Source organism: Podarcis pityusensis (genome assembly GCF_964106645.2).
Source record: "Podarcis pityusensis genome assembly, chromosome: 4".
In the NCBI taxonomy this organism is placed as follows: Eukaryota; Metazoa; Chordata; class Lepidosauria; order Squamata; family Lacertidae; genus Podarcis; species Podarcis pityusensis.
Genome location: NC_138027.1, coordinates 92,074,684 through 92,196,579, shown reverse-complemented (window position 1 = coordinate 92,196,579; position 121,896 = coordinate 92,074,684). Strand labels below are relative to the sequence as shown.

The following is a 121,896-nucleotide window of genomic DNA, read 5'->3' as shown; positions in this document are numbered from 1 at the left end:
GAAGGAAGTAAACAACTGTTGGATTTTACAGGCTCGAGAGTGAGAGCTGAGGCTTGGATTCAAAATGGATGCCAAGAAGGGGGGAGGCCTACCTGATCCACCTCCCCTGACTAATGACAATTACTCATCTTGGTCTATAAAGATGAAAGCCCTGCTGCAGAATCAGAGGGTTTTTGGGGTGATTGAGAACCCCATTCCTGCAGCACCAACGCCAGGTTGGAATTCACAGAATGTGAAAGCCAGGACGGCTATAATTCTGTGTGTCTCAGATCAGCAACTCGTGCACATTCAGGATTTACAGAACGCACGAGAGATTTGGGAAACGCTGCGTAGAACACATCAGAGAGATGCTGGTTCTTCAGCGTTGCTGTATTTTGAAAAGCTGACCAATCTGAGGCTTGCGCCTGATGGAGATGTACAAGCGCATTTGACTGAAATGAAGTTCCTGCGTCAGCAGATGGTGGAGCGCAATTTCCGTCTTCAAGAAGAGGTCTTTTGCTTCATGATTATCAACAGCCTTAATAGGACTTACAAAACGGTTGCCAGTCAGCTTGGTTCCCTACCGGCCGCGGATCTCACGGCGGAGAGAGTGTGCGCGGTTGTTCTGAATGAACACGATCGCCTTGCTGCACTGGATGTGAAGGACAGGGGGAGGGAGGAACGGAGTTCTGACTCCCCCACTGATGTTGCTACTGGAGAGCATGCTGTAGCTTTGAATGTTGTCCGATGTTACAGTTGTGGACAGACTGGGCATCTTCAGCGGAACTGTAAGAAGCCACGTCAGCAGAAAAGAGCTAAGGAGAGCTCTGCGAAGCCTGAGGCGTCAGGCAAAAATCGTACCAAGACCCAGGTGAAACCTGCAAAGGCTTTGATGTCGAAAGGAACCACACCAGAGGCTGGGAACACGTTTGTCATTGACACAGGTTGCACTTTCCACATGACTCCACACAGAAGTCTGTTTTCGACGTTTAAGAAGCAAAGCTTCACTGTGAAGCAGGCCAACGGTCAGGAGCTGGAAGCGACCGGGGTTGGAACTGTGTATCTTGAGAGTCTGAACTTGACTATAGACAATGTGTACCTGGTTCCTGAGTTGAAGTTCAATCTGCTGAGTGTGTCGCAGATTGCAAAGAAAGCACTGAGACAGTCCTATGATAGTAAAAGCTGCAAGATCTTCAAAGATGGAGAGTTGTATCTTTCTGCCAGAGAGAAAGATGGACTGTATTTGTTGACTTTTGATCAAAGTGATTACATGAAATGTAATGCATTTGGTACTGACGAAATATCTCTTGCAGGTGTGACCAAGAGCGCCCGGAAGGTGGCCAGGGTCGACAGAGCATTTCAGCGGGTGTATGCTGATGTGATTGGCCCTCTAGCACCATCTAGAGGCAATGCAAGATATTATCTTGTGTGTGTAGATTGTTTCTCTCATTATGTGTGGGTATATACATTAGAGAAACGAAAAGAAGTCTTAGGAAGGTTTAAGAAGTTTTGTGACAAGGTTAAAAGTGAGCATGATGCTAACATCGATTGTCTTTTCACAGATGAGAAGCCAATTTTTCTTTTACAGGATTTTCAGGAGTTCCTGCAGAAGAAAGGGATAAGGCACAAGGTTGCTGTTTCAGCGGAAGCGTGGAACAGAGGTGTCTGTGTAAGGGTGAACAAAGAATTGCAAAAGGGGATGAATGCGCAATTGCTTAGTTCACATTTACCACATGAATATTGGGCGGAGTCGTTAATGTCTTATGTTCACACGTGGTTGAGAAAGGTCTCAAAAGAGTTGGGAAGTTCTCCTTTTGAGAAGCTGTTCCATAGAAAACCTTCTGTTACCTATTTTAAGGTTTTGGGGTCTAATGTGAGGACAGAAGCTCCAGGTGGAGTAAAGAATGCCAGAGGCATTTTTGTGGGATATGAAAAGGGTCTCTACAGAGTAATTTTGTCTGAATCTGGTCAGGTGATTCTCACAAAATTTCTAGAGAGTGCTCCTGAACAGGAGAGAATAATTGTTCACACATTTCCCACAGAGGACGATTCAGATGATGAAGATTTTACAGATTACAGTGGTGATGAAAATGACAGTGATAGCTCACAGAGCTCAGTTGACACAGTCATTGAGAGGAAGTTTTACTCAATGGATAGGCCTTCACAGATGGAGGAAGAACCACTGTTTACTATTGGATCTGGTTCTCCTAAGAGTCCAGAGGCTGAACCAGTGAGCAGAGATGATCAGCACCTCATACGCAGGTCTGAAAGAGTTACAAAGGGTGTACCACCCAAGAGGTATTCAAAAGAGTTTGCTAACTTAGCTGTTGCATGTGTTGCTGTTGTACACAACCGAGGACAGGTTGAAGCAGTGTCTAAGTCAGAGACAAAGACACAACAGAGAGCTGCTAGCCAAGGTAATGCAGATGCACTCATTCCTTGGAAGCCAGACAACCAGAGAGATACACTGGGGAAACCAGTGGCGGGTAGTTCCAAGGGTGGAACTGAAACAACAGGGGGTTGTTATATGTATAACAACTGTTTGTATTCTTCTCTGGATAACAGTTTGCTCGCAACCCACATTGATACTTTTGGGGGAGGATGTCAGGAAAAAGCAGCAATGCGGCAGCGAGCTGCAGGTGGCTGGAAAGCCAAACAGGATGTTGATGTTTGGGACTGTACCGTGGGAACAAAGGGACAGTCTATTCACTGTACTGAGCACCGGATGTTAGCTCAGAGTGTCGTCTGACCTGTACTGGAAGTACAGGGGAGGAGTCTATCTCTCTCTTCTGTAGGAGACTGGAGAGTGCAGATGTGTTTCTCTGTACTGCTGCAATGACAGAAATAAAGACATGTAAATAGATTTCTGTCTGTCTCTTTCCCCTCCCTGAGGGAAGCAGGGAGGAGGGAGAAATGGTGTGTCCCTCTCACGCTGAGTGGGATCGCCGATTGTGACCTTGCCTGTATCCTGCCGGGAGACGCAGACGGGGAGGTCAACAAGGATCTTAAGCCTGGTGCCTGGAGAGTGGCCAGTTACCTCTGACAGAGGCTTAAGAGTCCGACAGTTTTTGCTGACTGTATAGAGCTTCTCCATCTTTGGCTGCAGAGAATATAATCAATCTGATTTCGATGCTGCCCATCTGGTGATGTCCATGTGTAGAGTCGTCTCTTGTGTTGTTGGAAAAGCGTGTTTGTGATGACCAGCTTGTTCTCTTGACAGAACTCTATTAGCCTTTGCCCTGCTTTGTTTTGATCTCCAAGGCCAAACTTGCCAGTTGTTCCTTTTATCTCTTGCCTCCCTACTTTAGCATTGCAATCCCCTATAATGAGAAGAACATCCTTCTTTGGTGTCACTTCTATAAGGTGTTGTTAGTCTTCATAGAATTGGTCAATTTCAGTTTCTTCAGCACCAGTAGTTGGTGCATAAACTTGGATTACTGTGATGTGAAAAGGTCTGCCTTGGATTCGTATCGAGATCATTCTATCATTCTATTCTATGTATAACTCCATACCATCCAACATTTCTCCCATGAACATAGGGACGTCCTAAGGAAAAGCAGGATAACATCAGAAACCAGGACAGCTTCAATAAATCTGGGAATGTCCTCGCAAAATTAGGGACAACTGGAAGGTTTGCAAAAGTGGGGAAGTTAAGATCAAGGAACAAGAGAGAAGTCATGAGTGAAGGACAAGCCAAAGGAGAGGTTGAGGGAGGAGGCTTATTGGTTTGTTCTTGTTCTTGTTTTTATTGTGTATTTTGTGTTTTTTACCTTGCATTTTTAAGTTGTAAACCAACCTTAAATCTACGGATGAAGGGCACTATATACAATTAATAAAATAGGTACAATACTATTTGTTACTATAGACAGGCATGCCATTGTTCAGGAAGGTCTACTGTATAAATAGGGGTATAAATAGTAAAGTACTATAAGTAATAAAGTAGCAGTAGTAAAGTGGAAGTAAAGTGGTAGTAAAGCAATAGTAAACCAGTAGTGAAGTAGCAATTAAGTAATGGTAAAACAATAGTAAAGTGGTGGAATAGAAGCAGTAAAATAGCATTAAAGTAGTAGTAACGCAGTAGTAAAATAGTAGTAAAATGGTAGGAAGGCAGTAGTGAAATAGCAGTAAGATAGTAGTAAAGTAGTAGTAAAGCGGTAGTAAAATGTTCCAATAGTAAAGTGATGGAATAGTAGTAAAATAGCTTTAAAGTAGTAGTAAAGTTGTAGTAAAATTGTAGAAAAATAGTAGTAGTAAAATGATAGTAAGATAGTAGTAAAATGGTAGTAAAGCAGCAGCAAGGTAGTAGTTAAATGGTAGTAAAGTAGTAGTAAAGTAGTAGTAAAATGGTAGTAAAGCAGTAGTAAGGTAGTAGTTAAATGATAGTAAAGTAGTAGCAAAATGGTAGAAAAGTAGTAGCAAATCGGTAGTAAAGTAGTAGTGAAGCAGTAGTAAAGCAGTAGTGAAATGGTACTAAAGTAGTAGTAAAGTAATAGTAAAACAGTAGTAAAGCAGGAGTAAGAATGAACTCAGAAGTGTTCGTTGTACAAAAAGGCGCCATGTTGGTAGCCTCAATCACAGAGGTTTTTCCAGTTGTTTCCGTATAAAGTACTGGGGCGGGGGGAATGGCTTCTCAGTGTTTGTATGTTGATCCCTGTTTAAACTATTATGTTAAAAAGTACACCAGAATTTAGTGGCGTTGGATATTTTGGGTCCCAAAATGTTCCCGCCAGCAGTGGCTGCATAAAATCCTTTAGTCAGAACAGAGCGATGGGCAACACACTGTCGTGAGTCAGGAGCTGTGTGAGGAGCCAGTAGTCAAAATACGGGATTTGACTTAGATTATATCTTACCGGCCCAGTGGTTTTTCCTACCTTCTTCAGTAGGCACCATTTTTGAGTGAATGGCCGAAAGTCAGATATTTGATGAAATAGGGATTTTTTTCAAAAAAATCTTTTTCTGCCGATTAAGTTGTCGAGGGCTGATTTCTTTCTGAGATAAAAACCCTTCTGTTTCGACCTCCAAACCTCTTAGGGGAGCATTTGCAACCGTTTGGCAACATTCTTGAGTGAATGGCCGAAAGTTAGATTTTTGATGAAATTGTGACCCCCGGGGTTTAGGGATTTTTTCAAAAAAATCTTTTTCTGCCGGTGAAGTTATTGAGGGCTGAATTCTTGTCCTTTGATAAAAAGCCTTCTCTTTCGACCGCCAAACCTCTCAGGGGAGCATTTGCAACCGTTTGTCACCATTTTTGAGTGAATTGCCGAAAGTCAGATTTTTGATGAAATTGTAACCCTTAAGGATTTTTTCAAAAAAATCTTTTTCTGACGGTTAAGTTGTTGAGGGATGATTTCTTTTGCTGTGATAAAAAGCCTTCTGTTTCGACCGCCAAACCTCTCAGAGGAGAATTTGCAACCGTTTGGCAGCATTTTTGATTGAATTGCCGAAAGTCAGATTTTTGATCAAATTGTGACCCCGGGGCTTAGAGATTTTTTCAAAAAAATCTTTTTCTGCCGGTGAAGTTGTTGAGGGCTGATTTCTTGTCCTGTGATAATAAGCCTTCTGTTTCTGAGGAGATTTCACCCCTCCCATACACAAGAATCTCCTGATCATCTCCTGATGGTCTCTGCTGACTCTCCAGAGAGAAGGAGGCGTGTCCTGCCTATCTACTTATTCTGCCCAGCAACATATCTGTGTGTGTGTGAGAGAGAGTCAGTCAGTCAGTGTATCGGAGAGAGTGAGAGTGTTGGAGATCCTAGAGATAAGATTGCTGTTAGAGCAGCTGCAGACTCTCAGTGTAGCACTGATTTATGCTTAGAATATTCAGCTCTGTATATAGCTTTGTATCATAGTTGTAGTTATAGAATAAAAGGAAGATATTCTACAGAGCTGCTCTCCGAGTGGTTTATACTCTGCAAGACTCTGCAAAACTCTGCTGCGCAACGACTGTATTATTGAGACAGTGAATCCGGTGCTCTCAGCTCTGAGCTGTGAGTCCACAGCACTGTGACCGTTTCCTGTGAGAAGGAGGTCTCTGGAGGTGCTACCCAGCTCGCCTAGCCCAGTCGGGGTTGAGGTGCAAGAGTCCAGTTGGTGCACTGGCTCTAGGGCGATGCTGACAGTTTCGACCGGCAAACCTCTCAGGGGAGCATTTGCAACCGTTTGGCATCATTTTCGAGTGAATTACCAAAAGTCAGATTTTTGCTGAAATTGTGATCCTCGGGCTTAGGCATTTTTTCAAAGAAATCTTTTTCTCCCAGTTAACTTGTCGAGGGCTGATTTCTTTTGCTGTGATAAAAAGCCTTCTGTTTCGAGCGACAAACCTCTCGGGGGAGCATTTGCAACCGTTTGGCACCATTTTCGAGTGAATTGCCAAAAGTCAGATTTTTGCTGAAATTGTGACCCTCGGGCTTAGGCATTTTTATAAAAAAAATATTTTTCTCCCGGTAAACTTGTCGAGGGCTGATTTCTTTTCCTGTGACAAAAAGCCTTCTGTTTCGACCGCAAAACCTCTCACGGGATCATTTGCAACTATTTGGCAGCATTTTTGAGTGAATTGGAGAACTTCAGATTTTTGCTGAAATTGTGACCCCGGGGTTTAGGGATTTTTTCAAAAAAATCGTTTTCTGCCGGTGAAGTTGTTGAGGGATGATTTCTTGTCCTACTATAAAAAGCCTTCTGTTTCGACCGCAAAAACTCCCAGGGGAGCATTTGCAACCATTTGGCACCATTTTTGAGTGAATTGGAAAACTTCAGATTTTATATGAAATTCTGACCCCGGGGCTTAGGCATTTTTTCAAAAAAATCTTTTTCTGCCGGTGAAGTTGTTGAGGGCTGATTTCTTGTCCAGTGATAAAAAGCCTTTTCTTTCGACCGCAAAACCTCTCACGGGTGCATTTGCAACCGTTTGTCACCATTTTTGAGTGATTTGCCGAAAGTCAGATTTTATTTGAAATTGTAAGCCCTTAGGGATTTTTTCAAAAAAATCCTTTTCTGCCGGTTAAGTTGTTGAGGGCTGATTTCTTGTGCTGTGATAAAAAGACTTCTGTTTCGACCGCCAAACCTCTCAGAGGTGAATTTGCAACCGTTTGGCAGCATTTTTGAGTGAATTGCCGAAAGTCAGATTTTTGATGAAATTGTGACCCCAGGGCTTAGAGATTTTTTCAAAAAAAGTCTCTTTCTGTCGGTAAGGTTGTTGAGGGCTGATTTCTTGTCCTGTGATAATAAGCCTTCTGTTTCGACCGGCAAACCTTTCAGAGGAGCATTTGCAACCGTTTGGCACCATTTTTGAGTTAATTGGAGAAATTCAGATTTCATATGAAATTCTGACCCCGGGGCTTGGGAATTTTTTTCAAAAAAATCTTTTTCTGCCGGTGAAGTTGTTGAGGGCTGATTTCTTGTCCGGTGATAAAAAGCCTTCTGTTTCGATCGGCAAACCTTTCAGGGGAGCATTTGCAACCGTTTGGCACCATTTTTGAGTGAATTGGAGAACTTCAGATTTTTTATGAAATTGTGACCCTCGGGCTTAGGCATTTTTTCAAAAAAATCTTTTTCTCCTGGTTAACTGGTCGAGGGCCGTTTTCTTTTTCTGTGATAAAAAGCCTTCTGTTTCGACCGCCAAACCTCTCACGGGAGCATTTGCAACCGTTTGGCACCATTTTTGAGTGAATTAAAGAACTTCAGAGTTTATATGAAATTCCGACCCCGGGGCTTGGGAATTTTTTCAAAAAAAATTTTTTATGCTGGTGAAGTTGTCGAGGTCTGATTTCTTGTCCTGTGATAAAAAGCCTTCTGTTTCGACCAGCAAACCTTTCAGGGGAGCATTTGCAACCGTTTGTCAGCATTTTTGAGTGAATTGCTGAAAGTCAGATTTTTGATGAAATTGTGACCCCGGGGCTTAGAGATTTTTTCAAAAAAAGTCTCTTTCTGTCGGTAAGGTTGTTGAGGGCTGATTTCTTGTCCTGTGATAATAAGCCTTCTGTTTCGACCGGCAAACCTTTCAGAGGAGCATTTGCAACCGTTTGGCACCATTTTTGAGTGAATTGGAGAACTTCAGATTTTTTATGAAATTGTGACCCTCGGGCTTAGGCATTTTTTCAAAAAAACTTTTTCTCCTGGTTAACTGGTCGAGGGCTGATTTCTTTTCCTGTGATAAAAAGCCTTCTGTTTCGACCGCCAAACCTCTCACGGGAGCATTTGCAACCGTTTGGCACCATTTTTGAGTGAATTAAAGAACTTCAGAGTTTATATGAAATTCCGACCCCGGGGCTTGGGAATTTTTTCAAAAAAATTTTTTTATGCTGGTGAAGTTATTGAGGGCTGATTTCTTGTCCTGTGATAAAAAGCCTTCTGTTTCGACCAGCAAACCTTTCAGGGGAGCATTTGCAACCGTTTGTCACCATTTTTGAGTGAATTGCCGAAGGTCAGATTTTTGCTGAAATTGTAACCCTTAGGGATTTTTTCAAAAAAATCTTTTTCTGCTGGTTAAGTTGTCGAGGTCTGATTTCTTTTCCTGTGATAAAAAGCCTTCTGTTTCGACCGCCAAACCTCTCAGAGGAGAATTTGCAACCGTTTGGCAGCATTTTTGAATGAATTGCCGAAAGTCAGATTTTTGCTGAAATTGCGACGCCGGGGCTTAGGGATTTTTTCAAAAAAATCTTTTTCTCCCGGTTAACTTGTCGAGGGCTGATTTCTTTCCCTGTGATAAACTTCCTTCTGTTTCGACCGCAAAAACTCTCAGGGGAGCATTTGCAACCGTTTGGCACCATTTTTGAGTGAATTGGAGAACTTCAGATTTTATATGAAATTCTGACCCCGGGGCTTGGGAAATGTTTCAAAAAAATCTTTTTCTGCCGATGAAGTTGTTGAGGGCTGATTTCTTGTCCGGTGATAAAAAGCCTTCTGTTTCGACCGGCAAACCTTTCAGGGGAGCATTTGCAACCGTTTGTCACCATTTTTGAGTGAATTGCCGAAAGTCAGATTTTTGATCAAATTGTGACCCCGGGGCTTAGAGATTTTTTCAAAAAAATCTTTTTCTGCCGGTGAAGTTGTTGAGGGCTGATTTCTTGTCCTTTGATAATAAGCCTTCTGTTTCGACAAGCAAACCTCTCAGGGGAGCATTTGCAACCGTTTGGCACCATTTTCGAGTGAATTAGAGAACTTCAGATTTTTTATGAAATTGTGACCCCGGGGCTTAGGGATATATTCAAAAAACTCTTTTTCTGCCAGTGAAGTTGTTGAGGGCTGATTTCTTGTGCGGTGATAAAAAGCCTTCTGTTTCGACCGCAAAACCTGTCACGGGATCATTTGCAACAGTTTGGCACGATTTTTGAGTGAATTGCCGAGGTATTCTTGTCGAACCAGACATGGTGGGCCCCTATTTTAGCATCTCTCTTTACTACTATTAATGCTACTCTTAAGATTCCACCTAATTGGAAACAGAGCATAGTCATCCCAATACATAAAAAGGGGGATCCACAAGATCCGCGTAACTATCGACCTATCAGCCTGCTGGACATATCATACAAGGTCTACTCTAGATTCTTGCTAGAGAAATTAATCGAGTGGGCAGAAGAAACAAAGCTATTCCACCCGGAACAGGCTGGCTTCCGTAAAGGTCACAGCACATCTGGCCAATGTCTTGTTCTATTTACCCTGATTGATAAATACCTAAACAGGTTCAACTGCAAACTACACGCGGCTTTTGTGGACCTGACCTCCGCTTTTGACTCCATCCCCAGAGATAGGCTATGGCAGAAGCTTAGTTACACTAACATAGATAAGAGACTCCTCCACCTTCTTATGGAAATTCATAATGACATATCGGCCAGAGTAAAATTCGGCCCTCTGGGAGCTCTATCTGATCCTTTCCCTCTGAATAAAGGGGTCAAACAGGGCTGCCTCTTGGCCCCTTTTCTATTCAATTTCTACATCAATGACATCGTTACAACCATGAAGGCCCTAAATCAATCTGCCCCCTCTTTACAACAGCTCAAGATCCCCATATTACTCTATGCGGACGACATGGTGATACTGTCTTTAACCAAGCAGGGCTTAAACAACATGCTCAGAGGGCTCATGACATATTGTGATACCAACTCCCTCAAAATCAATTTCGCCAAAACCAAAATTCTTACTTTTGGCACGAAAACTCGGAAGCCTTTCTGGAATTTTGAGGGCCACTCTATTGAATATTGTTCAGCATTCAAGTATTTGGGTATCACTTTTCAGCATGGGCTTAGCTGGTCAGCTCACCTAAATATGACCATCCTGGCTGCCCGTAGAACCATCAAAGCCTTGGAGAAATTCTTCTATGCAAAAGGCGGCCAGTTGGTTCCACCAATCAGAAAAGCATTTATCAGCAAAGTCCTCCCGATGTTACTGTATGGGGTTGAAATCTGGGGGTGGAATTTAAAAACACTACAATGGCTGGAGATTCTGCAAAACTCTTTTGCACGAAAGATACTGGGCCTCCCCAAGGGTTCAGTTGCTGCACAGTTAAGAACAGAACTGGGCCTCCCCTCCATTGTTGCGAGAGCCCACATTAGAATCATTAGTTTTTACTGTAAATTAATCAATGCCCCAGGTTCCCTACTAGCTAGGCAAGCCTTTTTAACTTGTTCTCATACCAACAAATGGTCCAAGGCCATGGAGACTATTACTGCACGCTACTCCCTCCCAGATCTCGACACGCTGTCATCTTGGGACCAACATAAAATCCGGGCCTGGATTCTTACAAGAGACGAGGCCATGGACCGGGCACAGTCCATTACAGCTCGCCTCTCCATGTGGCTCCCTAAAGTGAAAGTGGTAAGATCACTTGCCAACTACTTGATAGACCTGACGGAGCCCAATTTGAGAAGAGCATTTACTATGGCCCGTTTCCATTCTATACCCACGGCCTTCCTGCAGGGGATTTACTCTAAGACCCCTATTACTCAGCGTTTATGTCCATGCACAATGAATGAAGTAGAGGACTTCATACATTTCTTTTTCTACTGCCCTATTTATGAGCCAATAAGACCTAAGCTCCTCCTAAGCTCCTCCTCTTGATCCCGTCCACCATTACATCTAAGGAAGACTGTTTGAAATCGCTTCTTGTGGACGCAAATCCCCAAATTTCACGTGGGGTGGCAATCTTTATAGTGCAGGCTCTGAAACTCAGGGCTACTCTGATTGGGTAGTGTGTCCTAGACCTGGACCTGTTTTAATTCTTTTTATTACTTTTTCAACCCAATGTGCCGAGCCTATTTTGGGGCCATTTTATGTTTTATATACATCCGCATTTTGGATTCTTGGCGCTGGCAACTAAATCTTTACATTATTGTCTTAGGGTAATTTAAATGTCATTACGCCAGTAATATCGCTTTGAATTTTGTTTGGTTGCTTGTCTCTAGTATTTTTGTCTTATTTTGCTATGGCTGTATGCTAATGCAATAAAGGTTTTGATATTGAGTGAATTGCGGAAAGCCAGATTTTTGATGAAATTTTGACCCCGGGGCTTGGGAATTTTTTCAAAAAACTCTTTTTCTGCCAGTGAAGTTGTTGAGGGCTGATTTCTTGTGCGGTGATAAAAACCCTTCTGTTTCGACCGCCAAACCTCTCAGGGGAGAATTGGCAACCGTTTGGCACCATTTTTGAGTGAATTGCCGAAAGTCAGATTTTATATGAAATTGTAACCCCTTAGGGATTTTTTCAAAAAAATCTTTTTCTGCCGGTAAGGTTGTTGAGGGCTGATTTCTTGTCCTGTGATAAAAAGCATTCTGTTTCGCCCGGCAAACATCTCAGGGGAGCATTTGCAACCGTTCAGCACCATTTTTGCCTGAATTGCCGAAAATCAGATTTTTGCTGAAATTGTGACCCTCGGGCTTCGGCATTTTCTCAAAGAAGTCTTTTTCTCCCGGTTAACTTGTCGAGGTCTGATTTCTTTTGCTGTGATAAAAAGCCTTCTTTTTCGAGCGACAAACCTCTCACGGGAACATTTGCAACCGTTTCGCACCATTTTCGAGTGAATTGCCAAAAGTCAGATATTTTATGAAATTGTGACCCCGGGGAATATAGATTTTTTTTAAAAAAATCTTTTTCTGCCAGTGAAGTTGTTGAGGGCTGATTTCTTGTCCTGTGATAAAAAGCATTCTGTTTCGACCGCCAAACCTCTCAGGGGACCATTTGCAACCGTTTGGCACCATTTTTGAGTGAATTGCCGAAAGTCAGATATTTTATGAAATTGTGACCCCGGGGCTTAGGGATTTTTTCAAAAAAATCTTTTTCTGCTGGTTAAGTTGTCGAGGGCTGATTTTTTGTCCTGTGATAAAAAGCCTTCTGTTTCGACCGGCAAACCTTTCAGGCGAGCATTTGCAACCGTTTGGCACCATTTTTGAGTGAATTGCCAAAAGTCAGATATTTTATGAAATTGTGACCCCGGGGATTAGAGATTTTTTCAAAAAAATCTTTTTCTGCCGTTTAAGTTGTTGAGGGCTGATTTCTTTTCCTGTGATAAAAAGCGTTCTGTTTCAATCGCCAAACCTCTCAGGGGAGCATTTCCAACCGTTTGGCACCATTTTTGAGTGAATTAGAGAACTTCAGATTTTTTATGAAATTGTGACCCCGGGGCTTAGGGATATATTAAAAAAAATCTTTTTCTGCCAGTGAAGTTGTTGAGGGCTGATTTCTTGTCCTGTGATAAAAAGCATTCTGTTTCGACCGCCAAACCTCTCAGGGGAGCATTTGCAACCTTTTTGCACCATTTTCGAGTGAATTGCCAAAAGTCAGATTTTTGATGAAATTGTGACCCCGGGGCTTAGGGATTTTTTCAAAAAAATCTTTTCCTGCTGGTTAAGTTGACGAGGGATAATTTTTTGTCCTGTGATAAAAAGCCTTCTGTTTCGACCGCCAAACCTCTCAGGGAAGCATTTACAACCGTTTGGCACCATTTTTGAGTGAATTGCCGAAAGTCAGATTTTTGCTGAAATTGTGACCCCGGGGCTTAGGGATTTTTTCAAAAAAATATTTTTCTGCCGGTGAAGTTGTTGAGGGCTGATTTTTTGTCCTGTGATAAAAAGCTTTCTGTTTCGACCGGCAAACCTTTCAGGGGAGCATTTGCAACCGTTTGGAACCATTTTTGAGTGAATTGCCAAAAGTCAGATATTTTATGAAATTGTGACCCCGGGGATTAGAGATTTTTTCAAAAAAATCTTTTTCTGCCAGTGAAGTTGTTGAGGGCTGATTTTTTTTCCTGTGATAAAAGCCTTCTGTTTCGACCGCCAAACCTCTCAGGAGAGCATTTGCAACCGTTTGGCACCATTTTTGAGTTAATTAGAGAACTTCAGATTTTTTATGAAATTGTGACCCCGGGGCTTAGGGATATATTCAAAAAAATCCTTTTCTGCCAGTGAAGTTGTTGAGGGCTGATTTCTTGTCCTGTGATAAAAAGCCTTCTGTTTCGACCGCCAAACCTCTCAGGGGAGCATTTGCCACCGTTTGGCACCATTTTCGAGTGAATTGCGAAAAGTCAGATATTTTATGAAATTGTGACTCCGGGGATTAGAGATTTTTTCAAAAAAATCTTTTCCTGCCGGTGAAATTGTTGAGGGCTGATTCCTTGTACTGTTATAAAAAGCCTTCTGTTACGACCACCAAACCTGTCGGTGGAGCATTTGCAACCGTTTGGCACCATTTTTGAGTGAATTGCCGAAAGGCAGATTTTTGCTGAAATTCTGACCCCAGGGCTTAGGGATTTTTTCAAAAAAATCTTTTTTTGCCGGTGAAGTTGTTGAGGGCTGATTTCTTGTCCTGTAATAAAAAGCCTTCTGTTTCGACCGCCAAACCTCTCAGGAGAGCATTTGCAACCGTTTGGCACAATTTTTGAGTGAATTGGAGAACTTCAAATTTTTTTATGAAATTGTGACCCCGGGGCTTATAGATTTTTTCAAAAAAATCTTTTTCTGCCGGTGAAGTTGTTGAGGGCTGATTCCTTGTCCTGTTATAAAAAGCCTTCTGTTTCGACCGGCAAACCTTTCAGGGGAGCATTTGCAACCGTTTGGAACCATTTTTGAGTGAATTGCGAAAAGTCAGATATTTTATAAAATTGTGACTCCGGGGATTAGAGATTTTTTCAAAAAAATCTTTTTCTGCCAGTGAAGTTGTTGAGGGCTGATTTCTTGGCCTGTGATAAAAAGCCTTCTGTTTCGACCACCAAACCTTTCGGTGGAGCATTTGCAACCGTTTGGCCCCATTTTTGAGTGAATTGCCGAAAGGCAGATTTTTGCTGAAATTCTGACCCCAGGGCTTAGAGATTTTTTCAAAAAAATCTTTTTCTGCCGGTCAATTTATTGAGGGCCGATTTCTTCTGCTGTGGTAAAAAGCATTCTGTTTTGACCGCCAAACCTCTCAGGGGAGCATTTGCCACCGTTTGGCACCATTTTTGAGTGAATTGTCGAAAACCAGATTTTTGATGAAATTGTGACCCCGGGGGTTAGGGATTTTCTCTAAAAAACACTTTTTCTGCCGGTGAAGTTGTTGAGGGCTGATTTCTTGTCCTGTGATAAAAAGCCTTCTGTTTCAACCGCCAAACCTCTAAGGGTAGCATTTACAACCGTTTGGAACGATTTTTGAGTGAATTGCCGAAAGTCAGATTTTTGCTGAAATTGTGACCCCGGGGCTTAGGGATTTTTTCAAAATAATCTTTTTCTGCTGGTGAAGTTGTTGAGGGCTGATTTCTTGTCCTGTGATAAAAAGGCTTCTGTTTTGACCACCAAACCTCTCAGGAGAGCATTTGCAACCGTTTGGAACCATTTTTGACAGAATTGGAGAACTTCAGATTTTTGATGAAATTCTGACCCCGTGGCTTCGGAATTTTTTCAAAAAAATCTTTTTCTGTCGGTTAAGTTGTTGAGGTCTGATTTCTTGTCCTGTTATAAAAAGCCTTCTGTTTCGACCGGCAAACCTTTCAGGGGAGCATTTGCAACCGTTTGGAACCATTTTTAAGTGAATTGCCGAAAGTCAGATTTTTGTTGACATTGTGACGCCGGGGCTTAGGGATTTTTTCAAAAAAATCTTTTCCTGCCGGTGAAATTGTTGAGGGCTGATTTCTTGTCCTGTGATAAAGAGCCTTCTGTTTCGACCGCCAAGCCTCTCAGGAGAGCATTTGCAACCGTTTGGCACAATTTTTGAGTGAATTGGAGAACTTCAATTTTTTTACGAAATTGTGACCCCGGGGCTTATAGATTTTTTCAAAAAAATCTTTTTCTGCCGTTGAAGTTGTTGAGGGCTGATTTCTTGTGCTGTGATAAAAAGCCTTCTGTTTCGACCGCCAAACCTCTAAGGGTAGCATTTACAACCGTTTGGAACCATTTTTAAGTGAATTGCAGAAAGTCAGATATTTTATGAAATTGTGACTCCGGGGATTAGAGATTTTTTCAAAAAAATCTTTTCCTGCCAGTGAAGTTGTTGAGGGCTGATTTCTTGTCCTGTGATAAAAAGCCTTCTGTTTCGACCACCAAACCTTTCGGTGGAGCATTTGCAACCGTTTGGCACCATTTTTGAGTGAATTGCCGAAAGGCAGATTTTTGCTGAAATTCTGACCCCAGGGCTTAGGTATTTTTTCAAAAAAATCTTTTTCTGCTGGTTAAGTTGTTGAGGGCAGATTTCTTGTCCTGTGAAAAAAAGCCTTCTGTTTCGACGGCCAAACCTCGCAGGAGAGCATTTGCAACCGTTTGGCACCATTTTTGAGTGAATTGCCGAAAGTCAGGTTTTTGCTGAAATTTTGACCCCTGGGCTTAGGGATTTTTTTCAAAAAAAGCTTTTTCTGCCGGTGAAGTTGTTGAGGGCTGATTTCTTGTGATGTGATAAAAAGCCTTCTGTTTTGACCGCCAATCGTCTCAGGGGAGCATTTGCAACCGTTTGGAACCATTTTTAAGTGAATTGCCGAAAGTCAGATTTTTGTTGAAATTGTGACGCCGGGGCTTAGGGATTTTTTCAAAAAAATCTTTTCTTGCCGGTAAAATTATTGAGGGCTGATTCCTTGTCCTGTTATAAAAAGCCTTCTGTTTCGACGGCCAAACCTCTCAGGAGAGCATTTGCAACCGTTTGGCACCATTTTTGAATGAATTGCCAAAAGTCAGATTTTTGATGAAATTTTGACCCCGGGGCTTAGGGATTTTGTCAAAAAAACATTTTTCTGCCGGTGAAGTTGTTGAGTTCTGATTTCTTGTCCTGTGATAAAAAGCCTTCTGTTTCGACCGGAAAACCTTTCAGGGGAGCATTTGCAACCGTTTGGCACCATTTTTGAGTGACTTGCCGAAAGTCAGATTTTTGATGAAATTCTGACCCCGGGGCTTAGGGATTTTCTCAAAAAAACACTTTTTCTGCCGGTGAAGTTGTTGAGGGCTGATTTCTTGTCCTGTGATAAAAAGCCTTCTGTTTCGACCGGCAAACCTTTCGGTGGAGCATTTGCAACCGTTTGGCACCATTTTTGAGTGAATTGCCGAAAGGCAGATTTTTTCTGAAATTCTGACCCCAGGGCTTAGGGATTTTTTCAAAAAAATCTTTTTCTGCTGGTTAAGTTGTTGAGGGCAGATTTCTTGTCCTTTGAAAAAAAGCCTTCTGTTTCGACGGCCAAACATCGCAGGAGAGCATTTGCAACCGTTTGGCACCATTTTTGAGTGAATTGCCAAAAGTCAGATATTTTATGAAATTGTGACCCCGGGGATTAGAGATTTTTTCAAAAAAATCTTTTTCTGCCAGTGAAGTTGTTGAGGGCTGATTTCTTTTTCTGGAATAAAAAGCCTTCTGTTTCAATCGCCAAACCTCTCAGGGGAGCATTTCCAACCGTTTGGCACCATTTTTGAGTGAATTAGAGAACTTCAGATTTTTTATGAAATTGTGACCCCGGGGCTTAGGGATATATTAAAAAAAATCTTTTTCTGCCAGTGAAGTTGTTGAGGGCTGATTTCTTGTCCTGTGATAAAAAGCATTCTGTTTCGACCGCCAAACCTCTCAGGGGAGCATTTGCAACCTTTTTGCACCATTTCCGAGTGAATTGCCATAAGTCAGATTTTTGATGAAATTGTGACCCCGGGGCTTTGGAATTGTTTCAAAAAAATCTTTTTCTGCCGGTGAAGTTGTTGAGGGCTGATTTCTTGTCCTGTGATAAAAAGCCTTCTGTTTCGACCGGCAAACCTTTCGGTGGAGCATTTGCAACCGTTTGGCACCATTTTTGAGTGAATTGCCGAAAGGCAGATTTTTTCTGAAATTCTGACCCCAGGGCTTAGGGATTTTTTCAAAAAAATCTTTTTCTGCTGGTTAAGTTGTTGAGGGCAGATTTCTTGTCCTTTGAAAAAAAGCCTTCTGTTTCGACGGCCAAACATCGCAGGAGAGCATTTGCAACCGTTTGGCACCATTTTTGAGTGAATTGCCAAAAGTCAGATATTTTATGAAATTGTGACCCCGGGGATTAGAGATTTTTTCAAAAAAATCTTTTTCTGCCAGTGAAGTTGTTGAGGGCTGATTTCTTTTTCTGGAATAAAAAGCCTTCTGTTTCAATCGCCAAACCTCTCAGGGGAGCATTTCCAACCGTTTGGCACCATTTTTGAGTGAATTAGAGAACTTCAGATTTTTTATGAAATTGTGACCCCGGGGCTTAGGGATATATTAAAAAAAATCTTTTTCTGCCAGTGAAGTTGTTGAGGGCTGATTTCTTGTCCTGTGATAAAAAGCATTCTGTTTCGACCGCCAAACCTCTCAGGGGAGCATTTGCAACCTTTTTGCACCATTTCCGAGTGAATTGCCATAAGTCAGATTTTTGATGAAATTGTGACCCCGGGGCTTTGGAATTGTTTCAAAAAAATCTTTTTCTGCCGGTTAAGTTGTTGAGGGCTAATTTTTTGTCCTGTGATAAAAAGCCTTCTGTTTCGACCGCCAAACCTCTCAGAGAAGCATTTGCCACCGTTTGGCACCATTTTCGAGTGAATTGCCGAAAGTCAGATTTTTGCTGAAATTGTGACCCCGGGGCTTAGGGATTTTTTCAAAAAAATATTTTTCTGCCGGTGAAGTTGTTGAGGGCTGATTTTTTGTCCTGTGATAAAAAGCTTTCTGTTTCGACCGGCAAACATTTCAGGGGAGCATTTGCAACCGTTTGGCATCATTTTTGAGTGAATTGCCAAAAGTCAGATATTTTATGAAATTGTGACCCCGGGGATTAGAGATTTTTTCAAAAAAATCTTTTTCTGCTGGTTAAGTTGTTGAGGGCAGATTTCTTGTCCTGTGAAAAAAAGCCTTCTGTTTCGACCACCAAACCTCTCAGGAGAGCATTTGCAACCGTTTGGCACCATTTTTGAATGAATTGCTGAAAGTCAGAGTTTTGCTGAAATTCTGACCCCAGGGCTTAGGGATTTTTTCAAAAAAATCTTTTTCTCCCGGTTAACTTGTTGATGGCTGATTTCTTGTCCTGTGAAAAAAAAGCCTTCTGTTTCGACCGGCAAACCTTTCGGTGCAGCATTTGCAACCATTTGGCACCATTTTTGAGTGAATAGCCGAAAGGCCGATTTTTGCTGAAATTTTGACCCCGGGGCTTAGGGATTATTTCAAAAAAATCTTTTTCTGCCGGTGAAGTTGTTGAGGACTGATTCCTTGTACTGTGATAAAAAGCCTTCTGTTTCGAAACGGCAAACCTTCCAGAGGAGCATTTGCAACCGTTTGGCACCATTTTTGAGTGAATTGGAGAACTTCAGATTTTTTATGAAATTGTGACCCCGGGGCTTAGGGATATTTTCAAAAAAAATCTTTTTCTGCCCGTGAAGGTGTTGAGGGCTGATTTCTTGCCCTGTGATAAAAAGCCTTCTGTTTCGACCGGAAAACCTTTCAGGGGAGCATTTGCAACCGTTTGGCACCATTTTTGAGTGAATTGCCGAAAGTTAGATTTCTCCTATAATTGTGATCCTGGGGCTTAGGGATTTTTTGAAAAAAATCTTTTTCTCCCGGTTAACTTGTCGAGGGCTGATTTCTTTTCCTGTGATAAAAAGCCTTCTGTTTCGACTGCCAAACCTCTCAGGGGAGCATTTGCAACTGTTTGGCACAATTTTTGAGTATATTGGAGAACTTCCGATTTTTTATGAAATTGTGACCCCGGGGCTTAGAGATTATTTCAAAAAAATCTTTTTCTGCCTGTAAATTTGTTGAGGGCCGATTTCTTGTGCTGTGATAAAAAGCATTCTGTTTCGACCGCCAAACCTCTCAGGGGAGCATTTGCCACCGTTTGGCACCATTTTTGAGTGAATTGCCAAAAGCCAGATTTTTGATGAAATTGTGACCCCGGGTCTTAGGGATTTTCTCAAAAAAACACTTTTTCTGCCGGTGAAGTTGTTGAGGGCTGATTTCTTGTCCTGTGATAAAAAGCCTTCTGTTTCAACCGCCAAACCTCTAAGGGTAGCATTTACAACCGTTTGGAACAATTTTTGAGTGAATTGCCGAAAGTCAGATTTTTGCTGAAATCGTGCCCCCGGGGCTTAGGGATTTTTTCAAAATAATCTTTTTCTGCCGGTGAAGTTGTTGAGAGCTGATTTCTTGTCCTGTGATAAAAAGCCTTCTTTTTCGACCGGCAAAGCTTTCAGAGGAGCATTTGCAATGGTTTGGCACCATTTTCGAGTGAATTGCCGAAAGTCAGGTTTTTGCTGAAATTTTGACCCCTGGGCTTAGGGATTTTTTCAAAAAAATCTTTTTCTGCCGGTGAAGTTGTTGAGGGCTGATTTCTTGTGATGTGATAAAAAGCCTTCTGTTTCGACCGCCAATCCTCTCAGGGGAGCATTTGCAACCGTTTGGCACCATTTTTGAGTGAATTGGAGAACTTCAGATTTTTCATGAAATTCTGACCCCGGGGCTTAGGGATTTTCTCAAAAAAACACTTTTTCTGCCGGTGAAGTTGTTGAGGGCTGATTTCTTGTCCTGTGATAAAAAGCCTTCTGTTTCGACAGCCAAACCTCTCAGAGGAGCATTTGCAACCGTTTGGCACCATCTTCGAGTGAATTGCCGAAAGTCAGATTTTTGCTGAAATTGTGACCCCGGGACTTAGGGATTTTTTCAAAAAAATCTTTTTCTGCCGGTGAAGTTGTTGAGGACTGATTTCTTGTACTGTGATAAAAAGCCTTCTGTTTCGAACCGGCAAACCTTTCAGAGGAGCATTTGCAACCGTTTGGCACCATTTTTGAGTGAATTGGAGAACTTCAGATTTTTTATAAAATTGTGACCCCGGGGCTTAGAGATTTTTTCAAAAAAATCTTTTTCTGCCGGTCAATTTGTTGAGGGCCGATTTCTTGTGCTGTGGTAAAAAGCATTCTGTTTCGACCGCCAAACCTCTCAGGGGAGCATTTGCCACCGTTTGGCACCATGTTTGAGTGAATTGCCGAAAACCAGATTTTTGATGAAATTGTGACCCCGGGGGTTAGGAATTTTCTCTAAAAAACACTTTTTCTGCCGGTGAAGTTGTTGAGGGCTGATTTCTTGTCCTGTGATAAAAAGCCTTCTGTTTCAACCGCCAAACCTCTAAGGGTAGCATTTACAACCGTTTGGAACGATTTTTGAGTGAATTGCCGAAAGTCAGATTTTTGCTGAAATTGTGACCCCGGGGCTTAGGGATTTTTTCAAAATAATCTTTTTCTGCCGCTGAAGTTGTTGAGGGCTGCTTTCTTGTCCTGTGGTAAAAAGCCTTCTTTTTCGACCGGCAAACCTTTCAGAGGAGCATTTGCAACCGTTTGGCACCATTTTCGAGTGAATTGCCGAAAGTCAGGTGTTTGCTGAAATTTTGACCCCTGGGCTTAGGGATTTTTTTCAAAAAAAGCTTTTTCTGCCGGTGAAGTTGTTGAGGGCTGATTTCTTGTGATGTGATAAAAAGCCTTCTGTTTCGACCGCCAATCCTCTCAGGGGAGCATTTGCAACCGTTTGGAAACATTTTTAAGTGAATTGCCGAAAGTCAGATTTTTGTTGAAATTTTGACCCCGGGGCTTAGAGATTTTTTCAAAAAAATATTTTTCCGCCGGTACATTTGTTGAGGGCCGATTTCTTGTGCTGTGATAAAAAGCCTTCTGTTTCGACCGGAAAACCTTTCAGGGGAGCATTTGCAACCTTTTGGCACCATTTTTGAGTGAATTGCCGAAAGGCAGATTTTTTCTGAAATTCTGACCCCAGGGCTTAGGGATTTTTTCAAAAAAATCTTTTTCTGCCAGTGAAGTTGTTGAGGGCTGCTTTCTTGTCCTGTGGTAAAAAGCCTTCTTTTTCGACCGGCAAACCTTTCAGAGGAGCATTTGCAACCGTTTGGCACCATTTTCGAGTGAATTGCCGAAAGTCAGGTGTTTGCTGAAATTTTGACCCCTGGGCTTAGGGATTTTTTTCAAAAAAAGCTTTTTCTGCCGGTGAAGTTGTTGAGGGCTGATTTCTTGTGATGTGATAAAAAGCCTTCTGTTTCGACCGCCAATCCTCTCAGGGGAGCATTTGCAACCGTTTGGAAACATTTTTAAGTGAATTGCCGAAAGTCAGATTTTTGTTGAAATTTTGACCCCGGGGCTTAGAGATTTTTTCAAAAAAATATTTTTCCGCCGGTACATTTGTTGAGGGCCGATTTCTTGTGCTGTGATAAAAAGCCTTCTGTTTCGACCGGAAAACCTTTCAGGGGAGCATTTGCAACCTTTTGGCACCATTTTTGAGTGAATTGCCGAAAGGCAGATTTTTTCTGAAATTCTGACCCCAGGGCTTAGGGATTTTTTCAAAAAAATCTTTTTCTGCTGGTTAAGTTGTTGAGGGCAGATTTCTTGTCCTTTGAGAAAAAGCCTTCTGTTTCGACGGCCAAACATCGCAGGAGAGCATTTGCAACCGTTTGGCACCATTTTGGAGTGAATTGCCAAAAGACAGATATTTTATGAAATTGTGACCCCGGGGCTTAGGGATTTTTTCAAAAAAATCTTTTTCTGCCAGTGAAGTTGTTGAGGGCTGATTTCTTTTCCTGTGATAAAAAGCCTTCTGTTTCAATCGCCAAACCTCTCAGGGGAGCATTTCCAACCGTTTGGCACCATTTTTGAGTGAATTAGAGAACTTCAGATTTTTTATGAAATTGTGACCCCGGGGCTTAGGGATATATTAAAAAAAATCTTTTTCTGCCAGTGAAGTTGTTGAGGGCTGATTTCTTGTCCTGTGATAAAAAGCATTCTGTTTCGACCGCCAAACCTCTCAGGGGAGCATTTGCAACCTTTTTGCACCAATTTCGAGTGAATTGCCAAAAGTCAGATTTTTGATGAAATTGTGACCCCGGGGCTTGGGAATTGTTTCAAAAAAATCTTTTTCTGCCGGTTAAGTTGTTGAGGGCTAATTTTTTGTCCTGTGATAAAAAGCCTTCTGTTTTGACCGCCAAACCTCTCAGAGAAGCATTTGCCACCGTTTGGCACCATTTTCGAGTGAATTGCCGAAAGTCAGATTTTTGCTGAAATTGTGACCCCGGGGCTTAGGGATTTTTTCAAAAAAATATTTTTCTGCCGGTGAAGTTGTTGAGGGCTGATTTTTTGTCCTGTGATAAAAAGCTTTCTGTTTCGACCGGCAAACCTTTCAGGGGAGCATTTGCAACCGTTTGGCATCATTTTTGAGTGAATTGCCAAAAGTCAGATATTTTATGAAATTGTGACCCCGGGGATTAGAGATTTTTTGAAAAAAATCTTTTTCTGCCAGTGAAGTTGTTGAGGGCTGATTTTTTTTCCTGTTATAAAAGCCTTCTGTTTCGACCGCCAAACCTCTCAGGAGAGCATTTGCAACCGTTTGGCACCATTTTTGAGTGAATTAGAGAACTTCAGATTTTTTATGAAATTGTGACCCTGGGGCTTTGGGATATATTCAAAAAAATCCTTTTCTGCCAGTGAAGTTGTTGAGGGCTGATTTCTTGTCCTTTGATAAAAAGCCTTCTGTTTCGACCGCCAAACCTCTCAGGGGAGCATTTGCCACCGTTTGGCACCATTTTCGAGTGAATTGCCGAAAGTCAGGTTTTTGCTGAAATTTTGACCCCTGGGCTTAGGGATTTTTTTCAAAAAAAGCTTTTTCTGCCGGTGAAGTTGTTGAGGGCTGATTTCTTGTGATGTGATAAAAAGCCTTCTGTTTCGACCGGCAAACCTTTCAGAGGAGCATTTGCAACCGTTTGGCACCATTTTTGATTGAATTGGAGAACTTCAGATTTTTGATGAAATTCTGACCCCGTGGCTTCGGAATTTTTTCAAAAAAATCTTTTCCTGCCGGTGAAATTGTTGAGGGCTGATTCCTTGTCCTGTTATAAAAAGCCTTCTGTTTCGACCGGCAAACCTTTCAGGGGAGCATTTGCAACCGTTTGGAACCATTTTTGAGTGAATTGCAAAAAGTCAGATATTTTATGAAATTTTGACTCTGGGGATTAGAGATTTTTTCAAAAAAATCTTTTTCTGCCAGTGAACTTGTTGAGGGCTGATTTCTTGTCCTGTGATAAAAAGGCTTCTGTTTCGACCACCAAACCTTTCGGTGGAGCATTTGCAACCGTTTGGCACCATTTTTGAGTGAATTGCCGAAAGGCAGATTTTTGCTGAAATTCTGACCCCAGGGCTTAGGGATTTTTTCAAAAAAATCTTTTTTTGCCGGTGAAGTTGTTGAGGGCTGATTTCTTGTCCTGTGATAAAGAGCCTTCTGTTTCGACCGCCAAACCTCTCAGGAGAGCATTTGCAACCGTTTGGCACAATTTTTGAGTGAATTGGAGAACTTCAATTTTTTTACGAAATTGTGACCCCGGGGCTTATAGATTTTTTCAAAAAAATCTTTTTCTGCCGTTGAAGTTGTTGAGGGCTGATTTCTTGTGCTGTGATAAAAAGCCTTCTGTTTCGACCGCCAAACCTCTAAGGGTAGGATTTACAACCGTTTGGAACCATTTTTAAGTGAATTGCCGAAAGTCAGATTTTTGTTGAAATTGTGACGCCGGGGCTTAGGGATTTTTTCAAAAAAATCTTTTCCTGCCGGTGAAATTGTTGAGGGCTGATTCCTTGTCCTGTTATAAAAAGCCTTCTGTTTCGACCGGCAAACCTTTCAGGGGAGCATTTCCAACCGTTTGGCACCATTTTTGAGTGAATTAGAGAACTTCAGATTTTTTATGAAATTGTGACCCCGGGGCTTAGGGATATATTAAAAAAAATCTTTTTCTGCCAGTGAAGTTGTTGAGGGCTGATTTCTTGTCCTGTGATAAAAAGCATTCTGTTTCGACCGCCAAACCTCTCAGGGGAGCATTTGCAACCTTTTTGCACCAATTTCGAGTGAATTGCCAAAAGTCAGATTTTTGATGAAATTGTGACCCCGGGGCTTGGGAATTGTTTCAAAAAAATCTTTTTCTGCCGGTTAAGTTGTTGAGGGCTAATTTTTTGTCCTGTGATAAAAAGCCTTCTGTTTCGACCGCCAAACCTCTCAGAGAAGCATTTGCCACCGTTTGGCACCATTTTCGAGTGAATTGCCGAAAGTCAGATTTTTGCTGAAATTGTGACCCCGGGGCTTAGGGATTTTTTCAAAAAAATATTTTTCTGCCGGTGAAGTTGTTGAGGGCTGATTTTTTGTCCTGTGATAAAAAGCTTTCTGTTTCGACCGGCAAACCTTTCAGGGGAGCATTTGCAACCGTTTGGCATCATTTTTGAGTGAATTGCCAAAAGTCAGATATTTTATGAAATTGTGACCCCGGGGATTAGAGATTTTTTGAAAAAAATCTTTTTCTGCCAGTGAAGTTGTTGAGGGCTGATTTTTTTTCCTGTTATAAAAGCCTTCTGTTTCGACCGCCAAACCTCTCAGGAGAGCATTTGCAACCGTTTGGCACCATTTTTGAGTGAATTAGAGAACTTCAGATTTTTTATGAAATTGTGACCCCGGGGCTTAGGGATATATTCAAAAAAATCCTTTTCTGCCAGTGAAGTTGTTGAGGGCTGATTTCTTGTCCTTTGATAAAAAGCCTTCTGTTTCGACCGCCAAACCTCTCAGGGGAGCATTTGCCACCGTTTGGCACCATTTTCGAGTGAATTGCCGAAAGTCAGGTTTTTGCTGAAATTTTGACCCCTGGGCTTAGGGATTTTTTTCAAAAAAAGCTTTTTCTGCCGGTGAAGTTGTTGAGGGCTGATTTCTTGTGATGTGATAAAAAGCCTTCTGTTTCGACCGGCAAACCTTTCAGAGGAGCATTTGCAACCGTTTGGCACCATTTTTGATTGAATTGGAGAACTTCAGATTTTTGATGAAATTCTGACCCCGTGGCTTCGGAATTTTTTCAAAAAAATCTTTTTCTGTCGGTTAAGTTGTTGAGGTCTGATTTCTTGTCCTGTTATAAAAAGCCTTCTGTTTCGACCGGCAAACCTTTCAGGGGAGCATTTGCAACCGTTTGGAACCATTTTTAAGTGAATTGCCGAAAGTCAGATTTTTGTTGAAATTGTGACGCCGGGGCTTAGGGATTTTTTCAAAAAAATCTTTTCCTGCCGGTGAAATTGTTGAGGGCTGATTCCTTGTCCTGTTATAAAAAGCCTTCTGTTTCGACCGGCAAACCTTTCAGGGGAGCATTTGCAACCGTTTGGAACCATTTTTGAGTGAATTGCAAAAAGTCAGATATTTTATGAAATTTTGACTCTGGGGATTAGAGATTTTTTCAAAAAAATCTTTTTCTGCCAGTGAACTTGTTGAGGGCTGATTTCTTGTCCTGTGATAAAAAGGCTTCTGTTTCGACCACCAAACCTTTCGGTGGAGCATTTGCAACCGTTTGGCACCATTTTTGAGTGAATTGCCGAAAGGCAGATTTTTGCTGAAATTCTGACCCCAGGGCTTAGGGATTTTTTCAAAAAAATCTTTTTTTGCCGGTGAAGTTGTTGAGGGCTGATTTCTTGTCCTGTGATAAAGAGCCTTCTGTTTCGACCGCCAAACCTCTCAGGAGAGCATTTGCAACCGTTTGGCACAATTTTTGAGTGAATTGGAGAACTTCAATTTTTTTACGAAATTGTGACCCCGGGGCTTATAGATTTTTTCAAAAAAATCTTTTTCTGCCGTTGAAGTTGTTGAGGGCTGATTTCTTGTGCTGTGATAAAAAGCCTTCTGTTTCGACCGCCAAACCTCTCAGGGGAGAATTGGCAACCGTTTGGCACCATTTTTGAGTGAATTGCCGAAAGTCAGATTTTATATGAAATTGTAACCCCTTAGGGATTTTTTCAAAAAAATCTTTTTCTGCCGGTAAGGTTGTTGAGGGCTGATTTCTTGTCCTGTGATAAAAAGCATTCTGTTTCGCCCGGCAAACATCTCAGGGGAGCATTTGCAACCGTTCAGCACCATTTTTGCCTGAATTGCCGAAAATCAGATTTTTGCTGAAATTGTGACCCTCGGGCTTCGGCATTTTCTCAAAGAAGTCTTTTTCTCCCGGTTAACTTGTCGAGGTCTGATTTCTTTTGCTGTGATAAAAAGCCTTCTTTTTCGAGCGACAAACCTCTCACGGGAACATTTGCAACCGTTTCGCACCATTTTCGAGTGAATTGCCAAAAGTCAGATATTTTATGAAATTGTGACCCCGGGGAATATAGATTTTTTTAAAAAAAATCTTTTTCTGCCAGTGAAGTTGTTGAGGGCTGATTTCTTGTCCTGTGATAAAAAACATTCTGTTTCAACCGCCAAACCTCTCAGGGGACCATTTGCAACCGTTTGGCACCATTTTTGAGTGAATTGCCGAAAGTCAGATATTTTATGAAATTGTGACCCCGGGGCTTAGGGATTTTTTCAAAAAAATCTTTTTCTGCTGGTTAAGTTGTCGAGGGCTGATTTTTTGTCCTGTGATAAAAAGCCTTCTGTTTCGACCGGCAAACCTTTCAGGCGAGCATTTGCAACCGTTTGGCACCATTTTTGAGTGAATTGCCAAAAGTCAGATATTTTATGAAATTGTGACCCCGGGGATTAGAGATTTTTTCAAAAAAATCTTTTTCTGCCGTTTAAGTTGTTGAGGGCTGATTTCTTTTCCTGTGATAAAAAGCGTTCTGTTTCAATCGCCAAACCTCTCAGGGGAGCATTTGCAACCTTTTTGCACCATTTTCGAGTGAATTGCCAAAAGTCAGATTTTTGATGAAATTGTGACCCCGGGGCTTAGGGATTTTTTCAAAAAAATCTTTTTCTGCCGGTGAAGTTGTTGAGGGCTGATTTTTTGTCCTGTGATAAAAAGCTTTCTGTTTCGACCGGCAAACCTTTCAGGGGAGCATTTGCAACCGTTTGGCATCATTTTTGAGTGAATTGCCAAAAGTCAGATTTTTGTTGAAATTGTGACCCCGGGGATTAGAGATTTTTTCAAAAAAATCTTTTTCTGCCAGTGAAGTTGTTGAGGGCTGATTTTTTTTCCTGTGATAAAAGCCTTCTGTTTCGACCGCCAAACCTCTCAGGAGAGCATTTGCAACCGTTTGGCACCATTTTTGAGTTAATTAGAGAACTTCAGATTTTTTATGAAATTGTGACCCCGGGGCTTAGGGATATATTCAAAAAAATCCTTTTCTGCCAGTGAAGTTGTTGAGGGCTGATTTCTTGTCCTGTGATAAAAAGCCTTCTGTTTCGACCGCCAAACCTCTCAGGGGAGCATTTGCCACCGTTTGGCACCATTTTCGAGTGAATTGCGAAAAGTCAGATATTTTATGAAATTGTGACTCCGGGGATTAGAGATTTTTTCAAAAAAATCTTTTCCTGCCGGTGAAATTGTTGAGGGCTGATTCCTTGTACTGTTATAAAAAGACTTCTGTTTCCACCACCAAACCTGTCGGTGGAGCATTTGCAACCGTTTGGCACCATTTTTGAGTGAATTGCCGAAAGGCAGATTTTTGCTGAAATTCTGACCCCAGGGCTTAGGGATTTTTTCAAAAAAATCTTTTTTTGCCGGTGAAGTTGTTGAGGGCTGATTTCTTGTCCTGTAATAAAAAGCCTTCTGTTTCGACCGCCAAACCTCTCAGGAGAGCATTTGCAACCGTTTGGCACAATTTTTGAGTGAATTGGAGAACTTCAAATTTTTTTATGAAATTGTGACCCCGGGGCTTATACATTTTTTCAAAAAAATCTTTTTCTGCCGGTGAAGTTGTTGAGGGCTGATTCCTTGTCCTGTTATAAAAAGCCTTCTGTTTCGACCGGCAAACCTTTCAGGGGAGCATTTGCAACCGTTTGGAACCATTTTTGAGTGAATTGCGAAAAGTCAGATATTTTATGAAATTGTGACTCCGGGGATTAGAGATTTTTTCAAAAAAATCTTTTTCTGCCAGTGAAGTTGTTGAGGGCTGATTTCTTGGCCTGTGATAAAAAGCCTTCTGTTTCGACCACCAAACCTTTCGGTGGATCATTTGCAACCGTTTGGCCCCATTTTTGAGTGAATTGCCGAAAGGCAGATTTTTGCTGAAATTCTGACCCCAGGGCTTAGAGATTTTTTCAAAAAAATCTTTTTCTGCCTGTCAATTTATTGAGGGCCGATTTCTTCTGCTGTGGTAAAAAGCATTCTGTTTTGACCGCCAAACCTCTCAGGGGAGCATTTGCCACCGTTTGGCACCATTTTTGAGTGAATTGCCGAAAACCAGATTTTTGATGAAATTGTGACCCCGGGGGTTAGGGATTTTCTCTAAAAAACACTTTTTCTGCCGGTGAAGTTGTTGAGGGCTGATTTCTTGTCCTGTGATAAAAAGCCTTCTGTTTCAACCACCAAACCTCTCAGGAGAGCATTTGCAACCGTTTGGAACCATTTTTGAGTGAATTGGAGAACTTCAATTTTTTTACGAAATTGTGACCCCGGGGCTTATAGATTTTTTCAAAAAAATCTTTTTCTGCCGTTGAAGTTGTTGAGGGCTGATTTCTTGTGCTGTGATAAAAAGCCTTCTGTTTCGACCGCCAAACCGCTAAGGGTAGCATTTACAACCGTTTGGAACCATTTTTAAGTGAATTTCCGAAAGTCAGATTTTTGTTGAAATTGTGACGCCGGGGCTTAGGGATTTTTTTCAAAAAAAGCTTTTTCTGCCGGTGAAGTTGTTGAGGGCTGATTTCTTGTGATTTGATAAAAAGCCTTCTGTTTCGACCGGCAAACCTTTCAGAGGAGCATTTGCAACCGTTTGGCACCATTTTTGATTGAATTGGAGAACTTCAGATTTTTGATGAAATTCTGACCCCGTGGCTTCGGAATTTTTTCAAAAAAATCTTTTTCTGTCGGTTAAGTTGTTGAGGTCTGATTTCTTGTCCTGTTATAAAAAGCCTTCTGTTTCGACCGCCAAACCTTTCAGGGGAGCATTTGCAACCGTTTGGAACCATTTTTAAGTGAATTGCCGAAAGTCAGATTTTTGTTGACATTGTGACGCCGGGGCTTAGGGATTTTTTCAAAAAAATCTTTTCCTGCCGGTGAAATTGTTGAGGGCTGATTTCTTGTCCTGTGATAAAGAGCCTTCTGTTTCGACCGCCAAGCCTCTCAGGAGAGCATTTGCAACCGTTTGGCACAATTTTTGAGTGAATTGGAGAACTTCAATTTTTTTACGAAATTGTGACCCCGGGGCTTATAGATTTTTTCAAAAAAATCTTTTTCTGCCGTTGAAGTTGTTGAGGGCTGATTTCTTGTGCTGTGATAAAAAGCCTTCTGTTTCGACCGCCAAACCTCTAAGGGTAGCATTTACAACCGTTTGGAACCATTTTTAAGTGAATTGCCGAAAGTCAGATATTTTATGAAATTGTGACTCCGGGGATTAGAGATTTTTTCAAAAAAATCTTTTTCTGCCAGTGAAGTTGTTGAGGGCTGATTTCTTGTCCTGTGATAAAAAGCCTTCTGTTTCGACCACCAAACCTTTCGGTGGAGCATTTGCAACCGTTTGGCACCATTTTTGAGTGAATTGCCGAAAGGCAGATTTTTGCTGAAATTCTGACCCCAGGGCTTAGGTATTTTTTCAAAAAAATCTTTTTCTGCCGGTCAATTTATTGAGGGCCGATTTCTTCTGCTGTGGTAAAAAGCATTCTGTTTTGACCGCCAAACCTCTCAGGGGAGCATTTGCCACCGTTTGGCACCATTTTTGAGTGAATTGCCGAAAACCAGATTTTTGATGAAATTGTGACCCCGGGGGTTAGGGATTTTCTCTAAAAAACACTTTTTCTGCCGGTGAAGTTGTTGAGGGCTGATTTCTTGTCCTGTGATAAAAAGCCTTCTGTTTCAACCACCAAACCTCTCAGGAGAGCATTTGCAACCGTTTGGAACCATTTTTGAGTGAATTGGAGAACTTCAATTTTTTTACGAAATTGTGACCCCGGGGCTTATAGATTTTTTCAAAAAAATCTTTTTCTGCCGTTGAAGTTGTTGAGGGCTGATTTCTTGTGCTGTGATAAAAAGCCTTCTGTTTCGACCGCCAAACCTCTAAGGGTAGCATTTACAACCGTTTGGAACCATTTTTAAGTGAATTTCCGAAAGTCAGATTTTTGTTGAAATTGTGACGCCGGGGCTTAGGGATTTTTTTCAAAAAAAGCTTTTTCTGCCGGTGAAGTTGTTGAGGGCTGATTTCTTGTGATTTGATAAAAAGCCTTCTGTTTCGACCGGCAAACCTTTCAGAGGAGCATTTGCAACCGTTTGGCACCATTTTTGATTGAATTGGAGAACTTCAGATTTTTGATGAAATTCTGACCCCGTGGCTTCGGAATTTTTTCAAAAAAATCTTTTTCTGTCGGTTAAGTTGTTGAGGTCTGATTTCTTGTCCTGTTATAAAAAGCCTTCTGTTTCGACCGCCAAACCTTTCAGGGGAGCATTTGCAACCGTTTGGAACCATTTTTAAGTGAATTGCCGAAAGTCAGATTTTTGTTGACATTGTGACGCCGGGGCTTAGGGATTTTTTCAAAAAAATCTTTTCCTGCCGGTGAAATTGTTGAGGGCTGATTTCTTGTCCTGTGATAAAGAGCCTTCTGTTTCGACCGCCAAGCCTCTCAGGAGAGCATTTGCAACCGTTTGGCACAATTTTTGAGTGAATTGGAGAACTTCAATTTTTTTACGAAATTGTGACCCCGGGGCTTATAGATTTTTTCAAAAAAATCTTTTTCTGCCGTTGAAGTTGTTGAGGGCTGATTTCTTGTGCTGTGATAAAAAGCCTTCTGTTTCGACCGCCAAACCTCTAAGGGTAGCATTTACAACCGTTTGGAACCATTTTTAAGTGAATTGCCGAAAGTCAGATATTTTATGAAATTGTGACTCGGGGGATTAGAGATTTTTTCAAAAAAATCTTTTCCTGCCAGTGAAGTTGTTGAGGGCTGATTTCTTGTGCTGTGATAAAAAGCCTTCTGTTTCGACCACCAAACCTTTCGGTGGAGCATTTGCAACCGTTTGGCACCATTTTTGAGTGAATTGCCGAAAGGCAGATTTTTGCTGAAATTCTGACCCCAGGGCTTAGGTATTTTTTCAAAAAAATCTTTTTCTGCCGGTTAAGTTGTTGAGGGCAGATTTCTTGTCCTGTGAAAAAAAGCCTTCTGTTTCGACGGCCAAACCTCGCAGGAGAGCATTTGCAACCGTTTGGCACCATTTTTGAATGAATTGCTGAAAGTCAGATTTTTGCTGAAATTTTGACCCCGGGGCTAAGGGATTTTTTCAAAAAAACATTTTTCTGCCATTGAAGTTGTTGAGGGCTGATTTCTTGTCCTGTGATAAAAAGCCTTCTGTTTTGACCGGAAAACCTTTCAGGGGAGCATTTGCAACCGTTTGGCACCATTTTTGAGTGAATTGCCGAAAGTCAGGTTTTTGCTGAAATTTTGACCCCTGGGCTTTGGGATTTTTTTCAAAAAAAGCTTTTTCTGCCGGTGAAGTTGTTGAGGGCTGATTTCTTGTGATGTGATAAAAAGCCTTCTGTTTTGACCGCCAATCGTCTCAGGGGAGCATTTGCAACCGTTTGGAACCATTTTTAAGTGAATTGCCGAAAGTCAGATTTTTGTTGAAATTGTGACGCCGGGGCTTAGGGATTTTTTCAAAAAAATCTTTTCTTGCCGGTAAAATTATTGAGGGCTGATTCCTTGTCCTGTTATAAAAAGCCTTCTGTTTCGACGGCCAAACCTCTCAGGAGAGCATTTGCAACCGTTTGGCACCATTTTTGAATGAATTGCCAAACGTCAGATTTTTGATGAAATTTTGACCCCGGGGCTTAGGGATTTTGTCAAAAAAACATTTTTCTGCCGGTGAAGTTGTTGAGTTCTGATTTCTTGTCCTGTGATAAAAAGCCTTCTGTTTCGACCGGAAAACCTTTCAGGGGAGCATTTGCAACCGTTTGGCACCATTTTTGAGTGAATTGCCGAAAGTCAGATTTTTGATGAAATTCTGACCCCGGGGCTTAGGGATTTTCTCAAAAAAACACTTTTTCTGCCGGTGAAGTTGTTGAGGGCTGATTTCTTGTCCTGTGATAAAAAGCCTTCTGTTTCGACCGGCAAACCTTTCGGTGGAGCATTTGCAACCGTTTGGCACCATTTTTGAGTGAATTGCCGAAAGGCAGATTTTTTCTGAAATTCTGACCCCAGGGCTTAGGGATTTTTTCAAAAAAATCTTTTTCTGCTGGTTAAGTTGTTGAGGGCAGATTTCTTGTCCTTTGAAAAAAAGCCTTCTGTTTCGACGGCCAAACATCGCAGGAGAGCATTTGCAACCGTTTGGCACCATTTTTGAGTGAATTGCCAAAAGTCAGATATTTTATGAAATTGTGACCCCGGGGATTAGAGATTTTTTCAAAAAAATCTTTTTCTGCCAGTGAAGTTGTTGAGGGCTGATTTCTTTTTCTGTGATAAAAAGCCTTCTGTTTCAATCGCCAAACCTCTCAGGGGAGCATTTCCAACCGTTTGGCACCATTTTTGAGTGAATTAGAGAACTTCAGATTTTTTATGAAATTGTGACCCCGGGGCTTAGGGATATATTAAAAAAAATCTTTTTCTGCCAGTGAAGTTGTTGAGGGCTGATTTCTTGTCCTGTGATAAAAAGCATTCTGTTTCGACCGCCAAATCTCTCAGGGGAGCATTTGCAACCTTTTTGCACCATTTTCGAGTGAATTGCCATAAGTCAGATTTTTGATGAAATTGTGACCCCGGGGCTTGGGAATTGTTTCAAAAAAATCTTTTTCTGCCGGTGAAGTTGTTGAGGGCTAATTTTTTGTCCTGTGATAAAAAGCCTTCTGTTTCGACCGCCAAACCTCTCAGAGAAGCATTTGCCACCGTTTGGCACCATTTTCGAGTGAATTGCCGAAAGTCAGATTTTTGCTGAAATTGTGAGCCCGGGGCTTAGGGATTTTTTCAAAAAAATCTTTTTCTGCCGGTGAAGTTGTTGAGGGCTGATTTTTTGTCCTGTGATAAAAAGCTTTCTGTTTCGACCGGCAAACCTTTCAGGGGAGCATTTGCAACCGTTTGGCATCATTTTTGAGTGAATTGCCAAAAGTCAGATATTTTATGAAATTGTGACCCCGGGGATTAGAGATTTTTTGAAAAAAATCTTTTTCTGCCAGTGAAGTTGTTGAGGGCTGATTTTTTTTCCTGTTATAAAAGCCTTCTGTTTCGACCGCCAAACCTCTCAGGAGAGCATTTGCAACCGTTTGGCACCATTTTTGAGTGAATTAGAGAACTTCAGATTTTTTATGAAATTGTGACCCCGGGGCTTAGGGATATATTCAAAAAAATCCTTTGCTGCCAGTGAAGTTGTTGAGGGCTGATTTCTTGTCCTTTGATAAAAAGCCTTCTGTTTCGACCGCCAAACCTCTCAGGGGAGCATTTGCCACCGTTTGGCACCATTTTCGAGTGAATTGCCGAAAGTCAGGTTTTTGCTGAAATTTTGACCCCTGGGCTTAGGGATTTTTTTCAAAAAAAGCTTTTTCTGCCGGTGAAGTTGTTGAGGGCTGATTTCTTGTCCTGTGATAAAAAGCCTTCTGTTTCGACCACCAAACCTTTCGGTGGAGCATTTGCAACCGTTTGGCACCATTTTTGAGTGAATTGCCGAAAGGCAGATTTTTGCTGAAATTCTGACCCCAGGGCTTAGGGATTTTTTCAAAAAAATCTTTTTTTGCCGGTGAAGTTGTTGAGGGCTGATTTCTTGTCCTGTGATAAAGAGCCTTCTGTTTCGACCGCCAAACCTCTCAGGAGAGCATTTGCAACCGTTTGGCACAATTTTTGAGTGAATTGGAGAACTTCAATTTTTTTACGAAATTGTGACCCCGGGGCTTATAGATTTTTTCAAAAAAATCTTTTTCTGCCGTCGAAGTTGTTGAGGGCTGATTTCTTGTGCTGTGATAAAAAGCCTTCTGTTTCGACCGCCAAACCTCTAAGGGTAGCATTTACAACCGTTTGGAACCATTTTTAAGTGAATTGCCGAAAGTCAGATTTTTGTTGAAATTGTGACGCCGGGGCTTAGGGATTTTTTTCAAAAAAAGCTTTTTCTGCCGGTGAAGTTGTTGAGGGCTGATTTCTTGTGATTTGATAAAAAGCCTTCTGTTTTGACCGGCAAACCTTTCAGAGGAGCATTTGCAACCGTTTGGCACCATTTTTGATTGAATTGGAGAACTTCAGATTTTTGATGAAATTCTGACCCCGTGGCTTCGGAATTTTTTCAAAAAAAACTTTTTCTGTCGGTTAAGTTGTTGAGGTCTGATTACTTGTCCTGTTATAAAAAGCCTTCTGTTTCGACCGGCAAACCTTTCAGGGGAGCATTTGCAACCGTTTGGCACTATTTTTAAGTGAATTGCCGAAAGTCAGATTTTTGTTGAAATTGTGACGCCGGGGCTTAGGGATTTTTTCAAAAAAATCTTTTCCTGCCGGTGAAATTGTTGAGGGCTGATTCCTTGTCCTGTTATAAAAAGCCTTCTGTTTCGACCGGCAAACCTTTCAGGGGAGCATTTGCAACCGTTTGGAACCATTTTTGAGTGAATTGTAAAAAGTCAGATATTTTATGAAATTTTGACTCTGGGGATTACAGATTTTTTCAAAAAAATCTTTTTCTGCCAGTGAACTTGTTGAGGGCTGATTTCTTGTCCTGTGATAAAAAGGCTTCTGTTTCGACCACCAAACCTTTCGGTGGAGCATTTGCAACCGTTTGGCACCATTTTCGAGTGAATTGCCGAAAGGCAGATTTTTGCTGAAATTCTGACCCCAGGGCTTAGGGATTTTTTCAAAAAAATCTTTTTTTGCCGGTGAAGTTGTTGAGGGCTGATTTCTTGTCCTGTGATAAAGAGCCTTCTGTTTCGACCGCCAAACCTCTCAGGAGAGCATTTGCAACCGTTTGGCACAATTTTTGAGTGAATTGGAGAACTTCAATTTTTTTACGAAATTGTGACCCCGGGACTTATAGATTTTTTCAAAAAAATCTTTTTCTGCTGGTTAAGTTGTTGAGGGCAGATTTCTTGTCCTGTGAAAAAAAGCCTTCTGCTTCGACGGCCAAACCTCGCAGGAGAGCATTTGCAACCGTTTGGCACCATTTTTGAATGAATTGCTGAAAGTCAGATTTTTGCTGAAATTTTGACCCCGGGGCTTAGGGATTTTTTCAAAAAAACATTTTTCTGCCGTTGAAGTTGTTGAGGGCTGATTTCTTGTCCTGTGATAAAAAGCCTTCTGTTTTGACCGGAAAACCTTTCAGGGGAGCATTTTCAACCGTTTGGCACCATTTTTGAGTGAATTACCGAAAGTCAGATTTTTTATGAAATTGTGACCCCGGGGCTTAGGGATTTTTTCAAAAAAATCTTTTTCTCCCGGTTAACTTGTTGAGGGCTGATTTCTTGTCCTGTGATAAAAAGCCTTCTGTTTCGACAGCCAAACCTCTCAGAGGAGCATTTGCAACCGTTTGGCACCATCTTCGAGTGAATTGCCGAAAGTCAGATTTTTACTGAAATTGTGACCCCGGGGCTTAGGGATTTTTTCAAAAGAATCTTTTTTTGCCGGTGAAGTTGTTGAGGGCTGATTTCTTGTCCTGTGATAAAAAGCCTTCTGTTTCGACCGCCAAACCTCTCAGGAGAGCATTTGCAACCGTTTGGCACCATTTTTGAGTGAATTGCCGAAAGGCCGATTTTTGCTGAAATTTGGACCCCGGGGCTTAGAGATTTTTTTAAAAAAATCTTTTTCTGCCGGTACATTTGTTGAGGGCCTATTTCTTGTGCTGTGATAAAAAGCATTCTGTTTCGACCGCCAAACCTCTCAGGGGAGCATTTGCCACCGTTTGGCACCATTTTTGAGTGAATTGCCGAAAGCCAGATTTTTGATGAAATTCTGACCCCGGGGCTTAGGGATTTTTTCAAAAAAATCTTTTTCTCCCGGTTAACTTGTTGAGGGCTGATTTCTTGTCCTGTGATAAAAAGCCTTCTGTTTCGACCGGCAAACCTTTCGGTGGAGCATTTGCAACCTTTTGGCACCATTTTTGAGTGAATTGCCGAAAGGCAGATTTTTTCTGAAATTCTGACCCCAGGGCTTAGGGATTTTTTCAAAAAAATCTTTTTCTGCTGGTTAAGTTGTTGAGGGCAGATTTCTTGTCCTGTGAAAAAAAGCCTTCTGTTTCGACCACCAAACCTCTCAGGAGAGCATTTGCAACCGTTTGGCACCATTTTTGAATGAATTGCTGAAAGTCAGAGTTTTGCTGAAATTCTGACCCCAGGGCTTAGGGATTTTTTCAAAAAAATCTTTTTCTCCCGGTTAACTTGTTGATGGCTGATTTCTTGTCCTGTGAAAAAAAAGCCTTCTGTTTCGACCTGCAAACCTTTCGGTGCAGCATTTGCAACCATTTGGCACCATTTTTGAGTGAATAGCCGAAAGGCCGATTTTTGCTGAAATTTTGACCCCGGGGCTTAGGGATTATTTCAAAAAAATCTTTTTCTGCCGGTGAAGTTGTTGAGGACTGATTCCTTGTACTGTGATAAAAAGCCTTCTGTTTCGAACCGGCAAACCTTCCAGAGGAGCATTTGCAACCGTTTGGCACCATTTTTGAGTGAATTGGAGAACTTCAGATTTTTTATGAAATTGTGACCCCGGGGCTTAGGGATATTTTCAAAAAAAATCTTTTTCTGCCCGTGAAGGTGTTGAGGGCTGATTTCTTGCCCTGTGATAAAAAGCCTTCTGTTTCGACCGGAAAACCTTTCAGGGGAGCATTTGCAACCGTTTGGCACCATTTTTGAGTGAATTGCCGAAAGTTAGATTTCTCCTATAATTGTGATCCTGGGGCTTAGGGATTTTTTGAAAAAAATCTTTTTCTCCCGGTTAACTTGTCGAGGGCTGATTTCTTTTCCTGTGATAAAAAGCCTTCTGTTTCGACTGCCAAACCTCTCAGGGGAGCATTTGCAACTGTTTGGCACAATTTTTGAGTGTATTGGAGAACTTCCGATTTTTTATGAAATTGTGACCCCGGGGCTTAGAGATTATTTCAGAAAAATCTTTTTCTGCCTGTAAATTTGTTGAGGGCCGATTTCTTGTGCTGTGATAAAAAGCATTCTGTTTCGACCGCCAAACCTCTCAGGGGAGCATTTGCCACCGTTTGGCACCATTTTTGAGTGAATTGCCAAAAGCCAGATTTTTGATGAAATTGTGACCCCGGGTCTTAGGGATTTTCTCAAAAAAACACTTTTTCTGCCGGTGAAGTTGTTGAGGGCTGATTTCTTGTCCTGTGATAAAAAGCCTTCTGTTTCAACCGCCAAACCTCTAAGGGTAGCATTTACAACCGTTTGGAACGATTTTTGAGTGAATTGCCGAAAGTCAGGTTTTTGCTGAAATTTTGACCCCTGGGCTTAGGGATTTTTTCAAAAAAATCTTTTTCTGCCGGTGAAGTTGTTGAGAGCTGATTTCTTGTCCTGTGATAAAAAGCCTTCTTTTTCGACCGGCAAAGCTTTCAGAGGAGCATTTGCAATGGTTTGGCACCATTTTCGAGTGAATTGCCGAAAGTCAGGTTTTTGCTGAAATTTTGACCCCTGGGCTTAGGGATTTTTTCAAAAAAATCTTTTTCTGCCGGTGAAGTTGTTGAGGGCTGATTTCTTGTGATGTGATAAAAAGCCTTCTGTTTCGACCGCCAATCCTCTCAGGGGAGCATTTGCAACCGTTTGGCACCATTTTTGAGTGAATTGGAGAACTTCAGATTTTTCATGAAATTCTGACCCCGGGGCTTAGGGATTTTCTCAAAAAAACACTTTTTCTGCCGGTGAAGTTGTTGTGGGCTGATTTCTTGTCCTGTGATAAAAAGCCTTCTGTTTCGACAGCCAAACCTCTCAGAGGAGCATTTGCAACCGTTTGGCACCATCTTCGAGTGAATTGCCGAAAGTCAGATTTTTGCTGAAATTGTGACCCCGGGACTTAGGGATTTTTTCAAAAAAATCTTTTTCTGCCGGTGAAGTTGTTGAGGACTGATTTCTTGTACTGTGATAAAAAGCCTTCTGTTTCGAACCGGCAAACCTTTCAGAGGAGCATTTGCAACCGTTTGGCACCATTTTTGAGTGAATTGGAGAACTTCAGATTTTTTATAAAATTGTGACCCCGGGGCTTAGAGATTTTTTCAAAAAAATCTTTTTCTGCCGGTCAATTTGTTGAGGGCCGATTTCTTGTGCTGTGGTAAAAAGCATTCTGTTTCGACCGCCAAACCTCTCAGGGGAGCATTTGCCACCGTTTGGCACCATGTTTGAGTGAATTGCCGAAAACCAGATTTTTGATGAAATTGTGACCCCGGGGGTTAGGAATTTTCTCTAAAAAACACTTTTTCTGCCGGTGAAGTTCTTGAGGGCTGATTTCTTGTCCTGTGATAAAAAGCCTTCTGTTTCAACCGCCAAACCTCTAAGGGTAGCATTTACAACCGTTTGGAACGATTTTTGAGTGAATTGCCGAAAGTCAGATTTTTGCTGAAATTGTGACCCCGGGGCTTAGGGATTTTTTCAAAATAATCTTTTTCTGCCGCTGAAGTTGTTGAGGGCTGCTTTCTTGTCCTGTGGTAAAAAGCCTACTTTTTCGACCGGCAAACCTTTCAGAGGAGCATTTGCAACCGTTTGGCACCATTTTCGAGTGAATTGCCGAAAGTCAGGTGTTTGCTGAAATTTTGACCCCTGGGCTTAGGGATTTTTTTCAAAAAAAGCTTTTTCTGCCGGTGAAGTTGTTGAGGGCTGATTTCTTGTGATGTGATAAAAAGCCTTCTGTTTCGACCGCCAATCCTCTCAGGGGAGCATTTGCAACCGTTTGGAAACATTTTTAAGTGAATTGCCGAAAGTCAGATTTTTGTTGAAATTTTGACCCCGGGGCTTAGAGATTTTTTCAAAAAAATCTTTTTCTGCCGGTACATTTGTTGAGGGCCGATTTCTTGTGCTGTGATAAAAAGCCTTCTGTTTCGACCGGCAAACCTTTCGGTGGAGCATTTGCAACCTTTTGGCACCATTTTTGAGTGAATTGCCGAAAGTCAGATTTTTGCTGAAATTGTGACCCCGGGGCTTAGGGATTTTTTCAAAAAAATCTTTTTCTGCTGGTTAAGTTGTTGAGGGCAGATTTCTTGTCCTTTGAGAAAAAGCCTTCTGTTTCGACGGCCAAACATCGCAGGAGAGCATTTGCAACCGTTTGGCACCATTTTGGAGTGAATTGCCAAAAGTCAGATATTTTATGAAATTGTGACCCCGGGGCTTAGGGATTTTTTCAAAAAAATCTTTTTCTGCCAGTGAAGTTGTTGAGGGCTGATTTCTTTTCCTGTGATAAAAAGCCTTCTGTTTCAATCGCCAAACCTCTCAGGGGAGCATTTCCAACCGTTTGGCACCATTTTTGAGTGAATTAGAGAATTTCAGATTTTTTTATGAAATTGTGACCCCGGGGCTTAGGGATATATTAAAAAAAATCTTTTTCTGCCAGTGAAGTTGTTGAGGGCTGATTTCTTGTCCTGTGATAAAAAGCATTCTGTTTCGACCGCCAAACCTCTCAGGGGAGCATTTGCAACCTTTTTGCACCAATTTCGAGTGAATTGCCAAAAGTCAGATTTTTGATGAAATTGTGACCCCGGGGCTTGGGAATTGTTTCAAAAAAATCTTTTTCTGCCGGTTAAGTTGTTGAGGGCTAATTTTTTGTCCTGTGATAAAAAGCCTTCTGTTTCGACCGCCAAACCTCTCAGAGAAGCATTTGCCACCGTTTGGCACCATTTTCGAGTGAATTGCCGAAAGTCAGATTTTTGCTGAAATTGTGAGCCCGGGGCTTAGGGATTTTTTCAAAAAAATATTTTTCTGCCGGTGAAGTTGTTGAGGGCTGATTTTTTGTCCTGTGATAAAAAGCTTTCTGTTTCGACCGGCAAACCTTTCAGGGGAGCATTTGCAACCGTTTGGCATCATTTTTGAGTGAATTGCCAAAAGTCAGATATTTTATGAAATTGTGACCCCGGGGATTAGAGATTTTTTGAAAAAAATCTTTTTCTGCCAGTGAAGTTGTTGAGGGCTGATTTTTTTTCCTGTTATAAAAGCCTTCTGTTTCGACCGCCAAACCTCTCAGGAGAGCATTTGCAACCGTTTGGCACCATTTTTGAGTGAATTAGAGAACTTCAGATTTTTTATGAAATTGTGACCCCGGGGCTTAGGGATATATTCAAAAAAATCCTTTGCTGCCAGTGAAGTTGTTGAGGGCTGATTTCTTGTCCTTTGATAAAAAGCCTTCTGTTTCGACCGCCAAACCTCTCAGGGGAGCATTTGCCACCGTTTGGCACCATTTTCGAGTGAATTGCCGAAAGTCAGGTTTTTGCTGAAATTTTGACCCCTGGGCTTAGGGATTTTTTTCAAAAAAAGCTTTTTCTGCCGGTGAAGTTGTTGAGGGCTGATTTCTTGTGATGTGATAAAAAGCCTTCTGTTTCGACCGGCAAACCTTTCAGAGGAGCATTTGCAACCGTTTGGCACCATTTTTGATTGAATTGGAGAACTTCAGATTTTTGATGAAATTCTGACCCCGTGGCTTCGGAATTTTTTCAAAAAAATCTTTTTCTGTCGGTTAAGTTGTTGAGGTCTGATTTCTTGTCCTGTTATAAAAAGCCTTCTGTTTCGACCGGCAAACCTTTCAGGGGAGCATTTGCAACCGTTTGGAACCATTTTTAAGTGAATTGCCGAAAGTCAGATTTTTGTTGAAATTGTGACGCCGGGGCTTAGGGATTTTTTCAAAAAAATCTTTTCCTGCCGGTGAAATTGTTGAGGGCTGATTCCTTGTCCTGTTATAAAAAGCCTTCTGTTTCGACCGGCAAACCTTTCAGGGGAGCATTTGCAACCGTTTGGAACCATTTTTGAGTGAATTGCAAAAAGTCAGATATTTTATGAAATTTTGACTCTGGGGATTAGAGATTTTTTCAAGAAAATCTTTTTCTGCCAGTGAAGTTGTTGAGGGCTGATTTCTTGTCCTGTGATAAAAAGGCTTCTGTTTCGACCACCAAACCTTTCGGTGGAGCATTTGCAACCGTTTGGCACCATTTTTGATTGAATTGCCGAAAGGCAGATTTTTGCTGAAATTCTGACCCCAGGGCTTAGGGATTTTTTCAAAAAAATCTTTTTTTGCCGGTGAAGTTGTTGAGGGCTGATTTCTTGTCCTGTGATAAAGAGCCTTCTGTTTCGACCGCCAAACCTCTCAGGAGAGCATTTGCAACCGTTTGGCACAATTTTTGAGTGAATTGGAGAACTTCAATTTTTTTACGAAATTGTGACCCCGGGGCTTATAGATTTTTTCAAAAAAATCTTTTTCTGCCGTTGAAGTTGTTGAGGGCTGATTTCTTGTGCTGTGATAAAAAGCCTTCTGTTTCGACCGCCAAACCTCTAAGGGTAGCATTTACAACCGTTTGGAACCATTTTTAAGTGAATTGCCGAAAGTCAGATTTTTGTTGAAATTGTGACGCCGGGGCTTAGGGATTTTTTCAAAAAAATCTTTTCCTGCCGGTGAAATTGTTGAGGGCTGATTCCTTGTCCTGTTATAAAAAGCCTTCTGTTTCGACCGGGAAACCTTTCAGGGGAGCATTTGCAACCGTTTGGCACCATTTTTGAGTGAATTAGAGAACTTCAGATTTTTTATGAAATTGTGACCCCGGGGCTTAGGGATATATTAAAAAAAATCTTTTTCTGCCAGTGAAGTTGTTGAGGGCTGATTTCTTGTCCTGTGATAAAAAGCATTCTGTTTCGACCGCCAAACCTCTCAGGGGAGCATTTGCAACCTTTTTGCACCAATTTCGAGTGAATTGCCAAAAGTCAGATTTTTGATGAAATTGTGACCCCGGGGCTTGGGAATTGTTTCAAAAAAATCTTTTTCTGCCGGTTAAGTTGTTGAGGGCTAATTTTTTGTCCTGTGATAAAAAGCCTTCTGTTTCGACCGCCAAACCTCTCAGAGAAGCATTTGCCACCGTTTGGCACCATTTTCGAGTGAATTGCCGAAAGTCAGATTTTTGCTGAAATTGTGACCCCGGGGCTTAGGGATTTTTTCAAAAAAATATTTTTCTGCCGGTGAAGTTGTTGAGGGCTGATTTTTTGTCCTGTGATAAAAAGCTTTCTGTTTCGACCGGCAAACCTTTCAGGGGAGCATTTGCAACCGTTTGGCATCATTTTTGAGTGAATTGCCAAAAGTCAGATATTTTATGAAATTGTGACCCCGGGGCTTAGGGATTTTTTCAAAAAAATATTTTTCTGCCGGTGAAGTTGTTGAGGGCTGATTTCTTGTCCTTTGATAAAAAGCCTTCTGTTTCGACCGCCAAACCTCTCAGGGGAGCATTTGCCACCGTTTGGCACCATTTTCGAGTGAATTGCCGAAAGTCAGGTTTTTGCTGAAATTTTGACCCCTGGGCTTAGGGATTTTTTTCAAAAAAAGCTTTTTCTGCCGGTGAAGTTGTTGAGGGCTGATTTCTTGTGATGTGATAAAAAGCCTTCTGTTTCGACCGGCAAACCTTTCAGAGGAGCATTTGCAACCGTTTGGCACCATTTTTGATTGAATTGGAGAACTTCAGATTTTTGATGAAATTCTGACCCCGTGGCTTCGGAATTTTTTCAAAAAAATCTTTTTCTGTCGGTTAAGTTGTTGAGGTCTGATTTCTTGTCCTGTTATAAAAAGCCTTCTGTTTCGACCGGCAAACCTTTCAGGGGAGCATTTGCAACCGTTTGGAACCATTTTTAAGTGAATTGCCGAAAGTCAGATTTTTGTTGAAATTGTGACGCCGGGGCTTAGGGATTTTTTCAAAAAAATCTTTTCCTGCCGTTGAAATTGTTGAGGGCTGATTCCTTGTCCTGTTATAAAAAGCCTTCTGTTTCGACCGGCAAACCTTTCAGCGGAGCATTTGCAACCGTTTGGAACCATTTTTGAGTGAATTGCAAAAAGTCAGATATTTTATGAAATTTTGACTCTGGGGATTAGAGATTTTTTCAAAAAAATCTTTTTCTGCCAGTGAACTTGTTGAGGGCTGATTTCTTGTCCTGTGATAAAAAGGCTTCTGTTTCGACCACCAAACCTTTCGGTGGAGCATTTGCAACCGTTTGGCACCATTTTTGAGTGAATTGCCGAAAGGCAGATTTTTGCTGAAATTCTGACCCCAGGGCTTAGGGATTTTTTCAAAAAAATCTTTTTTTGCCGGTGAAGTTGTTGAGGGCTGATTTCTTGTCCTGTGATAAAGAGCCTTCTGTTTCGACCGCCAAACCTCTCAGGAGAGCATTTGCAACCGTTTGGCACAATTTTTGAGTGAATTGGAGAACTTCAATTTTTTTACGAAATTGTGACCCCGGGGCTTATAGATTTTTTCAAAAAAATCTTTTTCTGCCGTTGAAGTTGTTGAGGGCTGATTTCTTGTGCTGTGATAAAAAGCCTTCTGTTTCGACCGCCAAACCTCTAAGGGTAGCATTTACAACCGTTTGGAACCATTTTTAAGTGAATTGCCGAAAGTCAGATTTTTGTTGAAATTGTGACGCCGGGGCTTAGGGATTTTTTCAAAAAAATCTTTTCCTGCCGGTGAAATTGTTGAGGGCTGATTCCTTGTCCTGTTATAAAAAGCCTTCTGTTTCGACCGGCAAACCTTTCAGGGGAGCATTTGCAACCGTTTGGAACCATTTTTGAGTGAATTGCGTAAAGTCAGATATTTTATGAAATTGTGACTCCGGGGATTAGAGATTTTTTCAAAAAAATCTTTTCCTTCCAGTGAAGTTGTTGAGGGCTGATTTCTTGTCCTGTGATAAAAAGGCTTCTGTTTCGACCACCAAACCTTTCGGTGGAGCATTTGCAACCGTTTGGCACCATTTTTGAGTGAATTGCCGAAAGGCAGATTTTTGCTGAAATTCTGACCCCAGGGCTTAGGGATTTTTTCAAAAAAATCTTTTTTTGCCGGTGAAGTTGTTGAGGGCTGATTTCTTGTCCTGTGATAAAGAGCCTTCTGTTTCGACCGCCAAACCTCTCAGGAGAGCATTTGCAACCGTTTGGCACAATTTTTGAGTGAATTGGAGAACTTCAATTTTTTTACGAAATTGTGACCCCGGGGCTTATAGATTTTTTCAAAAAAATCTTTTTCTGCCGTTGAAGTTGTTGAGGGCTGATTTCTTGTGCTGTGATAAAAAGCCTTCTGTTTCGACCGCCAAACCTCTAAGGGTAGCATTTACAACCGTTTGGAACCATTTTTAAGTGAATTGCCGAAAGTCAGATTTTTGTTGAAATTGTGACGCCGGGGCTTAGGGATTTTTTCAAAAAAATCTTTTCCTGCCGGTGAAATTGTTGAGGGCTGATTCCTTGTCCTGTTATAAAAAGCCTTCTGTTTCGACCGGCAAACCTTTCAGGGGAGCATTTGCAACCGTTTGGAACCATTTTTGAGTGAATTGCGTAAAGTCAGATATTTTATGAAATTGTGACTCCGGGGATTAGAGATTTTTTCAAAAAAATCTTTTCCTTCCAGTGAAGTTGTTGAGGGCTGATTTCTTGTCCTGTGATAAAAAGGCTTCTGTTTCGACCACCAAACCTTTCGGTGGAGCATTTGCAACCGTTTGGCACCATTTTTGAGTGAATTGCCGAAAGGCAGATTTTTGCTGAAATTCTGACCCCAGGGCTTAGGTATTTTTTCAAAAAAATCTTTTTCTGCTGGTTAAGTTGTTGAGGGCAGATTTCTTGTCCTGTGAAAAAAAGCCTTCTGTTTCGACGGCCAAACCTCTTAGGAGAGCATTTGCAACCGTTTGGCACCATTTTTGAATGAATTGCTGAAAGTCAGATTTTTGCTGAAATTTTGACCCCGGGGCTTAGGGATTTTTTCAAAAAAACATTTTTCTGCCGTTGAAGTTGTTGAGGGCTGATTTCTTGTCTTGTGATAAAAAGCCTTCTGTTTTGACCGGAAAACCTTTCAGGGGAGCATTTGCAACCGTTTGGCACCATTTTTGAGTGAATTACCGAAAGTCAGATTTTTTATGAAATTGTGACCCCGGGGCTTAGGGATTTTTCCAAAAAAATCTTTTTCTCCCGGTTAACTTGTTGAGGGCTGATTTCTTGTCCTGTGATAAAAAGCCTTCTGTTTCGACAGCCAAACCTCTCAGAGGAGCATTTGCAACCGTTTGGCACCATCTTCGAGTGAATTGCCGAAAGTCAGATTTTTACTGAAATTGTGACCCCGGGGCTTAGGGATTTTTTCAAAAGAATCTTTTTTTGCCGGTGAAGTTGTTGAGGGCTGATTTCTTGTCCTGTGATAAAAAGCCTTCTGTTTCGACCGCCAAACCTCTCAGGAGAGCATTTGCAACCGTTTGGCACCATTTTTGAGTGAATTGCCCATAGGCCGATTTTTGCTGAAATTTGGACCCCGGGGCTTAGAGATTTTTTTAAAAAAATCTTTTTCTGCCGGTACATTTGTTGAGGGCCGATTTCTTGTGCTGTTATAAAAAGCATTCTGTTTCGACCGCCAAACCTCTCAGGGGAGCATTTGCCACCGTTTGGCACCATTTTTGAGTGAATTGCCGAAAGCCAGATTTTTGATGAAATTCTGACCCCGGGGCTTAGGGATTTTCTCAAAAAAACACTTTTTCTGCCGGTGAAGTTGTTGTGGGCTGATTTCTTGTCCTGTGATAAAAAGCCTTCTGTTTCGACCGGCAAACCTTTCGGTGGAGCATTTGCAACCTTTTGGCACCATTTTTGAGTGAATTGCCGAAAGGCAGATTTTTTCTGAAATTCTGACCCCAGGGCTTAGGGATTTTTTCAAAAAAATCTTTTTCTGCTGGTTAAGTTGTTGAGGGCAGATTTCTTGTCCTGTGAAAAAAAGCCTTCTGTTTCGACCGCCAAACCTCTCAGGAGAGCATTTGCAACGGTTTGGCACCATTTTTGAATGAATTGCTGAAAGTCAGAGTTTTGCTGAAATTCTGACCCCAGGGCTTAGGGATTTTTTCAAAAAAATCTTTTTCTCCCGGTTAACTTGTTGATGGCTGATTTCTTGTGCTGTGATAAAAAGCATTCTGTTTCGACCGCCAAACCTCTCAGGGGAGCATTTGCCACCGTTTGGCACCATTTTTGAGTGAATTGGAGAACTTCAGATTTTTTATGAAATTGTGATCCTGGGGCTTAGGGATTTTTTCAAAAAAATCTTTTTCTCCCGGTTAACTTGTCGAGGGCTGATTTCTTTTCCTGTGATAAAAAGCCTTCTGTTTCGACTGCCAAACCTCTCAGGGGAGCATTTGCAACTGTTTGGCACAATTTTTGAGTGAATTGGAGAACTTCCAATTTTTTATGAAATTGTGACCCCGGGGCTTAGAGATTATTTCAAAAAAATCTTTTTCTGCCTGTAAATTTGTTGAGGGCCGATTTCTTGTGCTGTGATAAAAAGCATTCTGTTTCGACCGCCAAACCTCTCAGGGGAGCATTTGCCACCGTTTGGCACCATTTTTGAGTGAATTGACGAAAGCCAGATTTTTGATGAAATTGTGACCCCGGGGCTTAGGGATTTTCTCAAAAAAACACTTTTTCTGCCGGTGAAGTTGTTGAGGGCTGATTTCTTGTCCTGTGATAAAAAGCCTTCTGTTTCAACCGCCAAACCTCTAAGGGTAGCATTTACAACCGTTTGGAACGATTTTTGAGTGAATTGCCGAAAGTCAGATTTTTGCTGAAATCGTGCCCCCGGGGCTTAGGGATTTTTTCAAAATAATCTTTTTCTGCCGGTGAAGTTGTTGAGAGCTGATTTCTTGTCCTGTGATAAAAAGCCTTCTTTTTCGACCGGCAAAGCTTTCAGAGGAGCATTTGCAATGGTTTGGCACCATTTTCGAGTGAATTGCCGAAAGTCAGGTTTTTGCTGAAATTTTGACCCCTGGGCTTAGGGATTTTTTCAAAAAAATCTTTTTCTGCCGGTGAAGTTGTTGAGGGCTGATTTCTTGTACTGTGATAAAAAGCCTTCTGTTTCGAACCGGCAAACCTTTCAGAGGAGCATTTGCAACCGTTTGGCACCATTTTTGAATGAATTGCCAAAAGTCAGATTTTTTATGAAATTGTGACCCCGGGGCTTAGAGATTTTTTCAAAAAAATCTTTTTCTGCCGGTCAATTTCTTGTGCTGTGGTAAAAAGCATTCTGTTTCGACCGCCAAACCTCTCAGGGGAGCATTTGCCACCGTTTGGCACCATTTTTGAGTGAATTGCCGAAAACCAGATTTTTGATGAAATTGTGACCCCGGGGGTTAGGGATTTTCTCTAAAAAACACTTTTTCTGCCGGTGAAGTTGTTGAGGGCTGATTTCTTGTACTGTGATAAAAAGCCTTCTGTTTCGACCGCCAATCCTCTCAGGGGAGCATTTGCAACCGTTTGGAAGCATTTTTGAGTGAATTGCAAAAAGTCAGATATTTTATGAAATTTTGACTCTGGGGATTAGAGATTTTTTCAAAAAAATCTTTTTCTGCCAGTGAACTTGTTGAGGGCTGATTTCTTGTCCTGTGATAAAAAGGCTTCTGTTTCGACCACCAAACCTTTCGGTGGAGCATTTGCAACCGTTTGGCACCATTTTTGATTGAATTGCCGAAAGGCAGATTTTTGCTGAAATTCTGACCCCAGGGCTTAGGGATTTTTTCAAAAAAATCTTTTTTTGCCGGTGAAGTTGTTGAGGGCTGATTTCTTGTCCTGTGATAAAGAGCCTTCTGTTTCGACCGCCAAACCTCTCAGGAGAGCATTTGCAACCGTTTGGCACAATTTTTGAGTGAATTGGAGAACTTCAATTTTTTTACGAAATTGTGACCCCGGGGCTTATAGATTTTTTCAAAAAAATCTTTTTCTGCCGTTGAAGTTGTTGAGGGCTGATTTCTTGTGCTGTGATAAAAAGCCTTCTGTTTCGACCGCCAAACCTCTAAGGGTAGCATTTACAATCGTTTGGAACCATTTTTAAGTGAATTGCCGAAAGTCAGATTTTTGTTGAAATTGTGACGCCGGGGCATAGGGATTTTTTCAAAAAAATCTTTTCCTGCCAGTGAAGTTGTTGAGGGCTGATTTCTTGTCCTGTGATAAAAAGCCTTCTGTTTCGACCACCAAACCTTTCGGTGGAGCATTTGCAACCGTTTGGCACCATTTTTGAGTGAATTGCCGAAAGGCAGATTTTTGCTGAAATTCTGACCCCAGGGCTTAGGTATTTTTTCAAAAAAATCTTTTTCTGCTGGTTAAGTTGTTGAGGGCAGATTTCTTGTCCTGTGAAAAAAAGCCTTCTGTTTCGACGGCCAAACCTCTTAGGAGAGCATTTGCAACCGTTTGGCACCATTTTTGAATGAATTGCTGAAAGTCAGATTTTTGCTGAAATTTTGACCCCGGGGTTTAGGGATTTTTTCAAAAAAACATTTTTCTGCCGTTGAAGTTGTTGAGGGCTGATTTCTTGTCCTGTGATAAAAAGCCTTCTGTTTTGACCGGAAAACCTTTCAGGGGAGCATTTGCAACTGTTTGGCACCATTTTTGAGTGAATTACCGAAAGTCAGATTTTTTATGAAATTGTGACCCCGGGGCTTAGGGATTTTTCCAAAAAAATCTTTTTCTCCCGGTTAACTTGTTGAGGGCTGATTTCTTGTCCTGTGATAAAAAGCCTTCTGTTTCGACAGCCAAACCTCTCAGAGGAGCATTTGCAACCGTTTGGCACCATCTTCGAGTGAATTGCCGAAAGTCAGATTTTTACTGAAATTGTGACCCCGGGGCTTCGGGATTTTTTCAAAAGAATCTTTTTTTGCCGGTGAAGTTGTTGAGGGCTGATTTCTTGTCCTGTGATAAAAAGCCTTCTGTTTCGACCTCCAAACCTCTCAGGAGAGCATTTGCAACCGTTTGGCACCATTTTTGAGTGAATTGCCGAAAGGCCGATTTTTGCTGAAATTTGGACCCCGGGGCTTAGAGATTTTTTTAAAAAAATCTTTTTCTGCCGGTACATTTGTTGAGGGCCGATTTCTTGTGCTGTTATAAAAAGCATTCTGTTTCGACCGCCAAACCTCTCAGGGGAGCATTTGCCACCGTTTGGCACCATTTTTGAGTGAATTACCGAAAGCCAGATTTTTGATGAAATTCTGACCCCGGGGCTTAGGGATTTTCTCAAAAAAACACTTTTTCTGCCGGTGAAGTTGTTGAGGGCTGATTTCTTGTCCTGTGATAAAAAGCCTTCTGTTTCGACCGGCAAACCTTTCGGTGGAGCATTTGCAACCTTTTGGCACCATTTTTGAGTGAATTGCCGAAAGGCAGATTTTTTCTGAAATTCTGACCCCAGGGCTTAGGGATTTTTTCAAAAAAATCTTTTTCTGCTGGTTAAGTTGCTGAGGGCAGATTTCTTGTCCTGTGAAAAAAAGCCTTCTGTTTCGACCGCCAAACCTCTCAGGAGAGCATTTGCAACCGTTTGGCACCATTTTTGAATGAAATGCTGAAAGTCAGAGTTTTGCTGAAATTCTGACCCCAGGGCTTAGGGATTATTTCAAAAAAATCTTTTTCTGCCGGTGAAGTTGTTGAGGACTGATTTCTTGTCCTGTGATAAAAAGCCTTCTGTTTCGACCGGAAAACCTTTCAGGGGAGCATTTGCAACCGTTTGGCACCATTTTTGAGTGAATTGGAGAACTTCAGATTTTTTATGAAATTGTGACCCCGGGACTTAGAGATTATTTCAAAAAAATCTTTTTCTACCTGTAAATTTGTTGAGGGCCGATTTCTTGTGCTGTGATAAAAAGCATTCTGTTTCGACCGCCAAACCTCTCAGGGGAGCATTTGCCACCGTTTGGCACCATTTTTGAGTGAATTACCGAAAGCCAGATTTTTGATGAAATTGTGACCCCGGGGCTTAGGGATTTTCTCTAAAAAACACTTTTTCTGCCGGTGAAGTTGTTGAGGGCTGATTTCTTGTCCTGTGATAAAAAGCCTTCTGTTTCAACCGCCAAACCTCTAAGGGTAGCATTTACAACCGTTTGGAACGATTTTTGAGTGAATTGCCGAAAGTCAGATTTTTGCTGAAATCGTGCCCCCGGGGCTTAGGGATTTTTTCAAAATAATCTTTTTCTGCCGGTGAAGTTGTTGAGAGCTGATTTCTTGTCCTGTGATAAAAAGCCTTCTTTTTCGACCGGCAAAGCTTTCAGAGGAGCATTTGCAATGGTTTGGCACCATTTTCGAGTGAATTGCCGAAAGTCAGGTTTTTGCTGAAATTTTGACCCCTGGGCTTAGGGATTTTTTCTAAAAAATCTTTTTCTGCCGGTGAAGTTGTTGAGGGCTGATTTCTTGTGATGTGATAAAAAGCCTTCTGTTTCGACCGCCAATCCTCTCAGGGGAGCATTTTCAACCGTTTGGCACCATTTTTGAGTGAATTGGAGAACTTCAGATTTTTCATGAAATTCTGACCCCGGGGCTTAGGGATTTTCTCAAAAAAACACTTTTTCTGCCGGTGAAGTTGTTGAGGGCTGATTTCTTGTCCTGTGATAAAAAGCCTTCTGTTTCGACAGCCAAACCTCTCAGAGGAGCATTTGCAACCGTTTGGCACCATCTTCGAGTGAATTGCCGAAAGTCAGATTTTTGCTGAAATTGTGACCCCGGGACTTAGGGATTTTTTCAAAAAAATCTTTTTCTGCCGGTGAAGTTGTTGAGGACTGATTTCTTGTACTGTGATAAAAAGCCTTCTGTTTCGAACCGGCAAACCTTTCAGAGGAGCATTTGCAACCGTTTGGCACCATTTTTGAGTGAATTGGAGAACTTCAGATTTTTTATAAAATTGTGACCCCGGGGCTTAGAGATTTTTTAAAAAAAATCTTTTTCTGCCGGTCAATTTGTTGAGGGCCGATTTCTTGTGCTGTGGTAAAAAGCATTCTGTTTCGACCGCCAAACCTCTCAGGGGAGCATTTGCCACCGTTTGGCACCATGTTTGAGTGAATTGCCGAAAACCAGATTTTTGATGAAATTGTGACCCCGGGGGTTAGGAATTTTCTCTAAAAAACACTTTTTCTGCCGGTGAAGTTGTTGAGGGCTGATTTCTTGTCCTGTGATAAAAAGCCTTCTGTTTCAACCGCCAAACCTCTAAGGGTAGCATTTACAACCGTTTGGAACGATTTTTGAGTGAATTGCCGAAAGTCAGATTTTTGCTGAAATTGTGACCCCGGGGCTTAGGGATTTTTTCAAAATAATCTTTTTCTGCCGGTGAAGTTGTTGAGGACTGATTTCTTGTCCTGTGATAAAAAGCCTTCTTTTTCGACCGGCAAAGCTTTCAGAGGAGCATTTGCAATGGTTTGGCACCATTTTCGAGTGAATTGCCGAAAGTCAGGTTTTTGCTGAAATTTTGACCCCTGGGCTTAGGGATTTTTTCAAAAAAATCTTTTTCTGCCGGTGAAGTTGTTGAGGGCTGATTTCTTTTCCTGTGATAAAAAGCCTTCTGTTTCGACAGCCAAACCTCTCAGAGGAGCATTTGCAACCGTTTGGCACCATCTTCGAGTGAATTGCCGAAAGTCAGATTTTTGCTGAAATTGTGACCCCGGGACTTAGGGATTTTTTCAAAAAAATCTTTTTCTGCCGGTGAAGTTGTTGAGGACTGATTTCTTGTACTGTGATAAAAAGCCTTCTGTTTCGAACCGGCAAACCTTTCAGAGGAGCATTTGCAACCGTTTGGCACCATTTTTGAGTGAATTGGAGAACTTCAGATTTTTTATGAAATTGTGACCCCGGGGCTTAGAGATTTTTTCAAAAAAATCTTTTTCTGCTGGTCAATTTGTTGAGGGCCGATTTCTTGTGCTGTGGTAAAAAGCATTCTGTTTCGACCGCCAAACCTCTCAGGGGAGCATTTGCCACCGTTTGGCACCATTTTTGAGTGAATTGCCGAAAACCAGATTTTTGATGAAATTGTAACCCCGGGGGTTAGGAATTTTCTCTAAAAAACACTTTTTCTGCCGGTGAAGTTGTTGTTGTTTTTTTTTTTTAAAGCAATTTATTGGGTTTTACAATAGAAATAAACATAATAAACATTTGTCTTAACATAGTTTCACATTTTCTTTGGACTTCCTCACATCTCCCGCTCCCACTTTCATCGTTATAACATTTTGTCAGCAATTTATCATCTTATTTAGATTCTTATATCCCTTCTATGTTTCATAATCTTATAGTTCTCAAAAGAGGTTAAATTTTCACAGTCTTACTTATTTTCTTAAAAACTTCTAAATTTAGTGGTGCTCAGTTATTTTGGTCTAGCATCTTATTTAGCATTCACTCAAATTACAATGTTTTTGTAAATAATTCTTGAATTTCTTCCAATCCTCCTCAATCCTCTCTTCTCCCAGGTCACGAATTCTGCCGGTCATTTCAGCCAGTTCCATGTAGTCTATCAGTTGCATCTGCCATTCTTCCAGTGTTGGCAGATCTTGAGTTTTCCAGTGTTTTGCGAGAAGTATCCTTGCTGCTGTTGTTGCATACATAAAAAATGTCTGGTCCTTCCTTGCCACCCCTTGGCCGACAATACCCAAAAGGAAAGCCTCTGGTTTCTTAGTGAAGGTATATTTAAATACCTTTTTCAATTCATTATAAATCATTTCCCAGAACGCCTTCACTTTAGGGCAAGTCCACCAGAGGTGGAAGAACGTTCCCTCACACTCTTTACATTTCCAACACTTATTATCAGACAGGTGGTAAATTTTTGCAAGTTTGACTGGGGTCATATACCATCTATAAATCATTTTCATTACATTTTCTTTCAGAGCGTTACATGCAGTAAATTTCAATCCATTACTCCACAACCTTTCCCAGTCCTCAAACATGATATTATACCCAATGTCCTGTGCCCACCTTATCATAGCCGATTTAACCGTTTCATCTTGTGTATTCCATTTCAACAGCAAGTTATACATCCTTGAAAGTACCTTAATCTTTGGTTCTAACAATTCTGTTTCTAGTTTCGATTTCTCCACCTGGAACCCTAGTTTCTTATCACTTTTAAAAACTTCTTTAATCTGAGCGTAATGTAACCAATCTCGCACTTTGTCTTTCATTTTCTCCAAACTCTGCAATTTCCAATTGTCTCCATCCTTTTCTAGTATTTCCCAATATTTTGGCCATTTAGCCTCCATATTGGGTCTTTTTCGGGCCTTAGCTTCCAGAGGTGAAAGCCACCTTGGTGTTTTATTTTCCAGCAAGTCTTTATATTTTGTCCAGACATTAAACAGTGATTTTCTGACAATATGGTTCTTAAAGGCCTTATTTGCTTTAACCTTGTCATACCATAAATATGCATGCCATCCAAAAGTATTGTTAAACCCTTCCAGATCTAACACATCAGTGTCTTCAAGAAGTAGCCAGTCTTTTAGCCAGCAGAACGCTGCGGCTTCATAATACAACTTTAGGTCTGGCAGGGCAAAGCCCCCTCTTTGTTTTGCGTCAGTTAGTATCTTAAACTTAATTCTGGGCTTTTTGCCCTGCCAGACAAACTTAGAAATATCTCTCTGCCACTTCTGAAAGCACTCCTTTTTGTCCAAAACCTGAAGTGTTTGAAATAAAAACAACATCCTTGGCAATACATTCATCTTGATAGCAGCAATTCGGCCTAACAAAGAAAGTTTCAATTTTGACCAACTATCTAAGTCTCTCTTAATTTCTGTCCAGCATTTTTCATAGTTGTCCTTAAATAGACTTAGATTTTTTGCTGTTATGTTTACCCCAAGGTATTTTACTTTCTTAACCACATTAAGTTCCGTCTCATTCTGAAACCGTTCTGACTCTGTATCAGTCAAATTTTTTCCCAAGACCTTAGTTTTCTGTTTATTTAATTTAAACCCAGCCACCCGACCAAAGTCATTAATCAGTTGTAATACTCTTTTCGTACTAGGCTCTGGCTTCTGCAGGGTCAAAACCAGGTCATCTGCAAAAGCTTTTAATTTGTATTGTTTCTGTCCGACCTGAATTCCTTCCACCAACCGATCCCCTCTAATCATATTCAATAGCACTTCCAGAACCGAAATGAATAACAAAGGGGAGATAGGGCAACCTTGTCGTGTCCCTTTTTCAATTTTGAACTCTTCTGTAACCACATTATTAACTATCAATTTAGCTTTCTGTTCTGAATATATCGCCTCAATCCCATTCTCAAAACCCCGTCCCACTCCCATCTCTTTTAAATTTCCCATCATAAATTTCCAGGAGATATTGTCAAAGGCCTTCTCCGCGTCTATAAAAATTAAAACTGCTTTTGTATTTATATCTGTTTGCAAAAGTTCCAAAATGTCAATAATGTTCCTTGTATTAGCAAACAGATGTCTACCTGGGAGAAAGCCGGCCTGGTCCTTATGAATTACTTCATTTAAAACTTTTTTAAATCTACTTGCCAAAATATCTGCAAATATTTTGTAATCCACATTTAGAAGGGAGATGGGACGATAGTTCTTAAGTTGTGTCTTTTCAGCTTCCGACTTTGGTATTAATGTGATGAACGCTTCCTTCCACGACTCCGGTGCCCTCTTCCCCTCCATAATTTCATTGCTGACCTCCATCAAAGGTTGTATCAAATAGTCTTTTAATGTCTTATAGTACTTGGAAGTCAGCCCATCTGGCCCTGGAGATTTGCCGAGTTGCATGTTCTGAATGGCTTGTTCAATCTCCTGTCGTGTTATTTTAGAGTTCAGGATTGTCCTATTTTCTTGTGACAATTTAGATAGTCCATTTTTTGCCAAAAATTGTTTAATCTCAACTTCGTCTTGCGGCCCTCTGCCGGTGAAGTTGTTGAGGGCTGATTTCTTGTCCTGTGATAAAAGGCCTTCTGTTTCAACCGCCAAACCTCTAAGGGTAGCATTTACAACCGTTTGGAACGATTTTTGAGTGAATTGCCGAAAGTCAGATTTTTGCTGAAATTGTGACCCCGGGGCTTAGGGATTTTTTCAAAATAATCTTTTTCTGCCGGTGAAGTTGTTGAGGGCTGCTTTCTTGTCCTGTGGTAAAAAGCCTTCTTTTTCGACCGGCAAACCTTTCAGAGGAGCATTTGCAACCGTTTGGCACCATTTTCGAGTGAATTGCCGAAAGTCAGGTTTTTGCTGAAATTTTGACCCCTGGGCTTAGGGATTTTTTTCAAAAAAAGCTTTTTCTGCCGGTGAAGTTGTTGAGGGCTGATTTCATGTGATGTGAGAAAAAGCCTTCTGTTTCGACCGCCAATCCTCTCAGGGGAGCATTTGCAACCGTTTGGAACCATTTTTAAGTGAATTGCCGAAAGTCAGATTTTTGTTGAAATTGTGACGCCGGGGCTTAGGGATATTTTCAAAAAAATCTTTTCATGCCGGTGAAATTGTTGAGGGCTGATTCCTTGGCCTGTTATAAAAAGCCTTCTGTTTCGACCGGCAAACCTTTCAGGGGAGCATTTGCAACCGTTTGGAACCATTTTTGAGTGAATTGGAGAACTTCAGATTTTTTATGAAATTGTGACCCCGGGGCTTAGAGATTTTTTCAAAAAAATCTTTTTCTGCCGGTCAATTTGTTGAGGGCCGATTTCTTGTGCTGTGGTAAAAAGCATTCTGTTTCGACCGCCAAACCTCTCAGGGGAGCATTTGCCACCGTTTGGCACCATTTTTGAGTGAATTGCCAAAAGTCAGATTTTTGATGAAATTTTGACCCCGGGGCTTAGGGATTTTGTCAAAAAAACATTTTTCTGCCGGTGAAGTTGTTGAGGGCTGATTTCTTTTCCTGTGATAAAAAGCCTTCTGTTTCAACCGCCAAACCTCTAAGGGTAGCATTTACAACCGTTTGGAACGATTTTTGAGTGAATTGCCGAAAGTCAGATTTTTGCTGAAATCGTGACCCCGGGGCTTAGGGATATTTTCAAAAAAAATCTTTTTCTGCCCGTGAAGGTGTTGAGGGCTGATTTCTTGTCCTGTGATAAAAAGCCTTCTGTTTCAACCGCCAAACCTCTAAGGGTAGCATTTACAACCGTTTGGAACGATTTTTGAGTGAATTGCCGAAAGTCAGATTTTTGCTGAAATCGTGCCCCCGGGGCTTAGGGATTTTTTCAAAATAATCTTTTTCTGCCGGTGAAGTTGTTGAGAGCTGATTTCTTGTCCTGTGATAAAAAGCCTTCTTTTTCGACCCGCAAAGCTTTCAGAGGACCATTTGCAATGGTTTGGCACCATTTTCGAGTGAATTGCCGAAAGTCAGGTTTTTGCTGAAATTTTGACCCCTGGGCTTAGGGATTTTTTCAAAAAAATCTTTTTCTGCCGGTGAAGTTGTTGAGGGCTGATTTCTTGTGATGTGATAAAAAGCCTTCTGTTTCGACCGCCAAACCTCTCAGGGGAGCATTTGCAACTGTTTGGCACAATTTTTGAGTGAATTGGAGAACTTCCGATTTTTTATGAAATTGTGACCCCGGGGCTTAGAGATTATTTCAAAAAAATCTTTTTCTGCCTGTAAATTTGTTGAGGGCCGATTTCTTGTGCTGTGATAAAAAGCATTCTGTTTCGACCGCCAAACCTCTCAGGGGAGCATTTGCCACCGTTTGGCACCATTTTTGAGTGAATTGCCGAAAGCCAGATTTTTGATGAAATTGTGACCCCGGGTCTTAGGGATTTTCTCAAAAAAACACTTTTTCTGCCGGTGAAGTTGTTGAGGGCTGATTTCTTGTCCTGTGATAAAAAGCCTTCTGTTTCAACCGCCAAACCTCTAAGGGTAGCATTTACAACCGTTTGGAACGATTTTTGAGTGAATTGCCGAAAGTCAGATTTTTGCTGAAATCGTGCCCCCGGGGCTTAGGGATTTTTTCAAAATAATCTTTTTCTGCCGGTGAAGTTGTTGAGAGCTGATTTCTTGTCCTGTGATAAAAAGCCTTCTTTTTCGACCCGCAAAGCTTTCAGAGGACCATTTGCAATGGTTTGGCACCATTTTCGAGTGAATTGCCAAAAGTCAGGTTTTTGCTGAAATTTTGACCCCTGGGCTTAGGGATTTTTTCAAAAAAATCTTTTTCTGCCGGTGAAGTTGTTGAGGGCTGATTTCTTGTGATGTGATAAAAAGCCTTCTGTTTCGACCGCCAATCCTCTCAGGGGAGCATTTGCAACCGTTTGGCACCATTTTTGAGTGAATTGGAGAACTTGAGATTTTTCATGAAATTCTGACCCCGGGGCTTAGGGATTTTCTCAAAAAAACACTTTTTCTGCCGGTGAAGTTGTTGAGGGCTGATTTCTTGTCCTGTGATAAAAAGCCTTCTGTTTCAACCGCCAAACCTCTAAGGGTAGCATTTACAACCGTTTGGAACGATTTTTGAGTGAATTGCCGAAAGTCAGATTTTTGCTGAAATTGTGACCCCGGGGCTTAGGGATTTTTTCAAAATAATCTTTTTCTGCCGGTGAAGTTGTTGAGGGCTGCTTTCTTGTCCTGTGGTAAAAAGCCTTCTTTTTCGACCGGCAAACCTTTCAGAGGAGCATTTGCAACCGTTTGGCACCATTTTCGAGTGAATTGCCGAAAGTCAGGTGTTTGCTGAAATTTTGACCCCGGGGCTTAGAGATTTTTTCAAAAAAATCTTTTTCTGCCGGTACATTTGTTGAGGGCCGATTTCTTGTGCTGTGATAAAAAGCCTTCTGTTTCGACCGGCAAACCTTTTGGTGGAGCATTTGCAACCTTTTGGCACCATTTTTGAGTGAATTGCCGAAAGGCAGATTTTTTCTGAAATTCTGACCCCAGGGCTTAGGGATTTTTTCAAAAAAATCTTTTTCTGCTGGTTAAGTTTTTGAGGGCAGATTTCTTGTCCTGTGAAAAAAAGCCTTCTGTTTCGACGGCCAAACCTCTTAGGAGAGCATTTGCAACCGTTTGGCACCATTTTTGAATGAATTGCTGAAAGTCAGATTTTTGCTGAAATTTTGATCCCGGGGCTTAGGGATTTTTTCAAAAAAACATGTTTCTGCCGTTGAAGTTGTTGAGGGCTGATTTCTTGTCCTGTGATAAAAAGCCTTCTGTTTCTACCGGAAAACCTTTCAGGGGAGCATTTGCAACCGTTTGGCACCATTTTTGAGTGAATTGCCGAAAGTCAGATTTTTGCTGAAATTTTGACCCCGGGGCTTAGGGATTTTTTCAAAAAAAACTTTTTCTCCCGGTTAACTTGTTGATGGCTGATTTCTGGTCCTGTGAAAAAAAAGCCTTCTTTTTCGACCGGCAAACCTTTCGGTGCAGCATTTGCAACCATTTGGCACCATTTTTGAGTGAATTGCCGAAAGGCCGATTTTTGCTGAAATTTTGACCCCGGGGCTTAGGGATTATTTCAAAAAAATCTTTTTCTGCTAGTTAAGTTGTCGAGGGCTGATTTCTTGTCTTGTGAAAAAAAGCCTTCCGTTTCGACCGCCAAACCTCTCAGGAGAGCATTTGCAACGGTTTGGCACCATTTTTGAGTGAATTGGAGAACTTCAGATTTTTTATGAAATTGTGACCCCGGGGCTTAGGGATATTTTCAAAAAAATCTTTTTCTGCCCCTGAAGGTGTTCAGGGCTGATTTCTTGTCCTGTGATAAAAAGCCTTCTGTTTCGACCGGAAAACCTTTCAGGGGAGCATTTGCAACCGTTTGGCACCATTTTTGAGTGAATTGCCGAAAGTTAGATTTCTCCTGTAATTGTGATCCTGGGGCTTAGGGATTTTTTCAAAAAAATCTTTTTCTCCCGGTTAACTTGTCGAGGGCTGATTTCTTTTCCTGTGATAAAAAGCCTTCTGTTTCGACTGCCAAACCTCTCAGGGGAGCATTTGCAACTGTTTGGCACAATTTTTGAGTGAATTGGAGAACTTCCGATTTTTTATGAAATTGTGACCCCGGGGCTTAGAGATTATTTCAAAAAAATCTTTTTCTGCCTGTAAATTTGTTGAGGGCCGATTTCTTGTGCTGTGATAAAAAGCATTCTCTTTCGACCGCCAAACCTCTCAGGGGAGCATTTGCCACCGTTTGGCACCATTTTTGAGTGAATTGCCGAAAGCCAGATTTTTGATGAAATTGTGACCCCGGGGCTTAGGGATTTTCTCAAAAAAACACTTTTTCTGCCGGTGAAGTTGTTGAGGGCTGATTTCTTGTGATGTGATAAAAAGCCTTCTGTTTCAACTGCCAAACCTCTAAGGGTAGCATTTACAACCGTTTGGAACGATTTTTGAGTGAATTGCCGAAAGTCAGTTTTTTGCTGAAATTGTGACCCCGGGGCTTAGGGATTTTTTCAAAAAAATCTTTTCCTGCCGGTGAAATTGTTGAGGGCTGATTCCTTGTCCTGTTATAAAAAGCCTTCTGTTTTGACCGGCAAACCTTTCCGGGGAGCATTTGCAACCGTTTGGAACCACTACTGAGTGAATTGCGAAAAGTCAGATATTTTATGAAATTGTGACCCCGGGGCTTAGGGATTTTTTCAAAATAATCTTTTTCTGCCGGTGAAGTTGTTGAGGGCTGATTTCTTGTGATGTGATAAAAAGCCGGATGTTAGCTCAGAGTGTCATCTGACCTGTACTGGAAGTACAGGGGAGGAGTCTATCTCTCTCTTCTGTAGGAGACTGGAGAGTGCAGACGTGTTTCTCTGTACTGCTGCAATGACAGAAATAAAGACATGTAAATAGATTTCTGTCTGTCTCTTTCCCCTCCCTGAGGGAAGCAGGGAGGAGGGAGAAATGGTGTGTCCCTCTCACGCTGAGTGGGATCGCCGATTGTGACCTTGCCTGTATCCTGCCGGGAGACGCAGACGGGGAGGTCAACAAGGATCTTAAGCCTGGTGCCTGGAGAGTGGCCAGTTACCTCTGACTGAGGCTTAAGAATCCGACAGTTTTTGCTGACTGTATAGAGCTTCTCCATCTTTGGCTGCAGAGAATATAATCAATCTGATTTCGATGCTGCCCATCTGGTGATGTCCATGTGTAGAGTCGTCTCTTGTGTTGTTGGAAAAGCGTGTTTGTGATGACCAGCTTGTTCTCTTGACAGAACTCTATTAGCCTTTGCCCTGCTTTGTTTTGATCTCCAAGGCCAAACTTGCCAGTTGTTCCTTTTATCTCTTGCCTCCCTACTTTAGCATTGCAATCCCCTATAATGGGAAGAACATCCTGTCAGGAAAAAGCACCAAGGCAAAAGCCAGCTCCAGATGGCTGGAATGCAAAACAGGATGTTGTGGTTTGCAGATGTACTTTTGGAGAAAAGGTGGAGCCTATTCTCTGTACTGAGCACTGGATGTTAGCTCAGTGTGTCATCTGACCTGTGCTGGAAGTACAGGGGAGGAGTTGTGACTCTTCTGATGGAGACTGAAGGGTGCAGTCACATTTCTATGTACTGTTGAGTGACAGGAATAAAACATGTAGAAAGGACTCCTGTCTGTCTCATTTCCCCTCCCTGGGGAGAATGCAGGGAGGGAGAGAAGCAGAGAAGCAGAGGGTGTGTTCTTCTCACGACTAATGAGAAGAATCGCTGGGTTTGTTTACCTAGCCTGCCGGGGTCGCAGTAAACACAGTATCTCGCTCAATTGCCTCGGGGGAGGCCAGGTACCTCTGCCTGTGAGCTGAAGATACTAACATATGGCAGCCTTCGGATGGTTGCGATTCATCGGACATCTGCATGAGAGGCTGGTGGATTGTCCTCCTCTGCTCCAAGGGAGAAGGCAAGCGTCTGAAAGAAGCCAGAGGCTCAACAGACAGCTGGTGGAAAGAAGAGGTGTTTTCCAGAGCAACAAAGTTCAAGGTATGCTGCATTTCGGGCTAGAAGAGTGAACGCAGTTTGATTAATTCACTGGTTCACGGAGCTGCGTTTCAACGAAAACAAAAGCTCCGGGAGGAAGAGGCCTGCAGCTTGAAGGCTGAAGCCTGCATTCCACAAATTCTTGTGGTTGATAAACTGTCCTATTGAAATGCATTGTTGCTAAGTAACGGAAAGTTGGAAAGTTACTGGCAAAGGGGCTGGACTGTGAGTGTGAGCCTGGGAAAGCGAAACAAAATCAGAGAATGTTTTGGCTACAAGTTTACGTGCCCTTGGAAGGGACTTTCCATAGCAGCCAGAGTTTAGCTGCCAGGTGCAAAAGAGCGTAAACAACGTGCAGTTTGCCTGCGTGAGAAAGGAAAAAACAACTGTTGGATTTTACAGTTTGTTTGACAGTGTGAGCTGGAGGCTTGGCTTCAAGATGGATGCCAAGAAAGGGGGAGGTCTGCCTTACCCACCTCCCTTAACCAATGACAATTATTCATCTTGGTCTGTAAAGATGAAGGCCCTGCTGCAGAATCAGAGGCTTTTTGATGTAATTGAAAACCCCATCCCTGCAGCACCAACCAGAGGTTGGGAGTCACAGAATGTAAGAGCCAGGACTGCTATAATTCTGTGTGTCTCAGATGATCAGTTGGTGCATGTTCAGCATTTAGAAAATGCGAAAGAGGTTTGGGACACGCTGCGTACAACGCATCAGAGAGATGCTGGTTCTTCAGCGTTGCTGTATTTTGAGAAATTGACCAATCTGAGACTTGCGCCTGATGGAGATGTTCAAGCGCACCTGACAGAAATGAAGTTTCTGCGTCAACAGATGGTGGAACGCAATTTCCGTCTTCAGGAGGAAGTGTTTTGCTTCATGATGATAAACAGCCTTAACCGCACCTACAAGGTTGTTGCCAGTCAGCTTGGTTCCCTACCGGCCGCGCAGCTGACCGCGGAGAGAGTGTGTGCTGTGGTCCTGAATGAACATGACAGACTTGCTGCACTGGAAGTGAAAGACAGGGGGAGGGAAGAACAGAGTTCTAATTCCCCCACTGCTGATGCTACTAGGGAGCATGGTGTAGCATTGAGTGCTGTCCGATGCTACAATTGTGGACAGACTGGGCATCTACAGCGAAACTGTAAGAAGCCGCGCCAGTCAAGAGGAGCAAAGAGCAGCTCTACGAAGCCTGAGGCGTCAGGCAAAAGCCGTTCCAAGTGCCAGGTGAAACCTGCAAAGGCTATGATGGCGAAAGGAACCACGCCAGATGTTGGGAACTCGTTCATAATTGACACGGGCGCAACGGTTCATATGTGCCCGCACAGACAACTGTTTACGACGTTGAAGAAGCAAAGCTTCGCTGTGAAACAGGCCAACGGTCAAGAGTTGGAAGCGACTGGAATTGGGACTGTGTATCTTGAGAGTCTGAACTTGACTATAAGTGATGTTTACCTGGTTCCAGAACTGAGATTTAATCTGCTGAGCGTGTCGCAGATTGCAAAGAAAGGACTGAAACTGACCTATGATGCTAAAAGCTGCAAAATCTACAAAGATGGAGAACTGTTTCTTACTGCCAAAGAGAAAGATGGACTGTATTTGTTGACTTTTGATCAAAGTGATTACATGAAATGTAATTCTTCTGATTCTAACGAAATCTCTCTTGCAGGTGTGACCAGTGTGAGCACCAGGAAGGTGACGAAGAAGGTCGACAGAGCATTTCAGCGGGTGTATGCTGATGTGATTGGTCCTCTAGAGCCATCTAGGAGCAGTGCAAAATTTTACCTTTTGTGTGTGGATTGTTTCACTAATTATTCTTGGGTTTATATGATGGAGAAACCGCAAGAAACTTTAGAAAAGTTTCAGGAGTTTTGTGACAAGGTTAAAAATATGCATGATGCTAACATTGATTGTCTTTTCACAGATGACAAGCAAATTTTTCTGTTACAGAAGTTTCAGAAGTTCCTGGATGGAAAAGGGATAGACCACAAAATTGCTGTTTCGACCGAAGCGTGGAACAGGGGGGTCTGTGTTAGAGTGAACAAAGAATTGCAAAAGGGGATGAATGCGCAATTGCTGAGTTCACATTTGCCACATGAATATTGGGCCGAATCGCTAGCGTCCTATCTTCATGTGTGGTTGAGAAAGGTCTCAACAGAGTTGGGATGTTCTCCTTTTGAGAAGCTGTTCAATAGAAAACCTTCTGTTGCCTATTTTAAGGTTTTCGGGTCTCATGTGAGAACAGAAGCTCCAGGTGGAGTAAAGAATGCCAGAGGCATTTTTGTGGGTTATGAAAAAGGTCTCTACAGAGTAATTTTGTCTGAATCTGGTCAGGTGATTCTCACAAAGTTCCTAGAGAGTGCTCCAGAGCAAGAGCGGGTTGTAGAACACACATTTCCCACAGGAAACGATTCAGATGATGATGATGATTTTTCTGATGTCGCAGATTACAGTGGTACTGACGATGACAGTGATAGCTCAGAGAGTTCAGTTGTAACAGTCATTGAGAGGAAATCTCACACAATGGATAGACCTTCACAGGTGAAGGAAGAACCACTGATTGCTACTGGTTCTCAACAGAGTCCAAAGGTTGAACCAGTGAGCACAGAGGATCAGAACCTCATACGCAGGTCTGAGAGAGTTACAAAGGGTGTACCACCAAAGAGGTACTCAAAAGAGTTTGCTAACTTAGCTGTTGTATGTGTTGCTATTGTTAACAACTCAAAGCAGGTTGAAGAAGAAGAAGAAGAAGAGTTTGGATTTGATATCCCGCCTTTCACTCCCCTTCAGGAGTCTCAAAGCGGCTAACATTCTCCTTTCCCTTCCTCCCCCACAACAAACACTCTGTGAGGTGAGCGGGGCTGAGAGACTTCAAAGAAGTGTGACTGGCCCAAGGTCACCCAGCAGCTGCATGTGGAGGAGCGGAGACGCGAACCCGGTTCCCCAGATTAGGAGACTACCGCTCTTAACCACTACACCACACTGGCTCTCTTGAAGCAGTGTCTAAGTCAGAGACAAAGACACAACAGAGAGTAGCTAACCAAGGTAATGCAGAAGCACTCATTCCTTGGAAGCCAGACAACCAGAGAGGTACACTGGTGAAACCAGTGGTGGGGAGTTCCAAGGGTGGAACTGAAACAACAGGGGACTGTTATATGTATAACAACTGTTTGTTCTCTTCTCTGGATCATGTTTTGCCCATTGATGCTTTTGGGGGAGGATGTCAGGAAAAAGCACCAAGGCAAAAGCCAGCTCCAGATGGCTGGAATGCAAAACAGGATGTTGCGGTTTGCAGATGTACTTTTGGAGAAAAGGTGGAGCCTATTCTCTGTACTGAGCACCGGATGTTAGCTCAGTGTGTCATCTGACCTGTGCTGGAAGTACAGGGGAGGAGTTGTGACTCTTCTGATGGAGACTGAAGGGTGCAGTCACATTTCTATGTACTGTTGAGTGACAGGAATAAAACATGTAGAAAGGACTCCTGTCTGTCTCATTTCCCCTCCCTGGGGAGAATGCAGGGAGGGAGAGAAGCAGAGAAGCAGAGGGTGTGTTCTTCTCACGACTAATGAGAAGAATCGCCGGGTTTGTTTACCTAGCCTGCCGGGGTCGCAGACGGACGGTAAACACAGTATCTCGCTCAATTGCCTCGGGGGAGGCCAGGTACCTCTGCCTGTGAGCTGAAGATACTAACACATCCTTCTTTGGTGTCACTTCTATAAGGTGTTGTTAGTCTTCATAGAATTGGTCAATTTCAGTTTCTTCAGCACCAGTAGTTGGTGCATAAACTTGGATTACTGTGATGTGAAAAGGTCTGCCTTGGATTCGTATCGAGATCATTCTATCATTCTATTCTATGTATAACTCCATACCATCCAACATTTCTCCCATGAACATAGGGACGTCCTAAGGAAAAGCAGTATAACATCAGAAACCAGGACAGCTTCAATAAATCTGGGACTGTCCCGGCAAAATTAGGGACAACTGGAAGGTTTGCAAAAGTGGGGAAGTTGAGATCAAGGAACAAGAGAGAAGTCATGAGTGAAGGACAAGCCAAAGGAGAGGTTGAGGGAGGAGGCTAATTGGTTTGTTCTTGTTCTTGTTTTTATTGTGTATTTTGTGTTTTTTACCTTGCATTTTAACGTTGTAAACCAACCTTAAATCTACGGATGAAGGGCAGTATATACAATTAATAAAATAGTAACAATACTATTTGTTACTATAGACAGGCATGCCACTGTTCAGGAAGGTCTACTGTATAAATAGGGGTATAAATAGTAAAGTAGTATAAGTAATAAAGTAGCAGTAGTAAAGTGGAAGTAAAGTGGTAGTAAAGCAATAGTAAACCAGTAATGAAGTAGCAGTTAAGTAATGGTAAAACAATAGTAAAGTGGTGGAATAGTAGCAGTAAAATAGCAGTAAAGTAGCAGTAACGCAGTAGATTTTTGATGTAATTGTGACCCCGGGGTTTAGGGATTTTTTCAAAAAAATCTTTTTCTGCCGGTTAAGTTGTGGAGAGCTGATTTCTTTTCCTGAGATAAAAAGCCTTCTGTTTCGACCGCCAAACCTCTTAGGGGAGCATTTGCAACCGTTTGGCACCATTTTTGAGTGAATGGCCGAAAGTCAGATTTTTGATGAAATTGTGACCCCGGGGCTTAGGGATTTTTCCAAAAAATACTTTTTCTGCCGGTTAAGTTGTCGAGCGCTGATTTCTTTTCGTTTGATAAAGAGTCTTCCTTGTAGAATTTTACGCATAACCTTGCTAGCGTGTGAAATGAGTGCAATTGTGCTTTAGTTGGAGCATTCTTTGGCACTGCCCTTCTTTGGGATTGGGATGGAGACTGATCTTCTCCCATCTTCTGGCCACTGCTGAGTTTTCCAAATTTGCTGGCATATTGAGTGTAGCACCTTAACAGCATCATCTTTTAAAATTTTAAATAGTTCAGCTGGAATACCATCACTTCCACTGGCCTTGTTATTTGCAGTGCTCTCTAAGGCCCATTTGACTTCACTTTCCAGGATGTCTGGCTCAAGGTCAGCAACCACACTACCTGGGGTGTACGAGACATCCATATCTTTCTGGTATAATTCCTCTGTGTATTCTTGCCACCTCTTCTTGATGTCTTCTGCTTCTGTTAGGTCCTTACCACTTTTGTCCTTTATTATGGTAATCTTTGTACGAAATGTTCCTTTCATATCTCCAATTTTCTTGAACAGATCTTTGGTTCTTCCCATTCTGTTTTTTTCCTCTATTGTTTGCATTGCTCGTTTAAGAAGGCCTTCTTGTCTCTCCTTGCTATTCTATGGAAATCTGCATTCAGTTTCCTGTATCTTTCACTATCTCCCTCGCATTTTTCTTGCCTTCTCTCCTCCGCTATTTGTAAGGCCTCGTTGGACAGCCACATTTGCAACCGTTTGGCAACATTCTTGAGTGAATGGAAGAAAGTTAGATTTTTGATGAAATTGTGACCCCGGGGTTTAGGGATTTTTTCAAAAAAATCTTTTTCTGCCGGTGAAGTTATTGACGGCTGATTTCTTGTCCTGTGATAAAAAGCCTTCTGTTTCGACCGCCAAACCTCTCAGAGGAGAATTTGCAACCGTTTGGCACCATTTTTGAGTGAATTGCCGAAAGTCAGATTTTATATGAAATTGTAACCCCTTAAGGATTTTTTCAAAAAAATCTTTTTCTGCCGGTTAAGTTGTTGAGGGCGGATTTCTTGTCCTGTGATAAAAGCCTTCTGTTTTGACCGCCAAACCTCTCAGGAGAGCATTTGCAACCGTTTGGCACCATTTTTGAGTTAATTAGAGAACTTCAGATTTTTTATGAAATTGTGACCCCGGGGCTTAGGGATATATTCAAAAAAATCCTTTTCTGCCAGTGAAGTTGTTGAGGGCTGATTTTTTTTCCTGTGATAAAAGCCTTCTGTTTCGACCAGCAAACCTTTCAGAGGAGCATTTGCAACCGTTTGGCACCATTTTTGAGTGAATTGGAGAACTTCAGATTTTTGATGAAATTCTGACCCCGTGGCTTGGGAATTTTTTCAAAAAAATCTTTTTCTGTCGGTTAAGTTGTTGAGGTCTGATTTCTTGTCCTGTTATAAGAAGCCTTCTGTTTCGACCGGCAAACCTTTCAGGGGAGCATTTGCAACCGTTTGGAACCATTTTTGAGTGAATTGCGAAAAGTCAGATATTTTATGAAATTGTGACTCCGGGGATTAGAGATTTTTTCAAAAAAATCTTTTTCTGCCAGTGAAGTTGTTGAGGGCTGATTTCTTGTCCTGTGATAAAAAGCCTTCTGTTTCGACCACCAAACCTTTCGGTGGAGCATTTGCAACCGTTTGGTACCATTTTTGAATGAATTGCCGAAAGGCAGTTTTTTGCTGAAATTCTGACCCCAGGGCTTAGGTATTTTTTCAAAAAAATCTTTTTCTGCTGGTTAAGTTGTTGAGGGCAGATTTCTTGTCCTGTGAAAAAAAGTCTTCTGTTTCGACGGCCAAACCCCTCAGGAGAGCATTTGCAACCGTTTGGCACCATTTTTGAATGAATTGCTGAAAGTCAGATTTTTGCTGAAATTTTGACCCCGGGGCTTAGGGATTTTTTCAAAAAAAAATTTTTCTGCCGGTGAAGTTGTTGAGGGCTGATTTCTTGTCCTGTGATAAAAAGCCTTCTGTTTTGACCGGAAAACCTTTCAGGGGAGCATTTGCAACCGTTTGGCACCATTTTTGAGTGAATTACCGAAAGTCAGATTTTTTATGAAATTGTGACCCCGGGGCTTAGGGATTTTTTCAAAATAATCTTTTTCTGCCGGTTAACTTGTTGACGGCTGATTTCTTGTCCTGTGATAAAAAGCCTTCTGTTTCGACAGCCAAACCTCTCAGAGGAGCATTTGCAACCGTTTGGCACCATCTTCGAGTGAATTGCCGAAAGTCAGATTTTTGCTGAAATTGTGACCCCGGGGCTTAGGGATTTTTTCAAAATAATCTTTTTCTGCCGGTGAAGTTGTTGAGGACTGATTTCTTGTACTGTGATAAAAAGCCTTCTGTTTCGAACCGGCAAACCTTTCAGAGGAGCATTTGCAACCGTTTGGCACCATTTTTGAGTGAATTGGAGAACTTCAGATTTTTTATGAAATTGTGACCCCGGGGCTTAGAGATTTTTTCAAAAAAATCTTTTTCTGCCGGTCAATTTGTTGAGGGCCGATTTCTTGTGCTGTGGTAAAAAGCATTCTGTTTCGACCGCCAAACCTCTCAGGGGAGCATTTGCCACCGTTTGGCACCATTTTTGAGTGAATTGCCGAAAACCAGATTTTTGATGAAATTGTGACCCCGGGGGTTAGGGATTTTTTCTAAAAAACTCTTTTTCTGCCGGTGAAGTTGTTGAGGGCTGATTTCATGTCCTGTGATAAAAAGCCTTCTGTTTCAACCGCCAAACCTCTCAGGGAAGCATTTACAACCGTTTGGCACCATTTTCGAGTGAATTGCCGAAAGTCAGGTTTTTGCTGAAATTTTGACCCCTGGGCTTTGGGATTTTTTTCAAAAAAAGCTTTTTCTGCCGTTGAAGTTGTTGATGGCTGATTTCTTGTGATGTGATAAAAAGCCTTCTGTTTCGACGGCTAATCCTCTCAGGGGAGCATTTGCAACCGTTTGGAACCATTTTTAAGTGAATTGCCGAAAGTCAGATTTTTGTTGAAATTGTGATGCCGGGGCTTAGGGATTTTTTCAAAAAAATCTTTTCTTGCCGGTGAAATTGTTGAGGGCTTATTCCTTGTCCTGTTATAAAAAGCCTTCTGTTTCGACCGGCAAACCTTTCAGGGGAGCATTTGCAACCGTTTGGAACCATTTTTGAGTGAATTGCCGAAAGGCAGATATTTTATGAAATTGTGACTCCGGGGATTAGAGATTTTTTCAAAAAAATCTTTTTCTGCCAGTGAACTTGTTGAGGGGTGATTTCTTGTCCTGTGATAAAAAGCCTTCTGTTTCGACGGCCAAACCACTCAGGAGAGCATTTGCAACCGTTTGGCACCATTTTTGAATGAATTGCCAAAAGTCAGATTTTTTATGAAATTGTCACCCCGGGGCTTAGGGATTTTTTCAAAAAAATCTTTTTCTGCCGGTACGTTTGTTGAGGGCCGATTTCTTGTGCTGTGATAAAAAGCATTCTGTTTCGACCGCCAAACCTCTCAGGGGAGCATTTGCCACCGTTTGGCACCATTTTTGAGTGAATTGCCGAAAGCCAGATTTTTGATGAAATTCTGACCCCGGGGCTTAGGGATTTTCTCAAAAAAACACTTTTTCTGCCGGTAAAGTTGTTGAGGGCTGATTTCTTGTCCTGTGATAAAAAGCATTCTGTTTCGACCGCCAAACCTCTCAGGGGAGCATTTGCCACCGTTTGGCACCATTTTTGAGTGAATTGCCGAAAACCAGATTTTTGATGAAATTGTGACCCCGGGGGTTAGGGATTTTTTCTAAAAAACTCTTTTTCTGCCGGTGAAGTTGTTGAGGGCTGATTTCATGTCCTGTGATAAAAAGCCTTCTGTTTCAACCGCCAAACCTCTCAGGGAAGCATTTACAACCGTTTGGCACCATTTTCGAGTGAATTGCCGAAAGTCAGGTTTTTGCTGAAATTTTGACCCCTGGGCTTTGGGATTTTTTTCAAAAAAAGCTTTTTCTGCCGTTGAAGTTGTTGATGGCTGATTTCTTGTGATGTGATAAAAAGCCTTCTGTTTCGACGGCTAATCCTCTCAGGGGAGCATTTGCAACCGTTTGGAACCATTTTTAAGTGAATTGCCGAAAGTCAGATTTTTGTTGAAATTGTGATGCCGGGGCTTAGGGATTTTTTCAAAAAAATCTTTTCTTGCCGGTGAAATTGTTGAGGGCTTATTCCTTGTCCTGTTATAAAAAGCCTTCTGTTTCGACCGGCAAACCTTTCAGGGGAGCATTTGCAACCGTTTGGAACCATTTTTGAGTGAATTGCCGAAAGGCAGATATTTTATGAAATTGTGACTCCGGGGATTAGAGATTTTTTCAAAAAAATCTTTTTCTGCCAGTGAACTTGTTGAGGGGTGATTTCTTGTCCTGTGATAAAAAGCCTTCTGTTTCGACGGCCAAACCACTCAGGAGAGCATTTGCAACCGTTTGGCACCATTTTTGAATGAATTGCCAAAAGTCAGATTTTTTATGAAATTGTCACCCCGGGGCTTAGGGATTTTTTCAAAAAAATCTTTTTCTGCCGGTACGTTTGTTGAGGGCCGATTTCTTGTGCTGTGATAAAAAGCATTCTGTTTCGACCGCCAAACCTCTCAGGGGAGCATTTGCCACCGTTTGGCACCATTTTTGAGTGAATTGCCGAAAGCCAGATTTTTGATGAAATTCTGACCCCGGGGCTTAGGGATTTTCTCAAAAAAACACTTTTTCTGCCGGTAAAGTTGTTGAGGGCTGATTTCTTGTCCTGTGATAAAAAGCCTTCTGTTTCGACCGGCAGACCTTTCAGGGGAGCATTTGCAACCGTTTGGCACCATTTTTGAGTGAATTGCCGAAAGTCAGATTTTTGCTGAAATTTTGACCACGGGGCTTAGGGATTTTTTCAAAAAAATCTTTTTCTCCCGGTTAACTTGTTGATGGCTGATTTCTTGTCCTGTGAAAAAAAAGCCTTCTGTTTCGACCACGCACCTTTCGGTGCAGCATTTGCAACCATTTGGCACCATTTTTGAGTGAATTGCCGAAAGGCCGATTTTTGCTGAAATTTTGACCCCGGGGCTTAGGGATTTTGTCAAAAAAATCTTTTTCTACTAGTTAAGTTGTCGAGGGCTGATTTCTTGTCCTGTGATAAAAAGCCTTCTGTTTCGACCGCCAAACCTCTCAGGAGAGCATTTGCAACCGTTTGGCACCATTTTTGAGTGAATTGGAGAACTTCAGATTTTTTATGGAATTGTGACCCCGGGGCTTACGGATATTTTCAAAAAAATCTTTTTCTGCCCGTGAAGGTGTTGAGGGCTGATTTCTTGTCCTGTGATAAAAAGCCTTCTGTTTCGACCGGAAAACCTTTCAGGGGAGCATTTGCAACCGTTTGGCACCATTTTTGAGTGAATTGCCGAAAGTTAGATTTCTGCTGTAATTGTGATCCTGGGGCTTAGGGATTTTTTCAAAAAAATCTTTTTCTCCCGGTTAACTTGACGAGTTCTGATTTCTTTTCCTGTGATAAAAAGCCTTCTGTTTCGACTGCCAAACCTCTCAGGGGAGCATTTGCCACCATTTGGCACCATTTTTGAGTGAATTGCCGAAAGCCAGATTTTTGATGAAATTGTGACCCCGGGGCTTAGGGATTTTCTCAAAAAAACACTTTGTCTGCCGGTGAAGTTGTTGAGGGCTGATTTCTTGTCCTGTGATAAAAAGCCTTCTGTTTCAACCGCCAAACCTCTAAGGGTAGCATTTGCAACCGTTTGGAACGATTTTTGAGTGAATTGCCGAAAGTCAGATTTTTGCTGAAATCGTGACCCCGGGGCTTAGGGATTTTTTCAAAATAATCTTTTTCTGCCGGTGAAGTTGTTGAGGGCTGATTTCTTGTCCTGTGATAAAAAGCCTTCTTTTTCGACCGGCAAACCTTTCAGAGGAGCATTTGCAACCGTTTGGCACCATTTTCGAGTGAATTGGAGAACTTCAGATTTTTGATGAAATTCTGACCCCGTGGCTTGGGAATTTTTTCAAAAAATCTTTTTTCTGTCGGTTAAGTTGTTGAGGTCTGATTTCTTGTCCTGTTATAAAAAGCCTTCTGTTTCGACCGGCAAACCTTTCAGGGGAGCATTTGCAACCGTTTGGAACCATTTTTAAGTGAACTGCCGAAAGTCAGATTTTTGTTGAAATTGTGACGCCGGGGCTTAGGGATTTTTTCAAAAAAATCTTTTCCTGCCGGTGAAATTGTTGAGGGCTGATTCCTTGTCCTCTTATAAAAAGCCTTCTGTTTCGACCGGCAAACCTTTCAGGGGAGCATTTGCCACCGTTTGGAACTATTTTTGAGTGACTTGCGAAAAGTCAGATATTTTATGAAATTGTGACTCCGGGGATTAGAGATTTTGTCAAAAAAATCTTTTTCTGCCAGTGAAGTTGTTGAGGGCTGATTTCTTGTCCTGTGATAAAAAGCCTTCTGTTTTGACCACCAAACCTTTCGGTGGAGCATTTGCAACCGTTTGGCACCATTTTTGAGTGAATTGCCGAAAGGCAGATTTTTGCTGAAATTTTGACCCCGGGGCTTAGGGATTTTTTTCAAAAAAACATTTTTCTGCCGGTGAAGTTGTTGAGGGCTGATTTCTTGTCCTGTGATAAAAAGCCTTCTGTTTCGACCGGAAAACCTTTCAGGGGAGCATTTGCAACCGTTTGTCACCATTTTTCAGTGAATTGCCGAAAGTCAGATTTTTTACGAAATTGTGACCCCGGGGCTTAGGGATTTTCTCAAAAAAATCTTTTTCTCCCGGTTAACTTGTTGAGGGCTGATTTCTTGTCCTGTGAAAAAAAGCCTTCTGTTTCGACCGCCAAACCTCTCAGGGGAGCATTTGCAACCATTTGGCACCATTTTTGAGTGAATTGGAGAACTTCCGATTTTTTATGAAATTGTGACCCCGGGGCTTAGGTATTTTTTCAAAAAACCCTTTTTCTGCCGGTGAAGTTGTTGAGGGCTGATTTCTTGTCCTGTGATAAAAAGCCTTCGGTTTCGACCGCCAAACCTTTCAGAGGAGCATTTGCAACCGTTTGGCAACATTTTTGAGTGAATTGCCAAAAATCTGATTTTTTATGAAATTGTGACCCCGTCGGCTGAGGGGTTTTTTCAAAAAAATCTTTTTCTGCCAGTGAAGTTGTTGAGGGCTGATTTCTTGTACTGTGATAAAAAACCTTCTGTTTCGACCACCACACCTTTCGGTGGAGCATTTGCAACCGTTTGGCACCATTTTTGAGTGAATTGCCGAAAGGCAGATTTTTGCTGAAATTTTGACCCCGGGGCTTAGGGATTTTTTCAAAAAAATCTTTTTCTCCCGGTTAACTTGTTGAGGGCTGATTTCTTGTCCTGTGATAAAAAGTCTTCTGTTTTGACCGCCAAACCTTTCAGGGGAGCATTTGCAACCGTTTGGCACCATTTTTGAATGAATTGCCGAAAGTCAGATTTTTGATGAAATTGTAACCTCGGGGCTTAGGGATTTTTTCAAAAAAATCTTTTTCTCCCGGTTAACTTGTTGAGGGCTTATTTCTAGTCCTGTGATAAAAAGCCTTCTGTTTCGACCGGCAAACCTTTCAGGGGAGCATTTGCAACTCTTTGGCAGCATTTTTGAGTGAATTGGAGAACATCAGATTTTTTATGAAATTCTGACCCCAGGGCTTAGGGATTTTTTCAAAAAAATCTTTTTCTCTCGGTTAACTTGTTGAGGGCTGATTTCTTGTCCTGTGAAAAAAAAGCCTTCTGTTTCGACCGGCAAACCTTTCGGTGCAGCATTTGCAAACGTTTGGCACCATTTTTGAGTGAATTGCCGAAAGGCCGATTTTTGCTGAAATTTTGACCCCGGGGCTTAGGGATTTTTTCAAAAAAATCTAATACTGCTTGTGAAGTTTTTGAGTGCTGATTTCTTGTCCTGTGATAAAAAGCCTTCTGTTTCGACCGCAAAACCTCTCAGGGGAGCATTTGCAACTATTTGGCACGATTTTTGAGTGAGTTGCCGAAAGTCAGATTTTTGCTGAAATTGTGACCCCGGGGCTTAGGGATTTTTAGAAAAAAATCTTTTGCTGCCGGTGAAGTTGTTGAGGGCTGATTTCTTGACCAATGTAAAAAGCCTTCTGTTTCGGCCGGCAAACCTTTCAGAGGAGCATTTGCAACCGTTTGGCACCAGTTTTGAGTGAATTGCCGAAAGTCAGATTTTTGCTGAAATTGTGACCCAGGGGCCTAGGGATTTTTCAAAAAAAATCTTTTTCACCCGGCGACGTTGTTGAGGGCTGATTTCTTTTCCTGTGATAAAAAGCCTTCTGTTTCGACCGCCAAACCTCTCAGGAGATCATTTGCAACCGTTTGGCACCATTTTTCAGTGAGTTGCCGAAAGTCAGATTTTTGCTGTAATTGTGACCCCGGGGCTTAGAGGTTTTTCCAAAAAAATCTAATACTGCCGGTGAAGTTGTTGAGGGCTGATTTCTTGTCCTGTGATAAAAAGCCTTCTGTTTCGACGGCCAAACCTCTCAGGGGAGCATTTGCAACCGTTTGGCACCATATTTGAGTGAATTGCCGAAAGTCAGATTATTGCTGAAATTGTGACCCCGTGGCTTAGGGATTTTTTCAAAAAAATCTTTTTATACCAGTTAAGTTGTTGAGGGTTAATTTCTTTTCCTGTGATAAAAACCCTTCCGTTTCGATCGCCAAACCTCGCAGGGGAGCATTTGCATCCGTTTGGCACCATTTTTGAGTGGCGGAATAGTAGTAAAATAGCTTTAAAGTAGTAGTAAAGTAGTAGTAAAATTGTAGTAAAGTCTTAGTAAAATGATAGTAAAACAGTAGTGAATTAGTAGTAAAGCAGTAGTAAAATGGCAGTAAAGTAGTAGTCAAGCGGTAGTAAAGCAGTAGTAAACTAGTAGTAAAGCAGTAGTAAATTAGTAGTAAAGTAGAAGTAAGAATGACCTCAGACGGGTTTGTTGTACAAAAAGGCGCCATGTTGGTAGCCTCAATCACAGAGGTTTTTCCAGTTGTTTCCATATAAAGTAGTGGGGCGTGGGGAAAGGCTTCTCAGTGTTTGTATGTTGATCCCTGTTTACACTCTTATGTGAAAAAGTACACCAGAATTTAGTGGCGTTGGATATTTTGGGTCCCAAAATGTCCCCGCCAGCAGTGGCTGCATAAAATCCTTTAGTCAGAACTGAGCGATGGGCAACACACTGTCGTGAGTCAGGAGCTGTGTGAGGAGCCCGTAGTCAAAACTATGGTGAGGACAAAAGCATACCCTCCAACATTTCTCCGATGAAAATAGGGGTGCCCTGTTCTGTAACAACAATTGTACTACAGTGGTACCTCAGGTTAAGTACTTAATTCGTTCCGGAGGTCCGTTCTTAAACTGAAACTGTTCTTAACCTGAAGCACCACTTTAGCTAATGGGGCCTCCTGCTGTCGCCGCGCCGCCGGATCACGATTTCTGTTCTCAGAAGCAAATTTCTTAACCTGAAGCACTATTTCTGGGTTAGCGGAGTCTGTAACCTGAAGCATCTGTAACCTGAAGCATATGTAACCTGAAGCATATGTAACCTGAGGTACCACTGTATTTATACCACATCCATCTGCCTGGGTTGCTCTAGCCACTCTGGGCGGCTTCCAAAACATATAAAAAGGTAATAAAACAGTAAACATTAAAAAACTTCCCTATGTTGTTGTTGTTTAGTCGTTTAGTCGTGTCCGACTCTTCGTGACCCCATGGACCAGAGCACGCCAGGCACCTCTGTCCTCCACTACCTCCCGCAGTTTGGTCAAACTCATGCTGGTAACCTCGAAAACACTATCCAACCATCTCGTCCTCTGTCGCCCCCTTCTCCTTGTGCCCTCCATCTTTCCCAGCACCAGTGTCTTCTCCAGGGAGTCTTCTCTTCTCATGAGGTGGCCAAAGTACAGGAGCCTCAGCTTCACGATCTGTCCTTCCAGTGAGCACTTAGGGCTGATTTCCTTAAGAATGGATGCGTTTGATCTTCTTGCAGTCCATGGAACTCTCAAGAGTCTCCTCCAGCACCATAATTCAAAAGCATCAATTCTTCGGCGATAAGCCTTCTTTATGGTCCAGCTCTCACTTCCATACATCACTACTGGGAAAACCATGGCTTTAACTATACGGACCTTTGTTGGCAAGGTGACGTCTCTACTTCTCAAGATGCTGTCTAGGCCTGTCATTGCCCTTCTCCCAAGAAGCAGGCGTCTTTTAATTTCGTGGCTGCTGTCACCATCTGCAGTGATCATGGAGCCCAAGAAAGTAAAATCTCTCACTGCCTCCATTTCTTCCCCTTCTATTTGCCAGGAGGTGATGGGCCCAGTGGCCATGATCTTCGTTTTTTTGATGTTGAGCTTCAGACCATATTTTGCGCTCTCCTCTTTCACCCTCATTAAAAGGTTCTTTAATTCCTCCTCACTTTCTGCCATCAAGGTTGTGTCATCTGCATATCTGAGGTTGTTGATATTTCTTCCGGCAATCTTAACTCCAGCTTGGGATTCATCCAGCCCAGCCTTTCGCATGATGCATTCTGCATATAAATTAAATAAGCAGGGAGACAAAATACAGCCTTGTTGTACTCCTTTTCCAATTTTGAACCAATCAGTTGTTCCATATCCAGTTCTAACTGTAGCTTCTTGTCCCACATAGAGATTTCTCAGGAGACAGATGAGGTGATCAGGCACTCCCATTTCTTTAAGAACTTGCCATAGTTTGCTGTGGTCGACACAGTCAAAGGCTTTTGCATAGTCAATGAAGCAGAAGTAGATGTCTTTCTGGAACTCTCTAGCTTTCTCCATAATCCAGCGCATGTTTGCAAATTGGTCTCTGGTTCCTCTGCCTCTTCTAAATCCAGCTTGCACTTCTGGGAGTTCTCGATCCACATACTGCTTGAGCCTTCCTTGTAGAATTTTAAGCATAACCTTGCTAGCGTGTGAAATGAGTGCAATTGTGCGGTAGTTGGAGCATTCTTTGGCACTGCCCTTCTTTGGGATTGGGATGGAGACTGATCTTCTCCCATCTTCTGGCCACTGCTGAGTTTTCCAAATTTGCTGGCATATTGAGGGTAGCACCTTAAAAGCATCATCTTTTAAAATTTTAAATAGTTCAGCTGGAATACCATCACTTCCACTGGCCTTGTTATTTGCAGTGCTTTCTAAGGCCCATTTGACTTCACTTTCCAGGATGTCTGGCTCAAGGTCAGCAACCACACTACCTGGGGTGTACGAGACATCCATATCTTTCTGGTATAATTCCTCTGTGTATTCTTGCCACCTCTTCTTGATGTCTTCTGCTTCTGTTAGGTCCTTACCACTTTTGTCCTTTATTATGGTAATCTTTGTACGAAATGTTCCTTTCATATCTCCAATTTTCTTGAACAGATCTCTGGTTCTTCCCATTCTGTTGTTTTCCTCTATTGTTTGCATTGCTCATTTAAGAAGGCCTTCTTGTCTCTCCTTGCTATTCTTTGGAAATCTGCATTCAATTTCCTGTATCTTTCACTATCTCCCTCGCATTTTGCTTGCCTTCTCTCCTCCGCTATTTGTAAGGCCTCGTTGGACAGCCACTTTGCTTTCTTGCATTTCCTTTTCATTGGGATGGTTTTCGTTGTTGCCTCCTGTACAATGTTACAAGCCTCCATCCATAGTTCGTCAGGCACTCTGTCCACCAAATCTAAATCCTTAAACCTGTTCGTCACTTCCACTGTGTATTCATAAGGGATTTGACTTAGATTATATCTTACCGGCCCAGTGGTTTTTCCTACTTTCTTCAGTTTAAGCTTGAATTTTGCTATAAGAAGCTGATGATCTGAGCCACAGTCAATTCCAGGTCTTGTTTTTGTCAGGAAAAAGCAGCAATGCGGCAGTAGTAAAGTGGAAGTAAAGTGGTAGTAAAGCAATAGTAAACCAGTAGTGAAGTAGCAGTAAAATAGCAGTAAAGTAGCAGTAACGCAGTAGTAAAATAGTAGTAAAATGGTAGGTAGGCAGTAGTGAAATAGCAGTAAGATAGTAGTAAAGTAGTAGTAAAGCGGAGGTAAAATGGTCCAATAGTAAAGTGGTGGAATAGTAGTAAAATAGCTTTAAAGTAGTAGTAGTAAAATTGTAGAAAATTTGTAGAAAAATAGTAGTAGTAAAATGATATTAAGATAGTAGTAAAATGGTAGTAAAATGGTAGTAAAGTAGTATCAAAGCGGTAGTAAAGTAGTAGTAAAGTGGTAGTAAAACGGTAGTAAAATGGTAGCAAAGTAGTAGTAAAATGGTAGCAAAGTAGTAGTAAAATGGTAGTAAAGTGGTAGTAAAGTGGTAGTAAAGTGGTAGTAAGACGGTAGTAAAGTGGTTGTAAAGCAGTAGTAAAGCAGTAGTAAAGCAGTAGTAAAGCAGTAGTAAAGCAGTAGTAAAGCAGTAGTAAAGCAGTAGTAAGAATGAACTCAGAAGTGTTCGTTGTACAAAAAGGCGCCATGTTGGTAGCCTCAATCACAGAGGTTTTTCCAATTGTTTCCATATAAAGTAGTGGGGCGGGGCGAATGGCTTCTCAGTGTTTTTATGTTGATCCCTGTTTACACTATTATGTTAAAAAGTACACCAGAATTTAGTGACGTTGGATATTTTGGGTCCCAAAATGTCCCCGCCAGCAGTGGCTGCATAAAATCCTTTAGTCAGAACAGAGCGATGGGCAACACACTGTCGTGAGTCGGGAGATGTGTGAGGAGCCAGTAATCAAAATAAGGGATTTAACTTAGATTATATCTTACCGGCCCAGTGGTTCTTCCTACCTTCTTCAGTAGGCACCATTTTTGAGTGAATGGCCGAAAGTCAGATATTTGATGAAATAGGGATTTTTTTAAAAAAAAATCTTTTTCTGCCGATTAAGTTGTCGAGGGCTGATTTCTTTTCTTGAGATAAAAAGCCTTCTGTTTCGACCGCCAAACCTCTCAGGGGAGCATTTGCAACCGTGTGGCAACATTTTTGAGTGAATGGCCGAAAGTCAGATTTTTGATCAAATTGTGACCCCGGGGCTTAGGGATTTTTTCAAAAAAATCTTTTTCTGCCGGTTAAGTTGTCGAGGGATGATTTCTTTTCCTGAGATAAAAAGCCTTCTGTTTCGACCGCCAAACCTATCAGGGGAGCATTTGCAACTGTTTGGCACCATTTCTGAGTGAGTGGCCGAAAGTCAGATTTTTTATCAAATTGTGACCCCGGGTCTTAGGGATTTTTCCAAAAAAATACTTTTTCTTCCGGTTTAGTTGTCGAGCGCTGATTTCTTTTCCTGAGATAAAAAGCCTTCCTTGTAGAATTTTACGCATAACCTTGCTAACGTGTGAAATGAGTGCAATTGTGCTTTAGTTGGAGCATTCTTTGGCACTGCCCTTCTTTGGGATTGGGATGTAGACTGATCTTTTCCCATCTTCTGGCCACTGATGAGTTTTCCAAATTTGCTGGCATATTGAGGGTAGCACCTTAAAAGCATCATCTTTTAAAATTTTAAATAGTTCAGCTGGAATACCATCACTTCCACTGGCCTTGTTATTTGCAGTGCTTTCTAAGGCCCATTTGACTTCACTTTCCAGGATGTCTGGCTCAAGGTCAGCAACCACACTACCTGGGGTGCACGAGACATCCATATCTTTCTGGTATAATTCCTCTGTGTATTCTTGCCACCTCTTCTTGATGTCTTCTGCTTCTGTTAGGTCCTTACCACTTTTGTCCTTTATTATGGTAATCTTTGTACGAAATGTTCCTTTCATATCTCCAATTTTCTTGAACAGATCTCTGGTTCTTCCCATTCTGTTGTTTTCCTCTATTGCTCGTTTAAGAAGGCCTTCTTGTCTCTCCTTGCTATTCTTTGGAAATCTGCATTCAAATTCCTGTATCTTTCACTATCTCCCTCGCATTTTTATTTGCCTTCTCTCCTCCGCTATTTGTAAGGCTTCGTTGGACAGCCACTTTGCTTTCTTGCATTTCCTTTTCATTGGGATGGTTTTCGTTGTTGCCTCCTGTACAATGTTACGAGCCTCCATCCATACTTCGTCAGGCACTCTGTCCACGAAAACTAAATCCTTAAACCTGTTCGTCACGTCCACTGTGTATTCATAAGGGATTTGACTTAGATTATATCTTACCGGCCCAGTGGTTTTTCCTACTTTCTTCAGTTTAAGCTTGAATTTTGCTATAAGAAGCTGATGATCTGAGCCACAGTCAGCTCCAGGTCTTGTTTTTGTCAGGAAAAAGCAGCAATGCGGCAGCGAGCTGCAGGTGGCTGGAAAGCCAAACAGGATGTTGATGTTTGGGACTGTACCGTGGGAACAAAGGGACAGTCTATTCACTGTACTGAGCACCTCTGACTGAGGCTTAAGAATCCGACATCTGGTAGCAGAGCCGGTGGTTCTGATCCATGGAAATCTGCATGAGAGGTTGATGGATCGTTCTTCATCCTCTGCACCAAGGGAGGAAGATATGTCTGTGTGCAGCTGGAAGCTGAACAGACGGCTGGGCATCGAGACGGTGTGAAAGCCAAGCGACGGAGCCCCAAGGTATGGAGAATTTATGGCTGTGAATTGAACGCGTTAAGAGGCAGTCTTCGGTTCACAAATAGTGTCTGCGTTTGAGAGAAACCAGCACTGTGGGGAAAACAGCCGCATACCTTGCATTCCTAGATAACGCTGGAATGCACAGTTGCTAAGCGACGAGGAGTCAGAAGAGTTACTGACTGGGGGCTGGAACACGGAGTGCGTTTTGACTAACTTCGCTGTTCTGTGCAAGGACATTTTATGCAGCTTGCGGTTTATCTGCCAAGTGAAGAGAAGGAAGTAAACAACTGTTGGATTTTACAGGCTCGAGAGTGAGAGCTGAGGCTTGGATTCAAAATGGATGCCAAGAAGGGGGGAGGCCTACCTGATCCACCTCCCCTGACTAATGACAATTACTCATCTTGGTCTATAAAGATGAAAGCCCTGCTGCAGAATCAGAGGGTTTTTGGGGTGATTGAGAACCCCATTCCTGCAGCACCAACGCCAGGTTGGAATTCACAGAATGTGAAAGCCAGGACGGCTATAATTCTGTGTGTCTCAGATCAGCAACTCGTGCACATTCAGGATTTACAGAACGCACGAGAGATTTGGGAAACGCTGCGTAGAACACATCAGAGAGATGCTGGTTCTTCAGCGTTGCTGTATTTTGAAAAGCTGACCAATCTGAGGCTTGCGCCTGATGGAGATGTACAAGCGCATTTGACTGAAATGAAGTTCCTGCATCAGCAGATGGTGGAGCGCAATTTCCGTCTTCAAGAAGAGGTCTTTTGCTTCATGATTATCAACAGCCTTAATAGGACTTACAAAACGGTTGCCAGTCAGCTTGGTTCCCTACCGGCCGCGGATCTCACGGCGGAGAGAGTGTGCGCGGTTGTTCTGAATGAACACGATCGCCTTGCTGCACTGGATGTGAAGGACAGGGGGAGGGAGGAACGGAGTTCTGACTCCCCCACTGATGTTGCTACTGGAGAGCATGCTGTAGCTTTGAATGTTGTCCGATGTTATAGTTGTGGACAGACTGGGCATCTTCAGCGGAACTGTAAGAAGCCACGTCAGCAGAAAAGAGCTAAGGAGAGCTCTGCGAAGCCTGAGGCGTCAGGCAAAAATCGTACCAAGACCCAGGTGAAACCTGCAAAGGCTTTGATGTCGAAAGGAACCACACCAGAGGCTGGGAACACGTTTGTCATTGACACAGGTTGCACTTTCCACATGACCCCACACAGAAGTCTGTTTTCGACGTTTAAGAAGCAAAGCTTCACTGTGAAGCAGGCCAACGGTCAGGAGCTGGAAGCGACCGGGGTTGGAACTGTGTATCTTGAGAGTCTGAACTTGACTATAGACAATGTGTACCTGGTTCCTGAGTTGAAGTTCAATCTGCTGAGTGTGTCGCAGATTGCAAAGAAAGTCCTATGATAGTAAAAGCTGCAAGATCTTCAAAGATGGAGAGTTGTATCTTTCTGCCAGAGAGAAAGATGGACTGTATTTGTTGACTTTTGATCAAAGTGATTACATGAAATGTAATGCATTTGGTACTGACGAAATATCTCTTGCAGGTGTGACCAAGAGCGCCCGGAAGGTGGCCAGGGTCGACAGAGCATTTCAGCGGGTGTATGCTGATGTGATTGGCCCTCTAGCACCATCTAGAGGCAATGCAAGATATTATCTTGTGTGTGTAGATTGTTTCTCTCATTATGTGTGGGTATATACATTAGAGAAACGAAAAGAAGCCTTAGGAAGGTTTAAGAAGTTTTGTGACAAGGTTAAAAGTGAGCATGATGCTAACATCGATTGTCTTTTCACAGATGAGAAGCCAATTTTTCTTTTACAGGATTTTCAGGAGTTCCTGCAGAAGAAAGGGATAAGGCACAAGGTTGCTGTTTCAGCGGAAGCGTGGAACAGAGGTGTCTGTGTAAGGGTGAACAAAGAATTGCAAAAGGGGATGAATGCGCAATTGCTTAGTTCACATTTACCACATGAATATTGGGCGGAGTCGTTAATGTCTTATGTTCACACGTGGTTGAGAAAGGTCTCAAAAGAGTTGGGAAGTTCTCCTTTTGAGAAGCTGTTCCATAGAAAACCTTCTGTTACCTATTTTAAGGTTTTGGGGTCTAATGTGAGGACAGAAGCTCCAGGTGGAGTAAAGAATGCCAGAGGCATTTTTGTGGGATATGAAAAGGGTCTCTACAGAGTAATTTTGTCTGAATCTGGTCAGGTGATTCTCACAAAATTTCTAGAGAGTGCTCCTGAACAGGAGAGAATAATTGTTCACACATTTCCCACAGAGGACGATTCAGATGATGAAGATTTTACAGATTACAGTGGTGATGAAAATGACAGTGATAGCTCACAGAGCTCAGTTGACACAGTCATTGAGAGGAAGTTTTACTCAATGGATAGGCCTTCACAGATGGAGGAAGAACCACTGTTTACTATTGGATCTGGTTCTCCTAAGAGTCCAGAGGCTGAACCAGTGAGCAGAGATGATCAGCACCTCATACGCAGGTCTGAAAGAGTTACAAAGGGTGTACCACCCAAGAGGTATTCAAAAGAGTTTGCTAACTTAGCTGTTGCATGTGTTGCTGTTGTACACAACCGAGGACAGGTTGAAGCAGTGTCTAAGTCAGAGACAAAGACACAACAGAGAGCTGCTAGCCAAGGTAATGCAGATGCACTCATTCCTTGGAAGCCAGACAACCAGAGAGATACACTGGGGAAACCAGTGGCGGGTAGTTCCAAGGATGGAACTGAAACAACAGGGGGTTGTTATATGTATAACAACTGTTTGTATTCTTCTCTGGATAACAGTTTGCTCGCAACCCACATTGATACTTTTGGGGGAGGATGTCAGGAAAAAGCAGCAATGCGGCAGCGAGCTGCAGGTGGCTGGAAAGCCAAACAGGATGTTGATGTTTGGGACTGTACCGTGGGAACAAAGGGACAGTCTATTCACTGTACTGAGCACCGGATGTTAGCTCAGAGTGTCGTCTGACCTGTACTGGAAGTACAGGGGAGGAGTCTATCTCTCTCTTCTGTAGGAGACTGGAGAGTGCAGATGTGTTTCTCTGTACTGCTGCAATGACAGAAATAAAGACATGTAAATAGATTTTTGTCTGTCTCTTTCCCCTCCCTGAGGGAAGCAGGGAGGAGGGAGAAATGGTGTGTCCCTCTCACGCTGAGTGGGATCGCCGATTGTGACCTTGCCTGTATCCTGCCGGGAGACGCAGACGGGGAGGTCAACAAGGATCTTAAGCCTGGTGCCTGGAGAGAGGCCAGTTACCTCTGACTGAGGCTTAAGAATCCGACAGTTTTTGCTGACTGTATAGAGCTTCTCCATCTTTGGCTGCAGAGAATATAATCAATCTGATTTCGATGCTGCCCATCTGGTGATGTCCATGTGTAGAGTCGTCTCTTGTGTTGTTGGAAAAGCGTGTTTGTGATGACCAGCTTGTTCTCTTGACAGAACTCTATTAGCCTTTGCCCTGCTTTGTTTTGATCACTAAGGCCAAACTTGCCAGTTGTTCCTTTTATCTCTTGCCTCCCTACTTTAGCATTCCAATCCCCTATAATGAGAAGAACATCCTTCTTTGGTGTCACTTCTATAAGGTGTTGTTAGTCTTCATAGAATTGGTCAATTTCAGTTTCTTTAGCACCAGTAGTTGGTGCATAAACTTGGATTACTGTGATGTTAAAAGGTCTGCCTTGGATTCGTATCGAGATCATTCTATCATTCTATTCTATGTATAACTCCATACCATCCAACATTTCTCCCATGAACATAGGGACGTCCTAAGGAAAAGCAGGATAACATCAGAAACCAGGACAGCTTCAATAAATCTGGGACTGTCCCGGCAAAATTAGGGACAACTGGAAGGTTTGCAAAAGTGGGGAAGTTAAGATCAAGGAACAAGAGAGAAGTCATGAGTGAAGGACAAGCCAAAGGAGAGGTTGAGGGAGGAGGCTTATTGGTTTGTTCTTGTTCTTGTTTTTATTGTGTATTTTGTGTTTGTTACCTTGCATTTTTAAGTTGTAAACCAACCTTAAATCTACGGAGGAAGGGCAGTATATACAATTAATAAAATAGTAACAATACTATTTGTTACTATAGACAGGCATGCGATTGTTCAGGAAGGTCTACTGTATAAATAGGGGTATAAATAGTAAAGTAGTTTAAGTAATAAAGTAGCAGTAGTAAAGTGGAAGTAAAGTGGTAGTAAAGCAATAGTAAACCAGTAGTGAAGTAGCAGTTAAGTAATGGTAAAACAATAGTAAAGTGGTGGAATAGTAGCAGTAAAATAGCAGTAAAGTAGCAGTAACGCAGTAGTAAAATAGTAGTAAAATGGTAGGTAGGCAGTAGTGAAATAGCAGTAAGATAGTAGTAAAGTAGTAGTAAAGCGGAGGTAAAATGGTCCAATAGTAAAGTGGTGGTAAAATAGTAAAATAGTAGTAAAATAGCTTTAAAGTAGTAGTAGTAAAATTGTAGAAAATTTGTAGAAAAATAGTAGTAGTAAAATGATATTAAGATAGTAGTAAAATGGTAGTAGAATGGTAGTAAAGTAGTATCAAAGCGGTAGTAAAGTAGTAAAGTGGTCGTAAAACGGTAGTAAAGTGGTAGTAAAGTAGTAGTAAAATGGTAGCAAAGCAGTAGTAAAGTGGTAGTAAAGTGGTAGTAAGACGGTAGTAAAGTGGTAGTAAAGTGGTTGTAAAGCAGTAGTAAATCAGTAGTAAATCAGTAGTAAAGCAGTAGTAAGAATGAACTCAGAAGTGTTCGTTGTACAAAAAGTCGCCATGTTGGTAGCCTCAATCACAGAGGTTTTTCCAATTGTTTCCATATAAAGTAGTGGGGCGGGGGGAATGGCTTCTCAGTGTTTTTATGTTGATCCCTGTTTACACTATTATGTTAAAAAGTACACCAGAATTTAGTGGCGTTGGATATTTTGGGTCCCAAAATGTCCCCGCCAGCAGTGGCTGCATAAAATCCTTTAGTCAGAACAGAGCGATGGGCAACACACTGTCGTGAGTCGGGAGATGTGTGAGGAGCCAGTAATCAAAATAAGGGATTTAACTTAGATTATATCTTACTGGCCCAGTGGTTCTTCCTACCTTCTTCAGTAGGCACCATTTTTGAGTGAATGGCCGAAAGTCAGATATTTGATGAAATAGGGATTTTTTTCAAAAAAATCTTTTTCTGCCGATTAAGTTGTCGAGGGCTGATTTCTTTTCTTGAGATAAAAAGCCTTCTGTTTCGACCGCCAAACCTCTCAGGGGAGCATTTGCAACCGTGTGGCAACATTTTTGAGTGAATGGCCGAAAGTCAGATTTTTGATCAAATTGTGACCCCGGGGCTTAGGGATTTTTTCAAAAAAATCTTTTTCTGCCGGTTAAGTTGTCGAGGGATGATTTCTTTTCCTGAGATAAAAAGCCTTCTGTTTCGACCGCCAAACCTCTCAGGGGAGCATTTGCAACTGTTTGGCACCATTTTTGAGTGAGTGGCCGAAAGTCAGATTTTTGATGAAATTGTGACCCCGGGGTTTAGGGATTTTTTCAAAAAAATCTTTTTCTGCCGGTTAAGTTGTCGAGAGATGATTTCTTTTCCTGAGGTAAAAACCCTTCTGTTTCAACCGCCAAACCTCTCAGGTGAGCATTTGCGACCGTTTGGCACCATTTTTGGGTGAATGGCCGAAAGTCAGATTTTTTATCAAATTGTGACCCCGGGTCTTAGGGATTTTTCCCAAAAAATACTTTTTCTTCCGGTTTAGTTGTCGAGCGCTGATTTCTTTTCCTGAGATAAAAAGCCTTCCTTGTAGAATTTTACGCATAACCTTGCTAGCGTGTGAAATGAGTGCAATTGTGCTTTAGTTGGAGCATTCTTTGGCACTGCCCTTCTTTGGGATTGGGATGTAGACTGATCTTCTCCCATCTTCTGGCCACTGATGAGTTTTCCAAATTTGCTGGCATATTGAGTGTAGCACCTTAACAGCATCATCTTTTAAAATTTTAAATAGTTCAGCTGGAATACCATCACTTCCACTGGCCTTGTTATTTGCAGTGCTTTCTAAGGCCCATTTGACTTCACTTTCCAGGGTGTCTGGCTCAAGGTCAGCAACCACACTACCTGGGGTGTACGAGACATCCATATCTTTCTGGTATAATTCCTCTGTGTATTCTTGCCACCTCTTCTTGATGTCTTCTGCTTCTGTTAGGTCCTTACCACTTTTGTCCTTTATTATGGTAATCTTTGTACGAAATGTTCCTTTCATATCTCCAATTTTCTTGAACAGATCTCTGGTTCTTCCCATTCTGTTGTTTTCCTCTATTGCTCGTTTAAGAAGGCCTTCTTGTCTCTCCTTGCTATTCTTTGGAAATCTGCATTCAATTTCCTGTATCTTTCACTATCTCCCTCGCATTTTGCTTGCCTTCTCTCCTCCGCTATTTGTAAGGCTTCGTTGGACAGCCACTTTGCTTTCTTGCATTTCCTTTTCATTGGGATGGTTTTCGTTGTTGCCTCCTGTACAATGTTACGAGCCTCCATCCATACTTCGTCAGGCACTCTGTCCACGAAAACTAAATCCTTAAACCTGTTCGTCACGTCCACTGTGTATTCATAAGGGATTTGACTTAGATTATATCTTACCGGCCCAGTGGTTTTTCCTACTTTCTTCAGTTTAAGCTTGAATTTTGCTATAAGAAGCTGATGATCTGAGCCACAGTCAGCTCCAGGTCTTGTTTTTGTCAGGAAAAAGCAGCAATGCGGCAGCGAGCTGCAGGTGGCTGGAAAGCCAAACAGGATGTTGATGTTTGGGACTGTACCGTGGGAACAAAGGGACAGTCTATTCACTGTACTGAGCACCTCTGACTGAGGCTTAAGAATCCGACATCTGGTAGCAGAGCCGGTGGTTCTGATCCATGGAAATCTGCATGAGAGGTTGATGGATCGTTCTTCATCCTCTGCACCAAGGGAGGAAGATATGTCTGTGTGCAGCTGGAAGCTGAACAGACGGCTGGGCATCGAGACGGTGTGAAAGCCAAGCGACGGAGCCCCAAGGTATGGAGAATTTATGGCTGTGAATTGAACGCGTTAAGAGGCAGTCTTCGGTTCACAAATAGTGTCTGCGTTTGAGAGAAACCAGCACTGTGGGGAAAACAGCCGCATACCTTGCATTCCTAGATAACGCTGGAATGCACAGTTGCTAAGCGACGAGGAGTCAGAAGAGTTACTGACTGGGGGCTGGAACACGGAGTGCGTTTTGACTAACTTCGCTGTTCTGTGCAAGGACATTTTATGCAGCTTGCGGTTTATCTGCCAAGTGAAGAGAAGGAAGTAAACAACTGTTGGATTTTACAGGCTCGAGAGTGAGAGCTGAGGCTTGGATTCAAAATGGATGCCAAGAAGGGGGGAGGCCTACCTGATCCACCTCCCCTGACTAATGACAATTACTCATCTTGGTCTATAAAGATGAAAGCCCTGCTGCAGAATCAGAGGGTTTTTGGGGTGATTGAGAACCCCATTCCTGCAGCACCAACGCCAGGTTGGAATTCACAGAATGTGAAAGCCAGGACGGCTATAATTCTGTGTGTCTCAGATCAGCAACTCGTGCACATTCAGGATTTACAGAACGCACGAGAGATTTGGGAAACGCTGCGTAGAACACATCAGAGAGATGCTGGTTCTTCAGCGTTGCTGTATTTTGAAAAGCTGACCAATCTGAGGCTTGCGCCTGATGGAGATGTACAAGCGCATTTGACTGAAATGAAGTTCCTGCGTCAGCAGATGGTGGAGCGCAATTTCCGTCTTCAAGAAGAGGTCTTTTGCTTCATGATTATCAACAGCCTTAATAGGACTTACAAAACGGTTGCCAGTCAGCTTGGTTCCCTACCGGCCGCGGATCTCACGGCGGAGAGAGTGTGCGCGGTTGTTCTGAATGAACACGATCGCCTTGCTGCACTGGATGTGAAGGACAGGGGGAGGGAGGAACGGAGTTCTGACTCCCCCACTGATGTTGCTACTGGAGAGCATGCTGTAGCTTTGAATGTTGTCCGATGTTACAGTTGTGGACAGACTGGGCATCTTCAGCGGAACTGTAAGAAGCCACGTCAGCAGAAAAGAGCTAAGGAGAGCTCTGCGAAGCCTGAGGCGTCAGGCAAAAATCGTACCAAGACCCAGGTGAAACCTGCAAAGGCTTTGATGTCGAAAGGAACCACACCAGAGGCTGGGAACACGTTTGTCATTCACAGGTTGCACTTTCCACATGACCCCACACAGAAGTCTGTTTTCGACGTTTAAGAAGCAAAGCTTCACTGTGAAGCAGGCCAACGGTCAGGAGCTGGAAGCGACCGGGGTTGGAACTGTGTATCTTGAGAGTCTGAACTTGACTATAGACAATGTGTACCTGGTTCCTGAGTTGAGGTTCAATCTGCTGAGTGTGTCGCAGATTGCAAAGAAAGCACTGAGACTGTCCTATGATAGTAAAAGCTGCAAGATCTTCAAAGATGGAGAGTTGTATCTTTCTGCCAGAGAGAAAGATGGACTGTATTTGTTGACTTTTGATCAAAGTGATTTGGTACTGACGAAATATCTCTTGCAGGTGTGACCAAGAGCGCCCGGAAGGTGGCCAGGGTCGACAGAGCATTTCAGCGGGTGTATGCTGATGTGATTGGCCCTCTAGCACCATCTAGAGGCAATGCAAGATATTATCTTGTGTGTGTAGATTGTTTCTCTCATTATGTGTGGGTATATACATTAGAGAAACGAAAAGAAGCCTTAGGAAGGTTTAAGAAGTTTTGTGACAAGGTTAAAAGTGAGCATGATGCTAACATCGATTGTCTTTTCACAGATGAGAAGCCAATTTTTCTTTTACAGGATTTTCAGGAGTTCCTGCAGAAGAAAGGGATAAGGCACAAGGTTGCTGTTTCAGCGGAAGCGTGGAACAGAGGTGTCTGTGTAAGGGTGAACAAAGAATTGCAAAAGGGGATGAATGCGCAATTGCTTAGTTCACATTTACCACATGAATATTGGGCGGAGTCGTTAATGTCTTATGTTCACACGTGGTTGAGAAAGGTCTCAAAAGAGTTGGGAAGTTCTCCTTTTGAGAAGCTGTTCCATAGAAAACCTTCTGTTACCTATTTTAAGGTTTTGGGGTCTAATGTGAGGACAGAAGCTCCAGGTGGAGTAAAGAATGCCAGAGGCATTTTTGTGGGATATGAAAAGGGTCTCTACAGAGTAATTTTGTCTGAATCTGGTCAGGTGATTCTCACAAAATTTCTAGAGAGTGCTCCTGAACAGGAGAGAATAATTGTTCACACATTTCCCACAGAGGACGATTCAGATGATGAAGATTTTACAGATTACAGTGGTGATGAAAATGACAGTGATAGCTCACAGAGCTCAGTTGACACAGTCATTGAGAGGAAGTTTTACTCAATGGATAGGCCTTCACAGATGGAGGAAGAACCACTGTTTACTATTGGATCTGGTTCTCCTAAGAGTCCAGAGGCTGAACCAGTGAGCAGAGATGATCAGCACCTCATACGCAGGTCTGAAAGAGTTACAAAGGGTGTACCACCCAAGAGGTATTCAAAAGAGTTTGCTAACTTAGCTGTTGCATGTGTTGCTGTTGTACACAACCGAGGACAGGTTGAAGCAGTGTCTAAGTCAGAGACAAAGACACAACAGAGAGCTGCTAGCCAAGGTAATGCAGATGCACTCATTCCTTGGAAGCCAGACAACCAGAGAGATACACTGGGGAAACCAGTGGCGGGTAGTTCCAAGGATGGAACTGAAACAACAGGGGGTTGTTATATGTATAACAACTGTTTGTATTCTTCTCTGGATAACAGTTTGCTCGCAACCCACATTGATACTTTTGGGGGAGGATGTCAGGAAAAAGCAGCAATGCGGCAGCGAGCTGCAGGTGGCTGGAAAGCCAAACAGGATGTTGATGTTTGGGACTGTACCGTGGGAACAAAGGGACAGTCTATTCACTGTACTGAGCACCGGATGTTAGCTCAGAGTGTCATTTGACCTGTACTGGAAGTACAGGGGAGGAGTCTATCTCTCTCTTCTGTAGGAGACTGGAGAGTGCAGATGTGTTTCTCTGTACTGCTGCAATGACAGAAATAAAGACATGTAAATAGATTTTTGTCTGTCTCTTTCCCCTCCCTGAGGGAAGCAGGGAGGAGGGAGAAATGGTGTGTCCCTCTCACGCTGAGTGGGATCGCCGATTGTGACCTTGCCTGTATCCTGCCGGGAGACGCAGACGGGGAGGTCAACAAGGATCTTAAGCCTGGTGCCTGGAGAGAGGCCAGTTACCTCTGACTGAGGCTTAAGAATCCGACAGTTTTTGCTGACTGTATAGAGCTTCTCCATCTTTGGCTACAGAGAATATAATCAATCTGATTTCGATGCTGCCCATCTGGTGATGTCCATGTGTAGAGTTGTGTCTTGTGTTGTTGGAAAAGCGTGTTTGTGTTGACCAGCTTGTTCTCTTGACAGAACTCTATTAGCCTTTGCCCTGCTTTGTTTTGATCTCCAAGGCCAAACTTGCCACTTGTTCCATTTATCTCTCGCCTCCCCATTTTAGCATTCCAATCCCCTATAATGAGAAGAACATCCTTCTTTGGTGTCACTTCTATAAGGTGGTGTTAGTCTTCATAGAATTGGTCAATTTCAGTTTCTTCAGCACCAGTAGTTGGTGCATAAACTTGGATTACTGTGATGTTAAAAGGTCTGCCTTGGATTCGTATCGAGATCATTCTATCATTCTATTCTATGTATAACTCCATACCATCCAACATTTCTCCCATGAACATAGGGACGTCCTAAGGAAAAGCAGGATAACATCAGAAACCAGGACAGCTTCAATAAATCTGGGACTGTCCCGGCAAAATTAGGGACAACTGGAAGATTTGCAAAAGTGGGGAAGTTGAGATCAAGGAACAAGAGAGAAGTCATGAGTGAAGGACAAGCCAAAGGAGAGGTTGAGGGAGGAGGCTAATTGTTTGTTCTTGTTTTTATTGTGTATTTTGTGTTTTTTACCTTGCATTTTTAAGTTGTAAACCAACCTTAAATCTATGGATGAAGGGCAGTATATACAATTAATAAAATAGTAACAATACTATTTGTTACTATAGACAGGCATGCCATTGTTCAGGAAGGTCTACTGTATAAATAGGGGTATAAATAGTAAAGTAGTTTAAGTAATAAAGTAGCAGTAGTAAAGTGGAAGTAAAGTGGTAGTAAAGCAATAGTAAACCAGTAGTGAAGTAGCAGTTACGTAATGGTAAACCAATAGTAAAGTGGTGGACTAGTAGCAGTAAAATAGCAGTAAAGTAGCAGTAACGCAGTAGTAAAATAGTAGTAAAATGGTAGCAAGGCAGTAGTGAAATAGCAGTAAGATAGTAGTAAAGTAGTAGTAAAGCGGTAGTAAAATGGTCCAATAGTAAAGTGGTGGAATAGCAGTAAAATAGCTTTAAAGTAGTAGTAAAGTTGTAGTAAAATTGTAGAAAAATAGTAGTAGTAAAATGATAGTAAGATAGTAGTAAAATGGTAGTAAATAAGGTAGTAGTTAAATGATAGTAAGATAGTAGTAAAATGGTAGTAAATAAGGTAGTAGTTAAATGATAGTAAAGTAGTAGTAAAATGATAGTAAAGTAGTAGTAAAGTAGTAGTAAAACAGTAGTGAAATTGTGGTAAAATGGTAGTAAAGCAGTAGTAAAACAGTAGTAAAGCAGTAGTAAGAATGGCCTCAGAATGTTAGTAAAACAGTAGTAAAGTGGTAGTAAAGTAGTAGTAAATTAGTAGTAAAGCAGTAGCAAAGTAGTAGTAAAGTAGTAGTAAAACAGTAGTAAAACAGTAGTAAGAATGACCTCAGAAGTATTCGTTGTAAAAAAAGGTGCCATGTTGGTAGCCTCAATCACAGAGGCTTTTCCAGTTGTTTCCATATAAAGTAGTGGGGCGGGGGGAATGGCTTCTCAGTGTTTGTATGTTGATCCCTGTTTAAATTATTATGTTAAAAAGTACACCAGAATTTAGTGGCGTTGGATACTTTGGGTCCCAAAATGTCCCCGCCAGCAGTGGCTGCATAAAATCCTTTAGTCAGAACAGAGCGATGGGCAACACACTGTCGTGAGTCAGGAGCTGTGTGAGGAGCCAGTAGTCAAAATACGGGATTTGACTTAGATTATATCTTACCGGCCCAGTGGTTTTTCCTACCTTCTTCAGTAGGCACCATTTTTGAGTGAATGGCCGAAAGTCAGATTTTTGATGAAATAGGGATTTTTTCAAAAAAATCTTTTTCTGCCAATTAAGTTGTCGAGGGCTGATTTCTTTTCCTGAGATAAAAAGCCTTCTGTTTCGACCGCCAAACCTCTCAGGGGAGCATTTGCAACCGTTTGGCAACATTTTTGAGTGAATGGCCGAAACTCAGATTTTTGATGTAATTGTGACCCCGGGGCTTAGGGATTTTTTCAAAAAAATCTTTTTCGGCCGGTTAAGTTGTCGAGGGCTGATTTCTTTTCCTGAGATAAAAAGCCTTCTGTTTCGACCGCCAAACCTCTCAGGGGAGCATTTGCAACTGTTTGGCACCATTTTTGAGTGAATGGCCGAAAGTCAGATTTTTGATGAAATTGTGACCCCAGGGTTTAGGGATTTTTTCAAAAAAATCTTTTTCTGCCGGTTAAGTTGTCGAGGGATGATTTCTTTTCCTGAGATAAAAAGCCTTCTGTTTCAACCGTCAAACCTCTCAGGTGAGCATTTGCGACCATTTGGCACCATTTTTGAGTGAATGGCCGAAAGTCAGATTTTTGATGAAATTGTGACCCCGGGGGTTAGGGATTTTTCCAAAAAATACTTTTTCTGCCGGTTAAGTTGTCGAGCGCTGATTTCTTTTCCTTTGATAAAGAGCCTTCCTTGTAGAATTTTAAGCATAACCTTGCTAGCGTGTGAAATGAGTGCAATTGTGCTTTAGTTGGAGCATTCTTTGGCACTGCCCTTCTTTGGGATTGGGATGTAGACTGATCTTCTCCCATCTTCTGGCCACTGATGAGTTTTCCAAATTTGCTGGCATATTGAGTGTAGCACCTTAACAGCATCATCTTTTAAAATTTTAAATAGTTCAGCTGGAATACCATCACTTCCACTGGCCTTGTTATTTGCAGTGCTTTCTAAGGCCCATTTGACTTCACTTTCCAGGATGTCTGGCTCAAGGTCAGCAACCACACTACCTGGGGTGTACGAGACATCCATATCTTTCTGGTATAATTCCTCTGTGTATTCTTGCCACCTCTTCTTGATGTCTTCTGCTTCTGTTAGGTCCTTACCACTTTTGTCCTTTATTATGGTAATCTTTGTACGAAATGTTCCTTTCATATCTCCAATTTTCTTGAACAGATCTCTGGTTCTTCCCATTCTGTTGTTTTCCTCTATTGTTTGCATTGCTCATTTAAGAAGGCCTTCTTGTCTCTCCTTGCTATTCTTTGGAAATCTGCATTCAATTTCCTGTATCTTTCACTATCTCCCTCGCATTTTGCTTGCCTTCTCTCCTCCGCTATTTGTAAGGCCTCGTTGGACAGCCACTTTGCTTTCTTGCATTTCCTTTTCATTGGGATGGTTTTCGTTGTTGCCTCCTGTACAATGTTACGAGCCTCCATCCATACTTCGTCAGGCACTCTGTCCACGAAAACTAAATCCTTAAACCTGTTCGTCACGTCCACTGTGTATTCATAAGGGATTTGACTTAGATTATATCTTACCGGCCCAGTGGTTTTTCCTACTTTCTTCAGTTTAAGCTTGAATTTTGCTATAAGAAGCTGATGATCTGAGCCACAGTCAGCTCCAGGTCTTGTTTTTGTCAGGAAAAAGCAGCAATGCGGCAGCGAGCTGCAGGTGGCTGGAAAGCCAAACAGGATGTTGATGTTTGGGACTGTACCGTGGGAACAAAGGGACAGTCTATTCACTGTACTGAGCACCTCTGACTGAGGCTTAAGAATCCGACATCTGGTAGCAGAGCCGGTGGTTCTGATCCATGGAAATCTGCATGAGAGGTTGATGGATCGTTCTTCATCCTCTGCACCAAGGGAGGAAGATATGTCTGTGTGCAGCTGGAAGCTGAACAGACGGCTGGGCATCGAGACGGTGTGAAAGCCAAGCGACGGAGCCCCAAGGTATGGAGAATTTATGGCTGTGAATTGAACGCGTTAAGAGGCAGTCTTCGGTTCACAAATAGTGTCTGCGTTTGAGAGAAACCAGCACTGTGGGGAAAACAGCCGCATACCTTGCATTCCTAGATAACGCTGGAATGCACAGTTGCTAAGCGACGAGGAGTCAGAAGAGTTACTGACTGGGGGCTGGAACACGGAGTGCGTTTTGACTAACTTCGCTGTTCTGTGCAAGGACATTTTATGCAGCTTGCGGTTTATCTGCCAAGTGAAGAGAAGGAAGTAAACAACTGTTGGATTTTACAGGCTCGAGAGTGAGAGCTGAGGCTTGGATTCAAAATGGATGCCAAGAAGGGGGGAGGCCTACCTGATCCACCTCCCCTGACTAATGACAATTACTCATCTTGGTCTATAAAGATGAAAGCCCTGCTGCAGAATCAGAGGGTTTTTGGGGTGATTGAGAACCCCATTCCTGCAGCACCAACGCCAGGTTGGAATTCACAGAATGTGAAAGCCAGGACGGCTATAATTCTGTGTGTCTCAGATCAGCAACTCGTGCACATTCAGGATTTACAGAACGCACGAGAGATTTGGGAAACGCTGCGTAGAACACATCAGAGAGATGCTGGTTCTTCAGCGTTGCTGTATTTTGAAAAGCTGACCAATCTGAGGCTTGCGCCTGATGGAGATGTACAAGCGCATTTGACTGAAATGAAGTTCCTGCGTCAGCAGATGGTGGAGCGCAATTTCCGTCTTCAAGAAGAGGTCTTTTGCTTCATGATTATCAACAGCCTTAATAGGACTTACAAAACGGTTGCCAGTCAGCTTGGTTCCCTACCGGCCGCGGATCTCACGGCGGAGAGAGTGTGCGCGGTTGTTCTGAATGAACACGATCGCCTTGCTGCACTGGATGTGAAGGACAGGGGGAGGGAGGAACGGAGTTCTGACTCCCCCACTGATGTTGCTACTGGAGAGCATGCTGTAGCTTTGAATGTTGTCCGATGTTACAGTTGTGGACAGACTGGGCATCTTCAGCGGAACTGTAAGAAGCCACGTCAGCAGAAAAGAGCTAAGGAGAGCTCTGCGAAGCCTGAGGCGTCAGGCAAAAATCGTACCAAGACCCAGGTGAAACCTGCAAAGGCTTTGATGTCGAAAGGAACCACACCAGAGGCTGGGAACACGTTTGTCATTGACACAGGTTGCACTTTCCACATGACCCCACACAGAAGTCTGTTTTCGACGTTTAAGAAGCAAAGCTTCACTGTGAAGCAGGCCAACGGTCAGGAGCTGGAAGCGACCGGGGTTGGAACTGTGTATCTTGAGAGTCTGAACTTGACTATAGACAATGTGTACCTGGTTCCTGAGTTGAAGTTCAATCTGCTGAGTGTGTCGCAGATTGCAAAGAAAGTCCTATGATAGTAAAAGCTGCAAGATCTTCAAAGATGGAGAGTTGTATCTTTCTGCCAGAGAGAAAGATGGACTGTATTTGTTGACTTTTGATCAAAGTGATTACATGAAATGTAATGCATTTGGTACTGACGAAATATCTCTTGCAGGTGTGACCAAGAGCGCCCGGAAGGTGGCCAGGGTCGACAGAGCATTTCAGCGGGTGTATGCTGATGTGATTGGCCCTCTAGCACCATCTAGAGGCAATGCAAGATATTATCTTGTGTGTGTAGATTGTTTCTCTCATTATGTGTGGGTATATACATTAGAGAAACGAAAAGAAGCCTTAGAAAGGTTTAAGAAGTTTTGTGACAAGGTTAAAAGTGAGCATGATGCTAACATCGATTGTCTTTTCACAGATGAGAAGCCAATTTTTCTTTTACAGGATTTTCAGGAGTTCCTGCAGAAGAAAGGGATAAGGCACAAGGTTGCTGTTTCAGCGGAAGCGTGGAACAGAGGTGTCTGTGTAAGGGTGAACAAAGAATTGCAAAAGGGGATGAATGCGCAATTGCTTAGTTCACATTTACCACATGAATATTGGGCGGAGTCGTTAATGTCTTATGTTCACACGTGGTTGAGAAAGGTCTCAAAAGAGTTGGGAAGTTCTCCTTTTGAGAAGCTGTTCCATAGAAAACCTTCTGTTACCTATTTTAAGGTTTTGGGGTCTAATGTGAGGACAGAAGCTCCAGGTGGAGTAAAGAATGCCAGAGGCATTTTTGTGGGATATGAAAAGGGTCTCTACAGAGTAATTTTGTCTGAATCTGGTCAGGTGATTCTCACAAAATTTCTAGAGAGTGCTCCTGAACAGGAGAGAATAATTGTTCACACATTTCCCACAGAGGACGATTCAGATGATGAAGATTTTACAGATTACAGTGGTGATGAAAATGACAGTGATAGCTCACAGAGCTCAGTTGACACAGTCATTGAGAGGAAGTTTTACTCAATGGATAGGCCTTCACAGATGGAGGAAGAACCACTGTTTACTATTGGATCTGGTTCTCCTAAGAGTCCAGAGGCTGAACCAGTGAGCAGAGATGATCAGCACCTCATACGCAGGTCTGAAAGAGTTACAAAGGGTGTACCACCCAAGAGGTATTCAAAAGAGTTTGCTAACTTAGCTGTTGCATGTGTTGCTGTTGTACACAACCGAGGACAGGTTGAAGCAGTGTCTAAGTCAGAGACAAAGACACAACAGACAGCTCTAGCCAAGGTAATGCAGATGCACTCATTCCTTGGAAGCCAGACAACCAGAGAGATACACTGGGGAAACCGGTGGCGGGTAGTTCCAAGGATGGAACTGAAACAACAGGGGGTTGTTATATGTATAACAACTGTTTGTATTCTTCTCTGGATAACAGTTTGCTCGCAACCCACATTGATACTTTTGGGGGAGGATGTCAGGAAAAAGCAGCAATGCGGCAGCGAGCTGCAGGTGGCTGGAAAGCCAAACAGGATGTTGATGTTTGGGACTGTTCCGTGGGAACAAAGGGACAGTCTATTCACTGTACTGAGCACCGGATGTTAGCTCAGAGTGTCGTCTGACCTGTACTGGAAGTACAGGGGAGGAGTCTATCTCTCTCTTCTGTAGGAGACTGGAGAGTGCAGACGTGTTTCTCTGTACTGCTGCAATGACAGAAATAAAGACATGTAAATAGATTTCTGTCTGTCTCTTTCCCCTCCCTGAGGGAAGCAGGGAGGAGGGAGAAATGGTGTGTCCCTCTCACGCTGAGTGGGATCGCCGATTGTGACCTTGCCTGTATCCTGCCGGGAGACGCAGACGGGGAGGTCAACAAGGATCTTAAGCCTGGTGCCTGGAGAGAGGCCAGTTACCTCTGACTGAGGCTTAAGAATCCGACAGTTTTTGCTGACTGTATAGAGCTTCTCCATCTTTGGCTGCAGAGAATATAATCAATCTGATTTCGATGCTGCCCATCTGGTGATGTCCATGTGTAGAGTCGTCTCTTGTGTTGTTGGAAAAGCGTGTTTGTGATGACCAGCTTGTTCTCTTGACAGAACTCTATTAGCCTTTGCCCTGCTTTGTTTTGATCACCAAGGCCAAACTTGCCAGTTGTTCCTTTTATCTCTTGCCTCCCTACTTTAGCATTCCAATCCCCTATAATGAGAAGAACATCCTTCTTTGGTGTCACTTCTATAAGGTGTTGTTAGTCTTCATAGAATTGGTCAATTTCAGTTTCTTCAGCACCAGTAGTTGGTGCATAAACTTGGATTACTGTGATGTTAAAAGGTCTGCCTTGGATTCGTATCGAGATCATTCTATCATTCTATTCTATGTATAACTCCATACCATCCAACATTTCTCCCATGAACATAGGGACGTCCTAAGGAAAAGCAGGATAACATCAGAAACCAGGACAGCTTCAATAAATCTGGGACTGTCCCGGCAAAATTAGGGACAACTGGAAGGTTTGCAAAAGTGGGGAAGTTGAGATCAAGGAACAAGAGAGAAGTCATGAGTGAAGGACAAGCCAAAGGAGAGGTTGAGGGAGGAGGCTAATTGGTTTGTTCTTGTTCTTGTTTTTATTGTGTATTTTGTGTTTTTTACCTTGCATTTTAAATTGTTCAGGAAGGTCTACTGTATAAATAGGGGTATAAATAGTAAAGTAGTATAAGTAATAAAGTAGCAGTAGTAAAGTGGAAATAAAGTGGTAGTAAAGCAATAGTAAACCAGTAGTGAAGTAGCAGTTACGTAATGGTAAAACAATAGTAAAGTGGTGGAATAGTAGCAGTAAAATAGCAGTAAAGTAGCAGTAACGCAGTAGTAAAATAGTAGTAAAATGGTAGGAAGGCAGTAGTGAAATAGCAGTAAGATAGTAGTAAAGTAGTAGTAAAGCAGTAGTAAAATGGTCCAATAGTAAAGTGGTGGAATAGTAGTAAAAAAGCTTTAAAGTAGTAGTAAAGTTGTAGTAAAATTGTAGAAAAATAGTAGTAGTAAAATGATAGTAAGATAGTAGTAACATGGTAGTAAATAAGGTAGTAGTTAAATGATAGTAAAGTAGTAGTATAATGGTAGTAAAACGGTAGTAAAGTGGTAGTAAAGTGGTAGTAATGTGGTAGCAAAGTAGTAAAGTAGCAGTAAAGCAGTAGTAAAGTGGTAGTAAAGTAATAGTAGAATAGCAGTAAAGTAGTAGTAAGGTGGTAGTAAAGTGGTAGTAAAGTAGTAGTAAAGTAGTAGTAAAACAGTAGTAAAGCAGTAGTCAGAATGACCTCAGAAGTGTTCGTTGTACAAAAAGGCGCCATGTTGGTAGCCTCAATCACAGAGGTTTTTCCAGTTGTTTTCATATAAAGTAGTGGGGCGGGGGGAATGGCTTCTCAGTGTTTGTATGTTGATCCCTGTTTACACTATTATGTTAAAAAGTACACCAGAATTTAGTGGTGTTGGATATTTTGGGTCCCAAAATGTCCCCGCCAGCAGTGGCTGCATAAAATCCTTTAGTCAGAACAGAGCGATGGGCAACACACTGTCGTGAGTCAGGAGCTGTGTGAGGAGCCAGTAGTCAAAATACGGGATTTGACTTTGATTATATTTTACCGGCCCAGTGGTTTTTCCTACCTTCTTCAGTATTTTTCAAAAAAATCTTTTCCCGCTGGTAATGTTGTCGATGGCTGATTTCTTGTCCTGTGATAAAAAGCCTTTTGTTTCGAACGCCAAACCTTTCAGGGGAGAATATGCAACCGTTTGTCACCATCTCTGAATGAATTGCCGAAAATCAGATTATTGCTGAAATTGTGACCCCGGGGCTTAGGGATTCTTTAAAAAAAAAATCTATTTCCGCCGGTAATGTTGTCGAGGGTTGATTTCTTGTCCTGTGATAAAAAGCCTTTTGTTTCAACCGCCAAACCTTGCAGGGGAGCATGTGCAACCGTTTGGCACCATTATTGAGTGAATTGCCGAAAATCAGATTTTTTTCTGAAATTGTGACCACGGGGATTAGGGATTTTTTCAAAAAAATCTTTTTCCGCCGCTTAAGTTGTCGAGGGCTGATTTCTTTTTCTGTGATAAAAAGCCTTCTGTTTCGACCGCCAAACCTTTCAGGGGAGCATTTGCAACTGTTTCTCAACATTTTGGAGTGAATTGCCGAAAATCAGATTTTTTCTTAAATTGTGAACCCGGGGCTTAGGGATTTTTTCAAAAAAATCTTTTTCTGCCGGTGAAGTTGTTGACGGCTGATTTATTGTCCTGTGATAAAAAGCCTTCTGTTTCGACCGCCAAGCCTTTCAGGGAAGCATTTGCAACCGTTTGGCACCATTTTTTAGTGAATTGTAGAACGTCAGATTTTTTCTGAAATTGTGACCCTGGGGCTTAGTGTTTTTTTCAAAAAAATCTTTTTCCGCCGGTAAAGTTGCCATGTGCTGATTTCTTGTCCTGTGATAAAAAGCCTTCTGTTTCGACCGCCAAACCTTTCAGGGGAGCATTTGCAACCGGTTGGCACCAATTTTGTGTGAATTGGAGAACGTCACATTTTTTTCTGAAATTCTTAAGCTAACTGTTGTTTGCTTTTTGCATGACTAATCAAGTAGACCCTGATTGTACATGTAGCAAACTCCAGACGTACTTTTCCTGTCTTTAGTGTCACCATCAAAATTTGCATCTGCAAATATCTCAAGACCACCAGACTTCTGATTGTTAAACCTCAGTCTGTAATGCATAGTGCCTTTCAAATAGCGAGCTATGCGTTTCAGAGCTTTCCAATCCTTAACTGTAGGATTGTTGACTTGTCTGCTTAGGAAATTACAGTTAACAGCAATGTCAGGTCTTGAACATCTGGCAATGAAGTTCAGTTTACCTAGCACACTTCTGTACAGTGTAGTGTCAGAATATCCTCCTTCAGTGTCATCTATTCTGTAAGAACCTTTCTGATAACCTAGAAAGATACCATGCAATCCACGCTTGCCTAACTTGGATGTGTTAACCCACATGTCAGAACCAAAAATCTAGATGTCTTCTGGACCTTTGCAACCTTTGGAGTGAAGCATGAGACCATTGCCTTGTGCTGCGTTGCCTTTGCCTTTTTCACGCGTTGAGCTTGCGCTGTGCTGCTCTGTCTGTCTGGCCTTGGGATATCTGCATTCCCTCTTCATATAGCCTAGACGTCCACACGAGTAGCATTTCACTGCCTTCAAAGCTTTGGCGCCATCTGGTGGTTCCACTGCATTCTGGGATGACATCTGTGAAGACTCCCCCTTACCGATGTACCTAGCACCTCGCCTGTCCGCTTCATTCAGAACAACGGCAGTAACATGGGCTACCGTGAGCTGAGCAGTTGGCTGAACAGCAATCTGAGTGGCAACGGACTCCCAACTTGAACCCAAAGAATGTAGTATCATGAAGGAGTACACAGCCTCTGGAAAGGTGAGTCCTCTCTGTTGCAGCTCATGTCTCAGATTCTGCATCTCCATCAGATGTGTACGCACATCTGCACCTTCAGCAAGTGCCATATCATGCAGCTTGGCATAGTAGAACAAAGAAGCACCAGCTTCTGTTCTCAAATGAGAATCTCTCAAAGGGTCCCAAATCTCTCTGTCTGAGGTCTTATCACGCAACAGACAGAGCTCTTCTGGGGAGACTATCAATGTAAGAGTTCCCCTTGCTTTGGAATCCTTAGCTGCCCATTCATCCGTCATTGGAGCTGGGGGGTACCTGTTATGACTTCAAACAGATCCTCTTTTCGTAGCAAAGCCTCTGCATACAATGCCCACTCCACATAATTCTTCTTATTGTGCTTTGGAATCCCGAAAGCATCCCGAAGGGCCGCCATGACTCTGGCATTAGCCTTCTGCGTCATTAATCAAGCTGCGTCTGAGTACAGCTGCTTCCAAAAGCACTTGTAGAAGCACTTTCAGTTTTCAAGCCTCTCAAGCCTTTGAGCATCTGCAACTGCAAACGGCTTGAAAAGTTCAAAGTCCAGCCTTATAGCCATTAATTAGGAGCTGGCAGGCTTCTCGGGGCAATGAGCACATACCTCTCATCAATCTTCTTGACATGCAGAGCAGATAACGTCCAATCCATCCCTCTGTTCCTCTGCCAGCATTCCTCTGCCAGCATTCCGTTTTTCTGGGCCCATAACCAAAAATGTGAGATTTTGACCAGCTTCGCCCATCTGAAGCTGATATAGGCTCGTCTTATCTTGAGCCCAAGCAGAGCGTCGTCACACAGCAGAAGGATAAGCAGGTAATGTGCATTTTGCTGCTCAGTGAGTGAAACAGAAACCAACACTACCAACCTTACTGTACGCTTGTGAAACATGGACCACTTATAAACACCATCTCCAACTCCTTGAAAGATTCTGTCAACAGTGTCTCAGAAAAGATGTACACATCACTTGGGAAGACAGACGAACTCATGCCAGTGTCCTGGAAGAAGCAAAGATCGCCAGTGTTGAAGCAATGATTTTTCAACATCAACTTCGTTGGACTAGTAATGTTGTGTGGATGCCTGATTATCGTCTTCCAAAGCAACTACTCTATTCCCAACTTTAAAAAGGGAAGCATAATTCTGGTGGTCAACCAAAGAGGTTTAAAGACTCTCCCAAGGCAAATCTGAAAAAAATGTAGTATAAACACTGACAACTGTGAAACACTGGCCTGCGAGTGCTCCAATTGGAGAACAGCCTTTACCAATGGTGTCATGGACTTTGAAGACACTCAAACTCAGGACGAAAGGGAGAAACGTGCTAAGAGGAAGGCATGCTTGGCAAACCCTCACCATGATCAACTCCCGCCCGGAAACCTATGTCCCCACTGTGGAAGGACGTGTGGATCCAGAATTGGCTTCCACAGTCACTTACAGACTCACTGTTAAAACCGTGTTTATGGAAGACAATCTTACTCAGCTATAAGTGATAGCCGAAGAAGAAGTAGCCCAAAACATCTGAAGGGTGCTTGGTTGGGGAAGTTGTGCTATGCAAATCTATGCTGCAACCACACTTGAAATACTATGTGCAGTTCTGGTCAAGTTCAGAACTCTCCCCACTCTTATTCCACCAAGTGGTTTCACAGACTAGGATGAATTTGCCCACCACCACTTTGAAACTTGAATGATATACAACCAAGCCAGAGTAGACCTATTGAAATTAATGTGCTTGTCCATCAATGGGTATACTCTTGAGTATGACTATCATTGGCTTATCACCCTTGGAGAACTGACCATCAGTACTAAGATCTGGAGAAAGAACCAGAATGTCTCCGCTGAATTCAGTGAACAAAACCAGACTAGATAATTTTTTAGTTTGAAAAGGTTTCCTCTTCTTACTGCAGCTAGTTGACTTTTCTAACCTGTGAAGCGATGCCTAAGAGGGTAGCACAGAAGAAACAGAAGCCTTCAGCTCAGTGTTTGTGGTTTCAAAGCAATGCCTGAGGGCTGCATTGGTCTTTCTTCCTCTTGTAATCCCATAAGATCACTATCCTCTTTGGAAAGAATGCATTGCAGTTGGTTAAGTGTGCCTGTGTCTGGACTTCAGATTGCTAAGAAAACACATTTTAGGAAAGCTTATCACATGCTTAATCAAGTCTAAAGGGTTTACTGGGTAATGCATTTATTTTCCACCAGCTCAAGGGTGGCTGAGGGAGTCTGCAGAACACAGTTTTTACTAAATTATTTAAGGTTCTCACCAGTACAGCATATATCAGGCTGAACACATTGCTGCTGTAGGGCAAAAAAGAGAAATAGAGGGGCAGAAGGAGAGAGAGAGAAATGATTATTTACCAGAAAAGAAGGGGATTGAGGTGGGATATTTCTCCCCCCCCCCGCCACCCGGACAAGGGTTGATTATGATTACAGTTTACATAGGGAAGAATTAAAAGAAAAAGGGAGTTTCCAATTTTCTTGAAAAGGGGTCACCATCATGGCACCCATGGGTGACAGATGTGGTCACCAAGTCCTTTATTGAAAGAAGTATGAGTGGATGCCTGATGATCGTCTTCCAAAACAACTACTCTATTCCCAACTTAAAAATGGAAAGCGTAATGCTGGTGGTTAACAAAAGAGGTTTCAAGACTCTCTCAAGGCAAATCTTAAAAAATGTAGTATAAACACCGACAACTGGGAAACACTGGCCTGCGAGTGCTCCAGTTGGAGAACAGCCTTTACCAAAGGTGTCATGGGCTTTGAAGACACTCAAACTCAGAACGCAAGGGAGAAACGTGCTAAGAGGAAGGCATGTTTGGCAAATCCAACTCCCACCCGGGAACCAATGTCCCCACTGTGGAAGGACGTATGGATCCAGATTTGGCCTCCACAGTCACTTTCGGGCTCATTGTTAAGACCGTGTTTATGGAAGACAATCTTACTGGGCTACGAGTGATCGCCAAAGAAGAAGAAGAAAGAAGACAGCATTTTGGTATATGTTTGATGCTCCCAAAGTTTATTCATGAGTCCAAAAAGGTTGGTGGTCCCTGTTCTAGACTGTGAATGTGGCACCCATTTTGTGTTGGAAACATCTTTGTTCATAAAGCTGAATTGTTTCCCATGAGGCCCTGCTCGCCTCTTCCACCTGTCATCCCACCACTAAATGAAAAGGTAGCAGGGAAATGCCTCTTTTGCAGTTGCCAGCTATTCATAATTTAAATGGGTCATGTTTGTATTGAATGGATCTAACCTAGGATGCAATCACTGAACTGAGCAGCTTGAGATCCAGCAGATCTGTACCTCAACTGGCTACTTCCTGGCTCAGCAGTGAGTTTAGCAAACATAAGAAGTGGAGACATGGGCTGTTTAAGCCAAATCTCCCTTCTAACACTTCTTCTTTCAGTCTTTTTGTGAAGGTAAGGGCACCAATAGGATTGCAGCGATTGTTGGTATGAGTGACCTATTTTTCAGGCTCCAAAATTACTAATTTAATGGCATCACATGGTATCTACAATGCCCAGAGGGCTGGACTCAGCTGCTTCAGTTTGTACTCCACTGATGTTGCAAATAGGTGGACAGTTCGTAAATTCACAGGTTACAAAGTGATGACTCTCAAGCCCTTCATGCCTCTTAGGGTAGAAACAGAGAGTTATTTTGCTCAGGCATTTGAAATTTATATGAAGGGACATCTGTGGTACATGAACATGCACTCCACTGCCTTCACAGCTTTTTCCTATCAAAACAGTTTGACCTGAGGTGATGGAAGGTAAGTGGATGCACAACAAAAAATGATGGCCTCATTACACTACCATGAAATATCTTTGAAACTGTTGTCTGTTGTGAGCCTTAGTGGGGGAGGGGAAGTCAAGACAGGGTTTATGGGGTGCTCTGAATGCTTATGATGGGAATTTAGGGCTGCTATTTAATTCCAGTGAAACATAGGGTAAGATGAGGGGTGCCGTCTCTGTGGAGCCCTGGGTGCCCAGAAAATTTTCAATGAGGGGGTTGGGCCATCTCAGTATTTTGTAGCCAGTTGGGTTCCAGCAGACCCTCCCACTGCAGCAGTGGGCTCCATCACCCTTCAAAGGCCCAGCAGGTGTCAGGGACTATGTGGAGGAGGGCTGCACTGAGTAAGAATAGTGGGAGCCACCCCTCCCCTGATCCTGATCCTGAATTTTCCCAGGAGCAGGAGGACAGTATAGATTTGGAACCGTGGTTTGCAGAAGGGCATAGTTCAGAGGGCAGAAGCTGGGAAATACTGGATGGGGAACAGCTCACAGAAGAAACACTAGAAGAGAGAGAGAGTTAACAGATTCACAGTCTCTGGATAGTATTCACCCCCCCTTGTCCAAAGTCACGGAGAGCTCAGAAAGTGTCAGAACAGAAAGCACAGAAGTTACAAACTCAGATTACAAGACGTAGGAGTGACGTAGATTAATAGGGATGAACGAGGGGGGGGAGTGACCCTTAATTGGGAGCACCGCCATTCTAGGAGATGTGTTCTTTGTTCTCTCACTGTGATTATTAAATATTCTAACTGGTAAGACATTTCTTTTGTTTGATCCTTTGTTTACTGCCACAGGGGAGGAAGCCGATTCCCCAAAGTTTGGCAGCAGGGCCTCCTGTGGCTGCGATGGGCTCTGATTAGAATTGGAAGGTACAGATTCCCAAACGTATGATGTATGGCAGGCATGGCCAAACTTGGCCCTCCAGCTGTCTTGGGACTACAATTCCCATCATCCCTGACCACTGGTCCTGGTAGCTAGGGATGATGGGCGTTTTAGTCCCAAAACAGCTGGAGGGCAAAGTTTGGCCATGCCTGATGAATGGTGAATGTTGCACTGAAATATTATTTAATTGCTAGAGCATGAGACAATCTCAGGGAATTGGGTTCGAGACCCACATTGGGCAAAAGATTCCTGCATTGTAGGGGATTGGACTAGATGATCTTTGTGGTCTCTTCAGACTTTACAATTCTATGATTCTATGGTTCCTAATCTAGTCTTCCTAGTGGTGCATCAATAAAATTGCTAGCACATTTGCAAAAGCTAGCAGGTCTGGCATGGTTCCAAATTGGATGGTGGACCGCTTTTTAAGACTCATGCATTGCATGGGGTTAGATTACAATTCTATGATTATATGATAACAGCCTTCAAGGTGACTAAACAGAGGGAAATGTTCACAGCGATATACAGAGCCAAACTTGCATAGGTAATGAATATTGTAAATAAATCATTTCCTTAGCTACTCTGATATGGTAATGCTTGCATTCCTTCATTTGTGTTGGAACATTTGCCTCTGCCAAAGACGATTCCCTCACCTTATGAAAATAAATGCATAAAACTGGCTATGAGTTGTTGCTTACATTTTCCTTTCTCTGTAAAGCAGCAACAATGTCTTTGATCACGTATCAAAGCCGACAGATTCTTTCTTGGATGCTGGCTTTCTCCATGTGTGTTTGCACCCCAACTCTCTTGCCTCACAGGGTCATCAATGATGCATTGAATGCCCACATAGGACTGTGTATTTGCAAACAGAATACCTTTCTTTTTTTTTTGCATTTCTTCTTTCACAACATAAACTGCAGAAGAGCTGCATGCAGAGGTTCCCAGGTTGCAGTCTCTCCAGGTAGGGCAGAGAAAGACCCCTAATTCTGAAATCACTGTAGACCACACTCAGCTAATTGGACTAAGGATCTGACTCAGTTTAAGGCATCTTACAATGTTCCTCAACTCTTCTCCCCCCGTTTTTCACCTCAAATAGCACACATTATAGCCTGGGAACTGAATGCAAATTGCCTGTACCTCTTGCCCTCTCTTTTCTTGTGTTTTTTCTTCTTCAAGCACACTGCATATTTACCCAATCAAGGTTTGTTTAGCAGTTTGTTTCAAAGTATCTTTTATTTCAAAAAAATTTTTACACCCAAGAAGCTGCTCCGAGAAGAGCAGTGTGGGTGTGGTGCTTCATGAATTTTATCTTGGTTTTATTTTGTTTTAAAGTGTGCTGTTTTTGTTGCTCTAACCCACTCTGGGACCTTCTTGTGGAGAGCAAGTATGAAATCATCAGCATCAGTAACAGACTTAAAAGGGCAGAAGAACTATAAAGCAGAAGAACAGGTTTTTCCTCCTCTCAATCTGTGGGGATAAGGTTGTACTTCTGCCTCAAACATGGTACCTTTGTGCTTCCATACTCATGTTCTGTCATAAAATACTGCATCTCTGAACTCCTACATTAACCAGGAGGGGGGATTATTCCCCATTAAACAAGACAGCAGAAAAGTCACACTGGCTACACCTTTGCACAAACCTGAGCCTATTAGTTACCCACTCCTCTCTGAAGGGAGCCTTATTCATTTTTGTATCTGACATTTATCTCAGCTTGCTATCCCATATAGCAGGCAAATCCAACATTGTTTGGTTTTTTTCTAAAACTCAGAATGATTTTGAATAACCACCAGAAATTCCCCCAGTGGGTGGAAGAAGAACTTGAATACATGAACTTTGATTAAATTGGGCACAACTTTATTGAGAAACATACCGTTAAAAACCATAAAGGCATGAGCCCTGCACAGAAACAGACCTTCACCCATGGTGGGATTGTTCAGCTGTAGTATCCCTTCACCCCTTTCGGACAGTGGCTGGCTATATACCAGAGCCCAGTCCATGAATAAAAGCAAGACACATATGAGAGTCATTGCTGCAATATCTTCTTTGCTACTGCCATGAACAATAGCAATCCTGAAGTGCTATCCCACTTTCTGCTCTGGAACTCATCATGGTCCTCCGTGCACCAGAAGTGGTTTAGTCCTGCTGGCCACATGACCCGGAAAGCTGTCTGTGGACAAATGTTGGCTCCCTCAGCTGGAAAAGTGAGATGAGCCCTGCACCCCATAGTCGCCTTTGACTGGACTTAACCATCCAGGGATCCTTTACCTTTACATTTTTACTTATTCCAGTTCTTGAGTGTCCTCTCATCCTCATATCAGAGATGCTGGTTTTCTCCTCCTACCTCAGACTGGTTTGTTCCCTGCATTCCTTGTGATGTTTGCTCATGTTTGCATTAAATCTTTAGGCAATTTCAAAATATGAAATCAAAAGTGGTACACCAGAAAGCATGGTGCCAATGAAGTATATGGCATCTCCCCATAGCTAATTGGATTAGTTTATGGGTTGTTAGGGTAAAAAGCTTTAGTTAGTTAGATGATATACATGTACACCAAGATAGATTTATTAAAGGTCATAAACCATCACACTTCAATGCATGAGCCAATTTCTAATTAGAAACATCTCCAATAAAATTTGTTCTCAAGAAGGTTTTGTTCGTCTTCCACTGAAGTGGCTGGTGCAGTCTTTATCTATCATGCATATAGCTTTTCTACCCAGATATTTGCAAGTGCCCATTATCAACAAATGCTGAAACTTCTTGAGTAGTAGATCAATGCTATAAAATTAGGTTCATATGGCTAGAGTACAAAGCAGCTGTGAAACTCCTCTACCAGGTACATCACTTGGCTTCTGAGAGCAGCTGATTAAACCCTACCCTTCTTGGCGCACTGTTGGGGACCTGATGCTGAAAATACTGAATTCCTTAATCCATCCTTAGGCGTAGTGCTATGGCAGGGATGAGAAACCTGTGGCCCTCTAGATGTTGATGGACCCTGAATGGGTCCCTGAATTCCACAGGTTCCAAGGATGGAGCATATTCCAAAGATGCTGCCTTAAATATTTCCCCAGCAATACTAACTGCCTTTCATCCCTGGACATAGTGGCTTCTCCTTCTGCAATAGTGTCCATTATGATTCCAGGTAAGTGAACTGGTAGGTCCAGAAAACAATCTGTGACCCAACATGCTGAATGCAACCCAACAGGGAGATGCAATGTGTCCTGGTAAGTGTTTGGCACTCCCCCTCCCCAGGTTTGTTGTCCCCAGAAAGGAGCCAAACACAGGACATACATTGAAGCCTTAGTGGGTGATCACCATTCATGCCCCAGGGTTCAGTTTTGCCTAGTTGGATTATACCATTGCAACAGGCCTGATCTGATCCAAACACACATATGAGATAGGGGTAGCATCCATAATATTCCTTCAAGATGTAGTTTCCCAGTTATTTATCTTGACGTTCACAAATTGGATGTGGGCTTACAATCTGTTACAGATTTTTATAGCTGAGTGTCTGGGCAATGCTATGCATTCATCATCTAATAGATAAAACAGTATTTCTTCTCCTTAAACTCGTAATTGTTCTTCTGGGAAGTTGTACTTATTAAACAGCTGAGAGTGCCAAAGAAGCAATCCATTTGACAATAACTCACTAGGTGGAAGAGCGTATTGAAATGGTGAATAGTTTCTGGAAGTGTAGAGAAGAGAATCGCCCATTGCGTTCATCACCCAAACAAAAACACAGAGCATTAAAATGGGACTGAATTAAGTCTGCAACTTTGCTAAATAGCTTACCTGCAGCCTATGCCTGGATGATATTTGAGGTACCGAGCTCCTAGGCATGGTAAAGAGATTTGAGGCTTTGGACACTACTGCCTCCAGTTTACTCTTTGATTTGGACAACTTCACCCTGGTTCAAAGCATAAGGACAGTGGTCTCTATCCACTTTCACTTTTCACTGCCCCCACACCTTAATGGTGTGCTGATTACCCACTCACCCAAGTCACTTTGGATCCAGAGAGGTGGGCAGGCTCCATGGGACTTTCACACTGATGAGTCCTGAGACCCTCGGGCTGAGGGTTCCAAGTCCTCTCAGGCTGATGAGCCATGAAAGGTTGATTAAGGCAAGTTTCTATTCACTATTGCAGTATACACAGTTTTTCTCTCAGCAAATCTATATTCTGACACATATTTAGGACCTAACCAGAAAAAAAAAAAAAAGTCTTACCAGGCTGAAAAAAACCTTCACTTCCATGGCTGATGAAGAATGTTTCTACAAAGGTTTCTCTTTGACTCAGAAGATTCCTAATTGCAACCTCACTTTGTTGGCAGGCGGGAGGGAACCTTGGATGTGGTGGTCGTTTAGCAGATGGGCTAGATGAGAGCATGAATGCCTCAAATAGTCCTCTTTAGTCCTATGAGGTGTTCTTTTTAAGAGGATGGAGACTGAAGTTGGGACAAACTCATTGGTTGTTTCTGTTTTTTAAAATAATATAATAACAACAACAACAATCTTTATTACAGTCCAGAGACCCAACAAATCGTTACAAAGCAATACACAATTCATACAGCCTACCTCCAGGTTAAACAAGTATTTTGTTCAGAATATAGGGATCATTGGTTCTTGCAACCACTGATAAAAACTTTGCCACTGCTAATGTTCTAGCATTTGTCCAGTCTTCCAATAGGAACCTGACATAGTGAGCCTCTGATTTTCCCGGGAAAGGTACCAGCAAGGGTAGTATCAGTTGTGCCCTGGCTTGCTCATATTTTGCACAGTGTAACAAAATATGTTTTATGGAATCGATGTCTTGAGCACACGAGCAAAGTCTGTCCTGGTAGGGAACTCCTCTCAACCTGCCATCCAACACTGCAGAAGGAAAGACGTTTAGTCTGGTTTTGGTGAAAAGCCTTCGGTAGTTTAGTACTGTCAGGTTTTTAATGTAAGATGTTAACTTAAAGACATGCCCATATTGTACTCCTACTGCCAGTGGACTACAGACTCCGTGTGATCGAGATCGCAAGTCACTGTGTGCATTATCCCATAATCTTTGCTTTAATATATTTTGGGTGCCTTCATAACCCAGGTAATACAGTTGGGGGGGGTGTGACAGACCAATAGAGGTGGCTTTTTTAGTCATGGTTTTCTGCCATTTGCTGACAAATTCCTCATTGGTCAGGTGTTGGTACAAACCCTTCCCTAGATCAAACACTGAAATCCCGAGCCAATGTTTTAGGGCAGCCCACCACGCTTTAGTTGAAATTTAGTTGAAATTCACCAGCTTCTAACAGAAGTATGGAGTTGGGGACACAGTTGGGTACCTGCAGCAGAGATCATAGAAATTTTGCCTGAAAGCCATCTAGCTTTGGCAGGTCCCTACTATGCCAGACATTTGCAGCATACAGGAGTTGGGAAACGGGTTTTGCGTTGAAAACCCTTAAGGCTGCTGGAACATATTTGCCGCCCTTTGTGGAAAAGAATCTGAATATGGCTAGCTTTGTGAATATTATAATACCTGTATATATTTATAGAGCACAGATAATTCTCTGCCTTTAAAAAATGGGTCTGCACACAAATTATGAGTCTAATATTCTATATCGAGAATGGATGGAACTTTGCTTCTTTTCATTTACTTGTTACTTTCTACTCTATAAGAAACATTAAAAACTAGCCCCCAAATTCCTACCTTTGCTGTCTTTTTGTTGGTTTTACAAAACAGAGCAAGTTGTTTCATATTAATAACTGTAAACTTAAATAAAAAAACACCTGGTCATATAGTACATAGAGTGATATGTACAAGAACAAGAATATAGTAAAAGTCATCTGAAGAGTTTCACAAGTACCGTTTCTACCGAATTACATTGGGTTAACTGCACTGAGTGAGTTTTGGAACATTTTTCAAGTTTGCAGAAATATCTTAAGGAAGAAGGGCTTTAGTAAAAATGTTACCTGGCTTTGGGCAAATGTGATCGTAATACAAATCCACTTCTGATCAAGTTTTCCCAAAGCTAAAGCTTTTAAACTGGATTTATTAAACTTCCCTTTGCCTCCAGTCATCTCTGGTACATTGCAGCCTTCATACACAAGATTCACTATAATCTGAATCACATTGGGCTAATCTAAAAGGGGGGTTGATATGCAAGGCAATTTGAGAGATCTACATTCCAGACTTATTCATTTATTTTATTCAGCAATTTTTCATACCGTATAATCATCTGCATATATATATACTTGTGCAGTGTATAATTAAAAAAATTAAAAATCAGACAGAAATTATAATAAAATGCAGCATGTTCACATAGTTTCTTGGTACTATAATATGGGTCACCTTCAAGAGAAGGTTTGTTGGGACAATTGAGTTTTAAGATGGTGTCTAAAATGCATGATTAGGCACCCCACAGCATGGAAGACTCAATATTTGTGTTTATTTAAAGAAGTATTTATGGATTGCCGCCTTGCAAAATATCAGGCCAGTGCACAGCAAGAAAAAAAAAGACATTTAAAAGCAATACAAAACAATAAAAGACTGGCTAATCAAGAAAATTACAGGCGGTGCTTAAATTTAATGGGCAAAGAGTACAATAGTCTCCAAGTGCATTCATTATTGAGTGCACTATTTCCAGCTGATGGTATTGTGATCTTGCATGAACTATCAGTCATAGCTCAGTTGCTTCTTATCACTAGTCTGGAGGAGAGGCGTGGTTGTGATTCTCTCTGTCTCCACCATACACTGCTCCAGTAACAATAGAATGGGGAAGATCTCAAGGGAAAAGATGTTGATGTGCTCGGCTCTCATCTTGTGTATTCCAAGGGTCAACATCCACAACATAACATTTAAAGTAAATTGAGGCCACATTAACAGTTGCGGCTCCCCCCCACCCTCCGCAAATCCTGGGAGTTTCAGTAGCCCTCACAGAGCTACAATTGACCGGCCCACTTCACAAACTACAGTTCCAGGGAATCTTAGGGAGAAAGCCATGACTCTTAAGCTTGCTTTCAAAGTCTGGTGTGATATCCTGAGAGGCATTCGCTATCCAGGGCACTTGTCTACTAGCTCCATCTGGTATGCAGGCTGAGACCCTATTTGCCCTCAGACTGTCTCACCAGAGTGGTGCATGCTCTAGTTATCTCCATCTTGGACTACAGCAATGCGCTCTACGTGGGGCTACCTTTGAAGATGACCTGGAAACTATAACTAATCCAGAATGTGGCATCTAGACTGGTGACTGGAAGCGGCCACCTACATTGGCTCCCAGTACATTTCCAAGCACAATTCAAAGTGTTAGTGCTGACTTTTAAAGCCCTAAATGGCCTCATCCTAGTATACCTGAAGGAGTGTCTCCACCCCCATCGTTCTGCCCAGACCCTGAAGTCCAGCTCTGAGGACCTTCTGGCAGTTCCCTCACTGCGAGAAGCAAAACTACAGGGAACCAGGCAGAGGGCCTTCTCGGTAGTGGTGCCCACCCTGTGGAACACCCTCCCATCAGATGTCAAAGAGATAAACAACTATCTGACATTTAGAAGACATCTGAAGGCAGCCCTGTTTAGGGAAGTTTTTAATGTGTGACATTTTAATGTATTTTTAATCTTTGTTGGAAGCCACCAAGTGTGGCTGGGGAGACCCAGCCAGATGGGTGGGGTACAAATAAATTATTATTATTATTATTATTATTATTATTATTATTATATCCCTTATCAGAATAGGCTTTGTTTATGTTCCCAGGATGTCGATTGTAGAAAGCATATCCTACTGCATTATGGGCAATATGAGCAAGCAAGTGAGCAAATCCAAAGCCTCCCATATTAAATATATTTTGGAAGACTGGTCAAGTGATATTACACTGGCCGTGGCAAAGTTTCTTTCGGAGGTTATAAGAAACAAAGATCATTATGCCCTAGATAAAACAAAATGACTACCTTGGCCTCTTCCATCTGTCTGTCTGGTCATTTTAACTGTATCTAGTTTTGAAATTGTTTTGTGGGTCTTTGGACTGCAATAAAGTTTTTGATTTCTTAAAAAATATCCTTTCCTGCCAGAGTAATGCTGGATGGAACGGTGATGAAGGTCCCCAGAGGACCTTTTGTGTAATATAAGAGCCAGTGCCTACTCCCATTACAACTGTGCTTCTCAAAGGATTGGCTCTTCAGCCGTTCTTGGAAGGAAGCCGTTCTTAAGACCACAAGTCATAGATGGGGAACCTATGACCCCTCCACATGTTGTCAGACTCCTGCCCCCGCCAACCCTAGCCAGCATGATGAATGATCAGGGATGATGGAAGTTGGAGTCCGACATCTGGAAGGTCACAAGTTCTCCATCCCAGGCATAGGTAAGATATACCTTGGGGTTGCCAGCTTCCTTCGATTTCCCTGTACTTTGAGCAACATACGAACCTTTTCATTATGCTATTCATGTCATTGCTGCTTAGTTCTAACCACAGCATGGGAGCCTAATTTCATGATGCATGCAACAATATTACACCATGTTGGTAGGTTTCACAAAATGAATACAATGCTGCCTGAAATTGTGCACCCTATTATACCCCCCTATCTTTGATCTTTCCAATTTCCCAATCTCATTTCCCCCCCTGTGAGATGGGATTAGTTTATCTGATGTGTCAGTAAATAGGCTACATTTGTATTCATGCTGTAGATGCTGACAGACAAGATTTTATTTTATTTTTTTAAGAATCACTAGCCTTAGCGTCTGAGTACCCATTTATTTTTTTCTCTTTTTAGCTTGACATAAGAGATAATATTGCCATGGAGAGACTAAGAAAATAATCGGAGGGAACCAAACATATCTGATTGTGAGATTTCATTTTATTTCATTCCATTGCTCTCATCTGCATAACATGCACAATAGGCTGTAATAAAATGCTTTGGTGGAACTGAGAGCCTTCCCTTGACCTTTTCTGGGCTAGCCAACTTATTTGGAATGCTTTCAAATTTTCATTCATATTCGTTCACAGCTTTACAATGTCAGAGGCACAGACCATTGCAGAGTTCAAAATCTTTCTCGCTGTCATGCAAAAGTTTAATATGTCAACTAAAACAATAAATCAGGGTTGCATCTGACTGAGCCATAGATTAGACACATGGAAAGCAATTGATTTAAGCTGATTTGAGCGGGTCTCTTCTTGGTATGACTCAGGCAGCAGTTCTAAACCCATATACCTGAGAGTAAGCCCCATTGAGGGACGCGGGTGGCGCTGTGGGTTAAACCACAGAGCCTAGGACTTGCCGATCAGAAGGTCAGCGGTTCGAATCCCCACGATGGGGTGAGCTCCCGTTGCTCGGTCCCTGCTCCTGCCAACCTAGCAGTTCAAAAGCACATCAAAGTGCAAGTAGATAAATAGGTATCGCTCTGGCGGGAAGGTAAACGGCATTTCCGTGCGCTGCTCTGGTTCGCCAGATGCGGCTTAGTCATGCTGGCCACATGACCCGGAAGCTGTACACCGGCTCCCTCGGCCAATAAAGCGAGATGAGCACCACAACCCCAGAGTCGGCCACGACTGGACCTAATGGTCAGGGGTCCCTTTACCTTTACCTTTAAGCCCCACTGGATTCATTAGGACTCACTTCTGAGTAGACATAGCTAGAGTATGCTGTTAGTTAGTTAGTTAGAACTCCAACTCTCTGACCCAATTGTGGAGATACCAAGGCACAGAAACCTTACAAATGTGATGAGTGATTGCCGAACAGTGTGCTGTGAAAAGGGATGAACCATAGAATTCACCACAAGGGTCATCTAGTCCAACCCCTTGCAATGTAATAATCTTTTTGCCCAACATGGGCTTGAACCCATAACTCAGAGATTAAGAGTCTCTTGCTCTACTGACTGAGCTAGTGTACCTTGGGGGGGGGACAACCACTATGATGGATGCATCGACCACATTCAGCTCATTGGAGAAGAAGGCCCTGTGCAAAATTGACCCGCCCCCTTCTCTGCCCATATATGGACAAATGAATGGCATCATCCAAAGGGCACACCAGTCTCTGAGCTTTCATTGCAACTGAAAGGTACAGAGTAATCTCAGATGCATTGCTATTGTCTATCATTGAATGGCTGGATACAGAGGAATAGTGGGAGGCACCGTCTAGGGATCCCCCACGGGAACCATGAAGGGAAGGAGACTCAGAGCCAGGGGGTTGGTGGTGGGGCAACTGCATTCAGAAGAGGGAGCAGACTGGGAGGAGGAGGTGTTGGAAACTTAAGAGGTTATAGGGTTTAGTGGGCAGGAAGAGGCTGCGGCAGAGAGCAGTCCAGACTCAGAGGTGGGAGGAGAGGGGGGCCAGGAGACAGAAACGAGGCAGTTGTGGGGTGCATGCTCTAGTTATCCCTCGCTTGGACTACTGCAATGTGCTGTATGTGGGGCTACCTTTGAAGGTGACCCGGAAACTGCAATTAATCCAGAATACTGCAGCTACACTGGTGACTGGGAGTGGCCACCGAGACCATATAATACCGGGTCCTGAGAGATCTGCATTGGCTCCCAGTACGCTTCCGAGCACAATTCAAAGTGTTGGTGCTGACCTTTAAAGCCCTAAACGGCCTTGGTCCAGTATATCTGAAGGAGCGTCTCCACCCCCATCATTCTGCCCGGACACTGAGGTCCAGCTCTGAGGGACTTCTGGCGGTTCCCTCGCTGCGAGAAGCCAAGTTACAGGGAACCAGGCAGAGGGCCTTCTCGGTACTGGCACCCACCCTGGGGAACGCCCTCCCATCAGATGTCAAAGAGAAAAACAACTACCAGACTTTTAGAAGACATCTGAAGGCAGACCTCTTCAGGGAAGCTTTAAATATTTAACAGACTATTGTATTTTAATATTTTATTGGAAGCTGCCCAGAGTGGCTGTGGAAACCCAGCCAGATGGGTGGGGTATAAATAATATATTATTATTATTATTATTATTATTATTATTATTATTATTAAACCCAGGGAGTCTCTCCCTTCTGTTGTGGAGAGCTCCCAACCTCCTGGTCTCCCAGTACAGACAGAGAAATTAAGAGGGCGGAGCAATGAGAGACAAGACAATGGAGCCTTAGGCTTCTGGGGAAGGAACCAGGGGAGGGGCCTTAGAGAGTGGTGGGAAGGCAGCGACCTTCAGTTCTTGCAACTGACACATTGGGGCAAGACCTACTTGGAAGAGTTGCTGTGATCACGAGGCCTGCCTTGATTTGGTTTCTTGAATAAAGAGTTAATTTCACTGACATCAGTAGGTTTTTTTAATTGTTGACCTACTCCTGACTCTGGCTTCTGACATCCACTATGACCCCAAGGTCTCATTCCTGGTTCATCACTGCCAGTTCACACGCCATGAGCTTATGTGAAATCAAGGTTTTTTATCCTAATATGTATCACTTTACACTCGTTTCCACTGAATTGCATTTTTCAGTGATGTTTCTTTGTGAGATGCATAATGTATCATACATAAATGATATATATTATAAAGTTGCTTTAATGATTGACTCAAGCACCCGCTGCTAAGTTCAAAGAAAGCAACTAGACTTTGAGTGAACTGAACACTGTGCTTAGAAACTGAACTTAGAAACTGAAAAGAATTTACACTTTCAAAAGATCTTTAGATAATGTATGTACAGTGGTACCTCGGTTTTCGAACAGCTTAGTTCCCAAACAACTTGGAACTTGAATGCTGCAAAGCCAGAAGTCAGTGTTCCGGTTTGCAAACTTTGCTTCGAAAGCTGGATGTGTTCCTCAGCTTCCGTTTTCACTGTTGCGCTGCTAATTTGCATCCCCCCATTGTAATTGAAGTCTTCCGTTACCAATTGCAGTGTTCTGAGGTGGTATTTGGAGCTTATATTTGGTGCTTTTGTTTTTGCCATATATTTTGCATTTTTGGTTTTTGAGGCTTTTTGGGTTAATTTCTTTTTGTGACTGTATGTAACCCAGTTCAGCTACTGATTGATTGATTGTGTGACTGCGGAAATGGATAAAAGCCCCCCATCCAAACAATGACTATCATCAGTGCAGGTAAGAAAAAAAAAATAATTTTAATTTTTATCATCTACAATACTGTTTTATTTATTTTATAGTACAGTACATTGATTATTGCATTCATTTCATGGATCAGTGGTCTCATTAGATAGTACAATTCATGTTAAATTGCTGTTTTAAGGGTTGTTTTTAAAAGTCTGGAACAGATTAATCCGTTTTGCATTACTTTCTATGGGAAAGCACGCCTTGGTTTTGGAATGGACTTCCAGAACGGATTAAGTTTGAGAACCAAGGTACCACTGTATACATTTTCTAAGGCTCAGTAGCTCTCGTTAATTGTGGGTTTCATTAGGCTGACTATTGCTTTCCAGGATGCAAGATGCAATCTGCTCTCGACTTCTAGAAACTATAGTGGGCAAAAATGTCAGTGATTACCATAAAAGAAAACCATAGTTTCAGGACTGTCCATTAAAAAAAGCTACAGGTAGTCTTGGAAATCCTGGTATTTTCTGACAGTATTCAATAGAGGTGTTGACAGTTCTGTAGTTTTCCTGTCATTTTGTCATCCTTGCTGCCCTAGAGACAGTTTGCTTTTTTAAAAAAACACACAATTCCTTTTGGTACAAAATGGATATTTTGTCTCTTTTGTGATACCTCCACAATTGCTAGTTCAAGGCATACCAGGTGCTGAAATATGTGGTTACCAAGAAGATTGTGTGCTAAAATGACCTGTTTGGAACAAAAAAGTTTGTACCACATCATAACAATTTAGAAGGGAGAACATTTTGAGAGAATATGACACATACTAATCCATTTGAGGTGTTCTTTTGATCTCTCGGCTGATAGGCATTCAGTTAATCTCCCCTTTTTCTATGTAAATCTGATTGTTTCTGGATGTATTTTTGATCCATTTTGGAATGAATGAATGAATATAAATTTCTAGAATGGAATGATTATTTGCATCTCATATATAAAGTATTAGTCATTTAAACAGATATCTCAACTCCTGCATTCAAACAATTGTTTTATTTAACATCTGTTAATTGGCACTACCTCCCTTGCAGCAAAATCCTATATCATTTGGGTTACCGTAAATGGGTCTTACTCCCAGTTAAATGTGTGATGTAGAATCACAGCCACAGTTTGGAATGAGACGCTGGAAGCAGCAAGGGAATACAGGACTGCAGTAATTATGTGACAATGTGGTGCTGCTATGACTGGATGATGGGGTACAGTTGCAGGCCTCCCTGAATGTCCTCACTCCATCAATGGCAGTCAGCTGCAGGGTCTTCCCGTGTGTGTGTGTGTGTGTGTTAACAAAGTGGGCACATTTAGGAAGAAACTTGCAGTCACTCTGGCCATCTTTGCTTCCCCAAGTGATGTGACTCTGTCCCACCTGAGATTCTGAGAAATGAAGATGGCCGACAGAACTATCTCAAGCTCTGCCATTTACCTATTCTGTTTGAAAATGCAAGACATAGCAGCCACAGCTGCACTGCCATGCCACCTGCTAAGGGGGAATAATAACTGGTATGTTGTGAGGAGAAAGAAGAAGAAGAAGAAGGAGTTCCCTGCTATCCCCCCCCCCCAAAAAAGTTTTTATACAGGCTCTTGGGTGTGCTGGAGCCTTACAGCCTTGAAGAAAGCAGCAGGACTTATTTCCTTCCTTCCTACAAACCACCTGTGGCAAGGAGAGAATTAGTTCTTTTATTCCCCCCCCCCAAAAAAAATAAATGTAAAAAGGGGCTTAGTCTTCTATCCATTACTTGTGGCAGGAATGAAGAAGCTGGGGTGGCCGTGGGTGGGGCAATGCAAGTGATCCAGGGGTGGGGCCTCCAGAAGGCATCTGACAGGAGTGAGCCAGCAATAAATCACACTGAGCAAGTTGAAGTTAACTCTTTCTTTTAAAAAAGCAAAAATAAGATTTGCATAGAAGTGTCAGTCCTAATGAGCACAGCAACTCATCTCCAGCAGGTCTTGCCCCCCCCCCCCCATGAAGCAGGTGCTGAGACTGAAGGTTCCCGCCTCCCCACAGCTGCCTAAGTCCCCTCCTCTCCAGGGCTTTTCTCAAGCAATCTGAGACTGTGCCTGTGTGAAGCTCACTTCTCCTCTGCTCTCTTCATGCCTCTCCTGGTACTGACGGAGGCAACGCCCAGAGGCTTGGTCTGCCATACTCTTGAAGCTTTCAAAATACAGCATGACCACTTCCTAGGGATGGAGGAGAAATTCACTTTTGCTTGGCACGAGAAGCTCCTTAACACACACTTCTCAAAGCAATGTGCAAAACACCGCTACCATCTGTATGTTAAAAGTATTTACACTAAAATGCAGGAAAATGTTCGTGAGGATTTTTTTTTAACTTGCTGCAGAAATGTGGAGAACTGAAGTTAAGATTTTTAAAAAATATGAGAAACATAGAGAAATCAAAATTGACAGTCATCCATCCCTAACAGTTGCCACTGCTTCATCATGAAGCTGTCATTAAAGAGAAATCTATGGTAGCTGGTTGAAAAGTTGGCAACCCTGTGTGAACTGCAACTGTAAACTTAGAATAGAAGGACTTTGTTTTTAAGTGCCTAAGGCTTTTAGAAAAGTAGTCAATGCATAAATAACATCACATCTGTGATCTTCACCCCGGTTGCCTTATCACATTTTTATGGAATTTGCAAGCACTGAAAGTGCCTTGTTTGAATGTCTGCTAGCTCTTCCCATAATCCACTGTAAAACATATCGGAGGCAGACATGGAAGACTTCATGAACTCGAGAAATATTTTCCTCTCCCCCTGCTCTGCTTTTTATTTATTTTTTATTATTTTCATTGAATTTTACATTGCAAATTTTAATTCAAACATTAAACATCAACATCAACGATTCCCTGAACCCTTTGACTTCCCTCCGCCTTTCCATGGTTACCACTGTCAATCTTTTTTTCCTCAATTGCTTCCCTTAATTTTCTCTATTTTTAAAAAAGAATCCATTTCTACCATAATTTTTTGTACTTTGCAAGCATTACTCAAATCCTGCCAAAGTTTTTAGTCGTTTACAGTGTTCTCTTAAGTACGTTGTAAATTTTTCCCATTTCTTCTCAAAGTTCTTCTCTTCCTGCTTTCTTATTTTCCTGGACCATTTCAGCGTAATCCATCATCTTCATCAACCATTTGTCTCTGGTCAGGACTCTGTCTTCTTTCCATCTCTGAGCCAGCAGTATCCGCACTGCTGTCATTGCATACATAAATAATCATTTCTGCTCCTTTGGTATCTCTGTAACTAAAATACCTAGTAAAAAAGCCTCTAGTTTTTTCAAAAACTTTTTTTTTTTTAAATCAACTCATTATAAATCATTTCCCGGAATGCTTTTGTTATCTTGCACGTCCACCACATGTGCTAGAACATGCCTTCCTTCTCCTTACATTTCCAACAATCATTTGAAGCAGTTCTGTACATCTTTGCTAATTTTACAGGTGCTAAATACCACCGACACATCATTTTCACATAGTTCTCCTTCAACGTATCATTCTGTGAATTTTAAGTCCTCCCTCCATAACTTTTCCCAAGATAAGAATCAGATATTTTGCCCAATATCTTGTGCCCATTGTATCATTCTGCTCTGCTTTTTAACATCTAGACTGATGTTAGGGAGCTTGAACCTTATATTATGACATATTATGACATTTTGGTTGGCCTAATGAGGGTATTAGCTCTTATATAGACTTGTAGCCAATATCTATATCTCTCTTATGTGGATGACCACATGCAAATCAGCCTTTTGCAGCTTCAACCGTGTAGAGAAGGGCATTTTGTTTAATGCAGTATGTCATCTCTGTGTGTATAAGCTTTAGAACTGTAGTCTGAAATGGTGAAGTTTAGGAAACATTCAATACGTACTATAGATAAACTTTCTCCTTCTTATCTAGCCTCTTTGTGCCCTTTAGGTCTCATGTTGAAGTAAGACTGGTGATGTAAGAAGGCATCATTTCCTGTTTCAGCCTGTATTCATCACATGTGACGCTGTTTCTGTTCCGCTGCAGTTCAACTTCCACCAAAAACCATGTTATTTATCTCGCTGTTTGCTGTG

General features: G+C 42.2%; 1 protein-coding gene across 1 annotated transcript; it reads left to right on the top strand.

Annotated features, from left to right (window-relative positions):
• Window positions 1-436: 436 nt before the first annotated feature.
• On the top strand, window positions 437-63,812 carry LOC308476381 (uncharacterized protein; the record flags this gene model as incomplete). Its single annotated transcript, XM_081003923.1, has 3 exons — window positions 437-734; window positions 1,452-2,060; window positions 63,451-63,812. The coding sequence occupies 3 exons, from the start codon at window positions 437-439 to the stop codon at window positions 63,810-63,812; spliced, it is 1,269 nt and encodes a 422-aa protein (XP_080860049.1).
• Window positions 63,813-121,896: the final 58,084 nt, after the last annotated feature.